The sequence below is a fragment of the Vicia villosa genome, linkage group LG5 (assembly GCF_029867415.1).
Source record: "Vicia villosa cultivar HV-30 ecotype Madison, WI linkage group LG5, Vvil1.0, whole genome shotgun sequence".
Lineage (NCBI taxonomy): Eukaryota > Viridiplantae > Streptophyta > Magnoliopsida > Fabales > Fabaceae > Vicia > Vicia villosa.
The window spans coordinates 12,155,872-12,288,036 of NC_081184.1; the positions used below are offsets into that span (position 1 = coordinate 12,155,872).

Here is a 132,165-nt window from a genome sequence, read left to right on the forward strand (position 1 = left end):
GACTGACTGTCCAGGTATTGATGTAGCAATTAGAGTGAAAAATCAACAGTCAAAGTTAATTTTCTTTTTTTGTTGTTTTTGTTTTTGTTTTATGTGAAAAATGAAAGTTTATTTACATGACTTGTTAGAAAAACATAGACATAATAAATAACTAATATTTACTGTATGCGGGCAAAATTACCGATAATAACCCTGAAAATCATTTAATGCACAGAAAAATGAATATTTGACTGGCAGAAAACACATAAAATATTATCTGAGTAATTAAGCAATATTATGACAAATAGTACAGTATTTAATACTGACAGCACAAATATTACATACTATATTGAACAGTACGACGAATAAACGGTACATTTAAGAAATAAGAAATACGGCAAATCTTAAGAATGACGATTGATAACCCATGCTATGAACAATAACATGTAGATGATTGGGAGCATAACCATTGCAGGTCCACACTCTTCAGGACTATGCAAACAGAAGAAAGTCATGATCACCGTAGCAATGGTGATGACTGTAAGAGACAGTGTCTCTATCCACTTTGCCATTCTTGTCAGAGAAGAAGAGAAAATAGATATGAGGTAGGAATTTGAGAGATGAATCAGAATTTGATGTGAGATTTTATGGAAGAAAATGAGAGGTATTTATAGAATGGAAAGAAGGATAGAGACGTTGGGGAATAGTGTGATTCCGTACAAAAGGAAAATTTGAGTGGAAGTAAGATTTGAAAGAAAGTGGAGATAGTGTTGGGAAAAAGAGAGATGTGGAGAATAAAGTTAGGATTTGATTTTTGAAAAAGAGATTTGAAAAGATTTTTGAAAATAATGGAATATAGTACCAAAATTAGTGGGAAACAAAAGATAATAATAATCTACTTGTTACCAGTACAGTCTGAGTTTCCTGATTCTGCGCCTGCAAAAAGATTTAACTCTGTACCAATTGTGTCAGTACTATTTATCTGCAAATAAATAAATAGCATGTGTGAAGTAATAAACAGCATTTGGCGTTTGCGTAGGAATAAATTCAACTGCAAGCCAAATTACTGTATAAGAAAAATTCTAAAAACTAAGTATTTCATATGTCAGGATATTTGAAATAAAAATCCATGATTATATGAGACTCTTAATTTTTAGATTGGAGTTTTCTTGAAAAAAGATGCGGGCAAATTTTGGGGTATAACAGTTTCTTCTTTCTTCCCTGTAAATGCCTAAGTTTGATCAAGAGAGATTGTGGTATTTACTTGTGAAAATGTTTATAGCCTTGGACTTATCTTTCACAAAAGTGAAGCATCCAAATTTTCATGAATTCGTAAGTGGCTTGAACTAAAATTTCGATCTTATATCACACACTACACTTGTACATGATACTTTGGTGCTATGGGATGTAGACAAGGAAAATTTGAAAAACTTTCTAGCCCAACATTGTTAATGAGTTTGTCTCACTTATGATACATGGATTTGTGAAATTTTGGATCGAACTCTAGTATCGACAAAGTTAATTTTTTGGTTCGACAAAAATTAAGCATGTTGTCGATGTCTGTTCGCATGTTAATGTCGAAGTCTGGTATGCTGTAGTCGAAGTATGCTCAAACATGCAGTAGTCAAAATGTTGTTATTTAAGTATAAATATGATTTTATTTCCAAATATTAGAAAGATGAAGCGATTCAAAGTGCGAAGTGACTAATTAAGTTTAATTATTGTCTGATATCGAATAATACATGTTTAAGACATGATTATTAAAATAGTTAGATGAGTTTCAGGATTAGTTAGTTTGAAATAAACTTTCATTTGTAAGTAGTAGGAGTCAAAAACAATGTATCATTTTTAATTGTATTCCTCAACAAAATCTATATATATATATATATATATATATATATATATATATATATATATATATATATATATATATATATATATATATATATATATATATATATATATATATATATATATATATGATTTTGAAAAAATATATTTTCTAAAGATATATAAATTTGTTAAGTTTTGTATTATTAATCCAAAAAAACATTAGAATTTATTATGGATCACAATGAATAAAATGAAGAGTAATTCTCATTAGATTGAAAGGAAGAAAATGTTACAATATTTACGGTTAAGGTAATGAACACTATAAATAAGCTAGACTATATAGTACCATAACATAGTTCAAATAGTGTAACTAACTTTTAACTGTCTTTAACTAAGAGAAAACTTACAATGTGAAGTTAGTTGACATGGTTCAATAGAACTACTATTTATCTCACTGTTTATTAAGATTTGGGGTTGATATGACATAATTATTGATAACTTATTTACTCTTTTATTGATAACTTATTTACTGTTTAGTTAGGGGTAATAACAGTTTAGCCGAGATTTTAATGATCTTCAATAAAAATTATTAAAAAAGTTTTTAGCGATGGCTATAACTTTACTTTTTTATTTAAAGCGGACTATTGACCTACGACGCCCGTGATATCAGACAATAAGACATTCCTTTTTATTTTTCTTTTATTTTTTAACATATTAATTACAATAACATTTAATAATAGTTTTTCTTTTAATTTTTCATATATTTCTCTCTCTTTATATTCAAATTTTCATTTAACAAAGTTACATTGTTTTGCCCATGTAGAATGAAGAAGAAAAAAAATCTCTTTCTATTTAAGGCTTAATTTTTAAATCTATTTTGTAAACAAATATTGAGTATTTTTAATTTGTTAATTTATACTCTTTTTATTAAATTTTAATTTTCAAATCTCTTAATAAAACACATACTAAATAGTATCTTAAAAAAAATAAACGTTTAAATTTTAAGATGTGTGAAAAATCTGTTATTGAAATTAAATTTAAATATATTTTAGATTAGTTATTTACCGTTAAAATTTGTTAAAAATATAAATAAACTCTCTTATAACAAACGTTAAGATAACTAAGTTTAAGTTTGAACACACTGAAGTTGTGTGATTTCATATTCTGTAAAAGAAATGAAAAATCATTAATTATTTGATGATTTTATTGAAAAATTAGCTGTGTTTTTCTATTCTAAATAATATTATAAAATGAAAAGAAAATACATATCTAAAATGTATTAATTAGATAAAAAAGTAATTTATTTTAAAAATATATCATTGAAATTAACATTTATGTAGATTTTTTAATTTTTTATTATTTTAAAGTGATGGGTGATAAATTGATAACTTCAAATATGACACTTAAAAGTATTGCCTAATTATGATTAGACACTAAATCAGCCATAAATTGATTTCTGGAGGTATTTTAGTAGTTAATATAAATGATTAGAAAATAAAATTAATTTGTTTAAATAATTGAAAATATATAAAGTAATATAAAATTGGGTGGAATTAATTTGAAGTTTTTAACTATCAAATGAATAAATATGATGTAGTTCTATTCAGCATTCTATTTAGAACCATATTCAGAATTCTATTCAAAATTCTAACACTTCTTTGTGTATTGTTTTTTTGTTGGCTCGACCAAAACACACCACATAAAAATATTTAGAATAGTTATTAGAATTCTTAAATTATACTAATTTTAATTATACTAATTTTTTTCAAACCGTTAGAATAGTTAGTAGATTTCTAAATTGCCTATAACTATCTCTATTTAAATTGCAATTGCATTACAATTTAATGATAAAATTGTAATTGAATGATGTGTTCATATAGTATTCCTCAACTACTTGAAACTCTAACCTCCATGTTCAACCTTATCCTGGTAAGGAGAAATTGTTAATAAGTGTTATGAAATTAGAAACGAACTTCTTATGTGAATTTGTTCCCTTATTAAGGCATGTGTTTTAGCAATATTACTAGAATCTTTCCACTATGTCAAGTATACTAGAATAGTATATAAGTATAGTATACTATAATTATTTGAGTTGGCACACCTATTTTATTGAAATATATCTAAGATATATCAACTACTTGGACTATTAGAAAGTAAAGAATTGGATTCTAATAGATAATGATCATAAAAATGAATGGTCAAATTTGAAAATCAAGCATTACATTTTTTGTTTGGACTCTTGTAAATCTTTAAGAATAATCTATTGCCAGAAGCTTTGCTCTTTCAACATTTTAATAAACTATATAAATGTAATTATTGAAGTAAATCTAATTATGATAAATGTTGAAGCGAATTCTTTTTGTCTTGACCATTACTTTCAACTAAGGACTAATGTATCTCTTATCACTTCTAATCTACAAATGAAATCTAAGCAATTTATGCTTGTATCTTGCATGAAATTTGCTAATTAAAAAGCCTTAAAACATTATGAAAAATTCAAATTAAAGACCTTATTTCAAAGCATAAAATCTTTATTTAGATACTAAAAAAGTTGTTATAGAAAAGATGCCTGAATAGTACTAAGAGTGCGCAATCAGCCATAAAATAGTTTGTAGTTCAATTATATGATACATTCAACGGTTATGATGATACATATTTTGTTTTATTTTAACTAATGATCAAATTTGAATTATGACATGGGCTATTTGTCAATGAATACTATTGTGTAATATGTTTTCTTTTTCTTTCCAATTTATATAAAAATGGATGATCAATCTGAGTAGACAAATTTATTTGTTTCACCTTCACCAATTGTCTAGAACACTACTGATTTGTTACCATCTAGAGCTAGATGTCGTAAAAATTGCTTGGAATGACTTCAAGTTAGATTCTAACTCAGGAAAAAATAGCTATATCAACCATTGTGATAATATGCTCAAGTATAATGGGACGATTTCAATGGCATCACATTCTAAGATTTGCAAGAGTAACTCAAATAGTGATGTTAACAAGAGAAAAATAATACTTACACCCTCAATTAATAGTGAAGGATGTGTTCTTTCTTTCCTTTCGGTGCCTAATTTTGATCAAGAGAGATTGTGGTATTTACTTGTGAAAATGTTTGTAGCCTTCGAATTACCTTTCCCAAAAGTGGAGCATCCAGATTTCCATGAATTCATAAGTGGCTTGAAATAAAATTTGATCTCATATCACGTACTACACTTGTACGTGATACTTTGGTGCAATAGGATGTGGACAAGGAAAATTTGAAAAACTTTCTAGCCAAACATTATTAATGAGATTGTCTCACTCCAGATACATGGATTTGTGAGATTTTGGATCAAACTCTAGTCTCGACAAGGTTAGCTTCTTGTTTTGACATAGATTAAACATGTTGTCGAAGTCTGTTCACATGCTGATGTCGAAGTCCTGCCTGCTGTAGTTGAAGTACGCTCAAGCATGCAATAGTTGAAATGCTAGGATTGTTAGCATATCAAATTGAGCCTGTTTGTTTAGCCCAATTTTTTAAGTTATCTTGTAGCTTAAGTTACCTTAATAGTGTATAAATAGACTAGTTCTCTTAGGTTGCTGAGAGAGGTTGATTGTTGTTATTCACTTATAATCTTTGAACCCTTATTGAGTAAGTATGTAGAAAACAATTATAACTAATACTGATTTTCTTCTTCTTCTTCTTCTTCTTCTTCTTCTTCTCACTTCTCTCTCTTTTGTGAAAAACTTAATAGGGTTTCTTGTGTTTGTTCAAGAAACTCAACCTTTCTCATAGTTTTGGTTTGTTCTTCACGACACTACATTACAACAAACAGGTGCAGTGAGCATGGAGAAGATATCGTCAACAAAGTTTGAGATTGAGAAATTCAACGGTGGGAATGATTTCGACTTGTGGCGCTTGAAGATGCAAACCATACTGGTTCAGCAAGGTTTGTTGGAAGCGTTGAAGGGTATTGTAGCCATGAATGTTGCGTTAATGGAGAAGGAGAAAATGATGATGGTATAGAAATCCCACAATTCCATCGTATTAAGCCTTGGTGATAAGGTTTTTTTGACAGGTTTCAAAGGAGAAGACAGCGGTGGGTGTATGGACGAAACTCGAAATTTTGCACATGACCAAATCGTTAGTCAATCGCCTCTGCTTGAATCAAATTCTGTATTCATTCAAGATGAGTGAAGACAAAGTCTTTTCTCAGCAGTTGGATATGTTCAACAAGCTAATTCTTGATCTTGAAAATATCAATGTCAAGATCGATGGTGAAGATCAAGTGTTGTTCTTGTTGTGTGCTTTACCATATTCTCATGCTCACTTCAAAGAAACTCTCTTGTATGGAAGAGATTCCTTGACCTTTGAAGAAGTTCAATCTGCCTTGTACTCAAAGGCTTGAACGAGAGGAAGGAGCATAAACAATCATCTATTGGTGAAGGTTTGTCCGTTAAGGGGACATTATCGAAGAAAGATGGTAAGTTTGAAAAGAAGAAGGTAAAGGTCATCATAAACAATATGGTGGTGATACTTATGTAATTAAGTGTTATCATTGTAAGAAGGAGGGTCACACACGAAAGGTGTGCCTTGATCGAGAGAACAATCATGGTGGTAAGGACAATGGTATTGCAACCATTGTGCAAAATGATTTTGAATCGTCTGATGTGTTGTAGTTTCGAGCAACAATTCTTGCTAGGAATGGATCATGGATTCAGGTTCCACTTGGCACATGACTCCAAACAAAGATGTGCTTGAGGAATTTTGTGATCAAGATTGTAGATCAGTGCTGCTGGGAAACAACAAAACCAACAAAATCTTAGGAATTGGATCTTTAAGATTCAAGCTCCATGATGACTCAATAAAGATATTGACCAGTGTCAGGTATGTACTTGATCTGAAGAGAAATTTATTTTCTCTTGGTGAATTCGACAAGAAAGGATATGTTTTCAAAGGAAAGAAATGTATACTTAGGGTAATGAATGGGTCGAAGGAAGTCTTGAGAGGCATCAAAAGGAAATGCCTGCATACCTTTGAGGTTGAGGTTGTAAGGGCTTCACAAAATGTGGCATCCACAAAACCTGTGTTGAAGACTGGGTTATGGCACAAGATACTTGGCCATGTTAATGAAAGAGGCCTGGTTGAATTGTTGAAACAAAATCTGTTATTTGGTGACAAGGTTGAAAAACTGGAGTTTTGCGAACCTTGTGTATTTGGTAAATCATGTAGGGTGAAGTTAAACAAAGGTAAACAAAGAACACATGGCTCCCATGATTATATTCATGCTAATCTTTAGGGGGTCTGCAAGGTGTCCTTCATACTATGGTGCAAGGTATTTTTTATCCACAATTGATGGTTATTCTAGAAAATTATGGGTATTCATTCAGAAAGCTAAAGATGAAACTTTTGAAAATTTCAAAAGTTGAAAGACTCTGGTCGAAAACTAAACTGGCAAGAAAGTCAAGAAATTGAGAACAAACAATGGTCTTGAATTTTGCAATTAGGCGTTTGACAACTATTATGTTGTGTCTAGTATTATAAGACACATAATTACTTCATGTACTCTCCAGCAAAATGGTTTAGCTGAAAGGTTTAATCGAACCTTTTTGGAAAGAGTTAGATGCATTTTGGTTAGTGCTAGATTGAAGAAGGTGTTTGAGGCTGAGTTTGTTTCAACAACATTGTATCTGATAAATAGATGCCCCTCGATTGTCTTGGGGATGAAGATACTTGAAGAAGTCTGGTAGGGACATCCACCTAATCTCGACAAAATTAGAGTATTTGATTGTGTCGCTTATGCTCATATTAGGAAAGACAAGGTCAAACCTAGAGCTCTGAGATGCATGTTCATGGGGTATCCTGAGGGAGTAAAAGCCTATACGCTATTGGGCCTAGAACCAGGTCACAAAGGTGTACCACAAATCGTGATGTAGTTTTCAATCAAGCATATATGATATTCAAGAAAATTGATGATGTTGGTCGAAACATAGAAATATATGAAGAACTAGAATCGGAAAATTTCATGTTGAGGTGGAGCATAGTGATGCTGAATTGCATAACCAAGATGACGTCGAAGAAGAAGTGTTGAATGCAGTATAGGGCAAGCAACAGAAAAGATTTGGAAATATTGATCCGGGAATTATCGTCCACAGAGATGGAGAGATGCCATTCAACAGTTTCTACGGTTTCGAGCTTGGGTTTGAATAAACAAAAGATAAAAAGATATAGACAGGAACATCCGACCCGTTATACTCAACCTACGATACTCATCTATGTCATCACGTATCTCTCACATAAGCGTCCATCTCTGGAGCACAAACGAGATCATCTCACAACTAAGGTTATCTCTAACGCGAAGTCATGAGAACATCCGTGTTCTCGCGTCGGCGATCTCTCGCGCGCCGCTCAAACATGAAAGCATTAAGCATAGATACCTACAGTAAATGCTAGCTCTAAATCTATCTCTAGAGTTCAGAACCAACAGATTATCATCCTAGATAAAGATTCAAGAGGTTTATCTCTAAAGCAACTCAAATCTCCAGCACAGAGCAAAAATCCAGGATAACATCAACACAGATTCGTAAAGCAAGTTAAACATAACATTATAATCGGTAAATATACATAAGATTCAAGTAACTATACAAACAAACCCAACACAAAGAAATACACAAAGAAGAGAAGAGATAAACCAAACATCTCGCGGGTTGTCAGCTCGGGTTGATGAGAAATCCACCTCCGATCTTCCAAGTGCATGACCCGGTGTTGTTTTCTAAGCTAATCCTACTCTAAGAATGAAAATGATGGAGTTGGAACCAAAAACTCTCCAAAACCATACCCTAGAAATGTTACAAATGAAGAAATATAAAGACAATTTCTGCTACGGCCGCTTAGCGGCCAAATCTCGCTGAGCGGAATACACGTATTACAAAAATATCTAGAACAGTAAACAGGCCTCCGCTTAGCGGCCAGGAAAATTGGTTCGCCCCTGGAAAGCGCGCTTACACGCCGCTAAGCGGACCTTTCTGCACAAATCTTGCTTATTTGATCCAAAATCGCGCAATCGGAGCCGTGCCTTCGACACTTTATTCCTCGAGGCTCCAATAAGCATGAATACCTATAAAAACAAAGGAGAAACTATTAAACGGTATATAAAACATATGAAAACTAAATAATGTGAATATATACATAAAAGTGGGGATTTTATTACAAAAACGGAATGAATAGAATCGATAAGTGCCACAATTATATACTCAAAATAACAACATTTTGGCACTTATCAAACTCTCCCCAACTTAAAACTTTGTTTGTCCTCAAACAATGTCAAATAAATCAAAGAATCAAAAGCAATAAACCAAAGAATTGTGAATCAACAAGTTTTGAAAACCAAAAACAAATGTATGGCTTAATACAAAAACGTATAGACAAAGTAAATACTTACCACTATCCTACAACGACAACATGTAAACGAAACAAATCCTAAGCACAAAAAGCATACAAAACATTCTAACACAATACATGCTCACATCATGAATCACACCTAGCAAAATTCATCAATGGATGAAGAACACACAAAGGTGAAGGACTTTTAACACTCATCCAACAATCTTGCAAACAAAAGATTAAATTATGCATTCATCCAAAAATCACATCGAAGATATAAAAGCAAGAATCACAAGGACTTTTCAAGGTTGTAATGTGGCTTGGTTACCAAACAAGGGATATGTCCTAAGGCTAATCGAAACAAAAACTTGCCTAAACCTAAGGGAGTGATCAATCCACAAAGTTCCAAGCAATAAAATCTCGATTAAACTTCTTCCATAACCACAAGCTTCTCAAACCAATCACAATACTTATTAGCACAATTATTCACTTCTCTTTTCTTTTTGTTTTTCAAAACTTTTTCACATTTTTTCTTTCTTTCCTTTTTCTTTTCACATTTCTTTCTTTTCACTTTTTTTTTTCTTTTCAATTTCATAGCAACAACCAAATAAGTGCACAATCATTTTTCTCCCCAACTTGAATTCAACCACATCATCATGTGAATACTCCCTACTTTCTAAGGCAAGGTAAAAATTCATACCAAAAATCATGGTTGAGGGTTCAAGAAAACTAAGAATCAATCATCCATGCAAAAATGAGAACTAAACACTCAAAGATAAGCATTTAGCAAAAACAACATGGACATTGACAAAAAGGCTCAAAAGGGTTTACAAATGATCACACACTCACAAGGTGAATTGACTATTTGGTTATGGTAGTTGTGCTCAAAATGAAACAAATGCCTTGATCCTTTTCATGCTTTCATAAAATCAACATAAACAAAAGATTAAGCATAATAAAATCCAGTTAAAACAAAGATTGTGGCCTCCAGCATATGTAAACAATGGAAAGCTTCCTCACATTTATGGTTTGGGAACTAAAGTGATTCAATCAATAAGCAAGTAATGCAAAAGAATGAATGGTATGGTAATTGTACAAATGAAAAGTTTCCTAAATATGCTATGTTATAGAAAGCGATAAATGAGTACCTTGAATGATACACTTCAAAAACAATATCCTACCATACATCCGCAAGTTGAAACACTCAAGCTTTGGAAAATCACCTCGAAAATCTTCGAATCACCGAACAAAATTTAAGTACAAACAACCAACAAAAGAATTAGAAAAACAAACTAATATATACTATTAATTAGCCTTGGTGAAAGTGGGAAAAATGAGTGAACCAGGTGGAATGGGAACCCCACTGGTACAGAGCAGAAAAACAAAATTCTGCTATGCTCGCCTAGCGAGCTTTGCTCCGCTTAGCGGACATAGCAGAAACTAGAAAAATCAGAACAAGATTTGTTGTTCCAATCACTCACCACTTCACCTAAATTCCTCTTAAACATAAAAATAAACAAAACTTTACAACCGTTGGGGTGCCTCCCAACAAGCGCTTGTTTTACGTCGTTAGCTCGACGCCTTCATTGTTTTGGTGTTTGGAAAGTAGCTTCCTCCAATGATGCCATGGTGACGTCTCACCCCACAAGCCTAAAGAAAATGTCCTAACCAACCACTCAACAAACGTTACGGGTACAAATATATACCACAATTTCACAAACATAAAAATGAAAGTATACAACTATATACACAAACAAACACATATGTACAAGTATGGAACAAATACAATTATTATCATACAAAAAGAGAAAATTGGTGAACATAAACAAGTAAACATGTACAAGTAAGTATATACACGTGAAACTATACGATATATACAAAGCTCAAAACCACGAAAACTATTGCGATGCAATCACAACCATCCCCGACAACGGCGCCATTTTGTTGAATGCAGTATAGGGCAAGCAACAGAAAAGATTTGGAAATATTGATCCGGGAATTATCGTCCACAGAGATGGAGAGATGCCATTCAACAGTTTCTACGGTTTCGAGCTTGGGTTTGAATAAACAAAAGATAAAAAGATATAGACATGAAAAGAATAAACAAATACATTCTTAGAAGAGAAATAACTTATCAGGAATGTAAATATATTCACTCTTCACAAACATACACTTACCGACCCGTTATACTCAACCTACGATACTCATCTATGTCATCACGTATCTCTCACATAAGCGTCCATCTCTGGAGCACAAACGAGATCATCTCACAACTAAGGTTATCTCTAACGCGAAGTCATGAGAACATCCGTGTTCTCGCGTCGGCGATCTCTCGCGCGCCGCTCAAACATGAAAGCATTAAGCACAGATACCTACAGTGAATGCTAGCTCTAAATCTATCTCTAGAGTTCAGAACCAACAGATTATCATCCTAGATAAAGATTCAAGAGGTTTATCTCTAAAGCAACTCAAATCTCCAGCACAGAGCAAAAATCCAGGATAACATCAACACAGATTCGTAAAGCAAGTTAAACATAACATTATAATCGGTAAATATACATAAGATTCAAGTAACTATACAAACAAACCCAACACAAAGAAATACACAAAGAAGAGAAGAGATAAACCAAACATCTCGCGGGTTGTCAGCTCGGGTTGATGAGAAATCCACCTCCGATCTTCCAAGTGCATGACCCGGTGTTGTTTTCTAAGCTAATCCTACTCTAAGAATGAAAATGATGGAGTTGGAACCAAAAACTCTCCAAAACCATACCCTAGAAATGTTACAAATGAAGAAATATAAAGACAATTTCTGCTACGGCCGCTTAGCGGCCAAATCTCGCTGAGCGGAATACACGTATTACAAAAATATCTAGAACAGTAAACAGGCCTCCGCTTAGCGGCCAGAGCTGCCGCTTAGCGGCCAGGAAAATTGGTTCGCCCCTGGAAAGCGCGCTTACACGCCGCTGAGCGGACCTTTCTGCACAAATCTTGCTTATTTGATCCAAAATCGCGCAATCGGAGCCGTGCCTTCGACACTTTATTCCTCGAGGCTCCAATAAGCATGAATACCTATAAAAACAAAGGAAAAACTATTAAACGGTATATAAAACATATGAAAACTAAATAATGTGAATATATACATAAAAGTGGGGATTTTATTACAAAAACGGAATGAATAGAATCGATAAGTGCCACAATTATATACTCAAAATAACAACATTTTGGCACTTATCAAGAAGCCCAGCTTGCTAATGAAGATAAGGAGACTGATAATCACTACTTGATGGCTAAAGATAGGTCGAGAAGAGTCATTAAGCCACCTCAGAGACTTGGTTATGTAGATCACATAACATTTTCTTTAATCTCTTCAAGTAAGATCATTGATGAAAAACCTAGAGACTATAAGGAAGCTGTGAAGAGTCGATATAAGACTCAATCGATGAAGGCCATAAATGATGATATGAAATCTCTCCATGATAATAACACTTCAAAGTTGATTGAGAAACCTACAAGGGCCTGGTTAGTCAGTTGTTTGTGGATTTTCAAGGTTAAGGAAGAAATCGAAATAGTGATGTCGAAGAGATACAAGGAAAAATTGGTTGCTATGGGGTTCACTCAGAAAGAAGGAGTTGACTTCAATGACGTATTCCCACCTGTTGTGAAGCACAAATCCATTTGAATGTTACTTTCTATGGTGGCAACGTTCGACCTAGAGCATGAACATACAGATGTGAAGTTCTCACCTATTATGATCTAGATGAAACAATCCCGATGAGGCAAACTGAAGGGTATGCAGGAAAGGGAAAGAAAGATTAAGTGTGCAAGCTGAATATATCATTATATAGACTGAAATAATCTCATAATGGAATAGGAGATTCAACATGTTCATGGTACACATAGGTTTCATAAGGAGCCAGTTCGACCACCGTGTTTACTTCAGATTTCGACCTATAAATTCACTTTTTATTTTGTTGCTTTAAGTTGATGACATCCTCATAGAAAGCAACTGTGCCGAGGATATAGTGAAGGTGAAGGCTGAAATCGATAAGAAGTTTGACATGAAGGATCTGGGATCTGCCTCTAGAATGCTTGGGATTGATATCCGAAGAGATAGAAAGCAGTCGAGAATATGCTTATCTCGAGACACAAACCTAAGGAATATACTCGAAAATTTTGGTATGTCGAATTCAAAGTCTATTGTGACACCAACAAATCCTCAATTCAAGTTGAGTACGACTCAAAGGCCAAGTATTAAAGTGGAAAAAGCCTATATGAATAGCATTTCATATGCTAATATAGTAAGTTCTTTGATGTATGCCATGGTCTATGCGAAGCTAGACATAGATATTCATTGAGCCTTATAAGAAAGTACATGGGGAATTCTGGAAAGGCGCATCGACAAGCATTGAAGTAGATACTAAGGTACATAAATGGGTCTCTAAGCAGAGTTTTGATTTATGGTGGAGTTTGTGCTGGTGATAGTAAAGTAGAAATCAAAGTATTTTTCGACTCTGATTATGTAGGTTGTATGGATTCTAGAAAATCTATTTCTGGATATGTTTTCACTATGTTTGGCATAACAATCAGTTGGAAATAGACACTTCAGAAGGTTATTGCCTTATCAACCATAAAAGAGGAATATATTTCCCTTACTGAAGCTGTGAAAGAATCATTGTGGCTTGATGGTTTTGCTAATTAGGTGAAACTTCAAGGCCGAGCAATCACTATCAAATTTGACAGCCAAAGTACAATACACATGTCGAAGAATTGAGCCTATCATGAGCGAACCAAGCACATCGATGCGAGGCTGCATTTCGTCAAAGAAATAATCGAGTGTGTAAAAGTCCAAGTACTGAAGGTTTCAACTAAAGATAATATTGTTGATATGATAACCAAGATATTGCCAAGCTGCAAATTTTTCCACTGTATACAGTTGATAAAGCTGCATGAAGAAAGCTAGTGTGTTCCCTTGATGTTGTAAAGTTTATTTCAAGGTGGAGATTTGTGAGATTTTAGATCAAACTCTAGTCTCAACAAGGTTAGCTTTTTGGTTCCACATAGATTAAGCATCTTGTCAAAGTCTGTTCACATGTTGATGTCGAAGTCCTGCATGGTGTAGTTGAAATACACTCTAGCATGCAATCGTCGAAATGCTAGGATTGTTAGCATATCGAATTGGGCTTGTCTGTTCAACCTAATTGTTTAAGTTAGTTTGTAGCTTAAGTTAGCTTAGTAGTCTATAAATAGACTAGTTCTCCCAGGTATTTGAGAGGTTGGTTATTGTTATTCACTTGTAATCTTTGAAACCTTATCGAGTAAGTGAATAGTAAAACAGTTATAATTAATCCTGGTTTTCTTCTTCTTCTTCTTCTCTATTCTCTCTCTTTCTTGAAAAACCTAATAGGATTTCTTGTGTTTGTTCAAGAAGCTGAATCTTTCTCATAATTTTGTTTTGTTCTTGACGACACTCCATTAAAACATGAATATCTATCCATAACCTCACATATATGTGTGCTACTTCTGAATTCATTAACAATAATTGGACCTGGTAAAATAGGGTTCTAAGTTTTGTCCAAATCCTAGGCCACTTAGCAGATATTATAAAAAACACTATTGATACATGTTTGACTGGTCGATGACTTAATCAAATATTACGCGACACAACTGATAATGCATCCTAAAATGATATTGGAATTAAAATTTTGAAGAAGTTTTTATCTTGTAACCATTTAGTATTGATGGGAAAATACATACATTTGTGATAATTCACTCATATCTTAAAGCTAATTGTTAATGAAAGGTTGAAAGATGATGACAAGTCATTTTGACAATTCTAAGTTCAATCAAATATGTCTTCTACTCATAGGTTTTCAATATTCAAAGAACATGGTCAAATACCAAGTAGAATAGTCTTGTGTGCCTTGATGTAGAAACAAGGTGAAATTAAACTAGTCTAACCTTAGACTCGACTTTGAAGCATCAAAAAGTTTTTAAAATACTTGAAACTCATGCTCCCATGTACGCTCAAGAGCTAGTTCAAAAGGGGCATGGTGTACCCACAAGTTTAGACTAGGAAGAAGTGTAACACCGCAATTCTACCCGGTAATTATAAAGGAAATCAGAGTTATAAAATTCTATTTCGACAAACAATTGGAGTATTATAATTCAACTTAATAACCATATCATGCCATCATAGATACATAACACAAATACTTAGATGAACTAATACCACATGACTAAACTTTGTTAACATTAAGCAACAGAACTACATTAATCAACTTTGATGACAAAGCATTTTTAAGCTTAAAACCATTTTAACACCAACAATTAATTTTCATGTATCAACATAGTTATTCAACAATAAAATCAAACAACTAAACAACTAGCTTTCATCCCCCCGAGTGTTATGTATCAGTGCGACAACCCGACTTGGAATAACAACAACTAAACCTTCAATTCTCGAATACCTGCACGTTACCAATAAAGGGTAACATTCAAACAAAAGGGTGAGAATTCAAATCATTATAAATAAACATAATATGGGAAACGTAAAATACAACAATTATATATTTCAAGAATTCATCACTCTTCACATAAACATGCATTCATATATAATATATCAAGATCCACATGTTTAACTCATTCAATCAAACATGATTCACATATCCACATATATAATTATATCATTAATACATATATATTCACATTCTCATCATATATGTTTCAATCACATATATCACACTCACAACACTTCAACAATTCATATCAAATGAATTCAACTTCACAACTATGCATCCACACATCATAACAACCACTTCATCATCACAATGACTCAAATGCAACTCAATATGCGACTCAATACTATGCATATGTGTAATACGGTGAACTAACTTTATTTGAAATGTCGCGGTAAGCAAGAGTCGCCACCGACTTTTATTTTATCCAATTGGAAAGGCTAAAAGAACAGGAAAATACCTTTTAAAAAGATTTTGAGTTCGGGGGTAAGTTATACAAAGGGAAGGTGTAAGGCACCCTTTGCATCCATGGTTATCCATGGGCTCTTAATTGCTTAGCTCACTTTTGTATTGTTTGAAATGTTTGAAAAGGAGGTGTGAAAAGTAAAAACTTTGAAAAAAGAACTTTAGCTTGTAAATAAGCGTAGTTTTTTTAAATTTGATATGGAAAGAGTGGGAAAAGAGTTTTGAATTTTAGAGCAAGCAATTAATAGCAACTACCCTAAGTTTAAAAGTTTTGTTCTTTTAGTCTTTCAGGTGAAAGGGTCTATCCATACCATAAGAGGGCAGGAAGTCTTTCAATTGGATGTGATCGGGTCATCGAAAATATCGTTCGCCATAAGACTGTCCTTACCATAAAGAGGGCAGATAGTCTAAGGGAAGGATATAATAGCCATTAATCTTTTTAGGCATCATGCGAGGATACCTTTAGCAATTGGGACAATCATCTTTTACCGAGGCAGCTTCGAGGGACAAAATGGATGATATCTTTGAATAAGGCAACCTTTGCTTTAGGTATCCTCGGAATCGAGGGACTTTGACTATTTAGTACAATTAGAGGCAACATGCAACAATATAAGGCAACAGTATAAGGCAACAAGAGGGATTACCCTAAAGGTGTGTGGGTGCAACAACCATGTGGTTAATTCAGATATTTATCTTATAGTTAGTTATCCTAATTCTGTTAAAGGCTTGCACTCCCTAAAATTACTAACCACGCAGTTCAAAATTGCAGAAAATTAAAGGCATGAAAATAAAAATCCTACGCTATTACAATAAACACCTACGGGGATGGGGGAATTAAAAGGCAAAAAATAATAGGGCACAATAATAAACATAAAAACTCTTGAATGCCTCGACCCTCCTCGAATCTCTTTGATGAATCGATCTTCGATTGACTTTGATCATCTGAGAATTAAACAGAAAAACAATAGGGGTAAGTGTAGGCGGAATTCTTTAACAGATGAAGTAAACCCTAGTTGAACCTATAAGGCAAATGTAACAATTAATAAAAATTAAATTTAAGAAAAAGAGTCGGAACTTAGCTTTTTGATTGGCATGGCGCGTAATCGGAAGATCTTGGGGTAACCCTGAAAAGTAGGTGCGAAGAAGAGAAATGTTTTTAGTGTATGAATGATCTACAAACCTTAATTGATTAAAGATCTATAAACCTTGAAAAGAAAACTTATTATGACCTAAAGGGTTTATAAGGCTTAAAAGTGCGTTAGTGGATAAAACCTACCTAAAAATACCTAAGGCTACTAGGGTAGGGTTTCTGATCTACAAACCTTAATTGATTAAAGATCTATAAATCCCCATTTGAAGAACTCGAAGCTCTGTCAATGGTGAAAGTCTTAATCTGCACTTAAAATTCAATCAAATCCTCCAGAAAGTATAGAAACAAGGTTATAAACATGAATGCATAATTAGATTTGATGAAACATGCCTATATGTATGAAATCAAAGATTAGAAAAAAAACTTGAAAAAAACATAACCGTGACGTTGCGATTTCGGACGCTACGACGTGTTGCAAACGGCCGGGATCGACCAAGACGCTTCAAGGAATAGATTGGCCCACTTATTTTGGCTCGAATTGTCCCGATACCTTGGCTGCAACTTCCCTTCAATTCACGGTTTTGGAAGCTCTAGAATAAGGTTTTCGGCCTCTGCTCCTGCCTCCCTCATTGTGAATTTTTCTTCAGCTTTTATAATGTCAAATTAGGTCTTGAAGAATAATTCTTGATTGAATGTGAGTAAATGCTGATTGAGTGAGATTAAGGGTAGTTGGGATTTGTTTCTGTTTTGAGATATTGAAACCAAAATTGTTTCCCTTCTTTTGTTTTGATCATTCTGATGCACACTGGGAGGGAGATTTTTTTTTTGGGTCTAGCTTTACAATTATTTTTTTATAAATTAACAAAAGGAAAAGGAATTATAATAATATTATCCTAAAATAGAAGATCACTATTACTAATAATACAACAAAATAAAATTTGATAATAATAATAATAACTAAAACCTATAAAAAATAAAAGAAATTAATAATAATTCTAACCTTTTAAAACGTGACAGTTAAAATAAATTCATTGTTTTCTTTTTCATTTTAATATCCTAATAATAATAATAATACATACTAAACTTAATAATTACTAAAACTAATATCCTAATTATAAAGATTATCATATTAGAAAGATAAGGTAAAAGTGTCAAGAAGTGGGATCCGAACCCGTGACCTTATACCTGTAAGCTTTAACCTCTTACCAATCATGTCATTACTTTGATTCATAATAAAATGGCATTCGCAAATATATGAGGGCAAATTTTGGGGTATGACAATATGCATGTGGTACCATTTGAGCATAACTCCCAACTTAAAAACCGCCAGTTAATAGAGGCGTCAACAAGGCATAAGCCTTCAACTTAATTTTCCAATCCAGGCCAACGTGGTGCCAATCCAGGTCAACTTAATAATGCGATTTATGCCATGCGACCTCAACTTCAACAAAAAAATACACAATAATGCAACAAAAATGTAAAAAAAAACCACTTAAACATATATCAATTGCATCAACTTAAATCAACACTGGTCAATCGACCCACAACTCAAACATGCCCATAAATCAGGACGATTCAACTTATTCAACATTGGTCATAGGCCTACAATTTCATCAACGTATCAACAAAAATCAAAACAACATCGTCATAACAACTTTTATTCATCACGGGGAGCATACATAATTGTCATACCCCAAAATTTGCCCATCTCATTTCTCCTTTCAAGCTCATACCAAAGCTCAAAGCTCAAAGACACACTCTCCTAAATAATGGCTCAATGAACTAAGGTTTTGAATTCTCTAAAGAAAATCAATGAATCAAAGTCTCCAATGGATTTCATATGGCTTATGATGTTTCAGAATATCTCTATGGCAAAGTACAAGCTTCAATTCCAAGAATTGCCCCGTCAATTGCTCAAAAAGTCAACAGTCGACTAGATTAACCTAAAAGTCAACTGTGATCAAAGTACAATCAAAATTCCTGATTTTTTGTCAACAACCTTATTTTGAAGTATAATTCATCATTTGATTAAGTATGGATCATGATTCATCAAGGAAATTTCAGAAATCAACAAAACCTAAAGTTTCTAAATTAGGATTTTTTTTGGACCTAAAGTCAACTGAACTTTGACCAGCCATAACTTTCACATGGAACATCAGAAATTTCCCATCCAAAGCTCATTTTAAATAAAATTGAATTCTATACAACTTTGTCTCTCACAAGCCAAGTCGAAAAATGCTTCATTTGAGAGGTATGAACCAAAAGATTATAGGTCCTTTTTGAAAGTCAACCAAAAGCAGTTTTTTGTCAAAGCCCATATCGTCAAGATAAAATCTCCAAACGGAAAAAAGCTTCCAAAGTGGCTTATAGAAGACATCTTGAGGTTTCCAAAAAGTCCTAGAAATCCTCCATACCTTAAAAATTGAAGGCGATATGCCTTGTCAAAGTTGGCTAATTTTGAAGGAAAAAACGTGAAGTAAAAGGCCTCAAAATGGATTTCTTTGCAAAGAGGCTCAACTTTTTATGGTCCAATCTTGCTACCCAAGTTATCTAGAAGCTAAAATATGAATTCCACGAATTTGTGATTAATATTTGATTTTTTTATTGAATTTAATTCACTAAAAATACAATATAAATCAAATAATTGAAGAAATACTCAAAGATTTGATTTGAGAGAGAGTTTTAATCAGAATCAATAATCAAAATATACATTATTTGATACATATTTAGTGCAAGGGGAGATTGGGAGGAAAATATTAAGATTTGGCCATAATTTGAAACTTTTAAAATTAATTTTCAATCAATATGCCAATGATTGATTCAAGGAGATTTGATTTGTTATTGTTGACCTAAATCATTCACTTATAAATATAAAACAAAGCCAGACCATTAGGGGACAATTTTCTGCAGAGGAGAACCCTAACCAACCTTCCAAAAGTCAAGAACTTTCCAAAACCGATTTCTTAGTTGCAGGCCAATTCAAGGTATTCTGGTCATTCATACACGTCCCATGGACATCCCTGAAGATATACCGATCTTTACAAGGTCCTGAATCATCACAAACAAGCTCCGATAAGTCACGGTGTGTCCAGTTCTAAACTGAGTCGATTACGTTTATTCATGCATCCATATTAAAATCCAATTGCATATATGTGTTTGTTATGATATATTGATTGTTTTTGGAGTTTTAATTGCGTTTCTTTGCATATCTGAGACTAATGCCATTGTTAGGTTTTTAGAGCTTCAAACTAGGGTTCTCTTTTTAAGGCAAAATTAGGGAAAACCAAGGTCGTTTTTGACCTCAGGACACTTGGACGATCACAGTCATGTGGTCACGAAATATTTTTGCTTGTGTTTGATCGTATTCGTAGTTGGCCAATCTATGGTGACGGCGCCGTCCGTCGGTAAAGGCGTTTGCAAGGTCTAAGACGACGGACCAGTGAAAAAGATGATCATGTGGCGTCTCCTCACTGGTCCATTCACGCGCGCGTTTGTCATTTAAACCAGACCAATCCAGTGCTTCTTGGCATACGCATGTAGGTTGCGTCTCTCTCATCTCAGCCCTCAGATCTGTTCTCCAGTCAATCCAACGTGCTCAGATCTGAAGGCGCACCATACTCCCCTCCATATGCGCAGTACATGTTCACAAGCTAAGTTTTTTAAATATTTTAAATATTTTTTATTACATAAACACTTTGAATATTTCTCTTTTTTCTTATTTTAATTATAGTTCTTTTTTTATTTTTCATTCATTTATTTTTACTTATTCTAGTAAATTAGTGTTGATATAATATTTTCTTATATATTTAATCAAAAACTCGATTTTCTTTATAATCCTTTAATTTTAATTTTATACGCTTAATTAATTAAAATATTAGGTTTAACCTTATAATTATTAGATTTTGTTTTGGTTTATCTATTTATTCAAACTTTCAATTTCATTAACCTTTCAGGGTTTGTTTCACATAATTTTATTTTTTTATTTGCCTTTTTGGGTTAAAAAAAGGATTTGTATCAATAGTCAATCAATCTGTAACACACTAACATTTCTCTTTTTTGTGCCTAATTTTTAGGGTTAACCGAGATCGATGAAAGCTCAAACCTTGTAGTAACCCTAAACTTATCATCTATTTAATTATTTCGTTTCTTGTGGTTTGCCCACTGTTAGGTGAAGATTTCGTTTCATAGTGATTATCCTTCGAAGGAGTAGGGAATCGAAGGAAATATGGTTACTGAAGGCCATCCCTTAAAAAGTAAAAGAATGGCTACTGATGGTCATGCTTCGAAAAATAAAGACTTCTAAGTTCGATGAAGATAGTGAACACTGAAAGACTAATGAAAGCATATGTCTTCGGGACTTAGACAAAATTTGTAGAATATGTATTTAAGTATTACTACTTAGCGTGTTTTCGTAGTGTTTTTTAATACACTGCCACGCGTCGAAGACGGACTCAGGCGGGAAGATTTGAAATTCGAAGACGGTTTCGTAACTGTCCAATAACAGATGGCTTCGCTGGAAGTTCTTATGAGAAACGTGGCAGCAGATTAGTATAGGACCGTTAAGGTCGAAACTAGTATAAATAGGAGTCTTAATGTTAGGATTCTGTGTGTTCATTTTGTACAAATCACTCACATATTTACTCAAGTATCAAGCGTTAAGAGAAAGAGTTCGCTGAGAAAATGTACGTATGACACCACCATTTTAATACATGTGTATTATATTTCGTTTTCGAATTTATTTCAGAATTATTGCATTCAAGTTACTTCTTGTCATTTAAATTCCTATATCTTTATTTTAACATCACTTACTTTCGAATTTACTTTCACGTTTATTTACTTTCAAAATCTTTAACGTTTCTGCAGTTTAAGATTCTTTATGTTTTAACAAGTCTTTAAGTTTCATATGCTATGTTACTTATCTTTTCGTTGAAGTTACAATTACATATAACAAAGTAATTATCAAGATTATTTGTTCTTTAATCGAACAACTTTTATCGAAGAGGACGAATCACAAATATGATTCGAATGAACATTGATAACAATCTTCTTGACTATGTGTCCTAGGATCAATCTAGTCGATCCTGCGAGTAACCAAATCATATTTATTATAGTTTGGAAGACTAGCGGTTGTTTACCGGAAATCACCGTAAACAAATTGGCACGCCCAGTGGGACAGTGTCACGCGGATTGTTTTAATCAATTGCTTTGTTTTTGTCTAGACATTATCAAGACCTTGTATGAACCTTAGGAACGGTAAATTAAAGAACAGTGCACAACCGATTCCCAAACGAAGGTACAACAGGAAAATGGCTGTTACGGCTAGTGCAGGGGGTGATCAGGATCCTCCACAAGGTTCAGGATCAGGAGCGGCAAATTCGACTTCCAGTCAGGGAACACAGAATACGACGGGTCCAAATGGATCGAGACCTGCAGATAATTCCCAGGCTGTGCCTGAAAATACTATAGGGCTCTCAGGGACTGTTCCAGTTTCAGCGTCGACAACCGCACCCTCATCCACAAGTGCAGAAGATGTACTGTGTCCCTTGACAAATGCTGCAAATAATTCGTTTGGTCAAGGCACAAATTCTGCTTTCGAATGGAGACCAAATAGTCCATATGGAATGCCATACCCATTCCCATTTGGAACAGACGTCCGAGGGGCAAGACCTATAAATGCCTCAACTAATAATACGACATTTTCACCGAATGCTAGTTCAGTGGGTCGAAGTGGACGAAACACTAATTTTTCTACCCAAATACCCCACTTCACTACAAATAACCAAGCAGCATTTCGACAAGAAATGGATGCAAGCAACCATGATATGGTAGGGGTTTTGGCCAGAGAATTAACTTCAGTCTTGAACCCACTAATGGCAAATGTTACTACTACAAATAGAGAAAACGTGGAAATTTTCCAGAAGATATCATCTCAAATGAATCGAATGGCAGAATTCATGGGAGTACCACCACCTAAAAGGAAAGACAAACAGCCCATGAATCAAGAAGAGAGGCCTATTTTGGAGCGTGTACAAGATATAGTCCCGCCACCCATAACAGCTACTAGGGATATAGGCCCCTCACGAAGAACGGAGTCGTTCGAAAGGACTCCAGTAATTAACTTAGAGGATTCAAGCCAAAGGACCCTCCCCTTTCGACAGGAAATGGAGGAAGAGCGACCCAGATTGAGGATTGTGGGTAGGGACGAAAATCCAGATGAGATTGTCCAAAGAGTTAGAAGAGAAAATCTGGCCACAGAAAATAATTTAACTGCCATGATAGAAAGGGTTATGGCTAATAATGGCCTTAGTACTGGACTTAGACGTCCAAATTATACATCCCCTATATCAGACTATATCATGCAGACAGAATTGCCTAGGGGAACTAAGGTTCCCAAATTTACAAAATTTTCAGGCGAAACTAATGAGTCAACCGTGGAACATATTGCTAGATATTTGACAGAAGCAGGAGACATAGCGGGAAATGAGGATTTAAGGATTAAATATTTCCCTAGTTCGCTGACAAAGAATGCCTTCATTTGGTTCACTACTTTGCCACCAAATTCGATAGATGCGTGGGCATACTTAGAAAGGCTGTTCCACGAGCAATTCTACATGGGTCAAACTAAGATAAGTCTGAAAGAATTGGCCAGTGTTAAGAGAAAATTCACAGAAACAATTGATGACTATTTGAATAGGTTCCGCCTGTTGAAATCAAGATGTTTTACAACAGTTCCGGAACATGAACTCGTCGAAATGGCTGTGGGTGGTCTGGATTATTCAATAAGAAAGAAACTAGATACCCAATACCTCAGGGATATGGCCCAATTAGCAGATAGGGTTCGACAGGTCGAACGCCTGAAGGCAGAAAAAGCTAGGGTAAATAAAAGTTATAAGAAAGAAAGAGTGGCATACGTCGAAGCCAAGGATGCTGAGGATGAGTCTTTCGAGGACTCATATAGCCCCGAAGAAGTCGAAATAGACTTGGCTGAATTGAAAGAAGCGCCACCTTATGCTTGCAAATTGTTAAATCCTGCAAATGGAAAAAATCCAGTAGAAAATGATAAGAATGATAGGTTCCCTAAGAAAACTTATACATTTGACATTACCAAATGTGATGAAATATTTGATTTACTGGTAAAAGATGGCCAAATGATACTACCTCCAAATTCCAAAATTCCTCCGTTGGAACAACGGAAGAAAAGAGGTTTTTGTAAATATCATGGTTTTTTAGGCCATAAAACTTCTCAATGTTTTTTTTTCAGGGATCTAATTCAGAATGCTCTCAATGATGGAAGGTTGAAGTTTGCTGACAAGACCAAGAGTCAAATGAGGGTAGATACCAATCCTCTGAACATTGCTGACGCTAGCCTCTGTGAGGTAGAAGATATCAACATGGTGGAGGCGTCTGAAATCGAAGTTGTGAAAACTAAAACAATGTTCAATGGAAAGCAGGCTACTGAAAGCCTAAATGGTGACATAATCTTCAATACTGATGTTGAAGAATCTTCCAAGGCAGAGATAACTGAAGCCTCGAAAGAAGAAAACAGCGAGGCCACTGAAGACCTCAGGATGAAACTCCAGAAAATACAAATCTCTGAAGTTCCTCCAGTAGCAGTTAACATGGTCAGCGCCAGACGCCCAGTGTCTGAGTTTGGCGAATTAGAGACATGGCTGACAAGGCAAAATGGGGGCATCGAAGTTCCGCCAAAAACCGAAAGCCTCAAAGAATATCTCTGGAATTGCCACGAGAGAAATGGTGGTAAGCAATGGATGTGTCCAAGATGTTCGATCATGCTGAATCGAAGAGTTGAAGCCAATTTCGAAAGGGCTCGACGCGAAAGATGGGAACATCCAGGAAGAGAGCCAAATCCCCTACTACAACTGTACCCAAAGATGGAGGAAAGCTTGGTAGGATTTTTGGTCAGATGCCACAAAGGAAACACTGAAGTTGCTTTGTGCCCCAGATGTGGGGCAGTCTATGATGAAAGGCTCGCACGACCATTCGAACGCGTGTACTGCCATATGAGTAGAGAAACTCAGGGGTTGCGTCCTAACCTTTATGGTTTCGACATATGGACTCCAACAAAGAGGCCTGATAGCCCACACCCTAGAGCTCGAAGGGTGACTTTCAAAGTCCCTGCAAATGCACCTAGGGATAGGTGGGTGCAAGCTGATGCAAGAACCAACAAATGGCGAAGTTGGGACCAAGGTGGAAGAACCGCAATGGCATATAGGAAACAATTTCAAAGACCAAATCGAGAGGCGAATCGATTGGAGAATTATAAAGGAAAAAATCCTATGTCTCGGTCCCAGTGGAGAAGGCATCAGAGGATAAAAAAGTCTCAGAAGGAATACAGGCCAAGAGAAGCTGGAGAATCTAGTAGCAACCAAGTCTCATACCAGGGGGCAAAGTCAAACAAACCTCCGGTAGAACGCAGACTATTCGAAGCTGAAAAACTCTTGAATGAAGAAGAGAAGATGCGTTCAAACTCTTGGAAAGAAGAGGACAGAATGACAAATGATTTTGATTCTGATGGAGTGTCATCCATAAATCTGAACTGCAATGTGGTATCCGTACTCCCCCACGAATTTAATCAGGAAACTGAAGTAGAAGACTGTGAAGAGGCTGATATCGAAGAAATGACAAAACACAGACCTGTGTGTTACTATGTGTTGAACAATGGTGCAGTAGAAGAACAAAATGCTTTCTTCGAAAGACCGGATGAGGGTATGCGAAACCATTTGAAGCCACTCTACATCAGGGCTAAGATTGAGAATGTTGGCATTAATAAAGTCTTAGTTGATGGAGGAGCAGCAGTGAACCTAATGCCTCAATACATGCTGAAAAGAATTGGTATGTTCGATACAGATATAAGGCCACATAACATGGTTTTATCTAATTATGAAGGCAAAATAGGACAAACATTGGGAGTTGTTCAAGTCAACTTGACAGTAGGCTCAGTTACCAGGCCAACCATGTTCATGGTTATACCAGCAAAAGCAAACTACAACCTTTTGCTTGGTAGGGAATGGATTCATGGGGTAGTAGCTGTACCCTCAACGATGCATCAGAGGGTGACAATTTGGAGAGAAGATGGTATAGTGGAGAATATCGAAGGTGATCAGAGTTACTACATGGCTGAAGTCAACCAGGTGAATAAAACCAACTTCGATAGAAACCTGGCAAACATAGGCCCTTGTCATGCTGCTGAAGAGATGTATACCCCAAATAAAAATGCATTGTACTATTTGACTTTACACCCAAATGGATTCCAATGGGATAGAGAGATCATGGATGGTCCACCAGATACAGCACCATTGGAGAATTATCCAACAGTACGGCCAACAGGCTGGGACGATGACATTAATCATGTCTGAGTCTGGGTTCTTCGAATAGATTTCGGCCTATGTGGCCGAGAACAAAAGAAAAGCGGCTCTCGAAGCCGAACTATCAAGTACAAAGATAGATACAGTTCTAACCAAAGAAGGAATATCAGAATTGGAAATACGTACGAGTTTCGAACTCCCTGAAGATACGGTTCCAGTTGAAGAGATCATAAAAGAAGAACCAAGTCAAAAGTTAGATGCAATATACGACGAAGAACCTTTGGGATTCGAAAAAGACCCGATGGCGTCGAACATAAAGATGTTGGCCCAAGATCCACTTGAAGAAGTAAATCTTGGAGACAATGATCAAAAGAGAATAACATATATCAGCGCGAAACTAGAACCAGAATTGAAAGCAACGATCATCAAAATGTTGAAAGACAACAGAGATTGTTTTGCTTGGGATTATGATGAGATGCCTGGTCTCGGAAGAGACTTGGTCGAATTGAAGTTACCAATAAAAGAAGGGAAGAAGCCAATAAAGCAAACTCCCAGAAGATTCGCGCCAGAGATTCACTCGAAGATTAAAGCGGAGGTCGAAAGACTTTTACATTGTAAATTTATCCAAACTACAAGGTATGTTAAGTGGATTGCTAATATAGTACCTGTAATTAAAAAGAATGGTTCATTAAGAGTATGCATAGACTTTCGCGACCTTAATGCAGCTACTCCTAAAGACGAGTATCCCATGCCTGTAGCAGAAATGCTAGTAGACTCAGCCGCAGGTTTTGAGTATTTGAACATGTTGGATGGATATTCGGGATACAATCAAATTTTTATAGCAGAAGATGATGTATCCAAGACAGCATTTCGTTGCCCAGGAGCAATAGGCACTTACGAATGGGTTGTGATGCCTTTTGGTTTGAAAAACGCAGGGGCAACTTATCAAAGAGCAATGAATTCTATATTTCACGACTTCATAGAAACATTCATGCAAGTGTATATAGACGACATTGTGGTAAAATCTACCTCGAGTATAAGTCATCTCGATCATCTGAGCCAATCATTCGAAAGGATGAGGAAATATGGCTTGAAGATGAACCCCCTTAAATGTGCTTTCTTTGTGCAAGCAGGTGATTTCTTGGGTTTCGTAGTCCACAAAAAAGGGATAGAAATCAACCAAAACAAGACAAAAGCCATTATGGAAACCAAGCCTCCATCCACGAAGAAAGAATTACAATCATTATTGGGTAAGATAAATTTCTTAAGAAGATTTATCTCTAACTTAAGTGGACGCACGCAAGCTTTCTCGCCCCTACTACGGCTTAAGCAAGGAAGGTTCGAATGGCGTGCAGAACATCAAGAAGCTTTCGATCAGATAAAGCAATATTTGACGTGTCCACCGATTCTGTCTCCCCCAAATGGGAAGAAGCACATGCGCCTATATATCTCAGCATCATATAAAATAATAGGCAGCATGCTAGCCCAAGAAGATGAGAATGGCATCGAAAGAGCCATTTATTACTTAAGTAGAGTACTCAATGATGCAGAGACTAGATATAATGATATAGAAAAACTCTGCCTTTGTTTGTATTTCTCTTGTATCAAACTTAAGTATTATATTAAGCCAGTTGATGTTTACGTTTCATCTCATTGTGATGTTATAAAACACATGTTATCTAAGCCAATACTACATAGTCGAATTGGCAAGTGGGCTTTGGCCCTTACTGAATATTCACTAATATTTCAGCCTCTCAAGGCAATGAAAGGTCAAATTGTGTCGGACTTCATTGTCGACCATGCGGTGGTTGAGAATCATCAGCATTGTGTGGATTTGAAACCTTGGAAGTTATATTTCGATGGTTCAACGCATAGAGAGGGAACTGGCATTGGAATGTTGATAATTTCTCCTGATGGAATTCCAACAAAGCTCAAGTATAAAATCGAAGGTCCATTATGCTCCAATAATGAAGCTGAATACGAGGCTTTAATTGCTGGACTTGAGGCTTTGTTAGAATTGGGGGCAACCAGAGTCGAAATTAAAGGAGACTCCGAATTGGTCATTAAACAATTGACAAAGGAATACAAATGTATCAAAGAGAATTTGATCATGTATTTTGTCATTACAAATAGGTTGCTCAAGAAATTCGAATACGTAGAATTAAAACACGTACCAAGGGTGAATAACCAGGAAGCAAACGACTTGGCTCAAGTAGCTTCAGGATATAAAGTATCAAAAAAAAAGTTGGAAGAATTGATTGAAGTAAGAGGAAGAGCAATGTGTACTAAACTTTCGCCAAGTGATCTGGAGAACTCACAATTGGGTTATGCCAACAAAGAACAATTCGAGGTACTAAATATAGATTCATTGGCAGACACAGATTGGAGGAGTCCAATTATTAACTATCTGAGAGATCCTTCGACGGATACAGACAGGAAAATCAAGTATAAAGCCCTGTCATATTTTCTGATGGGAAATGAATTGTTCAAGAAAACTCCTGAAGGGGTATTGTTGAAATGCTTGGGAGAAGCAGAAGCATACTTGGCTCTGTCGAACGTATATAGTGGGGCATGTGGTGCACATCAAGCAGGGCACAAAATGAAATGGCTTTTGTTTCGATATGGGATGTATTGGCCTTCGATGTTAAAAGATTGCATAGAATTTGCAAAAGGATGCCAAGAATGCCAAGAACATGCAGGTATCCAACACGCCCCAGCAAACGAACTAAGTACGATAGTAAAACCATGGCCTTTCAGGGGATGGGCACTAGATTTGATTGGAGAAATTCACCCTAAGTCATCCAAAGGTCAAAGATACATTTTGGTAGGAATAGACTATTTCACAAAATGGGTCGAAGCAATACCACTGGCAAATATGGATCAAGAGGCTGTGATTGAGTTTATTCAGAAACATATTATATATAGGTTTGGAATCCCAAAAAGTATAACAACGGATCAGGGATCAGTCTTTACTGGACGAAAAATGCAAGACTTTGCCAGAGAAATAGGTTTCAAGTTATTTACTTCTACACCTTATTATGCTCAAGCAAATGGCCAGGTTGAAGCAGCAAACAAAGTAATAATTGGACTTATCAAGAAGCATGTGGGAAAGAAACCCAAGAATTGGCATAGGACTTTAGATCAAGCACTTTGGGCTTGTCGAACATCTCCAAAAGAAGCTACAAATACAACTCCTTTTCAGTTAACGTTTGGACATGACGCAGTACTTCCAATTGAGATATGTTTGCAATCAGTAAGAATACAAAGACAAGCAGACATTCCTCCCAACGTATACTGGGAATTAATGATGAATGAGTTAGTAGATTTGGACGAAGACAGGCTTCGAGCGCTGGAAATGATTAAGAGACAAAAGGAAAGAGTGTCCAGAGCATATAATAAAAAGGTGAAAGGTAAAACTTTTGTTAATAATGATTTAGTTTGGAAAGTTATTTTACCTATAGATCGAAAGAATCAGGCACTTGGTAAATGGTCCCCACATTGGGAAGGACCCTTTCAAATCTTAAAAGTATTTTCGAACAATGCATACGAAATTGAAGAGTTAGCAGAAGATCGCAGGATCTTAAGAGTAAACGGGAAATACTTGAAGAGATATAAACCTAGCATGCATGAAGTAAAGATTGCAAAGACGTAGATACTCAGGGTACTACGAAAAGCCAAAATGGTCAGGCATGTGTCAAAAATATACGCCACATTGATCAAAATGGCTTCACAATCAGAAAGAGTTATGGAAACAAAAATTAAAGAAGACACCAAAATATTCTTTTCATTTCAAGCATGGAAATACATTCATTACAGAAAGATCCAAGAATAGGATCTGAGATTACAAAAAGAAAAGAAGGCATAGATATATAAAAAGATTAAACCTAAGGAAAAAACTCGCTAGTTAATTCTGGCGTCTAAACCTTCCAAAGATAGCACAGGAGAAGGTTCAGCCTCGAACATATCTCTGGCTCCAGAATCACGCATCCTTCTCACTACGCCTTTCTTAAGAAAAATGTAACTAAGGAGTCTCCCGTATGGAAGACAAGTTACACTCTCTCGACGGTCAACACCGATAGAGACAGCTTTAACAAGCCCCTTGAAGATCATCAAAGGTATGTTAATCTTTCTCCCCCGAAGACCACAGAGGATAAATTCCAGATCTTCAACCATGATATTGTTCTCATCAATCACCCGAGGTTGGAAGTTGCCTACGAGCATTTGGTGCCAGATCCTGATGGTTTTTGCACTGAAGCGATCATTGTCCATGAGTGTTCTCAACATGATATGAGTGGTCATGCTGAAAACATTGTCATCAAAAGTTGCTCCGGAGTTATTGCATCTTATGAGATTGGCAATAGTAGTGGGAGTGATGCTAAGGTGAGCATGTCGAATGGATGAATCAATGGTGGCTCTACCTTCAGGGTCTATGCGTAAAGACGCATTCATCCAAAACTCTGCCACCATATTAGGGTAGATGGCACCCTCCAGGACTTCCTCAAAGTAGAAGTTCAGTTCCTGGTTAGCAAAGAGGGTTTCAAGATTAATGAAGTGACGAACGAGTTCTTCCTCACAGAGTCTGAACTCACCCTTGATGAGAGTTTTGATATCGTTAAAAGAGAGAGTTCCAGCCATTTCAAGGAAAAGTGGTGTTGAGAGGAAAAAGTTGTGGGTTTTCTTTTTTGGTTCTGTGTTTTGGTTTGGAGAAGAATCACTTGAATGAAGAAATAAAGGTGATATTGGACCCTTTATATAGAAGGGGAATACTGAAGAGTGGTTTTACATGGTTAATGAGTGATTGGACTGCGGTTGGTTTTCCTAAGTGAAAAGTTATGGCTTCCGCCGTTTCCCGCCCTTGGAAGTTGAGAAATAATCATTAAACTGATGCACGCACGTCTTAAAACTGACGTTTTGGAGAAAGTGACGTCACTTTTTAATAATGATTATGGCTAGAAGAAGTGGAAACGTCAAGTCTAGAGGCAAGAGTGCTGCGAAGGATGTTCAGGTTCTACATGTTGCATTTAATAAAAGCACTGTAGGAAATCTAAAGATATATTTTTGGCAGAAAATTGAAAGATTTGCTAAAATAATGCTGGCAAATATTATAGATATAAATGGGAGTCAAGCATACAAATATTATGTGTCTACAGCAGTCTCGATTACAAAATAAAGGTGCAATAAGTAACAAGATTGAAAACATCTTGCTAAAATCCTCAGGGAGATCCATTTTGATCTTCAGGTATTGAGTTTCCCATGAGGACATTCGAAGTTCAATTAGTTCCCTTTGTTTCTTTAACCTTTCGATCTCTGGCACTAACTTTTGTGCAGTCTCGAAATGTTTAATTCCTGACTGCACTACTTCGAGCAAATCTTGTTGATTAGACTTTTGTAGGGCTGCTTGACTACTTTCAGCCTCCTTTATCTTGCTCTCGAGTGCTTTTATTTCCTGTTTCCAGGAGTTGATTTTCTTCTCATAATCATCAATGGCCTTTTGATTCTCTGGATGTTTAAGCTTGAGGGCCTCACCTTGTTTCGTTGCGTCCACAGCAGAATTCCATGAAGAGTCATGAGAGGCCACTGTCTCAGATAATTCCTTTTCGACATTTTGCTTTCGAAGGATGTTAGCTTGGAGTTGCTCAAGTAGAGAGCCTAGCAGAACAATCACTTCCGAGACTTCTGTGGAAACTTGAAGCAAATCTACTTTCTTTAGAAGTTGATTTAAGTTGTGGCTCTTAATAGGGTCCCGGTTGAGAATATCTACAAGGTTGACCCCAAAGAATCTCTCTTTTATTTGTCGAAGGAGACTAGGAATATCTTCCTTGTCACTAGAATCTGCAGTTACAGCTGGTGAGACATTAAGTTCTGGAGGCGAAGGAGTATTCACATTCATGATAGCCTTTAAGAAACCAAGAGGATCAGTTTGCTTAAGTTGTGCAAGCTCCGAAGGAGTAGGCTTTGCAGGGGCAGGCGTCGAAGTTGTCTCAGGAATGGTTTTTGCATCGCGAATCGAAGTTCCTTGAGAATCTGGTTTTTCTGGTTGAGAAGTCTCTTCCATAGCATCTTTCTCCGACGCAGAATCTTCGTTGTCATGTGATTGCTGGTTCACATTGTCGCTGCCTGAGAATGGATGATCCTCTTCCAAATTTTTGCCTTGATGAGTAGGTGGGGATTCGTCAGTAGATTGGCTTTCTTCGATTGGCTCATTAGGCAATATGGTGGCAATTGGCCTAACGTCTTCGAAGACTGGTGAGAGAACATGGGTTTTAGCTCGAGAAGCATCTGTTTTGAACGAAGCAAAGTTAGTCATAAGGATAAGCCTTTGAAGGGTTTAATTGACGAAAGTTGAAATTTAACAATTACCATAAAGTTTATCAACATCAATGGTGAGGCCATGGTCTTTAAAACCGGAAGTAGCAGTGCCAGCATCATCCTGCAATAACAAGGTAAAATGTCAGTGCAATTATTTAGTTAAAATCACAAGATAATATGTGGGACAAACCCAAAATACCTTGGGTGGAATGTTGTCTGGACTTGAATTGTGACTTTCCACAACGAAAGCGTTGCTAACAGTCTTCAAAGGAGACTCTTCAGAGGACGCCTTATTGCCAGGAGAAGCAGCTTTGGAAGGACTTGCCTTTTTCCCTTTTCTTGAAGGGGTAACAGCTTTGTGTTTCTTCTTCTGTCCTTGTCTAGTTTGAGGAGGGGATTTATCTTCGCCATTTGAACCAGTTGTCGAAGAAGCTTTAAGCTTCGAACCCATTGGGGGTTTCGAACTCTGGCAAGTGGAAAATAAGAAAGATGAGTACTAATCACAGATTGCACAAGATTGAGAGTATGAGATAAGTACGTACCGTGGGCTTCTTGTCGGCGACGATGGAATCACTCTCACTTGGTTTATTGCTTTTAGATGTCCCAGAGTCTTTTGGGGCAGAAGCTTCCTTAATCTTCCTCCTTCGTGCAACAGCTGTAGTTGAGACTGAAATCGGTATATCAGTAAAGAAAAGAAAAGTCAGTCGAAAAGATTATCTTAATCCAAACCTTCAGGTATTGGAGTCAGGACACGAACATGTTTAAGATCTATATGAAGATGTCCTTTGAAAGTATCCAAGGTATGCTTAGTCGGAACCACTCGTTCAACGCGTTTTTTAGTACTCTCTCGAAGAATTTTTAGAGCATTCCCACACACAAACCAGTCTGGGAAAGGAGGACTTAGAGCCACGCCAAAATCAGCACTTGGTAGTGGAGGGAATTTTGGAGGATGAAGTTTGAAAGCCACTTCATAACGTAGTTCTGGTCGAACATACGAGGGCAATTTCAACTTATTCAGTTTGGCGGAAAACTTTTCGCGCAAAGTAACTGCAGCCTTACGAATGGTCCGACTAAGATCATCAGGCCTATAGATAGTTTCAAAGAATTTTTGAAAAGCTTGGATTTCTTTAATATGAGTGGAAGTACCTTTTTGGAAGTTCTCCTGCACATCAGTGAAAGCTTCAGTTAGTTCCTGAGCAAGGCTATCAGCATCAAAAATTTGAGAACTATAATACTCCGTCCACCATTGATGGAAATCTGGTGTAGAGTAAAAAGAAGGTTCGAAAGGAATAGGAGAAAGATTGGTGACGCCAACGTATTTGTTGATTTTTCGTTCACATTCTTCTTCAGTCAAATACAAAGTGTGGAAACACATATGGTTCCTTTTCTCATATAAGCACTTGTGTGTTATTTGAGTTAGCCCAAACTGTCTTGAGACCAAATTTGGTTGATAACACATGAGGATACATTGACCCTTTGATGGTCGAAGACGGTGGGAAAGCAATCTTGGAGTCAGAAAGGCTTCCCAAATTTCCATAGATTCGATTTGTTGATCTTGAGATGTTGGTGGAAACTTTCGAGTAAACCATTCGGGACCTATTATTCTGTGTACAAATGGGGCCATAGAAGGATCGAACTGGTCACGCCGAGCAAACATCATTGAATACGCCAGGAAATGTTCATGAAGCTTTCCCATTTCTTCTTTTGGAGTTAGGTAAGCTAGCCTGGTCCCCTCTATAGTTCGATTTCTGATTGTGCTATCCTCCTCATTGACATCTCCTCGAAAGGGAAGATGAGTTTCGAATGTAGCATTAAGCCACAGTTGCAATAGCCAGAAAGGACCAGCGTAAAGTAAACTACCAGATTTGAAATTCTTGGTAAGGTTTGCAGCTTCACTAAGGTTTTCATAAAGAGACCCTAGAAGTATTTGGCTAAGGTTGAGCTTTTTCCCAGCATGCAACTGATTAGCCATGCAAAGGTACCTTTTCGCAACTTGTATAGACCTTGAACAGAAGGCACATCGTGAAAGCCATAATGCTAGAAAAGCAATATGCTCTTCATCAGATACTGTCGCTTCAGTGGTGATATGGTGCTTCTGGATGAATGCCGTATAAGTGACTTGCGAATCATTAAAACCAATGGTGTCATTATCCATCTCATTGGGATCGAAGGTTTCGCCAGTTGGTCGAAGTCCTGTTATAGCGGCCACATCGAAAAGCGTAGGGGTAACCATTCCACATGGGAGATGGAAGGTGTTGTGAGAAGCATCCCAAAAATGAACCGCTGCTACTAACATGGGTTGGTTGTATTCTAAACCCGTCTTTGACAGTTGAATCAAATCGTATATCCCTAACGATTTCCAAAAGGATCCTTTCTGTTTCTCTACTTTTTCTAACCAGGCATAGTACAAATCAGGATCTTTGGCTAAAGGGAATGACCTAAACACTTTTACAGAATTGGTCATATAGTTTAACCTAATTTTTGCCAAAGCTAAAGGGGTTGCAGTTGAAGTTTCCTCAACATTAGCAGATTTGCCTAAAGGAGAACGACCATCTTCATCTATCTTAACTTTGCTAACTAATGGTCTAGTCTTGTAGTAAGCAGGGAAAAATTTATTCACAGATTGGATATTTTCACTTAGTAATGGACCCATAAAGGCGAGAGTTTTTCCAGAAAGTTCAAAGGGAATGATTACCTGGGAAGCGTAAATAGCGCGTATTTCTTCAGTATTAGGGTTTGGAACGAACTCTCGTTCCCCAGAACGTGTTGTTGATTGGAGCTTCAAAGCGGGTTGAAGAACATTTGAAGATGAAGCCATGGAGAAATTTTTGATTAAAAGAGCAAGATTCTAAAAAGAGTGAAGATGTTTCAGTTTTTCGGTGAAGAAGATGAATGAAAGGCGGTATAGAGGCGCAAGATCAAGTATTTAAAGGTTTAACGGAAACCTTTTTGAATCTTTTGGGTAAAAACCAAGAGACACGTGGCGGCTAGTGATTTAATCCAACGGCGGTCGAATAAGTTAGCTTCACTCCTAGTATGTAGGAGTAATGATCAGGAAGTAAGGTTAAAACGTGGGAATGTAAGTTATGAGAAGACATCTTTGAAAATGACAAGACGTTTCGGAAACAGTGTTATCAGTGATTATGACGTTAGTCAGCAGTCTTGGAACTTTCAAGGATCATAAAAACGAAATCTTATAATGACAAGAAACGCCTATTTCTGTTGATTCTCGAAACAGGCATTTATTGGGGGCAATTTGTTAGCTGAAGATTTCGTTTCATAGTGATTATCCTTCGAAGGAGTAGGGAATCGAAGGAAAGATGGTTACTGAAGGCCATCCCTTAAAAAGTAAAATAATGGCTACTGATGGTCATGCTTCGAAAAATAAAGACTTCTAAGTTCGATGAAGATAGTGAACACTGAAAGACTAATGAAAGCATATGTCTTCGGGACTTAGACAAAATTTGTAGAATATGTATTTAAGTATTACTACTTAGCGTGTTTTCGTAGTGTTTTTTAATACACTGCCACGCGTCGAAGACGGACTCAGGCGGGAAGATTTGAAATTCGAAGACGGTTTCGTAACTGTCCAATAACAGATGGCTTCGCTGGAAGTTCTTATGAGAAACGTGGCAGCAGATTAGTATAGGACCGTTAAGGTCGAAACTAGTATAAATAGGAGTCTTAATGTTAGGATTCTGTGTGTTCATTTTGTACAAATCACTCACATATTTACTCAAGTATCAAGCGTTAAGAGAAAGAGTTCGCTGAGAAAATGTACGTATGACACCACCATTTTAATACATGTGTATTATATTTCGTTTTCGAATTTATTTCAGAATTATTGCATTCAAGTTACTTCTTGTCATTTAAATTCCTGTATCTTTATTTTAACATCACTTACTTTCGAATTTACTTTCACGTTTATTTACTTTCAAAATCTTTAACGTTTCTGCAGTTTAAGATTCTTTATGTTTTAACAAGTCTTTAAGTTTCATATGCTATGTTACTTATCTTTTCGTTGAAGTTACAATTACATATAACAAAGTAATTATCAAGATTATTTGTTCTTTAATCGAACAACTTTTATCGAAGAGGACGAATCACAAATATGATTCGAATGAACATTGATAACAATCTTCTTGACTATGTGTCCTAGGATCAATCTAGTCGATCCTGCGAGTAACCAAATCATATTTATTATAGTTTGGAAGACTAGCGGTTGTTTACCGGAAATCACCGTAAACACCCACAAACTGTTTTTTGCCTTATTATGTAACTGCTCCGAGGTTATAATAATAATTAGGATTTAATTTTGTTGGTTTATTTTCTGATTAACTGCGTGGTTAGTAATTTAGGGCGCGAAAACCTCCAATTAAATTTAGAATAATTAATTACAAGATAATATATCTGAATCAACCACGTGATTGTGCACCCACACACCTTTAATGGTAACCCCTCTTGTTGCCTGTTGCCTTGTTATTTGTTGTCTGGTTGCCCTGTTTATTACAGAATAGTCAAGTCCCTCAGATACGAGGATACCTCAGCAAATGTTTCCCTCAGTTCATTATCATTATTGAAGATCATAAGTCCCTTCGATGTTGACTCCTGTTATATGATCTCGTCCCTCGAGGTTGCCTACGATATGATATGATATTCCCTTTCGATTGCTGAGGTGTCCTCATTGGTCGCCTAAAATGACTATTTTATCCTTCCCTAAAGACTACCTACCTCTACATGGTAGGGACAGTTTTATGGCAAACGATATCTCGACGACCCTTCAACCTCCAACAAAAGGACTTCCTACACTCTTATGGTATGGATAGCTCTAAAAGGCTAAAAGAACCTTTTATATTTTAAGGGTAATTACCTCCTAATTGCTTGCTCTAGTTTAAATCTATTTTACCCTTTTATCAAAAACCTTCAAAAAGGATACGCTTATTTACAAGCTAAAGTCCTTATTCAAATGCTTTTTTTCTATACATTTATAAACTTTTGAAAACAAATGAGTTAGGCAATTAAGAGCCCATGGATAACCATGGATACAAAGGGTGCTTTAAACCTTCCCTTTGTATAATTTACCCACCGAACTCAATCTCTTTCAAAAAATGTTTTTTCCTGTTCTTTTAGCCTTTCTTTAAATTGGATAAAATAAAAGTCGGTGGCAACTCTTGCTTACCGCGACATTTCTTTAAAGTTAGTTCACCGTATTACCATCATGTTATACCAAATTATAATCATTTCCAACTATACAAACATCATAAGAATCTGGGTCAACCCAACGCGTAAACATCTATTAATCATAATGACAACGAACATCATAGTACACAAATCAAGTAACGAAAGGATACGGTTAATTCAACTTCTTAATAAAAACATACATGTCATGAATATCTTATCCCATAACATATCCACTAATGCTATCCACAATTTATCAATCCATAACGCACACAAACATAATTACATATTATTCACAATTCATCACATAACATGTATTGCACCGTTATTCACCAATGCATAAAACACATGAGAATAATCATAAGTTATTCACACAACAAAATAATAATTAATTCATCAAGTGCTAACCAACTCTATCCTATCATATAGATAATTATATTAGCTTTCTAACGCTTCGAACGACACCTAAAACAGAGTTACGGATCAAAAGATACAATAACTGGAAGTTTCAAAAAGTTTTCAACAGCAAGGTTCGCTTAGCGGGCTCAAGCCCGCTTCGCAGAACTAAAAACAGAAGCAAACAGTTTTTGCAGCTCCGCTTAGCGCACATGCGATTTTGCAGAAAATAATAGAAATATCAGACATGCGAAACCATACTTCCACCACCCAAAAACATTCTCAAACAACAATTTAAGCCACATATAACAGTATTGAGCATCCATTAACAACAATTATCATCAAAAACATGTTTAGAACACAATTCCACAATTCTACAAAATTAGGGTTTCACCAAAATCAACACATATTCACCAATTCACATGTTATTTTCATACCCATTCATAGAATCATGCATAGAATTATAAATACAAGTTAGGGTTCACATCATTTATGGATTATCCTATCAATTTCACAACACAACTCATGAAATAACAAAATCCCCAAATCCTAAATCATGCATTTACTAACCCAACAACCATTACCCAATTATATAGACCTATAATGACTTGGATTCACACCCTTACCTTGAATCACTAGTCCACCCTCTTCAAGAATCTACTTCCCTCTTCTCTTTCTCTTCTTTCTTCTATTCCTCTCTCTTTCTCCTCTTTTCTCAAATGAAGGTTATGTCTCTAAAATCCTAACTCTCTTACTATCCTTCTTTTTTAATTGAGCTTAACCCACAATCATTCCAGCATCATAATTACAACACTTAGGCCCAATTAGTTATATTTCTCTAATAACTCAATTAACCTAAATAACACATTTACACACATAATCAAATATTCAAATAATTATTATATCACATCATAACTAAATGAATAAATAATTATTAAAAACACCAAATAATATAATTAATAAAAATACTAATAAAATTGGGATGTTACAAGAAGCATATGGAATTCTATAATTTTTAAAAATATTTTATGAAAGTATACTTCGGATATTTGGTTCCTCAAATGTAACTTCTTGATATGTAGGGGTGACAAACGGGCATGCCCGCCCAATTTAGACCCATCCCACAAAAGCTGACGAAAAAATGGGGCGAGGTGGGATGACATATTTGAGAGTGGTGGTCTAAAACCTTGCTCCACCCCGCTAAAAAGTGAGGACGGGGAGGGGAAGGCCCGCGAACATTGAATCTTTTAGGCCTAAAAATAGTAAAATTGTATGAAAAAGCTCATGTCCGCAAAACCTCGCAAAAAAACATGGCGGACATATTAAAGGGAGCGGGCCTACAACCTTGCACCGCCTTACAAAAAGTGTCGTAAAACGGACATGTCCGACCGGCCGAATCCATTTTATCACCCAGATTAATATGTATATGTTCTGATCGTTTATATAGGGGAAATATAAATATTATGTTATGCATTCATAATGGGCATGACTTTGAAGATGGGAAATCCTGAGTTGATAGATATATTGTTGATTTCTTATATCTTAGAATTCTAGTACAAATTAAAACTTGTGACTTGGTATTAATCATAATTTATATTCAGTAAATTCAGTTGAGACACTTTATTAAAATATTTATGGATTTGAGAAATATGGGGCAAGAGCCCAAATTGATTCACAAGATATTTATATTTACATAATTTTTTACAGTGTATTGGATATTTCTCTACGGGCAATCTAATTTGAAAAAGTATCTTTAAGAATCTTTATTCCGGATCAGGAGGTATAAATTTTTTCATAATACGTCAATAAAAATATAATTTTTTTGATATATATATATATATATATATATATATATATATATATATATATATATATATATATATATATATATATATATATATATTACACAACAAGTTATTTTTACAAATTCAATTTTAATCCTATTATTTTATTGTCCATTTTCAAATCAATTATTTTTAAATTTAAATAAAAAATTATTTATTTATTTTATCATACAAATTATTTGAATTTTTTTACAAAAACCGGTTATTTCTCAAAATATGTTTTTAAGACTATTTTTTTATCAATAATATGTTGTTAATTCCATAAAGTTTTAATCTTAGTATAGATATAAAATATAAAAAGAAGTAGATGTGTTAAAATTTAGTGTATATAATTAATATAATAAAGTCTTTGAGTATATATATATATATATATATATATATATATATATATATATATATATATATATATATATATATATATATATATATATATATATATATATATTATTGACGGAAAGTGTTTTCTTTAAAAAAATTTAACGGTAGGAAATGATTAGAAAATATATTAAAATGAAGTGTTGACCATACTATACAACACCAAAACAATTAGAATAGGTATTAGAATTCTTAAATTAAAATCCAAAAATTACACAAATTTTGATTATATTTTATTTTTTCGAAAACAATCATAAACACATTAGAGGTGGACGAGAGTAATTCAAATGATATATGGTAGTTGAGTTAAAAAAGTATAAGTTTTTTATCTATATTTTAATATTTAATAGTAACATTTATTTATATTAATATGTTAATGGAAACATGTTATTAATTTATAAATCAAAATTTTAGAAAAAAACACAAAATAACCAGATTGGGGTCAGAATGTAGATTTTTTTAATTGCATATAACCATGTCTATTTAAAAACACTTAAGCCTCCAAAATTCATGATTTGTTATTTACGAAATTGAAATTGCATTACAATGGAATGATAAATATGCATTTGTATGATATAGAGGGTGTAAAGTATATGTCTAACGGTGCTGTGTTAACATAGCATTCCTCGAGTACTTGAACTCAACCACCGGAGACAATCTTATCATGGCAAAGAGAAATTTTTAATTAGTGTAATGAAATTAGAAACGAATTTCTTAGGTAGAAAACGCGAAGAAAGAGAAAATAGCTTGGATTATGAGATTCATTTTTTGGTAAGCAAAATATTGAAAAAATAAAATTTAATGGAAGATCCTCAATCCAATTTCTTAATTCAAGTCACCTAACAACAATCTTTCACAAGATAAAAAGAAGTTTTAGAACCACAATCTTTAAATTTATTCAGTTACGAATCATATCTTTGACTTTATCACACACAGTTCGATTAAACAGGTTCTCAATCTTGAAAAAACTCCCCATCTCAAGAAGAAGCATTTGTTGACTCGAATAAAGAGTCAGATTTGCAAATACCTCACTAAGATTTTTTCTCAAAAATCCATCACCTACATATCCAAACATCTTTGGAGCAATTCAACAAACACCTTGACTACATACTTAAAGTAAACAAAACAAACGAGCAACCTATACCATTGAATCAGACAAAAAACCAGAATCTGATAAGTGTCAAATTGTAGTTATTTGTGTATATAGTTTTACGATACTTATCGTCTCTATTTCCTCAACTTATGCGTGAACACGTACATTTTCGTTATATTTGTACATATTACATATTCTTTGCATTTTTTATTCATTTATGTACCGTTTGATAGTTTTCTATTCATTTTGTAGGTATATATGAGTATCTGGAGCATGAACAATAAAGTGCCGAAGACACCGCTTCAAACGCGCAATTTTGAGCAATTCACCGACTGATAAGGCTCAAAATAAGGATGATAAAAATCATCAAATTGGTTGTCATTTATTTATTGTTAGATAGAGCATGGAATAAGCTTTCCAACGTTTCGAACCGGGCACAAATAGGAGTTACGGTTTTCAAGTTATGACCAAAACAATATTTCATTTTTTTGTTGAGCGGGCTAAGCAGGCTTGACCGCGCTAAGCGCGGTCTGGGAGCATTTCAGACAAGTTTGGCAGAAGAGGGCCCGCTTAGCGCGGATTTTGGCTCTAAGCGTGGTCTGGGCGATTTGGAAAGTCATTAAATAGGGAAAAATCACATTTTTAGGTTATGTTTTTGGTTTTTTTGTTCTCAATCCATCACCCATCATTTTTTGGATAGATTAGATTAGAAAACAACTATGGAGCTTACATTTGGTTGATCGGAGGTGGATTGATCATCGGCCGGAACTAATAAATCAGGAGTTTTTTGGTTCATCTCTCTTCTTCTCTATGTATTCTCTATGGAGCTTACATTTGGTTGATCGGAGGTGGATTGATCATCGGCCGGAACTAATAAATCAGGAGTTTTTTGGTTCACCTCTCTTCTTCTCTATGTATTCTCTATTTGTTGGGTTTTGTATATGTATTTACTTTGAACTCATGTATATTTGTGGCCCATTGCGTTATATATAGCTTGCGTTACAAATCTTTGTTGATTGTTGTAACACCCTGGATTTCCGCTTACCCCGCAGGGCTTCCGGCCTACCAAGCATGTCACCAACTTAATCAATAATCCCCCTAGGTCCGCTTATCGGCTGCTCAGGAAATATTGTTTTTTCCTCCCGCAGGAATCGAACCATGTACCTAGGGGTTAAGTACATATTCATAGCAATTCCTGCTACCACTTGACCATATGGTCAAGTGGTAGCAGGAATTGCTATGAATATGTACTTAATGTAACACCCCGATATCCGCTGCACGCATCAACCGTGTCGGCCAACCGAGCATGTTACCGGCTTAATCAATAATCCCCCCTAGGTCCGCTTATCGGCTGCCTAGGAAATATTGTTTTTGCCTCCCGCAGGAATCGAACCATGTACCTAGGGGTTAAGTACATATTCATAGCAATTCCTGCTACCACTTGAGCTATTAAGTTGGTGACATGCTTGGTAGGCCGGAAGCCCTGCGGGGTAAGCGGGAATCCAGGGTGTTACAATTGTTGTCTTAGGTTTTTGCTCTGTCATAGGGATTTGGGTTGTTGTAGAGATAAACTTTTTGAATCTTTATCTAGGTTGATTATTTGTTAGTTTCCGAACTCTAGAGATAGACTGAGAGCTAACAATCTATATGGGTGTCGAAGCTTAATGCTTATGTGTTGGTTGTGTCGGTTGAGAGATCATCGATACGATTGATATGAATGTCTGTTGTGCTGTTGAGGTTGGCTAAGAGATCATCGCCGAGATGATATAGTAGTTCTCTCTACTTTGGGTTAGAAATGACTTAGGGAGTGAGTGATGTCGGGTGACATTGACAAGTATTATAGGTTGAGTATAACTGGTCGATAAGTTTAAGTTTGTGATAAGTAGATTGTATGCAATGCTTGATAAGTCTTATCTTTCCGAAGAATGAATTATTTTTGTGTTAAAATTTACTTTTCCGTTTTCATATTTCAATTCATTCAAAACCAAGCTCGAAAACATAGAAACCGTTGAACGAAATTCTAACGACCATCTCTGTGGACACAATAAATTCCCGGATAAATATTTCGTAATCTTTTGTTGCTTGTTCAGCAGAATCACATTAAGCATAATAACAATTAACAAAACAACAGAAACAGATACCCAGACGCCATGTTCTAGTAGATTTGAAACTTCCAGTGGTGGGGATTCTGGCGGCGGACGAATACCATGTTTACTGTTCCAAAAATTTGGCCCAATTGTTGGTGATGATGAACTCAAAATTGTTGCTGCGAGCACCTAGTAGCTGTTGACGGAGAAAAGTGAGAACACGATGGAGGTTGAAGGTAGACTATGGCACGACTCCATTATGAATAGATGGTTCAACGGATAGGAGGTAAGAGAAGGAAAACCCACAAAGGAAGAGAAACCTCCATTGGGGAAGAAAGAGCCTCCATGTTGAAGGAGATAAACTCCGAGATTGGAGGAGCAGCGACGCTCACTCACAAAGTGAAGCCCTAGTTTTAGAGAGAGGGGAAAGCTTATCTCTCTAAAAATATTCATCGCTTGATCCTATATTTGTCTTGAGTACAAGGATATTACAACTTATAATAATAAGAGTAATTTAAACTCATCATTACAAAAAATTCTTTACCATCTCTTACGAATGATTGTAGGAAACTCACACAATTCTATGTTCAGACAAATATCCAGTCATCTCAAAGAGATCATTACAAGCCTATGAAAGTTATCATTGACAACTAATAAATAAAATTTCATATGAAAAATAAATCTGACAACAAAATTTACAAAACATTCTGGTAAGGTTTTGTGTAGGGAATTGATTAAGGTCATGGATGATTGGGGCATAAGGGATAAGGTTGTTTCAATTTCAGTTGATAATGCTAGTGCCAATGATAATTGCATTTCTATATTGAATAAAGATTATTCTGGTAGGAGAAATCTACCACTGGGTGTAAACTATTTCATGTGAGATGTTGTGCACACATCTTAAATTTGTTGGTTCAAGATGATATTGATATGATTAAGGTGAGTGTTGATAAGATTAGAAATGGGGTCAAATACTTGCTAAATTCTAAAACTAGATGCAAAGCATTCAAAAAATTTGTTGATAAGTTGCAATTTGAACGCAAAATGCAAGTGTTGGATACTAAGATAAGGTGGAACTCAACTTGGTTGATGTTGTCCACTGCATACCACTACAAGAAGTTTGGCCTGATATGCTTAAGAAAATGGTGCATTTCACAAATTTTTTCCTGATGCAAATGATTGGAAAGATGTTCATGATATTTGCAAGTTTTTGGAGGTTTTTGGCAATGTTACATCAATTATTATTGAAACCTCTTACCCTACTACTAATTTTTTTTTGCTCAACTTTACAGGGTGAAGGTTCTACTTGATAAACTTTAAGCATCTCAAATAATCCTCAACTGCAAGCGCTTGCTAATGAAATGAAGTTGAAATATGACAATTATCGGTCAGAATAATGCATTGATTTCTATTGGTGCAGTTCTTGATCCAAGGTATGTACAACTTACAAGTAGAAAGTTAATTAAGTTGCCATTACATTGTACATTAGGTATCTACTATTCTGCTTGGTATGTTGCCTTGTGATTCAACCTTGACCTAAGATGAATTATGTTGCCTATGATGACTTATGTTTCCTTGTTGTGAGTTGTGATAAATTGTTCATAAGGCTCAAATCGTCGGGCGAGCCGTTTGTAATTTTGGAACGCGATGGGCGAGAGGGAGTGTTGGCTACTGCCTTATCCCGCTGGGCGAGATACCTGAGAAATTGAGAGGGTTGGCTACTGCCTTGATTCACCGGGCGAAAGATGGTGCTCGCTAGGCGAGGGGTTCCTGAACCAGAAAAATTGTAAAGGCCATAACTTGAGTCTCCGGACTCCGTTCGATGCGCCATTCAAAATGTTAGAGAGCTAATGAAATAATCTACAATACGGTAGACTAAAATGAGCTGTAGGATATAGTTTTGTAGCACTTATTTTATGATTAGATGATGATTCCTTGTGATGAATAATAATAAGTAATGCTAGTTATTGTAAAGTTGATTTAACTATGTCTTGTGTTACTTGACTTGCGTACTATGATATTTTGGTGTTGTTTATGGTGATATGTGTATTATGAAGCACATGATGATGAATACGATTATTATGGTGAATGATGATGCGTTGTTGACTAACCGTGGTCGTATTGTGCGATTGTTACGCGTCATGCATTCATAGAATTTGTTAGACAAGTAGTCCAGTAAAGTTTTGCAGGATGATGATCCAGTGAAGTTGTATGACAATTTGGTCCAATGACAGCCTTAATCCTATTGTGTGGATTAAGTGCAAATTGTGATGTGCTCCAGTTCCAAGTGGAATCGATCCTATGGTAGGGATCTTTGGAGAATAACGATGACTAAGTCATCAGTGACGTTTGGTACCACATGCATGAGTCTAATGATGTTGCATTCCATTATTTGTGACATTGCATAATATTTGAATTATATGATGTATGTGATTGACTTTTGAGTTGTGATGGTTGATGTGAAGACTTGGAGATTATGATTATACTGTGGATGTAATAGATGATGCCATGTTGGGTTGTTTCCATGATATGACTACTATATCTATTACTTATGCTTTTTATAATGATTTCCATTTACTCATCCTTTCTGTTTGAATGTTGCCTCCACGTGGGTAACGCGCAGGTGATAAAGATTAATGCATGAAGCTTCAGAGAGCGCTTATTTAGTTTCCGTTGAGTCTATGGGTCTTGCTATGATATGTAACATCTGGGATGGGATCGGTCGATTTGAGAACGATGATTATTCCTTGTTATTTTTGAGAATTTTGTATTACTTTTATAATCATGTAGACTTATCACGAAGTATGGTGATTTTGTTGATGTTGAACTACCCTTCGTGGTATTGGTTATTTATGATGAAGATGTTTGAATTATTGATTTTGTTGCGAAGCTTTGAAGTAATCTATTTGATGATACTAAAGAAGTTATCTAGATTTAAATGTTTTTGCAACCTGTGTTACGGAGCAAACTATTTTTTAAATGAGGTTATTATGAAGATGTGACACCTTTGTGGATGTTTGTTTTGTTATTCGTTAAAATTATATGCAAAATTCTATGTAGGATAGAAGGGTGTTACAATTATAGTAGTTTCCGAGGCCAATTCTATTACCTCATTGTGACTTTAGTTGTGTCTAAGGCCAATTTTATTACTTCCTTGTGACTTTAGTTGCCTATGATGAAATCAAATTCTGAGACCAAACATGTTGAAAATAAATTATTCAAATAGGTATAGATGAATTTAAGTTGGTTGACAACTCTACTTGTTCAAATAGGTACAAAATAATCTTCATCAAATGGGTATATCCCTTATTGTATCCAAATCCTACTCAAGCCACTACCTATGAACAAGAGTTGGCAACCAACTTAAAACATCTCTTTCAATTGTATCAAGATACCTATGAAACCAATGGTGAGAATATCTCGGTATCTAAAATTCCAGAAGTAGGATCTAGTTCTGGGTTGGAAAGGAGGAGTTTTTAGATGTTTTTAGAAACCGTTATTGGTAATACTAATTCAAAATCTGATCTTGAATTATATCTTGAGGAGCCTCCCTTAAAAGTTTTCCCTAAAGCTAAGTTTGATATTTTAACATGGTGGATGGGGAATGAAGCCAAGTATCATGTTCTTAGTAAATTGGCAAAGGATATTCTAACTGTTCCTGTTATAACTGTTGCTTCAGAAGGTAAAAGGTTTATTAATTCGAGACGATCTTCTATGAAAACTAAGACAGTTAAAATGGTACTTTGTGGGGATCATTGGATGAAGGAGAAATATGGAATTAAAAATGTTGCACTGCTAGTATTGTAAGTAACTTTTACTGATGGTCTATTTTAGTTGAATATTTATATGGCTTATGCTTTTACATTTGTGGTGCTTATGAAGTTATCCTTTTACTTTTGTAGTTTGAAGAATCACAAGATGAACCTTTAACATATCATTTTGATAACGGCTGTCGCTTCTTCGACAACTATAACTTGAAGAAATATAATTGCAATGCCAATGATGAGATTGTTCTGAGACACAAATGTAATGATATTTTGTGTTTTTTCTAAAACCATAAGTTTCATAACCTATGTTTGAACAAGGTTTAATTTTTTACATTAACTTCTCTTAGACATGTGATGTGATTATGTGAATGGTATTTAAAATGTAATGTCAAATGCCAATGAGAATCTGTAAATTTAATGTAATGGCAATTTATTGTGAATTTTGAAATTAAAAAATTTTATTTTATTTTTCCTCTCTAATTCGGGTAGTCTGGATACTTGGACAGAAAATTACCGGTACGGTCTCGATTCTCCATTAACAAATCATCCATTATCCGATTCAGTCTCGGTTTACCCGAACAGACCGAAACAATTTCGATCCAAAAAATTAACCAACATTGTTCTGGTTCGATCCCGATTTACTCGGTTAGAGTTTCGGTTCAACTCTCAGGACGCTGGATACCCGGACCGGTCTGGACTGAAAATAAACCCTAATTATATTACGCTAACTTGATAAATAAATAAATGAAATTAATAAAAGGAAGAGGGCATATCATATGAGAATGCCTTCTTTATATGAGAATGTGAGAATGAATCTGAACCATTGGATTTTAAAATAAATGGTGAAGATTATGTTTGGATATTTTTTTCTCTCTCCTCCATCGTTAAAATAAAAGATTGAAGAGAGATAAAAAAAGATTCACACTTAATCTCTACCATTTATTTTAAAATCCAATGGTTCAGATTCATTCTCACATTCTCATATAAAAAAAGTATTCTCATATGATATGCCTTCATAAAAGGAAAATGCTAACTTATACTCCAAGACACAAGTTAAGAAATAAATATAAAATTTTTTTAAAAAATTGTGCATTAATTTTATTAAAATGTTATAATTAATAACTTTATTGTTTTTTTCACTATAAATTTTCTATTCGTAGATTTTTTAACATGTGCTATAAAAACAATTAGCTGAATAAAAAGTAAAGTTTTGTTTGTGTAAAAAAAAAAACAAATCCATGCATAATTTTTTTTTAAGTTAATCAACGATCCTACATATCATATTTTAATTGGATTATTAAATGGAAAATCCAATTCAAATGATAAGTTAATATATATTTTCAGTTTGTTAAATCAGTTTAATTAGTATCTATGACTAAAAAAAGAACTTTTAACTTTTTAACTCACATTAATGAAAAAGTTTTGTTTGGTAAGACTATTTTAGTTTATAGTTTTTTACTAGATTTTAACTTTTTTTTCAAAAACTATTTAAAGTAGCTTTTGAGCTTGTAGCTTTTTTACTAGCTTTTAATTTTTTTTTCAAAAGCTATTTGAAGTAGCTTTTGAGCTTGTAGCTTTCAGCTTGTGATTTTTTTTCCATTTATATCCTTAATATTTTAACAAAATATTATTATTCATATTAATTAAAATGATCTTTTATGTCATTTTGTATCTATCAACTAATGAAACAGTTAATTTACCAAGCACTTATGTTAACTTATCAGCTATCAGTCACCAACTAGAAACTACCAACTACCCGCTATCAACTACCAATTATCAACTATCAATTACCAATTATTAGCTACCAGTTAGTTTTATTAAACTCGCGGACTACCAACTTTGTTAAACTTTAAAAAATATATCTCAGCCCCTAAACTACTTAATCAAAGAAATATCTATATATTTTCATGAAAAAAATAGTTCAAAATTTAATTTGTAGCTTTTAATCTTTTATGCTTTTATCATGAGCTTTTAACATTTGAAAATTTTAATTTTAATTATTTTTAAAAGTTCAAATTTTTGTGTATGAATTTATTATAATATTCTAAACATACACATAAAAAATCATTCAAAAATATATTCACTTTACAACAATAGCTAAAATTGTTGACAGGTTAATTTTGTAGATCAAAAAGGACAATATTTTTAGTATGAGAATAAAAAACAAAATGTACCAATGAATATTCTGTTTGCATGAATCTCCATTTAAGCATTTGTGACACATACATTTTTTTGTATCACAAAAATGCAATAGATGATGAATTTGAAATTTTGAATACATACTTTAACATAATTGACATCATTCATGTCAAAAACAAAAAACAAAACCAAAAGAATCTTAAACATTTGTCACAACATTGCAAAGAATATTTGATTCCAAGTATCAGGAACACCAGGCAAACACCAATGTATGCAATCAGCATTTAATGGATTCCTCCTTTCTTTTTCAGTTAACAATTTTCCACCCGTTTCTGTGTAAACCGATGAATGTCCATCAATTCTGTATTCTGAGATTTGTGTTATGTTGATGACAGTTACTGGAACTTTCATTGTTTTGATAACTTTTGCTACCACACTCATCATGCCTTTGTTTGAACCACTTCCCCAATGATTCTTCTTTTTTACTGGCTTTGTTTCGTTGAAACATTTTGTGCCGTTTTTGTTTCCCCAATCAGCACTCCTGAAAAAGATTTCACACCATCTTTAGTTCATGTGTTCACTAAATTTCATGATATCTGCCAATATGCAAACATCTACTTGGACACGAGATACAACACGACACAGCACAGACACTGCCGATAATATAAAAAATATAGAATACTGATAAAAATAATATAAAAAATATAGGATACTAATGGATTTTTTTATCCCTCTATTTTTATAAGAGTTAGAAATATTTTAATTGAAATTAATGTTTTTAATTTTTCAGTGATAAGCCTACTTGTTTGAGTTGTCTGATCCGTGTTGTGTGAGTTTCATGCAAGTGTCGGATACCGATTTAAAGAGTGTCAAAGCAAAAAAAAACAATTTTTTAAGATACTTGTCTGATTTTTTTGACACTTGACTGACTTTTCCGACACGTATCGTACGAGTGTCATACAAGTGTTAGACATCGATTCAAAGATTATCGAAATAAAAAATCATTTTTTAAGACATTTGTCTAATTTTTCCGACACTTATCTGACTTTTCTAACATGTATCGTATGAATGTCAGGTGTGTCAGGCACCACAACACATACTGTTAGAGGTGTCTTAGCTTCATATTCTATTGACAAAAAAACGACTTTTTTAAAGTCATTTATCTGATTTTTCCGACACGTACGTACGAGTGTCACAAGTGTTGGACATCAATTTAAAAAGTATCTAAGAAAATTTTTTTTTTAAAACACTTATTTGATTTTTTCGACACTTATATGATTTTTCTAACATGTATCGTACGAATGTCACACGTGTTAGACACCCCCAACTTATCTCCTCTTAGAGATGTCTTAGCTTCATATTCTATTGACAATAATGCTTCAATGAAACACTCACTAGACAAGAAATAAAAGATAGTTATTGAAATATATGAAGTTTGAGAGAGATATACTTTGTGTGTGCAGGAGACATAGTTGTGAAGAAGACTCTAGTTTTGTTTGGATTGATAGTTGAGTCCACCCAATTGGCCCAAGTCCTCAAACCTAAGTTGTAAGCAATTGATGTATCCAATTCTTCATACCCTTCTTCTCCATTACTAAATGAGCCCCACCTACATTTAAAAAAAGTGATTTTTTTCACATAAAATAATCAACTTTTTCTTAGAAATTTCTATGAAAAATTAAAGCATTGAAGATATTGAAGATGACTTACAATGCTTTAACTCTAAGACCACTCATCCACCAAACATAGGAATTGAAAACAAGAATATCAACTCCTGTCCAATTTTTGGCACGTTCATTGATTTCATCAACTTTTATTATCCTCTTCTTTGGATCTCCTATTATGTTAATGTCAGTGTTGGACTCCACAAGAAATGGTGCCCAATAGAATTCTATGCTAGCATTATATTCCTATATCAAATCAAACACACATCATTAAAATTTGCTTTCATTTTTTTTAGTATAAATGTTCAACTCCAAGGAATTTTTCTAATAGTTTTAGATTATATTGTCGTAGTCATGCAACTCGACCCGTTTAGCCTAAATCAAAAGGCTCAATAAAAAGGTCGCACTTGTTGCATTCATCTAATTTAGACAGTTTGATTGAGATTAAACGACTCGTGTTTTGAGGACTTACATAAATCATCTGATTTTGATCAAAACGTTTGAATTACATGATTGCGGCAATGTATTTTTTTTTTAATGCGGAATCCTAATTTGATTACCTTGGCCTTGAAGACGGAATGAACTCGCCCTCGTTTCATCGACTTTTTCTTTTCCGGTATAATACTTTGAACCAAACAAACAAAAGATTCCCATTGATTTCTTTGAAGTGAATCTCCTACAAATAGAAGCCTTTTTCCTTGAAGCTTTTTGAGGGCTATCTCTGGATTAAATCTACCAAATGTGCAATAGCCCATCAGAATGTAGTTTAAATTAGGTAACCAACCATTCATACAATTCAATGGCCAAAAAATGGAAGATTAGCTATAAAGTTCAAACACCAGACACGACACAGACACGTAAACATCAATAACTATTTGATTATTTGAGAAAATAGAAGTAACTGAATGTAACCCCCACCATGTCAGTGTCGTGTAGGTGTCAGACACTAAACACACACATGGGTTTGAATGTAAGAAAACTTACTGAGGCAAGGTACAATCTTCTGGCTGCCATTCCCAATGAAGATAATGAGAATCATTCCTTCCATTCTTGACACAAGAAAATTGTTTATCAATATATGGACAACTTCTATCAGAATATAAAGGCTTTATAGAATGGTTAAATATCCATTTTCCATTAGCAACATTGCATTCTTCTGGATCAAAATCAAACCTATCATCAATCCATGTTCCATTTAAAACCACATCTTCTATTTTTCTGTCAGCTGTTAAACATTACATCATAAAAAACCAAACTATATTAAGAATAAAAATATGAAAAAAAAGTAGAAACATCATAACTTACATGATTTCGACTTGGTATGTTTTCTAGGACATGTTTTGAACTTGAAAATAGATGCGGACGACACGAAACTGAGTCTCTCAGCATACAAAATTATTGTGAAGAGAAGAACACAGACTGTGGTGATAATGATTGGAACCGGAAGAGAAAGCTTTTTTCTAAGATGATTCATTGTTTGTGAAGGGTTCATGAGAAAGGGTGAGGACAGAAAGTTAAAGTAGTAAAGATTCATTGTTTTGGAAGTAATGCATAGAGAAATAGAATAATGATGATGAAATTGTTGAGATGGTTTAAGAGATAATTTTGAGTAAGAGTGAAGTTAAAGCATATATGCTAATAATAGTGGTTAAGAGATGAGATTAGGTTTAAAAGATTATAACTTCTTTAGTGGTTAAGAGTAGGACAAGACTTGAAAGATTAACAACATTTTTGGCTTGTGTTATAGCATGTAGTGGAAACTATACAATGATCCAACAACTATGTTATTTATTTTATATTATGCATGTATCATAAGGAAATTCATGAAATATGATGATGTATGTTAGCATGATTGCACATTTGCTTATACCAGATGGTAGCTATATTACTCAATACTAAATAGCATAGCAGGTAGGATAATAGTGACTTAAGTTGATGACAGTTAGGTGTAATTTACTTAACTGAAATTTGGTGAGGTACATGATTTGATAGTTTGATGGTATTTGATAGCACAACAGGAGATGGAAAGTGGAAGAGAAGTTTATTTTTCTTGCTATTATTGCTAAAGTAAAGTAATGTGTCTAACTATATTTTTGTCAATAATTCTTGGCTTGATACTTTTCTCATTATTATTTCTCGTATATATAAAGGTTACAGGGCTATATCGGTAATTACACTAAATAATTACATTTAAACTAATTCCTATTCACACCCCCCCTCAAATTGATGCTGCTTGTCAATGAGCATCAATTTGCTAACAAGAAACTGATGACGTGGACGCGAAACAGCCTTGGTAAGAATATCTGCAATCTGCAACTGAGTACTGACATGAGGAAGTGATATTATTCTTTCATCATAAGCGTCACGGATTGAGTGACAATCAACTTCAATATGTTTGGTGCGTTCATGAAAAACAGGATTCGCAACAATTTGGATGGCACTTGTATTGTCAGCATAAAGTGAAGTTGGCTCTATTTGAGGAAATCCAAGTTCAGCCAAAAGACCACGAAGCCAAATTATTTCAGAACAAGCAGCAGACATGGCACGATACTCAGATTCAGTAGAAGATTTAGAGACTCTCGCTTGTTTCTTACTTTTCCATGAGATCAATGAAGAGCCAAGAAGCATGCACCAACCAATGACAGATCGTCGAGTATCAGGGTACCCTGCCCAATCGGCATCACTATAAGCACTCAATTTAGGAGGAACTCCAGTAGAAAAGAATAAACCACGATGAGAGCTTCCCTTCAAGTAACGAATTATACGACGAACTGCTGCCAAGTGAAGGTGGCGAGGAGAGTGCATGAATTGACTTACTTGTTGAACAGCAAATGATATGTCAGGGCGAGTAATAGTCAAGTAATTAAGGCTACCCACGAGTTGACGATACAATAAGGAATCATGCAACAGATCACCATCATCACGATGATATTTAACATTAACCTCAAGAGGAGTATCCACTGGATTAGCCGATTGCAGACCAGCCATAGAAATTAAATCTGTGGCATACTTGTGTTGATGGAGGAATATGCCCTTGGATGTAGAATGAACCTCAAGACCAAGAAAATAATGCAAATTACCAAGATCTTTCATATGAAACGCTGCTTGTAACTGCTGTTTAAGGCTTTGAATGGAAGCATGATCAGAACCAGTAATAATCATATCATCAACATACAGAAGAAGTAGGACAATTCCAGTAGATGTTCTATGAATAAATAGAGAAGAATCTTACTGACTCTGAGTAAAGGAAAACCCAAGTAGAGTGGAGCGAAATTTTTCATACCATGCTCTAGGCGCTTGTTTCAAACCATATAAGGAGCGTTTGAGCTTGCACACACCCTTAGATGACGGAAATAAACCTTGAGGAGGAGTCATATAAATATCTTCCGCCAGGTCACCATGAAGAAAAGCATTTTTCACATCTAATTGATGAAGAGCCCACCCGTTAGAAGTAGCTATAGAGAGTACCGTACGAACAAATGTCATTTTGGCAACCGGTGCAAATGTCTCATCATAATCAATTCCATATTCCTGCTTGTTTCCTAAGGCAACCAAGCGAGCCTTGAAACGGTTGAGGGACCCATCAGAATTCAATTTCACAGAATACACCCATTTGCAGCCAATGGGTTTAACATCAGGAGGACAAGAGACAATATCCCATGTAAAATTCTCTTGAAGAGCTTGAAGTTCCTCATTCATTGCTTTTATCCAACGTACATCTTTAACAGCCTGTGAATAGCAAGTAGGAATAGATATGCTAGAGAGTGTGGCAGTCAGAGAAGTATGTGAGGAATCATACCTGTCTGGTGAATATCTATCTGGTGCTCGAGATATTCGACCAGAACGTCATGGTTCAACCGTTACAGGATCAGGTGGCGGTTCAGCGTCGGGAAGGGGTGTGGGAACCTGCTGTTTGTGTTTTCTGACATATACATGACCTGGTTTATAGCGTTCTATAGATTGAGGCATAATAGAAAACTTAGGAAGAGTAACAATATCATTCATGACAGGAGAACACACATAGAAACATAAACTGATTATCAAAAAATGTCACATTTCTAGAAATGCGAAAACGATGGTTAGTGACATCATAACACACAAATCCCTTATGAGAGTGACTATACCTCATAAACGCACATTGAACAGACTGCGCTCCAAGCTTATGTCTTTCAAATAGAGGTAAGTGAACAAAACAAACACATCCAAAAGTATGTAAATCATTATAATTAGGCTGAATTTTAAAAAGACGAAAAAAAAGGAGAATCGAGATCAATAACCGTAGAAGGAAGACGATTGATCAAGAAGACAGCTGTGGAAAGAGCCTCCACCCAAAATCGGGGTGGTACAGAAGCTTGAAGAAGTAAAGTGCGGGTCACATCAAGCAAATGACGATTCTTGCATTCTGCCATCCCATTTTGTTGGGGGGTATTGGGACAAGATCGTTGAGACAAAATGCCTTTTTGTTGAAGAAATTCTTGAAACTCACGAGACATGTACTCACCAACAGAATCAGAGCGAAAAATTTTAACATTTTCATGAAATTGAGTTTCAACATATGTCAGAAATTTCTTAAACATAGAAAACACTTCAGATTTAGAGCGAAGAAAATATATCCAAGTAAAACGACTATAATCATCAATAAATGTGACAAAATATTTATAGCGAGCATGAGAAACTACAGGAGACATACCCCATACATCACTATGAATCATTTCAAAACAAGAGGAAGCCCGATAAGCACCAGACGGAAAAGGAAGTGTTTTACTTTTAGCTAATTTGCAAACAGAACATGAAAGAGAGGCATTAGAAACAACATTTTTATTTCCCAATAAACCATTTTTAAATAAATGAGATAAAACAGCAGAGTTAGGATGACCCAATTTTCTATGCCAATCCTCATAAGAATTCAAGACATTATTACAAACAAGAGATAAATGACTAGAAATAAACTGAAGTGGAAATAGTCTTCCCACTTTAGGCCCCTTCGCAACCACCTTCCCCGACACCTGTTCCTGCCCAAGGCAACCATCACGAGAAAAATTTACATTACAATTATTATCAACCAATTGACCAACAGATAATAAATTGGAAGCAAGTCCAGGTGCTACAAACACATCCCGATCAGAGTTGAGGTCACCAACATTCGTGATAGAGAGAGCATTACCATCCGCAATTTGAATTTTCTGATTACCATGGTAAGAATGTAAATTGTGCAAGTATTCAGAAGAGGCTGTCATGTGATTGGATGCACCAGAATCAAGAAACCACGGGCAGGAAACATTCAAAGACTTACCCTGAATTCCCAAGGTTGAAAGAGCGGAAAGTACCATCTGTTGGATTATTTCAGGTTGGAGAGCACCACCATTAGATGGATTGGTGATGGAAGGACCAACTGCAGAGCTTGTACTAGCAGGAAATGCTTGCACCGAACGTTGTGCTGATCGTGGAGGACGGGTGGGACAATCAGAGATAATATGGCCCCGCTGCTTGCAATAATTACAAAACTTCTTACTGCAACTCTGAGCAAAATGTCCAAATTGTTTGCAAGAGAAACATTGGACATGTCGAATATCACGACCTTTACCTCTACTCTGAGGAGCATATGCAAACATAGCAGACTCAGAAATGACAACATCGTGAGACATGGATCCTTGAGTAGCAAGACGTTGTTCCTCTCTAAGAAGTTCACCAACACATGTATCTAAAGAAGGAACAGGATTCCTATTCAGCAGAGCACCTATGACAACCTCAAATTCTGCACGAAGCTTCATGAGAAATTGATCTCGCCTACTAGTATTGTAGACCTCTTGGGCATCCGCGAGAGAACTCTTGGGAACATCAACATGTATAATCGCAGAGTGTTCTGTCCATAAATTCAAAAAACCAGAATAATATTCTTGAACAGACAGATTGCCTTGTTTGTAATTGGCAATGTCTAGCTCCAATTGAAAACGTTTGGCCGCGTTGTCTAGGTTATAGATACGCTTCAAGTAGTTCCACATTTCTTGGGCAGTGGAAAAAGATCGCAAATTATTAATCATGTGAGGATCAATAGTACCGAGAATCCAAGTGATAATCTGAGCATCTTCTATTTCCCATGCATCTAAGTCAGTTGTCTCTAACGGTGCCAAAGAGACATCGTCCAAGTGACTCCATAATCCTTTCCCTTTGACATACATCCGAAACTGAATGTCCCAAACAAGATAATTCTTTCCGGTAAAACGAACACAAATATGATCTATCTCTTCTTCGGAAGCCATAATATCAGAGATGACTTAAGAACAATTTTGTTAACGTAAGAATTTTGTTAACGTGAAACAAGAAACACCAACGGAACACTGAAGAAAATACTTGCTGACACCAAATCAACACCCCAATTCAGGATACTCGCCGACACCAAGTCAAAACCCTAATTCAGAATACTTGCCGACACCGAGTCAAAACCCTAATTCAGAATACTTGCCGACACCGATACGATAACACGATCAAAGCAAACACGATTTGTAAGCACCCGAGATTAGAATCGCAATCTTGGAAGAGATTACCGAGAACCGAGATGATTTCAATTACCGAGAAACGAGATCTACCGAGACGATTTCAAGAGCGACCCAGTGGGGTGTCGCTGAATAAAGCCAAGATTAACCTAAAACTCACAGGTTTGATCGAAAACCTACTGATACCATGTCAATAATTCTTGGCTTGATACTTTTCTCATTATTATTTCTCGTATATATAAAGGTTACAGGGCTATATCGGTAATTACACTAAATAATTACATTTAAACTAATTCCTATTCACAATTTTGGATCCTATCCTCCCTCTTTTCTCTCCATTTCTCCAAGTCCTATGTGAATAAGTTTTTTCTCGTTTAGCTTTTATTCTCTTTCACTACTCCATTCTTGTTTCTTTAGTTTTATTTTGTATATATCTTTGCCACGTGTTGCAACTCAGCTGGTTAGTATTATATTGAAAAGTCAAAGCTACCATTACTAATTTACAAATTCACTTTAAGAAAAGCCCATACATATTATTTCACCTGGGTTTCTCACGCATCATGCACGTTTTTAAAAATACTGTTTGTTTTGAAGGTATATCTATGAAAACACTTTTTTTTACTCAACGTTGATTTGTTCCGTAGATGTATCTACGAAATCTTCTCTTAATTAAATTGTTATGAAATTTTTCCAATTGTTCTGTTGGTGTATCTACGGAACCTTATCTTAACTAAATTATTATGAAAATTTTCCAATTGATCCATAGGTATATATAAGGAATCTTCTTTTAATTGAATTATTATGACATTTTGCCAATATTTTAAACTACTTTCGTAGATATACATCAGAAAAAAAACTAAATTTTGGCCAAAAATAAGTGCTTCTTGATGTATATCTCTGAAAGCAGAAGGCATAATCGAAATTTCGCCAAATACCTAAAAGTATCAAGAGATAGATTGGATATCCTTTACATATATCAGTACCCCATTTGTCTCCATTTTTATTCTTATTAGTATATTTAGAATTAGGTGATATTGAAATTGGGCCTTAAGGCCAATTGAATTTCTATCCTTTTACCAATATCTACACTTCCCATTTCAACATATTCCCTTTAGATTTAGTTATTTTAATTAGCATTTTTCTCACTTATTTGAGTTTGATTACTCTATGTGGATATTTAATTAGTTTAGTTTTCCTTAGTTTAAATCTTTTTAGTTAACTTCCTTTTAATTAGTTAATTAGATTAAGATTTTCCAATTTAATTTATTAAAAAAAATACCAAAAAAAATAAAATATAAAAATACAAACGTATTTCATTTTTTTTACCATCAACATATTAAAAATACAAAAGATGTAATTATTTGTCTCTTCTAATAATGTAAATCTTGTTTCACTTATAATTACAAATGCTTTAATCAGTTGTACATAAAACACTAATAAAAGTTGGAAAGATAAAAAACATCAAGTCAAGACATTAAAATCCATGTCATTCACCAAAATTTTATTTTTCGCTCCATGCGACAATCAAATCAAGCCCTTACTATGTGCATCTAATTCTAATTGAAAACAAAGAATTTTTCATAAACTAAAAGCAACCAACAAATTTTGAGTCAAACTACGATGACTCTGATTTCTCCATTCATTTTGTGTCAAACTACAAGGTTGTGAAACCAAAGACAAGCCCACTAACAAAAAACTAACATTTTCCTTTTTTTACCCTCTTTGTAAATAATCTCTGTAAAAAAAAGCAAGAAATAATAAGGAAAACGGACAATCCTTAAACAAACACACCTTCAACCTTAGATCTTTAGGAGGTTCCCCTTGAGTACAAGAAAAGTGAGGGGTTCCTAACACCTTTTCCTCACTTAACCGACTCCCAAACCCATACTTGGTTGTGATAACGGTTGTATCCCTCCTTTAGGGTTTATCACGATTTCTCCTATTCTTTAGGAATAAAGAAAATATGGTGGCGACTCTGTGTATTTTGTCGTCTGCGACAATAGGCTGTTGAACCAAGAAGTTCAAGTGGTGGATTAATTAGGGTTTTGTGTGTGCCTCAATGTCTCAAGATCCTCCATCCATTCATGGTGTTCAAGATATTACCTCTCATAAATAACAAAATTTGAGTTTAAATCAATTCAAGCTCATGAAGATCTAACTCATCATGTGCTCCAAATTAGGGTTTTTGGTCAAAGTCAGCATGATGTTGACTTTTTAACTAACACATGATCTTATGGCTTGAGACATTATTCAAGGGTTCTAAATACTTCTTTGTGATCCACTCATTTGCCTCAATTGGTTCAAGGAGCTTGGTCTATTGAAGATTAGAAATATTGGATTCAATTGCTAAAAAAGTTACAAATGATCAAAGTTTGACTTTTGAGATTTTTGGTCAACTATGGCCATGTCAAGTCAAATTTCAATAAAATATGAAAGATGGATGGATTTGTTCTAGGGAAACCATAAAAATCAAGAAGGTTTTGAAAATTGGTCATTTTGAAGAATTTGAAAAAATTCTAAGTGTCAAAATTCCATGTTCATGGTAGTGACTTTTCAAGGTTGTAACTTTCTCATCAAACATCCATTTTGAGCAAACAAGGGCTGTAAACCAAGGTTACACATCATACTACATCATGATGAAGAGTTTGGTCCCAAAAAGATTCCATAATTGATTATGAGATCATGGCAAAATGAAATGTCAAAGTTGTTAAAATTGGCCAACACTTAGAAAATTTTCTAAGTGTCAAACAATCTCAACTTTCAATTTTCATGGCCAACGTTCTCCATGATGCAAGGTGTTTCCATTCAAGTGCTCAACATCAAAGTTAAAGATCATGATATCATATTTCATTTATACCAAGGGCAAGAACTTTGGTTGATTGAGCATGAAGTTATGTTGAGGCAAAGTGACCATGGTAAGTCTGTTTAGCAAATCAAATTATAGGTCATTTTACCATGTCAAAACCATGTTTGCTCTACAAACCAACTAAATCATGTGCATGTGTGCTTTCCTCCATTTCCCTTGCTGCATAACCTGCTCATTTTCTCTGCATCACAAGCCTCCAAACATTGTCTCCAAAGTTTTCCATAAAAGGTGCAACCAAGAGTGATTATCATGAAGCACTTTTTCGAATGAGAAACCATTGTTGAGTAGATGAAATGAGTAACAAACCTCTGATGTAAAATTGGTACCGCATGCATTGAGTCGGGCCGTGAGTCATATTGCACACATAAAGGCCTTGTGATTTGATGATTGTATTGGTGTGTATTTGAATGCAGGTTGTTGATTGTGGAAATAATTATAATATGATGATTGTGGGATTTATCTACCCTTACATTCTGTACATCGTTAATATGTTAAAGTTTATTCTCACTCATTTCTTATTTGTTATGTGTTTGGTACATTGTTTTACAAATACTCAAGAAGAGAAAATGCCGCTATAAGTTGGAGGATGGCTTTGAAGCTCTCTTATTTTATTGTTTTCGTTTTATCGTTATTTAGTTATTTAGTACTCTGATTATGTAACATCAAGGATGAGACGTCTATTTTGGTTTTGAGTTAATCATTGGATTATGTTGTTTTTAACTAAATACTTCATTTGAATAGATATTTGAAGTTTATGTCCAATAATTGAATTTTCGCTACGAGTTTTGAAATTGAAGGATATCTGTGATATGTTTGAAGTAACATCTTGAAATGTTTGATTAGTCTTTTAAATATTGAGTCAGGGTTTTAGGGTGTTACATCTAGCACCTCATCTATCTCCCCTTTAAAGACCTTGTTCATCATCCTTTGCAATGTCGCGCTCGCGTTACTCAATGTAAAAGGCATCACATTATACTTGTAATTAGCTTGTTCGATCATGAATTTCGTATTCTTCCTATCTGGTATGAACATAAGTATCAGGTTGTACCTGGAATAGGCATCCATGATTAATATTAGCTTGTATCCTACCGAGTTGTATATCAATTTGTTGATTTTAGGAAGCAGAAATGATTTTTTTGGAGCATGCCCATTGAGGTCAGTATAGTTTACACACATCCTCTATTTCTCAAAACATTACTAACTAGTATAACATTAAAGATCCATTATGTGTATTTCACTTTAGAAACAAAATTGGCATCATACACTCATTCGACCGTGATGGCGGTAGCTTCGGCTTTCTCCAGAGATTACTTTCTTCTTCATTGCGACACATACCAAACAATGGGATCGAAGTTTAATTGTTGGCATGCTACGATGGGATCAATGCCGGGCATTTCATATGGAGAAATAACAAAGAGACATGCATTATCCCGGAGAGATTAAATCAACATGTTCTTTACCTCAGAAGGGAACTCATATCCTATCTTCATATATCTGGTTGGATTATCATCAAGCTTAACGACTTCGAAATCATCATTCATAATTGGTCCGACTTCGTCTTCACGCACGTCAAGGTCGAATATATTAACTATCCCCAAACTTTCCTCTAATATATTTGCATGTCCTTTCATGGATACGCCTTGTCGTATTCAAGTTGGTGTGGATTATGACTGACTTCCTAGCATTGTTGTGATATGTTACTTTAAGGTTGACTGAGGAAGCTACGACATCTAGTTTTACCATAAAGGACCTGCAAAGGATGCCACTAAAAGCACTTTTACACTAAACTATAAGGAAATAGAGGGTTACCTTTCTTTCGCTTTCTCATTCTCCAAGTGATAGTGGTAGATATGTCATTCCACAAGGGCGAGTTACGAAATTGTTGAAGTCCAAAAGACTTTCTTCAACGCATGAACTTAGATCTAGTTGGCAAAGTTCTAGTTACTCGAGCGTGTCGACATAAAGAATATTGCACGAACTTCAGTCATCTACGAGGAATCCTACTATTATGTGATCTGCTACGGTGAGTGTTATAACTAACGGTAACTCTGCATTTGGCACTCCATTTACATTATCTCAAAATCCAAGCATCAGTAAGCCCTTATTGTGTGATTTGGTGTTAGTCATAGCTTGGATGGGGTGCTCCAATGATGGATATTCCTCAGACATTGCTTTCGTGCGAATCTCATTGATGACATAAAATTGAGGTGGTGCAAGATTGGAGAATTTACTAGAGTTCTTCAGCGAAATGCAGAAGGTTACTTTTTCCATCTCACAATGGTTCTGACAGAGATTTTACTTTGGATCGGTGATGATGTGTTCATGAAATTCGCATGAATTAGAAGTCAATTCTCACAAACGCCGTTACTGTTCAATATATAAAATAGAATTAGTGTTGATTGATGATGTAAGACTTTGAATCAGTGATGCTGACCTCCGTTACAGTGGCGCGAGGTGGATTTGTAAGATTAACACTCTAAATGTCCAAATCAATTACATAATCCGAGATAAGTGAAGTGAAAAATGAAGATTAGAAAAAATATACTTTAAATCTCATATGTGCTGACTATATCCTATATAAGTTGGATAATCTTAATTAAACATAATGTTGTTGGAGCGTTATACTAGACTTTAGCTTGGTCCAACACACCTCTTAACCTGGAAAAAGTGTTAAACCATTTAATTAATACTAATAAAAGAAATAGAATTAGATGAATTTGAGATATAATTATTTTATCTTTATGACTACTATTATGGGTAGGTTACTCATTCTTCTTCCTTTTGTCCTTCCGATTTGAAATGTTGTAGGCTTAACAACAAAATTTATTTAAATTTTTAACTATTTTTTATCAACAATTTTTTAATAATTTTTCTTAAAAATCCCAATTCAATACAATTTGAAGATAATTGATAAATGTAGCATAGGTAATACAAAGCTGCACTCAATTAAACTCCTATAGCTAGAAAATTCCATTTCACTCACTCTATCCACCACCATTCATCAATGGCTTCCATCATCAACCTTTCTTCTACACAACTCCTCTCTTTCCACCGTTCACCCTCTTTTCATCCCCGAAATACCCCTACCCTTTCACTCAATTTACACCCCAACCCTTCTTCAAACCTACGCCCAATTTCCCTCAAACCCTACCACCTTTCCCGAAAGCCTCATACATGGCTGGTGGCCATGGCAGTGAAAAACCTCGGCGACACCGAATTGGTGACGGTGTCTGACGATGGACCCTCCGAAGAATTGCCTTCGGAAGCCGGAGTTTACGGTGTGTATGACAAGGATGGTGAGCTTCAGTTCATAGGTTTGTCGCGTAACATTGCTGCTACTGTTTCGGCGCACCGGAAATCGCTGCCAGAGCTTTGTGGTTCAGTTAAGGTAAGAAGAATCTCAGTGAAGGAGTTTGAGTTTTGAATTGAAGTGTGTGATGAAGAGATTGTTCTGTGTTTTGATTCTCGCTGTGTTAGATACAATGCTATGATTTTTGTTGATAATTTTTCAGTTATTAATTATCATTTATTAAAAGAAAATATTCAAACTTCGAAACAATTTGTGGTAGAAATGTGACTTAATGATGTCTTTTTTACTTTCAATGACTTCAAAGAATAATTGAGCCTTTTGATTGTTTTTGAAGATTTGGGATATAATTGGATTTGCATATCTAAAATCCTCTTAGAATAGATGTTGAAGGAAGGAAAAGAAAATTAGGGTTTTCTTCGTATTTTAAGAAAATGGGCAGGGATTTAAGTTCACTTTCTGTGATAAAGGCTGTTAGACACATTATGCTTCCTAGTGTTACTAAGCTTAGAAAGAGTATTTAAGTCCCTTTTTAGTGGTAAGGGATGTAACATACTTTAACCGAATTGATTTCTGTCTTACTTCTCAACAAGGCTATTTGCCCTTATACTAATGGAAAAGATACTCATTAGGCACACGTTTCTTTTATAGTATTCCATAAGCAAAGGAGAGAATAGGCTGGTGGTTTTAGTCAAGCAAACAAACAAATTTTGCTTACAAATTTGTAACATAATAGAGTCGATAGGAAAGACAAGCAAACAAATTTTGTTACTCTGTTATTACTTTTGGATGAAACTGTGAATTCTTGAAAATCCTATTTCAAACAGTTAATTGACATATAGTTTCAAGCACTAGGAAAAACATATTGGATGGATAAGTTTTCTCTCTAATTTATTGCCATGTTACTTCTGTCCTAGCTCTTGTGAAGCACAACTTGTATTCCTTCTTTCCTTTTCATTTCATAATTTTTTAATTATAATTTTATTATAGAGCTGTGATATTTAAAAAGATGCACAGTAAAATTTTCATCGTTGTATTAAGTATCTTCATGAACACTATCTTTTTTGATATGCTGGTTCTAGAGGATAAAAGGCCATAGAAGAACCCACAAAAACAACCAACCATGCAGAGGGTTTATGTGAGGATGAGGTGTGGGGCTCGAGCAAATCATCATGAGAGTTGGGCGGGCTAGCTGTAGAGGGTTTAAGTAAGAGTATGCTGATCTTGTAGGAGTTTTATCCCTCTTGTTTTGTTACTACCATGCTGCAAATCTTCTTTCTGCTAGAGGAGATTTTCTCTTTTAGTTACCTAGCTTGCACCTATTATAACCCACACGTCACAACCCATGTCTTATTTCTGCTTTTTAAAGCACGTCTGTAATCTACAAAAAACAGTATTTGGAAGTGATATGATCTGCCAAAAACTATTGCCCTTTTTTTTTAGGCAAAAGACTAGTAACTTTAAAAAAAAAAAAAAAACTCTTGTACTGTTTTAATTCTGATCAACAGTGATATTACTCTCCTTATGATGAATTTTTCATTGTGGAAATGTTTGCTGCAGGTTGGAGTAGTGGATGAACCTCAGAGAGAAGCTCTAACCCAAGCGTGGAAGTCATGGATGGAAGAACACATAAAAATCACAGGCAAAGTTCCACCTGGTAATGAATCCGGAAACGCCACTTGGATAAGACAACCACCTAAGAAGAAGCCTGATCTTCGATTAACACCTGGTCGTCATGTGCAACTAACCGTCTCACTTGAAGAGCTCGTCGACAAGTTGGTTAAAGAGAACAAAGTAGTTGCATTCATCAAGGGATCAAGAACTGCGCCGTTATGCGGATTCTCACAAAAGGTGATAGGTATTCTCGAAAAGGAAGGAGTAGATTATGAGAGTGTGGATGTGTTGGATGAAGAATATAACAATGGATTGAGGGAGACAGTTAAAAAGTATAGTAACTGGCCTACATTCCCTCAGATATATTTGAATGGTGAACTTGTTGGTGGTTGTGATATATTGACCTCCATGCATGAAAAAGGTGAAGTGGCTGGTTTGTTCAAAAAATAATTTATTGTGCAAGTGAGCCTGCATTTTTAGGCATTCTTTTGAAATGAGGAACTAGCTAGCTTGCAGTAGAATGTGTGGAACATTAAGGGAAGGAGAAATGCTGGTGTCTTGTTGTATTAATCTCTTAAGTACTAGGGTAGAAAGAAAATAAATAATTATATGTATATTTTATTTCAACCATAGTAGAAAATGCTTGTTTTATTTTCTTTTTCATATGTGCTGCTCTATATTTGTCTTTTACAGCCTTTGCAAAATATTTTCTGGTGCACACAGGGTATCAATGGCCAAGGATCAAACCCTTGAGTTCATAGATTTATTTAAGGATTTCCTACTGTACATATTGCCAAGGTTAATTTGGTAACAACACTTAAATTCTTAAATAATATATTCATACTACAAACTAAACAGTATTTTGTAACAATATTAACATTGCCAAGGTTAATTTGGTGATTCAGATGAGATAATTAATCTTTTGTTCTACTGCTTATTTCTCAATTAAGCAAAATCAATTTGTCCTAATTTGTGTGTCGTTTTACATCTTCAGAGAAATTTTCAGTTTTTTTCTATCATTTATACCTTTATATCTTTTTATTATGCATTTTTATTAATAAATAATAAAATGTTTATTTAAAAGAAGAAAAAAAATGCATAATTGTACTTTATACACAGCTTTTTTGTTTCTTATAAAATCAACAGCACTAGGGACCATAAGGTGTGAAACTTGAACAAATTGAGATTGGAGAAACAGAGAGGCTGAAGTTTCTGGTCCACATATTGTGCAGGTTTTTTCTTTATAGATTATCTACCAAGTGTTCAGTCACATGCTTGATATAAGTTCCAAAAACACAAGACTAATAAGTAAGACTGTTTCTTCCTTTGCTGTGATGCATCTATTAGTTGCAGCTGTATTGATATCAGTATTTTCTTTTGCTAATGCATTCACCAGAAATGACTTCCCTCCTAACTTCTTGTTTGGTGCTGGAACTTCAGCTTATCAGGTTTCAACTCAATTACATATATTTTCCTTCTAAAGCTAATTTTGCATTAATTTTTGGTATTTTTGATGATGTGAAAGGTAGAAGGTGCAGCAGATGAAGATGGCAGGAAGCCAAGCATATGGGATACCTTTGCACATGCTGGAAATGGTGATCTTTCTCATTTATTTTCTATTATATTACACTTATTCATGCTGTGAAGTCATAGACATTGAAACTCTTCATTTCAATTAAATTTACAGCAGGACAATTTGAGGGAAATGGCGACGTTGCATGCGATCAATATCACAAATATAAGGTCAGTAGAAATGGAATGAAGCAAATCTCTTATGTTTGACATATCAAAAGACTGGTTTACGTAGGATTTCATTTCTTGCAGGATGATGTCAAACTCATGGCGAAAATGGGCTTAGATGCCTATAGATTTTCCATATCATGGTCGAGACTTATTCCAGGTATGATAGTTTGTTGTATATGATCATGGAGTAAGAGAAGTAATTATTCTAGCTTCTCGAATCAACTTTTTGTTATTGTTATACCAGATGGGAAAGGGCCTATAAATTCGAAGGGACTGCAGTATTACAACAACCTTATCAACGAGTTAACAAGCCAAGGTTCTTTTGCAAACTAGATTTACATTGTAAAGTTCAATTGCAGATTGTGGAAAATATCGGTTTGCTCAAATTATGTTACGCTATAGTGCCTCTATAGCTACTAATTGACAACCCTTTGTTCTAAATAGAGTATTGCAGAACTAAGAATTTGTTCAAATTCTGACCCGCTAGCTTTAACTACTATTGACAATATTCAATTCAGTTAATTTCCACCTTCATTTGTAGGAATCCAACCACATGTTACATTGCATCATTGGGATCTACCACAAGCACTGTACGATGAATATGAAGGATGGGTTAGTCGAAGAATTGTGTATGGTTCCCAAACTATATTCAACACAAAATAAGAAAAACAGTCTTTCTATAACTAATATTTGTATATTTATTTTATGCTATATTGCAGAAAAGACTTCACAGCATATGCAGATGTATGCTTCAAAGAGTTTGGAGATAGAGTTAAATATTGGACCACAGTGAATGAGGCGAATGAGGGTGCATCCGGGGGCTATGGTTTCGGACTTTCACCACTTCAAAGGTGTACTCTTCTCTCTCTATATAGTTGCTCCGATGGCAATTCTTCAACCGAACCATATTTGGTAGCGCATCATATGTTGTTAGCACATGCATCAGCTGCGAGATTGTATAGGAAGAAGTATCAGGTAAACCAATATATGAGACATACACCATTTTGCTTTGTCAATCATCTAAGTGTGTGTTTGGGAAACTTAAAAATCATGATGGAAAATCATAGTGGTACAAAAGCTACACACACCAGCTTCTCAAAATCACAGTGAAAAAGGCCTTAAACGTGCAGCAGTGGTGGCCTAGTGTGTTACCAAACATAGGCTAAAGCTTTTTGCATTTAGGTCATGATTATTCTCGATATTATGTAAGATGATAGTTATGTAATCATTTTTCACTATGATAATGAACGTATCTTTTGTTTAATAATGCAACCTGTGGTACTTGCAGGTCAAGCAACAAGGTTTTATTGGGTTTAATCTCCTTATTTATGGTGTTATTCCACTAACAAATACTAGTGAGGACATAATTGCCACTAAGAGCTCAAGACTTCAATATTGGGTGGTAAGCAACAAAATGCATGTGATATCTATCTCTACTTCTAAAATCACACATGTGATTGGTTCTACTTTGTATAGTATATAAAAATTAAAAAACTCTTTCCATAAACATTCCACGCTAAGATTATTTTACCGATTTAGTATGAACAATTATTTCTTTATACAATAATGAATTACAAGACTTGATTTTTTTTCTCTGCATTTTTGTGATAGGTTTCTGAATCCCTTAATGTTTGGAGAATATCCTAGCACCATGAAAAAGAATGTTGGCTCAAGACTTCCTTTATTCACAAGTAGAGAATCAAGTCTGGTTAAGGGTTCATTAGACTTTCTTGGAGTCAATTTTTACATCTCATTTTATATTAAGAACAACCCTGGCAGCCTGCTTAAAAAGAATAGAGACTACATAGCAGATATGGCCGTGGAGTTTAAGCGTATGATTATTTCTCTGTCATTTACCACAGTAATTTTGATTGCGAAACCAACTCGATGTTGAAATTGAACAAGTAACATACACATGCATGTCTCTTTATTATATGATGAAATCACATCCATAAATTTATTGATTGCGATAATTTCTCTAATGAACATGTTTTTTCACCACTTCGTATGCCGCAGCACGAGATTTACTGAAATTGTTTTTTCTTCAACTTTGAGGATCTTTAATCTATTAATGTTTTTTTTACATGATTGTAGCCTACTCTGGAAATGGTACATTTACAGAAGAGGTAAAACTAGAATATGATCATTGTTGTTACTTTTATTCCACTTACTAGCCTGATTTGCTTGTTTAGTTTCCAGTTACACCATGGATTTTGCAAGGGATGCTTCATTCATTGAAGAACAATTTTGGCAATTTTCCCATTTACATTCACGAAAATGGTACGCCTTCCTTTATATGGCAACAATACCGATAGACACAATGTCCCTCCTGATCCTTGATTTTATTCGTTCATATTTTTCATACCTGGGTTGTACCATTTTTCGACACACTTTCGTATTTTCTACTAGTGGTAAGTTTTTTTTTTTTGCTAATCAGATAGAAAAGTTATGATACCAGAGGCAAGATTGTCATTTCTTTTCTTTGTTAATCTTGAAGTTGTGATTCTTCATTATTTCTTGAGTTTTAAGTTTTGGATACCAATTAGGTTTAGCCTTTAAAATATCTGGTACAACCTAAGTGTGTTTCTACTTGTACTTATATCAATAACATAAAAATCTTGATGGTTTATGATGAATATTTGAACTTCTCAGGTCAACAAACACGTAGGAATTCATCATTAGATGACTGGCCAAGAGTGTGGTATATGCATGAATACATAGGGGGCATGCTTGATATGTTGAGGTACATCTATACTCTCTTGTTTCTGTTCTATTCTATTTCTAATGAATGCATACATTGTAGAAATCAAATATTTATCATTTTTTTCTTGAATTCTAATGAAATGGTTTTTACGGTCACATTGATAGGAATGGACTGAATATTAGAGGTTACTTTGTATGGGCCTTTTTAGATGTATTTGAATTACTGAATGGATATGAAGGAAGTTTTGGTCTTTATTACGTACATTTTGAAGATCCAACCTTGAGGAGACAACCTAAACTTTCTGCTGTGTGGTACTCAAATTTTCTAAACAATAGATCTATGAACTTAAAGATCACCATGAAAACTGAGGATAATTCATCTGTACTTGCCAACACTCCCTTAATTCATATTGCCGCGTAAAGTAATTAGTTCTGTGTCAAGTAGCCTCCTCTCTTTCTTTTCTTGGTAATAATTTGGTTCTTTGTGTGACCATGTGAGAGAAAGTTGTATGGATTATATAAATATATGTTGGTATATTATATTCCTGATAAAACTTGTGTATAAAGATATGTCTGATAGAAATATTTACAGTCTTAAATATTGCTAAGTCTGCATCACTTTTGATATTCTAATGTTATATGGCTTAGCAGGCTCTCAAAATTAATGTTCGAGTAGTTCTAATTGTGATAGTGATCTGCACTTTTAGGCATTTTTTTGAAATAAAGGATTAGTTAGGAGTGAGTATAGTTCTGCTTTGTCTTGTTGCATTAGTCTTTTTTGGGTTACAGTTGTATTAGTCTTCTAAATTCAAGGGTACAAAGAGACAGAGAAAAAATTTATACGAATATTTTATTTCAATTCCATAGAAGAAAATGGCTGCTTTATAAGCCTTTGCAAAGTATTCTTTTAGTGTATTAAGGGCATGTTTGGATAGAGGATTATGAGGATAAGACTGTTTATAGGAGATAATAAAATGTTTTTAAAAAAATGAATTGAGTGTGATTGAAATGTAATATGATCGTCTTATTCTTTTAAATACTACTAAAAAATAAATTTATTCTTGTGTGCGAAGGAGATTTAGGAGGAGAAAAAATAAATTTAATCTTGTGTGCGAAGGAGATTTAGGCTTTGTTTAAGAGTTTGGAGGAGAAGAGAGTGGAGGGTTTTGGAATATAGAAAGAATTGGGTGAAAAGAATAAAAAGATTTTGGGTAGGAGGGTTTGATTTATTCATAACACCAAAAACCTTATAAAATGGAAGAACTTAAAAAATATAGTGAAGGAAGGTTTTGGAGGGCTTACATAAATTTTCCAAATATCTTTTAGGATGTTATACTATTTTGACAATTAAAAATTTAATAATGATAATCACTCTTTTATCATTCTAAAAAAAATCATTTTTTAAAAAAATGTCAAATATTTTTTTAGATTTTTTAAACTTTTTCGTTTTCGGAAGCCTTCACCCCCTCCTCTCCAAACTCTCAAACATAATCTTAAAGTATCTATGTTTAATGATGATGATAGCAACAAGATACTTAGTATCTATGTTCAACTATCATGATAAAAACAAGTTACTTAAGAATTGAGAATTGTTTCTCCCACTCTAAATGATATAGAAGTATCTATCATATGGAAATTCGAAAATGCTCTTGAAAATTTGGAAGTGCATTTTCGGACGTTCTAACTGAGACTCACCTCTTTTTTTTTTCTTTCAAAATTTAGTCGAAAAATATATCTATGGACCCACCTCATCAATGAATTTTTTAATTTAACAACTCACTGACAAATTGAGATGTATATTTCCAAATTTATGAAGCGGAAATTTGAAAACATGTCACATTAGCATGTCACTTACAATTTCAAAAGTGCTTTTCCGAAATTGTCAAGCGGGAGTTTTAATAAACAACATTTTGCATGTTCTTCTTCCTCGTGATGAAACACCCATTTTTTCTCTAAAATTTTAAAAAACATCCTTCAACTCTCAATTAAGTTTTGCAATCCAACACTTCATTCTTGTGTTTCATCACATCAACACGAGTAACAGAAGTTGCAATTTAAGGTAACGTTCATGTATTTCATTCCTCATTGCTCATATTAATTTGGTATTTGAGCTGAAAAAAGTTACGCTGCGTCCAAAAATTTCGTTTTTTAGTTAGAGGTCATTCGAAAGTCTATTTTCAGAATAGTTCATCGTTCAATTTGGTAATGTTTTCATAAATATTTTTTGTTATTGTTTGCCTTATATATGACACACCTTGATATTGTTTCCAAACCTATTGTGTATGGGGATGTTAAACTCGTTGATGTCAAAGTATTAGATGTTGGCAACCAATTTACAAACGAACACGAGTTTAATGTTTGTGCTCATATGCTCCAATGGTCGGAACGGAAGCATCCAAATTGGGATTCAACATTCTAATAAGAATGTATGATCATGGTTCTGATAGAAGACTTGCATTTGTGATACTGAAATGCGAAAAAGTGACAAGTACACAACTCTTCTCCAGAAGTTGAAAAGAGACGACACAGATTCGAGAAAATGTGATTGTCCTTTTAAGTTGTGTGAATATCTTTTGCCAAGTAATAAATGGAGATTTAGTATGATTTGTGGAACACATAATCATGACATGTGTCACAAGTTAGCCGATCATCCCATTACACGTCGTTTTATGCCTGAAAAGAAGGAAATTGTTTCTAACATGACATTGAATATGGTACAGCTCTGAAACATACTTGCAACTTTAAAATATAAAAGACCCAAATGATCATTTGCGATTGTCCAATATTGAGATAGCTAGTTCGATGTCTCGTGTTTTTCATCCTCAGGTAAACTTTCCTCTTTATCATCGAGAATGTCTTCATCTTCTTTTGATGGAGGGTCCTCTCTCGTCGTTGATGAATCTTTCTATTATCACGTCTAAAACATCAAAATCAATACCTTTTCCTGACTTTTGGGACAAGGTGTCAGATTTCACAACCAATGAAATTTTTAATGCTTAGATACCTTATTGTGTGTTTATGTAGTAGATCTTGTTGTGAAAAACGATGTCAAGAACAAAGTATAATAGGAATTAGGGAAGATAAGAATAACACAAGAATTAGTTATAACTGCTATTCTTTTACTTTCTCTTAAAACAAAATTACAAGTTTACAAGAATAACAAATAACTTCTCTCACCCTAAATTAGGATTTGCAGCTTAGCAAGATGAGAGACTAGTATGCTATTTATAATAAAACCTAACATACTAACTAATGAGCTTTTTCCACAAGGCCCATTACACAAGCCAACTTAATAAACAAGCTAACTTAACAAATTAGGGTTTAAACACTAAAACCTAATTTAACATGCTAACAACCCTAGCATCTTCGACACAAGCATGTGAACAATCTTCGACTTCATGCTTAATCCTGTTGAACCAAGAAACTACCCTTCGGCCATACTAGAGTTCAATCTAATATCCCACAAATCTTATGCTTGAAATTAGGGGTGTTCAAAACCAAACCAACCCAATAGAAGACGGCAAACCAAACCAAACCAAACCGAAACCGCAAAAAACCACATTTGTTTCGGATTAGTTTGGGTCATCTTTTAACAAAACCGCACGGTTCGGTTCGGTTTGCGGTTTGTATTTTGTAAACCGAATCAAACCGCATTATGTTACAACCTAACTTTTACTTAACTCACATCCAACCCAAACTTAAATATATAATACCTTAACCTTATGATTACGAACAATTTTCTCATCCTTACACATGATTTTAGTCCTCATCTTCTCAAATCTCTAATAGCATTATCGCGTATTCTTTACCACATACATCTTCCCTCTTTTTCTATAATCTTTACTATCTTATATTCTTTCCTTTTTACCTTCTCGTTTTTACGCAAATATTCTCTATTTCAGTTTCGTTTTTATCGCACATATTCTTCTCTAATCTCTCAACTATTTTGTTTTTTCTTTTTCACCTTCACTAATCTCTCGTCTCTTCTATATTTTTTTTCATTCTAATAATTTTTATATTGTTTTATACTATTATTTTATGTTTATTATTCCATTTTTGTTTAATTTAATTTTTACAAATTAAATAGAAAGTTGTTGTCTAAATATGACGAGTTTTGTTATTTGACAGTGTTTGAATGTCTAAATACAAAGTTATGTTGTCATCTATATGTATATGTATGGTTCAATAAAATATTTGTAAAAAATCAAACCAACCGAATCGAATCAAACCGCATTAGTTTGGTTTGGTTTGGTTCAGATTTTTTTTAAAACCCAACCGAACCAAACCAAACCGCACGATTTTTTCTCTTGCGGTTCGGATGATTTTTTTCGTCAAAACCGCCCAAACCGCACCGCGAACACCCCTACTTGAAATACTTTATGAATAAACAACCTTTAAATTTAATTTGGAGTGGAGTTTCCACATTGATATCACCGAAATTATAGATTATAGATAAATTTAATTTGGGAGTGAAGTTTCCACATTGATATCACCGAAACAAACGCATCCCTATTACTAGAAACTTCTTCGATCCCATTTCACTTTCTCACTCACTCTATCAATGGCTTCCATCACCAACCTTTCTTCTACACAACTTCTCTCTTTCCACCGTTCCCCCTCTTTTCATCCCCGAAATACCCCTACCCTTTCATTCAATTTACACCCCAACTCCTCTTCAAACCTCCGCCCAATTTCCCTCAAACCCTATACATCGCTGGTGGCCATGGCAGTGAAAAACCTCAGCGACACCGAATTGGTGACAGTGACTCCGGAAAACTACGGATCCACCGAAAAATCGCCTCAGGTAGCAGGAGTTTTTGCTTTGTATGACAAGGACGGTGAGCTTCATTTCATCGGTTTGTCGCTTCACATTGCTGCCTCTATTTCGGCGCGCCGGAAAAAGATTCCAGATCTTTGTGATTCCGTTAAGGTAAGATTCTCAGTGAAGGACTCTGGGTTTTGAATTGAACTGTGTGACGAATTTTCATTGTTGAATTGTTTGGTGTAGGTTGGGTTAGTGGATGGACCTGACATGGAAGCTCTAACCCAAGCATGGAAGTCATGGATTAAAGAATACGTAGTAACCAAAGGCAATTATCCACCTGGTAATCAACCCGGAAAATCCATTTGGAAAAGACGACCTAAGAAGAAGCCTCGATCAATACCTCGTCGTCACGCGCCAGATGATGTATCGAATGAGAAAGCAATTTAATATTTAAGCTATTTCTATTTTATCTGTTTTATTTAATCATGTTTTGGATTTAAGGTCCAATAAGGTTTCTTTGTTTTCGGTAAAATTTGAATTTGAAGTTTTCTTTGTTCCGGTGGATTCTAGTTTATGTGACAGGTTTTGCGTTTGCAACGAGCGCAACCTCGTGTTTGCACTTGCAATCCTATTTTTTATTCTAGGTTTATGGGATAGGTTTTGCGCTTGCCACCTCGTGTTTTATTCTAGGTTTGTGTTTGCAATCTTATTTTTTATTTTAGGTTTAGCGTTTGTTATTTTCTATGACTTCCGACTAAGTCACTTGAAGAGCTTGTCGACAAGTTGGTTAAAGAGAACAAAGTAGTTGGTTGCATTCATCAAGGTATCAAGAACCGCGCCACGACGCCTGTTATGTGGATTCTCACTAAAGGTGATAGGTATTCTCGAAAAGGAGATTATAACTATGGATGTGTGGATGAAGATTATAACTACGGATTGAGGGAGATATTCCCTCAGATATTTTTGAATGGTGAACTTGTTGGTGGTTGTGATGTATTGTCCTCCATGCATGAGAAAGGTGAAGTGGCTGGTTTGTTCAAAACATAAGTGACTGTGCTGTGTACAAGTGAACTTGCATTTTTAGGCATTCTTTTGAAATGAGAAACTAGCTAGCTAGGAGTAGAATGTGTGGAACATTAAGGGAAGGGGAAATACTGGTCATGTCTTGTTATGTCTTGTTGTATTGATTTTTAACCAGTGGCTTTTTCAATGTCTATATTTTATTTCAACCATAGTAGAAAATGCTTTTTTTTCTTCTTCTTTCATATGTGCTGTATATTTGTCTTTTACAGCCTTTGTAAAATATTTTTCTAGTGCGCTTAGGGTATCTATGGGCATGGATCAAACCCTTGAGTACAGAGATTTTTTTAAGGATTCTCCTAGTTGAACCCTCTTCATATTGCCAAGATTAATTTGGTAACAACCCTTTATCTTTTTTTTTTTTTATCATATGTGTTGTACATTTGTCTTTTACAGCCTTTGTAAAATATTTTTCTAGTGCACTCAAGGTATCTATGGCCAAGGATCAAACCCTTGAATACTGAATTTTATTTAAGGATTCTCCTAGTTGAACCCTCTTCATATTGCCAAGGTTAATTTGGTAACAACACTTAAATTCTGTATTTTAAAAATCAAACCGAACTGGCCGGTAAGACCGGAAACCGGAGGAGTCATCGGTCTAGTCTGATTGTTGGATCGGGTATGCTATTGAATCGGTGAGAACCGGCGGTTCAAATGCATGTTATTTTTTTTTCCGCAAAAAATAACGCCGTTTTCATGATTTTTTTTAATAAATATAATTAAAATATAATTAGACTTTATTCAAATTTAATTTGAAACAATGTAAGAAAAATAAAAGTGATGTTAAAGTGGTGTAGAAGAGATGAATAGAAAGCACAAAATAATAAAGTCTTTTTTTGGAGGAAAAGGTTATGTGTTGAATTACATAAAGCTGAAAACTACTACAAAATATATAGAGCCAAACAATAAGTTTGCTTATTAGAGTGAAAATAAAATCCAAAATAAATCTATTCTAAATAGTAGATATCACTAACTTTGGTCTACTCTTACTATCTTAACACACAATAATCTAATCATTATAGCAACAACAAGTAAAGTAAAGTAAAGTAAAGTAACAACAACAAGCAAAGTAACAACAAGTAAAGTAATTGATATGTTACAAAAATATCAATTTCTAACACTTCTCCTTGTTATTTTTCTTGAATACTCCATACATTGATTCAATTCTTCAAACTTTTTCTTGAAAAGAGTTTTGGCCATTATATGTGCAATTTGATTTTCTGAATTGCAATGCTCCAAACGGGTTTCCTTTGTCTACAAGATGCCATATTTGATTTTTCTCCATCATCTTCATCTCCTCCTGAAAGACAACTTTTCATCCCTTAACATTAGCAGCTTCAGCATACCGTGTAGGCTCTAGTGTAGCTATATTGCACCTGACATAAATATCATCTAAGGTTTTAGTACCTCGGGTTGGAAAATCAGCATCACTATCATAATTTTCTCCTCCGTCTTCTGAATTTTGATCCTCCAAACTATCTTCCATAGGCAACATCTTACTTGAACCTTCAGCTTGATTTTTCTCCCAATTCCATTTAGAGAACTCATCAAATTTCACATCTCCCCTAACCAAAAAATTTTTGGTCTCCAAAATATAAATTCGATACGCTTTGGAGTTACCGTTGTACCCCAAAAATATACCGATCATAGACTTTGTTTCTAATATATCTCTTTTCACATTCGGAACATGGACGTAGCACACACTTTCAAATATCTTTAAATGTTGAACAAACGACTTTCTTTTATAGCATGCTTCAAAGGGTATTTTTTCCTTCAAGGCTTTGGTAGGCAACAAATTCAGCAAGTACACTGAGGTGTTGACAGCCTCAACCCAAAAGATTTTAGGAATATCTTTCTCAAAAAGCAAACATCGAGCCATCTCCATGACTGTCCTGTTCTTCCTTTCACTCACTCCATTTTGTTGAGGAGTGTAAGGAACAGTAAATTGATGTTGGATTCCAGCTTGCTCACAAAAAGTTTTAAATTCTCCTGCTGTATACTCAGTACCATTATCAGACCTGGGCTTTTTATTTTGACAATCAGCCTCTATTTCAACCATAAGTTTGAAACTCTGAAATGCAGCAAACACATTTGACTTCTGCCTTAGAAAAAATACCCAACTCATCCTTGTAAAATCATCAATAAATAGCAGAAAATACTTGTTGCCATTTAGAGATGTCGTTGGCATCAGACCACACACATCAGTGTGTATTAGCTGTAACTTTTCAGAAGCCCTCCATGTTGACGTAGCAGGGGATGATAATTTACTTTGTTTTCCAAATTGACATACATCACAAATGTCAACAACATCATCAATGACTGGTAAATTTTCAACAAAATCATGAGAACGCATTTGTTTTAAGGTTGAGTAACTAAAGTGACCCAACCTTTTATACCACAAGGAGGAATCACGAACAGTACTTGGAAATGCATGCATGGTTATTTGCTTCCATTCTACTGAAAAGCTTTTACCTCTCATTTCAACCGCCATTAACTTAGATCCAAAAGGATCTACAATAGTGCATCTCATGTCTTTGAAATGCAATGAATAGTTCTTTTCCATCATTTGTCCCACACTTAAAAGACTTTGATTTATTTCAGGTACAAATAAAACATCAGAAATGTATTTGATACCCGAGGGAGTTTCAACAGCTACAACACCTTTTCTTTTGACATCAACATGTTCTCCATTTCTATAGTAACTTTAGAGTATAAGGACTTATCAAGTTTCTTAAAAATGTCAACATTATGAGTCATGTGATTGGTGCACCCATTATCTATTAGCCATGTTTATTTCCTACTATTGACTTAATAGCAAGAAGCCATGAATAATTGATCCTCTTGTTGATGGTGTTCAACAACTTGGGCTTGCAGTCCCTGCTGGTTTGCTTTGTTTTTGCAAACCTTCTCCACATGATCCTTGTGAGTGATGATTATATTTAGAATTTGAATGTAAAGGATAAACATCTGAAATTATGATATTGTGAAATTTTAAAATTTTGTAGGTGTTGTGATATTTTTTTAGAGACTGAGTCATCCGATTTGACCGATTTAATAAATATATAGTATTGCAATAGAGATTGGTTTATTCAGCCGAGTTATCCGATTTAATCTGGTTTACTCATGCAGTTTGATAAGTGACCTAGTGGTTCAACTAATAAACCTGTGACCCAATACCGTCCGGTTTTTAAAACACTGCTTTAATTCCTAAATAATATTTTTACACTACAAACCTAAACAGTATTTTGTAACAATATTAACATTACCAAGGTTAATTTAGCAAAATCAATTTGTCCTAATTTGTCTGTCGTTTTACATCTTCAAAGAAGTTTTCATTTTTTTTTCTTTCATTTATACCTTTATCTCTTTTTATTAAACATTTTTACTTTTAAATAATCAAATGTTTATTTAAAAGAGGAAATGAAATGCATAATTGTACTTTATACACAGTTTTTTTTATTTCTCATCCACATATTGTTCAGATTTTTGTTCTTTAAAGAGCTTTAACTTCTCAGTATTTAGTCACATGCTTGATATATGTTCTAAAAACACAAGACTAATAACTAATGTTGACAAACTCTTCCTTTGCTGTGATGCATCTGTTAGTTGCAGCTATATTGATATCAGTAGTTTCTTTTGCTAATGCATTCACCAGAAGCGACTTCCCTCCTAACTTCTTGTTTGGTGATGGAACTTCAGCTTATCAGGTTTCAACTCAATTACATATATTTTCCTTCTAAAGCTAATTTTGTATTAATTTTTGGTATTTTTGATGATGTGGAAGGTCGAAGGTGCATGATAGGAAGATTTTCCTACCAAGATCTATTGAACTAGGGTAGGGGTGGACATGAAAACATCATCCGACCGAATCCGTTACAGTCCGAGTGTTTTTCAAGGTGTTGGATAGGGTCGGTTCGGGTCGTCGGGTCGTCGGGTGGTTTAAAGGGGTTGGGACGGTTTACTTAGGTCGGTTACGGTTTGCATTCTTGAACCCATCGGTATCCGAATCCGACCGACATCAATAATAAGCTTATGGGCCTTCTATGCCAATCCAGTATAAGTCCAATTGCAACCAGCCCATTAAACCAAATTCAAACAATATAAATCCTTCTATCTTCTAACCCTAATCCTAAATCTCCTTCCTCAAATCTCACCGCCGCTTGCATTCCTATGTCTCCTTCATTGTTACTGTTTTTTATGTTCTGAATCCCCAGCTTTTGCCATCTTATTGTGTTAGTGGGTTTCGTCTCACCAGTGGGTTTCTATGTGATTTTTACTCTTTTGTGATTTATGGGTAGTGTTTGTTTGAGTTTAAGATCTATGTATTTCTTGTTTATCGTTCTTATAATAATATGATTAATGATTTATGACTTATGTTTCATAGAACTTATGGTGGATATTGATGAGAATCATATTTAAGAATAATAATATTTCCTTGTTGTTGATTATGTTGTATTTTTATTAATAATATTTCTTTGTTTGAAAGGTATGATATGTTGTGGTTTGTTAATTTCATAGATGTATTCTATTAGAGTTTGATTTGTTTCACTAACATGTGTTTTGTGATCTTTTTATAGCCACCCCTGTCATCTTCATACTCTTGAGGAGGTTAGTTTATTTTATCCCATTTCTCTAAAGAATCACATCTTACTTAACTTTTTCAATTTTTTGTTTGCTGCAACATTGTATGTCTTTGATTTAAGTTTAGGTTTACATTTAAGTAATTTTTTATCTGAGGTTTCAACTAAGTGATTTTTGACTATATTTTTTGGAATTGTTTTGATTTATGAATCCAGTGAAGAAATACTCAAAACACCACATGTCCTTGGTTGAAAAAGCTTCTGGAAAGGAGATTCAGATCTGCACTCTAATGGTTCACTGCACAACTCTAATGCATCAAGAAAGGTTGTATCTTTTAAACCTTAAATAATGCATTATATATGTTGTTTCGAGTTACACATTTGTTTTTGTTGTTAGATCTATGAGTTTCAAGCAACACATTTGTTTTTGCTGTCTTATTTATCTATTATTTCATGCTAGAAGTCCTTCTGTTTGCTCTTGTTAAGTGTTTTCTCTTGTTAAGTGTTAGTAACATGTATTTTTGGTTTCAGCATTAATGGAGTTTCAAAGGTAATTGGAGCAAAAAGTAAGTTTTTGAGATGTTGAGTTTAGAATTAATTGTTAAATGATTTTAAACAATGGAGCTCTGGATGTTTGAATTTGAAACTAACTCTGAATTTGAAACAAACTCGGTTTTGTAGAGTTTCACAAGATTTATGATTCTAAGATACTCCTTTGGGAGTTTTGGAGAGGTATGATACTATATTTAGTTGAGTTGTTTCTATAAAATTAATTCATAGATTTGTTTATCAAACTTTTTGATTTTCTGAATATTTTCTAATAACAGTTTTATTTTTTTAATGTAGGATTTTGTTGTGTATGGATTATTATAGCATAATAAAGGAGAAATAGCCTACAGGAAATTGCTTTGTCTTGTGTCTCCTTCAAGTCCATTAAATATCAACATAGGAATTGAAGAGATAAAGATTGAAAATATTATAATCAAGAAATAGAAATAAGTTTGCTCCAACTATGAAGAAAGCATCAACATTTACATAGCACAGCACAGGATATGAAAATATGGACAATTAACATAAATTGAGTAATCTGAATAGATGGACATTTGGACCTTTTTTTTATGTTTTTAAAATTTTTTTAATAATTTTAAGAAATAATAAAATTAACAAGATATTTATTTTTTTATTAAAATTTGAGTTCGAATAATTCAATTTCCTAATTTCAGAATGGATATAAAAAAAGATTCTAATTTAAGTTGGGCCAAAGTTTTACCTGGCCCAGTTATCATAAATCTGCAAAAAAATAAATATAAAATAACTTAGATTTTTAATTTGGGCTTAAAAGATTATATGGCCCAATTTCATTCTTAACCGAATAAAACCGACATGGTTAACCGATCCGAACTAAACCGGATCCGACTGAACTGAAAGGCCTAACGGTCGGAAATTGGGCCTAAGCTTCTCACCCGAGGGTTGGTCCGGTTCTAGGTTTTGGGCCCGAATCCGAACCGAACCGACCGGTTGTCCACCCCTAAACTAGGGTTTCTAAAATAAAAGGGAAAGAACAATAAAATTGACTAAATAAAATAAAGGAAACTAAAAGACTTTTTCATTTTTTTTTGATTGATTCTAAATGTCTCTATGAGACTACATTATATAACATTCTTAATGGATACTAATAATATAAAAGCCCATACACTACTAAAAGCCCAATAATAATAACAATAATACTAATAATAGTACTACTAAATAATACTATTATACCCTCTATCATTGCCGCGGGGTCCACTTGAACCTTGTCCTCAAGGTTCTAAAAATAGAAGAAGATAGGAAACTAAATTCGGACCATATCCTTGATTCACCAGTAACAATACTAATTTCATGTTACTCACAACTAAAGTGGTACCACATGGCAATTCCTTGTTGAAATATTATTTTGGCATATCATGTGTACGCGGCAAAAACTAGAATAAAACAAAAGGATGGTTGGAGTTTTTTTTTTTTTGAGAGATAAAGGGGCACGTGGCAACTTCTACTTCTAATTAGTAGAATAAATGTCACAAGGATTGTGCTTTTTTTCAATGGCTTAGATTTGTGAAAATAGCTACACTTTTTTTTTACGTGACAGGACACAGAACCACTCACTTTTAATCACATCAATTCCTTCCCATTTTTCCAACTCAAATAATCAATCTATTTTTTTTTGATGCTTTCTTAATACCACCAGTACCTAATTCAATCAGGTAGAGGCCAAAGACAAAGGATGCATATTGTATAGGAGTAGTTGGAGGGCAGACTGGACCGAAACAGTTTGCTGGCTTCAATGCTGGAACAGATGCAGAAAGAGTTAATGTATACATCCCAATGAAATAAATAGCAGAAAAAAACAACAATAGTCCAGTATTGCCCCCCAGTAAGAATCAACTAGAACAGCTCCAATGAGTGGTGAAAGATAACAAGTGCCTTTCCAAGTGGTGACATTTCTTGCAGCAGATACATTTCCTTGATGTAATTTGCGGGTGAGATAAGTAACAATATTTTTTGCAATGCCATAGTATGCTAACCGTTCGCCGCACTCGTTGCCTAAGATAAATAGACAAGCTTTCCAATTGCCTATATTCTGCTTGAGTACAGGTTTCCCTTTAAAATCAACAGAATTAGGCAAAGCAAAGTAATTATGCTCGAAAATACATTGCTTCGGCTGCGGATGAGACATGAGACAAAACGATTGAATCCCGTTATCGTCAACCACAACAACCTCACCAGGGAATACTTTCCTCTCATAATGAGCTTCAAACAAATCAAGAGCACACGTCTCAGAAGCAAAAACAACAGCACCATTACTTATCCTCCCCATAACCATAGGTCGAAACCCGAAAGGATCTCTCACAGCAACAAGCTTATCCTCAGTAACAAACACAACAGAATAAGTCCCTTCAAACTTCTCACATGCATCAACAGTTCTCAATATAAAAGGTCTATGTTTTGAAGTAGAAATCAAATGAAGAACAATTTCAGTATCATAAGTATTGTTAAAAATTGAACCTGTTTCTTCCAGCTTAGCTCTCAAAGTGCGATAGTTAACCAAATTACCATTATGGGCAACCCCAACAGAACCAAAATGGTACCCAACAACGAAAGGTTGAATGTTTTTCAGCATGTATTGTCCAGCAGTGGAATAACGAACATGACCAATCGCTAAGCTTCCGGGTAACTGATCGAGCTTAGATTCGTTGAAGACGTCGGAAACAAGACCAACGCCGATGATGGATTGAAGGAGGTTGTTATTCACGGTGACGATTCCTGCGCCTTCTTGACCACGGTGTTGGAGATACCCTCTAAGTGCTTGTTCCGAAAGTCCTGTTGCTAAATACTGCAATCCAATTGAGGACAATGAAGGAGCAGTGTTTGTACTTGCACCAATAGCCTCAAAAATCAAAATTGAATGATAAGACATAATGTCCCTACCACTCTCGCTGCAAATCACAGGGTGCTTCACGTTCCGACAATTACATACATCCTTCACAGCATGAACAACCGCTGCAACATACTTTTCTAAACCATAAGCAACAAATATATCAGAATCAGCAGACTTTGAACCATCATAATCTATTCCCATCATAATCATAATAGTGTTCAAACAAAATAAGGGAAAAGTTTGCAGGGATATTTCAACGAACACATTGTGGGCAACATGTGAGCTTGATTCACTTGTTTCAATACACAAAAACTCAAAACCATTTTGATCAGGTGGTTTCGGATGTGGTGCTTCGGGTGGATGTTAGAATCCGAGTATCGACATCAGCGGTGCTAAGGGCGATTTCGCCTCTTTTAACATAACGAAAGACGATAGAGAATGGGGAAATTTGATGGTTGAATTAGTGTCTGGAGGTTTTGGCGGAATCATGAAATCAACAACGTCGTGAAAATCCAAGAAGTTGGAAAATTGTTTGGCCATAGGAATTATCACGGATACAGAAGATATGATTTCACCACAGGGTGGAGAAGCTTTGGAGAAGGACGGATGAATTTCTTTGTGCTTAACAGTGGGGGAAAGCTTCAGAACTCTTAGGTCACCATCAATTGCAGGAACTTGTTCGACCGTAAAATATTCAAGAAAAGCAATTTCATCTGTAGATTTCATCGATTCCAGATTTTGGTCCACATCTTCTTCCTCTTCGCCATCTTCTATGAAATGATTTTGTCTGTGGTTAACTTCAACAGTAGGAGTTGGTTCAATAATCATATATGGCTCCTCCTCCTCTTCTATTTCCTCATCTAAATCCATGAAAAAATGTCTCCATTTAGGTTTAAAATGCCAAAAAAATATTTCTGTGAAAGTATTCCAAGACATTGATGGATGAGGTTTAATCCTCCATAGCCACCATTTAAGAGCACAACCTCTCATTGCCATTGCAACTACCTTCATTTTCTGCTCATCCTCTGCAATATTGTTGACTCTAAAATACTTTTCAATTGAAAAGATCCACCAAGATGATTCTTCTACTCCATAAAAATTACGCCAGAACCCCATTTAGCAGGAATGAGATCGAAATGAAAGCACCAATTGATAGGAAGATTTTCCTACCAAGATCTATTGAACTAGGGTTTCTAAAATAAAAGGGAAAGAACAATAAAATTGACTAAATAAAATAAAGGAAACTAAAAGACTTTTTCATTTTTTTTTGATTGATTCTAAATGTCTCTATGAGACTACATTATATAACATTCTTAATGGATACTAATAATATAAAAGCCCATACACTACTAAAAGCCCAATAATAATAACAATAATACTAATAATAGTACTACTAAATAATACTATTATAGCCTCTATCAGTGCAGCAAATGAAGATGGCAGGAAGCCAAGCATATGGGATACCTTTGCACATGCTGGCAATGGTGCTCTTTCTCATTTATTTTCTATTATATTACACTTATTCATGCTGTGGAGTCATAGACATTGAAACTCTTCATTTCAATTAAATTTGCAGCAGGACAATTCGAGGGAAATGGCGACATTGCATGCGATCAATATCACAAATATAAGGTCAGTAGATATGGAATTACCGAAAATCTCTCATGTTTGACAAATTAAAAGACTGGTTTATATATGGTTTCATTTCTTGCAGGATGATGTCAAACTCATGGTGAAAATGGGTTTAGATGCCTATAGATTTTCCATATCATGGTCAAGACTTATTCCACGTATGATAGATTGTTGCATCATAGTCAAGACTAATTTCTAAAATAATGTCAAGAGCTGATTGTACTTTGTTTGAATCTTTAATTTTGTAGCTTCTTGAATCAACTGTTTATCATTCTTCTGACCTTGATCTCATTTTATACCAGATGGAAAAGGGCCTGTAAATCCAAAGGGACTGCAGTATTACAACAACCTTATCAACGAATTAACAAGCCAAGGTTCTTTTGCAAACTAGATTTACATTGTAAAGTTCAATTGCAGATTGTGGAAAATATCGGTTTGTTCAAATTTTGTTACACTATAGTGCTATAGAGCCTCTATAGCTACTGATCGACAAAAAATTGAGTATTGCAGAACTAAGAATTTGCTCGAATTCTGATCCGCTAGTTGCTATAACTACTATTTGACAACACTCACTTCAATTAATTTCCACCTTCATTTGTAGGAATCCAACCACATGTTACATTGCATCATTTGGATCTACCACAAGCACTTGAAGATGAATATGAAGGATGGGTTAGTCGAAGAATTGTGTATGGTTCCCAAACTATATTCAACGCAAAATAAGAAAAGCAATCTTTCATTCTTTCTATAATTAGTATTCGTATATTTATTTTATGCCATATTGCAGAAAAGACTTCACAGCATATGCTGATGTATGCTTCAAAGAGTTTGGAGATAGAGTTAAATATTGGACCACAGTGAATGAGGCGAATGGGGGTGCACAAGGGGGCTATGGTTTTGGATTTTTACCGCCTCAACGGTGTACTCTTCCCTCTATATATAATTGCTCCAAAGGCAATTCTTCAACTGAGCCATATTTGGCAGCGCACCATATGTTGTTAGCACACGCATCAGCTGCGAGATTGTATAGGAAAAAGTATCAGGTAAACCAATATATCAGACATACACCATTTTGCTTTGTGTGTTTAGGAAACTTAAAAATCACAGCGGAAAATCATGCTGGGACAGAAGCTACACATACCAGGTGAAAAAGACCTTAAATGCTACAACGGTGGCCCACCGTGTTACCAAACATAGCCTAAAGCTTTTCACATTTAGTTCATGATTATTCTTGATATTTATTGTTAGATGAAAGTTATGATATCATTTTTCACTATGATAATCAAAGTATCTTTTGTTTAATAATGCAGCCTATGGTACTTGCAGGTCAAGCAACAAGGTTTTATTGGGATTAATCTCCTTGTTTTAGGTGTGATTCCACTAACAAATACTAGTGAGGACATAATTGCCACTCATAGAGCTCAAGATTTCTATATTGGGTGGTAAGCAACAAAATGAATGTGATATCTATCTCTACTTCTAAAATTACTCATACGATTGGTTCTAATTTGTTTAGTATATAAAAATTAAAAAACTCTTTCCATTAAAATTCCACACTAAGTTTATTTTACAAATTTAGTACGAACAACTATTTCTTTATACAAGACTTGATTTTTTTTCTCTGCATTTTTCGTGACAGGTTTCTGAATCCCTTAATATTTGGAGAATATCCTAGCACTATGAAAAAAAATGTTGGATCAAGGCTTCCTATCTTCACAAGTAGGGAATCAGATTTGGTTAAGGGCTCAATAGACTTTCTTGGAGCCAACTTTTATAGCTCATTTTATATTAAGAACAACCCTGGCAGCCTAAAGAAAAAGAATAGAGATTACATAGAAGATATGGCCGTGGAAGTTAAGCGTATGATTATTTCTCTGATAGGCTAAATCAATGTTTGGTATCCTCTTTGTTCCAACTTTGAGGATCTTTAATCTATTAATATTTTTTTTAACATGATTGTAGGCTACTCTAGAAATGGTACATTTGCAGATGAGGTAAAACTAGAATATGAACATTGTGGTTACTTTTATTTTTCGAGCATTAAAGCTTCAACCTATTCCACTTACTAGCTGATTTGTTTGTTTAGATTCCAGTTACACCCTGGATTTTGCAAGGGATGCTTCATTCATTGAAGAATGATTATGGCGATTTTCCCATTTACATTCACGAAAATGGTATGCCTTCCTTTCTAAGGCAACAATACCGATAAACACAATGTCCCTCCTGGTCCTTTTATCTTAGTCAATTAGTGGAATAGCAATTCCTTCATATTTTGCATACCTTGGTTGTACGATTTTTCGACACACTTTCATATTCTAATAACATCAAAATCTTGATGGTTTTTGATGAATATTTGAACTTCTCAGGTCAACTAACAGGTAGGAATTCATCTTTAGATGATTGGCCAAGAGTGTGGTATATGCATGAATACGTAGGGGGAATGCTTGATATGTTGAGGTACCTCTATTTTTTACTTTCAATTAACGACTTCACATAGAGTTTTTGATATTCTTAACATGATCTTCGTTCCCAATATTCTTGAATTCTAACGGAGTGGTTTTTATGGTCACGTTGATAGGAATGGACTAAATATTAGAGGTTATTTTGTATGGGCCTTTTTAGATGTATTTGAATTACTGAATGGATTCGAACGGAGTTTTGGTCTATATTATGTACATTTCGAAGATCCATCCTTGAGGAGACAACCTAAACTTTCTGCTGTATGGTACTCAAATTTTCTAAACAATAGACCTGTGGACTCAAAGATCACCATGAAAACCGAGGAGAATTCATCTGTACTCGCCAACAGTCCCTTAGTTCATATTGCCACTTAAAGTAATTAGGTCTAGTTCAAGTATATAGCCTTCTGTGTCTTTTTCCTTGTTAACATTTTGGTTCTTTGTGTCCATGTGAGAGAAAGTTGCATGACTAATGGTTTGTAAACTTGTGTATATGAAGATATGTTTGTATATTATATGTCTGATAGAAATATATGCAGTTTTCAATATTGCTAAGTCTGCATCACTTTTGGTCTTCTAATGTTATATGGCCTAGCATGCTCTCAAAATCATTGTTCACTAGTCTAATGTTATATAGCCAATGTATGAATGAAGCTCAAATGCCAGCATTCTTCTCTTAAGCTCTACTTATTAAGACTCACAACACAGTAGCATTAATATGAAAGTCAATATGCTATGCTTAACAAGCAAAAGGTCGTAACAAATACTATTGTGAACACTTCAAACGGATCAAACATAAAAAAGGATATGTGTTCAAGTTACATGGAAATGAGCAGGTTCTTAGCTGAAGAGAAAGCTCTCATAATATGCATAAGAATCAAAGACATGTAGTTGTAGATGCCCATGACACTAAAAGCTTTGCAAAGGAGGTTAATGATCTCTGCTCACCCAGTTAGAATGACGTGGAACATTTGAAGTCTCTTCTTGACTCCATTAGTAAGCCTTATGGAACTAGATCATTAGATCATTAATAACTATCGATAAGTGTTCGCGCACTTTGTCCTTTACAGATTGTAGTACTATACCTTAGAATGCATGAATTTTTTACTTTGGTTACTAGTCTTATGTCATTTGACTCCACATATTAATAGGAAACACATGTTTGACCTCAATTGCATATGAGGTGTTACCTCTGTTTCACTGTCAAAGTAACGAAAAACGTCATAAAAAGTGTGCCACTTTACCTATTGGTTTTAACTCAACCGAAAAAAAAAGTTAAACTTATAGTGGATTCGATCTCCAACAACTGTTTAACAACTGCTTGATCATTTTATTTAAAGACGCTATTATACCTTTTAGTTATTAGAATAATCGAGAGGATATATATATATATATATATATATATATATATATATATATATATATATATATATATTCTTTGTTTTATTATTAAACAATTATACAAAATTGTTTTATTTTACATTGTTTTTCGTTTTAATTTATAAGTAAAAATATTTGACAAATTTTAAATTTGATTCATCATACTGTCACCGAAGATCAAATGTTGGATCATTGTTTTATTGAACTTTGGTGAAGAACAAATATTAGATATTGTATGCATTTATTTCTGATATTAAATAAAAAAATGTTAGATAAATAAGATAAATATTCAATTACATGATAAGAGATAAAACCAATCTTGAGCCAAAAATAAAATTCTGCTCTTACAATTCATCATAGAGGTCTTTTTCAAGCTTCTTTAAATTTTAGGGTTAATATCTGTTTTCACCTCTGCCATATGGGATTGGTTTGAAAAACCCTCCTGAACTACCAACCACCAAGCCAACTACTTCTGTTGTTTACATTCTGCACCAAATATATATATATATATATATATATATATATATATATATATATATATATATTACAGTATTTCAATTAAACCCTAAAACCGCTTTATACTCAACCATCTTCTTTCAAATCAAGTGTAAACAACAGAAGCAAGTTAAAATTGTTGACATCTTTTGGTCTCCACTCAGTTCGACCCCTCACAATCTCCGCATCATCTTCCAGTCGAAGAAAGTGTTTGCATTCAACAAATCCATTGTTAGCATCAGTTACATCAGTCAAGGACTCAAGTATGTTGTTCCTCCCACATTCCTTCATGTACTCCAAACTCACTGAATGCAACTCATGACTCTCCAAAATTTGTTGCGGAGCACTCTGCGCCAATCAAAAGTAACCAAATCATTTTGTAGGATAATAAAGATAGCCATTTCAACGGTTGCATCACAACATCCGTAGTTGTGCTGGAACATCATTTAGAATCAAATAACCCCTACTAATATCTGGAAGAGGATGATTGAGTAGAAAGGAGTTTTAGGGTTTAATTGAAATTTTGTAATATATATATATATATATATATATATATTTGATGCAGAATGTAAACAACAGAGGCAGTTGACTTGGTGGGCGCCCATTGCAACCCTTTGGTCATGGGAGACAAATTTAAACTTTCATATTTTAACTTTTTAACAATCAAACAATAAAATAATAATAATAATAAATGCCACATGAAATTATAATAAAAAATATTAAAAATGCCAACTAAGCCATCCACGTCATTAAAATAATAATAAAAAATTAAAAAAAATGGCCACATCAGACTTTTTGATGATGTGGCCTGATAAAGGGGCCAAAATGAAACTTTTCAAATTTGTTGAGGCCATTCTTGGAACTTTTTTTTGGCAGGGGGTTTTTCAAACCAAGCCCATATGGCAGGGGTGAATATAGGTATTAACCCCCATTTTATTGTTTTTATGACAAATTTTTTTACTATCAGTGTTTTAGTTTCACAACTTAGCATTCTAGATATATATTGGAGACAAGAATATCTCATGCCTCCTTCGCCAATTCATCATAAGAGATCTTATCAAAATTTGCCGAATCTACCACCGATTGAATGCAATACACAATCTTGCAATCTTTCTTCTTCGCTTTCTTGTGTGCAGTTTTCTGCACGTCGGTTGCATTTTGAGCAACCTCAGGAACGCCGTTTTTGACCACTTCAATAGTTTCATAAAAACGAACAGAGACTTCATCTGCTTGCTCCGTTGGTTCCAATTTTTCCTGTCAAGGATTGGAAGAGAATTGGGAATGTCATTGGTGTCGTTCATCTCTGCAACAATTAATTAACTACCCACGATCCAGAAAACCCAATCATCGATATGTAATTCTTGAAAACATGATCAATAATCTAATCAAAACTTTAGATGCCGATTTATTAGTGCGTGAGACACTTTTTAATCTTTAGGTTGAATTGTTAATATACTCTCAACAATATATTCATAGGGTCTATTCGATGATTTGATTTTTTTTTATTATAATCAAACAATAGGACACAAAATGGTTTTGCTGTTGAAAAACTATATATATATATATATATATATATATATATATATATATATATATATATATATATATATATATATATATATATATATATATATATATATATATATATATATATATATATATATATATATATATATATATATATATATATATATATATATATATATATATATATATATATATATATATATCTTTTTCTGGAGAGAGAAAAAAAGAATGACAAATAATTTTCACCCTTTATTTTAAAATCTAAGGAATTCAGATTTATTCTTATATTCTCATATGTCATATATATATAAATAAGTGAGATTATTCTTACTCCAAGAGTAAGTTATATATATTTATATTAGTGCGTGAGACACTTTTAATAATGAAAGAATAAATAAATAAGAATTGATATTATTTTTTTTGTGTGTAAGCAATATGGAATTAATACGAGAACTAAGGGTTCTCGAAACCTGAATACACGGAAAGCGGGCAACAAAAAAAACCCGCAAAAAAAGAGAGATTACAAACCAAATAGAGTTATGAGAGGAAAAGCAAAGGATCTTTGCTAAACTCGTAAAAACTATAAATTTGATGCGTAATTTCTCCGATAAACGACCACTTCCATAATAAAGATAAATATATATATATATATATATATATATATATATATATATATATATATATATATATATATATATATATATATATATATATATATATATATATATATATATATATATATATATATATATATATATATATTTTCGAACAGATCTGTTTTGTTGTATTAGTATAAGGGAGAGAGAAAAAATATATATTTTATTTCCATGACAATAGCTACACTATTGTTTTCTTCTCTTGTATAGCTTCCATTGTGCTACATTCGGCAGAACCAAAGGACACGTATGGGAGTAGAATTAGAAACCTTTAAATTTGAATAATTGGAATCGGAGAAAGCAATCAAAAGTCAAAAAGTAGCAACTCACGTTACTACAAAATTATTATTGATGTAATAAAGGGACAAATGAAATCAGTAGAGGCTGAAGTTTCTGGCCGACATGACATAATATAGTATTAAATTATGTAAGCATTGTTCACTCACCTACTTGATGTGTGTCCTAATTAAGTAACTAATGTTGATACATTCCTTTGCTATTTGCTATGATGCATGTCTTTGTTGCTGTTTTGTTGGTAGCACTAGCACTATTCTCTGTACCTGCTGATGCTTTCACCAAGAGTGATTTCCCTCCTCACTTCTTGTTTGGTGCTTCTACTTCTGCTTATCAGGTTCTCCTCTCTTTCTCTCACTAACCACACATCCTCATATGGTTTTAAGTTTTTATTCAAATGGGGCCTATTTACCTACGATTTAACAACGACAAATTTTGTGCTCTGTGCGGTAGTCTGACTTGTACGATGTTAAAGACACATGATGAAATGTTTCATAGGAACTTTTGATTTGATGATTTGGTTTATAAAGTTTAATGTCTATGGTCATATGTAAAACACTTTTTTTTTTGTGGTATCAATTATTGTATTTTGGAATTGGGATGATATGGAAGGTTGAAGGTGCAGCAGATGAAGATGGGAGGAAGCCAAGCATATGGGATACCTTTGCACATGGTGGAAATGGTACATTTTGTTTGCTCAAATTTACTCAACATTGATTAGCTTAGCCAAGAAATCTCATAATATTTACAACATAAAGTTGATGCAGTTAATCATGTTATATAGTCATAGTTACAGTAATAGCAATGACATTCTTTGTTTGAATTAAATTTACAGGAGGGGCATACCAAGGAAATGGTGACATTGCATGCGATCAATATCACAAATATAAGGTCAGTACATATGGAATACAGCACATCTCTAGTTTTTGACATATCAAAAGACTGGTTTACGTATGCTTTCGTTTCTTGTAGGATGATGTCAAACTCATGGCGAAAATGGGGTTAGATGCGTATAGATTTTCCATATCATGGTCAAGACTTATTCCAGGTATGATCTACGTTAATGAAGTACAAAGACAACACGGATACCAGACAGACACACGATGCTGAGATGTTGACACCAAAATTTTAGAAAACATTTAAACCAACACATCTTTTGAACGATTGGTGCTACATACTTACAAATGATAGTTTCTTGTATGACAAGTAATTATTCTAGCATCATAATGGATGATTAATTTCTAAAATAATGTCAAAACCTGATGACTATAATTGACACATGCTTAGTTTGAACATTTTGCAATCAATGAACCTTTTCTAGAGCATCAATAAATTTATAGGTTCTTACATCCAATTGCGAATTTGTTTAGTTATTCTGACGTTTATCTCGTTTGATTCAATTCCAGACGGGATAGGGCCGATAAATCCTAAGGGATTGGAGTATTACAACAACCTCATCAATGAACTAACAAACCAAGGTTCTCCTGCAAACTAGATAATTTATCTTGTAAAGTTCAATCAATGTTGTCGATAGTAGTTTGTTCAAATTCTGCTTCAACTATACTGCTATAATGCCTATGTAGCCTCTATTTGACAATATTTTGTACTAAATGACGTATCGCAGAACAATAACAATTTTTCTTTTCCCTCTTCATTTATAGGTATCCAACCACATGTTACATTGAATCATTGGGATTTACCACAAGCACTTGAAGATGAATACGAAGGATGGATTAATCGAAGAGTCATGTATGATTCCGAAACTACAAATGCCTAATAACATGACCGTCTTGTGTTAGATAAGAATTCAAAATTTAACATTTGCATATTTATGTTTCTTGTAGAAAAGACTTCACAGCATATGCAGATGTATGCTTCAGAGAGTTTGGAGATAGAGTTAAACATTGGACGACAGTGAACGAGGGAAATATGTGTTCCATGATGGGATATGATGTAGGGGCTGTACAGCCTCAAAGGTGTTCTCCTTCTTCGATATTTAACTGCTCCAAAGGAAATTCTTCAACTGAGCCGTATTTGGTTACTCATCATATGATATTAGCACATGCATCAGCCGCAAATCTCTACCGGAATAAATACAAGGTACATCAATCTATGGCACATGCACAACTTTACTTTAGGCCTATATGAATCGGTTTTTGAGTTTTTCTACTGATATAAGTAGTACTTGTAAGACTATTTCGGAGAGCTTATAGAAACAAATTATGACATTTACTTAGAAATATAACATATGTTACTTACAGGTCAAGCAACAAGGATTTATTGGGTTTAATATCCTTGTTTATGGATTTCTTCCACTAACAAACACCAGCGAAGACGTAATCGCCACCAAAAGAGCCCGAGATTTCTTTATAGGGTGGTAAGTTACATTGTAATTGTGTTAGAGTCATCATACCGAATTACGATAGGACTCACAATATATTGAATTATCTATACTTATTTTACCTTTGATTTGTTGTGACAGGTATCTGAATCCCTTTATTTTCGGAGATTATCCCGCCATCATGAAAAAGAATGTTGGCTCGAGGCTTCCTTTCTTCACCAGTAGGGAAACAAACCTCGTCAAGGGATCGATTGACTTCATTGGAATCAATTTTTACTATGCATTTCATGTTAAGAACAGCCCTGGTAGCCTGCAGATCAAGAATAGAGATTACAAAGCAGATATGGCCGTGGAGCTTATTCGTAATATTTTTTACTTCTATATTACTTACTGCATCAATTTTTATTATATAACCAATTTTGAGGAACTTTCATATATTAATATCTTATTTCCTGACGCAGAGATCCCTGAAAATATAACTTTAACAGAAGAGGTAAAAGACGAGTACGAACATTGTGGTTCCATTTATTCTTTGTGCATTGATGCTTCAATATATTCCACTTACTAGCTGATTGGTTTGTTTAGATTCCAATTACACCCTGGATTTTGGAACGAATGCTTCATACATTGAAGAATGATTATGGAGATTTTCCAATTTACATTCACGAAAACGGTATGATGAATCTTTCAGAAACATCGGTCGAACAAACCTAGTCTTTCTATACTAGTACTTTTTCAATAAAATCAAAATCTTCACAAGCTATGTTATGTTTTTGAACTTCTATTCAGGTCAACTATTACCTAGCAAATCATTAGACGACCGACCAAGGGTGGAATATATTCGTGAATACATCGGAAGCCTTCCTGATATGTTGAGGTATCACTAGTTTTATTGTGTTTCATATCTCAACATGATCTTCATTTTCAATATCCCTTTAGTTCTTCTATTATACTCGATATTGCAGGAATGGACTCGATATAAGAGGTTATTTCGTATGGTCCTTCTTGGATGTGTTTGAGTTACAAAGTGGATATGAAGCAAGTTTTGGCTTATATTACATAGATTTTGAAGATCCAACTTTGAGGAGACAACCTAAACTTTCAGCTTTGTGGTACTCAAGTTTTCTCAACAACAAAACTATGGACATCGACTCGGAGATCGCCATGAGAATTGAGGAGAATTCATCTGTACTCTCAAACACTCCTTTAATGCATATTGTCACTTAAGTTATTAAGACAAGACTAGTTATAATAAATGTTTTTATCCAACCTCTTTTTTTCTTTGGTCATATTCTGTTTCTTTGTTTGATACAATGAGAGAAAGTGACATAAATTATTTTTAATCAACTAGTGATAACTAGTTTAACGACAAAAGATTTGGTTCATGTACTCTTGATGCTCTTAACCCTGTTTTAAATGAAGGAATATTTTGACATTTTGGAGTTAAAAGAATATCTCATTGTTCTACTTGATAAAAATAATAGATTTTTTCTTTACCCACCTCCCTATGGGGGTCACCCCCAGCGAAAATCCTATTTTACCCCTGCTTCGGAAATGCATTTCCGAAATATTTTTTTTTCTAAATTTTTTCAGACTTCGGAAATGCATTTCCGAAAAAATCCCAAAATTGGGATTTTGATTAATTCGGAGATACATCTCCGAAAAAACAAAAAAAATCTAAAAATTCCAAAAATTAATTTTAGGATATGAATAAATTTGTTATATTTATGAGTAATAAATAATAATAATTATATATTTTGATATAATTTATTAGTTATGAATAATAATTATTATATATTTCTATTCTGATTCATATTTTAAAATTTAAAATAATTTCACTTACAAAATGAGTTATAATTTTTTATTTATATATTTATAATTATCATTATGTATTTACAAAAAAATTTTAAAAATGAGTGTTTTAATTTATATATTTATATAATAATTATAATAATTATTATATATTTATAAAAATTATTATATATTTATATATTTATATAATAATTATATATATTAATTATAAATATATTTATATATTTATATAATAATTATAAAAATTAAAAAAATGAGTGTTTTAATTTATAATAATTATTATATATTTATATATTTATATATTTATATATTAATTATTATATATTTATATATTATATATTTATATATTTCATTTACAAAATTAATAATTATTATATATTTATATATTTCTATTCTGATTCATAATTAAAAATGAGATAATTTTTTTATTTAGTTTAAAAAAATTAAAAAAAGATTCTGATTCATAATTAAAAATGAGATAATTTTTTATATTTAATTCTATATAATTCAAAATTTACTTATGGAATTAAAATGTTTTTGATTTATATAAGTTAGTAAAATAATTTTTAAGTTTCAAATAGTTTAGAATGTTTTGATTCACCTTGATTTTATTGATTCACTTTCATTTTATTGATTCACCTTGATTTTATACCTATTAATTATATTAATTCACCTTGATTTTAATTTTTTTAATAATTATTAATTATTTCGGAAGTGTATATCCGAAACATTCCAAGACCAATTTGGTCTTGGAATATTTCGGAAGTTCATTTCCGAATTTTTCCAAGGGGGTGCGTTCGGAGATGAACTTCCGAAACACCACATTTTCTGAAAATGTAACTTTATTTCGGAGATGCATCTCCGAAATCAATATTTTATATTAAAAAAAACACGTTTTCGGAAGTTCATTTCCGAAAACAACTTTTTTTCAAAAAAAAAGTACCGTTTCGGAAATGAACTTCCGAAACAAGGGGTAATGTTGTAAATTCACCAGAGGTGGGCAAGAAGGTTAGGAGGTGGGTGAAGAAATTCTCAAATAATAAGCCTTGGAAGGTCCATTATATCGCAACCGTTTGATTCAAGATGTTTTAAAATCATGAATCTATTTTCCGTAACATGAGATATATTTCCAAACTTAGGTAAAATTTGTTATCTATAAGTATGTTTGATGATTTATACTTGGGAGTTTCTATGGTGAAGTTGTAAAAATGACAACTTTAAAAAAGTCATTTGGGAATAGATCTAGTGTTACAAGAGCGATGCGTAACTTTTACTCTTTGGATTAATCTAACAGTTTTTTATTTATAAATACAAAATTTAATCATCATCTTCAACCTTTAGTTGGGTCACTTCAACCCGATTTAAAACCTGGAATCATTGTCTTGTGTTCATCATCTTCAATTATATCTCATGAAAAAAAAAATTAAAAATCACCAAATTAACTAGCTAATTCACAAATTATATACCGTTGAAACTTAAATTTCACCACGATTTCAAATATGTATTCAATATTTCAAAACAAGTCGTGAATTTGACGAATCGAAGAAAAAAATTGTGTGAAACTCGAACACAAACACGCTTGACCCGACTTGGTAATGAGGTTTTATGAAAAACTAATTATAGAATCGAGTTCGTGGTAAAATTATGTTTTTAATGATGTATTCATTTGCTTGAAACATTTAAAAATCACGATTTTGCCATTTTTGTGTTCTTGAGTTCATGAGAATTCTTGAACAAAAATTCGAAAATCATCAAATAAACAAATTAATTCACAAACTATATACCTTTCGAATCAAAATTTTACCACGATTTCAAATATGTATTCAACATTGCGAAACAAACCGTGAATTTGACAAATCGAAGCAAAAAAGTGGCGTGAAACTCGAACACAATCACACTCGATTCGGCTTGGTTATGAGGTTTTATGAAAAACTAATTATAGAATCATGTTCATGGTGAAATTCCGGTTCTACTGGTGTATTCATTTGCTTGAAACAATTAAGAATCATGATTTTGTCATTTTTGTGTTCTTGAGTTCATGAAAGTTCTTGAACATATTTTTTTGAATCGGAATGAAAATGAAAATGAAGATGAAGATTTATGGATGTATAAGATGAAAATGAAAATCAGAATCTAATTTAGATGTAGAAGATGAAGAATAAAGGTAAAGATTAAAACTTTTGATCTATGAGGTATACAGTAATGATGTGCACCATATAATCCTACGTTGCATTGACTAAGTCAAAATTAAAAAATTCTAAGTAAATACTACTTTTTGATTGGTCAAATTTATGAATTCATAAAAAAATTATTTTGATGACTTCACCTTAAAATTTTCCTTTATACTTTTTCACAATAATTAAACAAGTCATGTTGAAAATTTTGCATGGTATATTGATAATATTTAAAGGTAGGGGGTGTTCGCGGTGCGGTTTGAGCAATTTTGACGATAAAAGTCATCCAAACAGCAAGAGACAAAGATGCGTAGTTTGGTTTGATTCGGTTGACTTTTAAAAAAAACTGAACCAAACCAAACCAAGCTAATGTGGTTTGGTTCTGTTCGGTTGGTTCGGTTTTTTACAAATATTTATTGAGTCTTACATACACATATAGATGACAACATAACTTTTTATTAATAATTCATACACTATTAAATAACAATAAAACTCATCATAATTGGACCGAAGTTGAAAGAGGAAACATTTGTATAAAAATGAGTAGGTGAAAAAGAAAGAATATAACAGGAGATATTACATAAGAAGATATAAGATGTATGTGACGAAGATGACGCGATAATGCTAAGAGAGATTTAAGAAGACTGAAATTAAAACCATAAGTGTACGGATGAAAAAATTATTCGTAATCATAAGACTAACGTATAATAGGTTTATGTTTGAATTGGATGTGGGTTAATTAAAACTTAGATTTTAACGTAATGCGATTTGATTTGCTTTAGTTCGGTTTTGAAAATATAAACCGCAAACTGAATCGACCATGCGATTTTGTTAAAAGATAACCTAAATAAAACCGAACCGAATACAATTTTTTATAGTTTCGATTTACTTTAATTTGGTTTGCAATTTTCAATTAAGTTGGTTTGGTTTTGAACACCTTAATCTATGCGGGGTTAATGACCATACGACGTAAGGTATAAATGTGGGGTTAATGGCCATACGGCGTTCCAATATGTAATACGGCACTGCATTCTCGTTTTCAAAGTTTATCCTGATTTCAAACGCAAACAGCAGCATGATATTTACAGTGATTATTTACAAATGAAAACCAAAAAATAAAACTAATTGTAAAAAAAATATTTACAGCGTCACAATCAAATATCAAACGCAGACAAAATCATAAAACCTAGGTATAAATATGTTTCTTCCTCTGAAACCATAAAAGCAACACAAAGTATTGTAATGCTTTTGTAAATAAACCAAGTATTGTATATTTAGATAATAATGTTTTGTTGCTTTTTGTTTTCTTATATAATAAACACTCTATGTTGTGCATTTTGGCTAATCCAATATATTCCTGTAATGAATATCATAATTGCAATTTCTATCTAGTATCTTTGTGTTGCTAACTTGACAACTTTTGTATGATCAATGTTTAAATATGATGTACCATGTGATAATTTAGTTGTTAGGTAAACCTGTTTGGTGAAATTTGACGATAACAGTCATATCATACAAAATGGATGATGAGATTAATTATCCGGAAGAATGTCACTATCCTTGTTAAAATAGGAAAACAAATCGCCACAAGAAAAACAGGAATTGCATATTGAGAATGTTCCTTGAGTTAAAGGTTACCACCACATGGTAGTGTTCTCTCTCAACAAGCTCTCTTGCTCTTCATTGCAACATTGAATTGCATATTCTCTGCTGATTATAACCTAACTTTTTTGAAAATTTTAATTCGTACCCTTACAAGTTACAATTAAAGCCTTATGTTCCTACATGAAAATTTTTTGGACTAAAATATTCTCAGTAATATTTTTCACAATTTCACTTTTTACCTCAAGGCAGAACAATGCTCTTAGAACTTAAAAAAACTTCAAACAGGAACAATGAAATCCACTCTTTCGGTTTACAAAAAAATACACACCAAAACACGAAAGCCAACTCTTCCGGTTTAGAGCATTTCATAGCGGAACAGCCAAATTAAGTCATCCGATTTATTAAGGATCAAACATGAACACATTTTTGAACTCTTTCGGTTTGTGGAGACTAATACTGTAACGCTTTTGAAATTTCTTATGGTTCACGCGTTACATTCCGGAAGCCTTTCAAGAACTGTTCCAGTTTTGTTGCGCAGTGAGACCGAAACACTTTTCAAATGTGTTTCATTTTTGTTTTTTTTTGTTTTGTTTTTTCTATTTTTTATTTTTTAATTTTTAATTTTTTTTTGTTAATTTGACAGTGTCGGATAGACGATGATTAGACGGTAGGATTCCTGGTCTCACTTTAGGACGACGCAGCGTTGCATCTATGTTGAGAGAAGTAGAGCATGTTGGTCCATCTGCACTCGTCCCATAGACGCCAGTTGGATTTTTGGGAGGGCCAACATATACATCTCTACTGGTGAGGTACGAGCATCATATTGCTCAACATGCATGGTTCGGTGAAGTAAGTAAAAGAAATTTATTCTATATCAAATACTTTTTTATTTTTAAATATATTTTATAATGATTATTTTTATTTGTTTTCAGGAGAGATGGGCGAAGAAAGAGTTGAAAGTGGCTGAACATGGGTTGAATTTGAAGGACATGGTTCCTGTTGCTCTCACACCTGAGATGAAATATTGGCTTTCTAGGTTTAGTCTAACTTCTCTACAGAGAATCAGTTTGACGAAAATACATCCGAACCTTGTATCTGCATTTGTAGAAAGGTGACATCTGGAGACATCTTCATTTCACATGTCATTTGGTGATATGAGTATTACTTTGGATGATGTTGCATGTCTGCTACACTTTCCAGTCAGGGGTGTGTTTTGGAGCCCTGATCATCTCCCTGAGGATGTTGCAGCTGAGCTTTCTATTAATTACTTAGGAGTGGACCAGAGTGATGCTCACCGACATGTTCGTGAGTGTAGGGGCGCTTACTATAATTTGGCGTGGTTATACGACATATTCGTGGAGCATCAAGCTACTAGTAGATAGGCATATACGACCAGAGCATACTTGATGTTGTTTGTGGGCTGTACCATTTAGCCGACAAGAGTTTTACACTTGTCGAGGCACGACATCTATTGTTATTTAGAGACTTGGATAGACTCAGGACTTACACTTGGGGAGTCTCTACTTTGGTCACCCTCTACATATATCTTGGAGATGCATCCATGTACAATTGCAAGTATCTTGGTGGATATCCTACTTTACTACATGTGATTTATTGTATTTTAGTTTATGTATTTTCCTTGCTTGTACTACTATCTCATGGTGTTAATTTTGTAACAGTGTTGGATTCACAAGTACTTTCTGACAGTTGAAAAGAGAAGAGAGAATTGGAATCCATATGATAATAACGGACTTCCTAGGGCTATGAGATAGTTGTACAAGCAAGGAGCCCTGAAGTTGGATAGAATAATCGCTGACACCTACAGACGTCATATGGTGCCCATTCAAGGATCATAGAGAGTGGTGCCTCTTTGATTAGATATATCTGTACAAGGGGTTTCTAGTTTGGGGTAATACACATGTCTCATACTTGCCTAACAGATGTATACGTCGGTTTGGATACAAGTAGTATATTTCAGCCCCACCTCCAACTGATATGATGACTAATGATGATATTGTTGTTGAGGGGATTGGTTACAACCAGAGCATCGTGGAGGCGATCCATTTGACAACAGTAGCCATTGTTCCATTCAAGACTGTAGATGGATACATAGAGTGATATTATAGCGTGTCACATCCTCGATTGGTGTCGCACCCACGTGAAGCGCGTAGAGAGGTTCCAATTCCTGTTTACAAAGTAGTACCATCTGATATGAGTTGGTCTCGTGTTTCCACCTTGATTCATCGTTTTCACCGACAGCCTGATGCTGACGAGGATGACCCACATTATGCTGATTTACTTGAGGTTTTACGCATCTCTCGCTCGCATTGATTTATGTTTTATTTTTATACAGATAATATGTATTAACTCTAAGGTTCATGTTTAATTTATCTTTTGGACTGATTTATTTTTTCTGGTTTATGTTTGAATGTGTATGATTGCCCTCACATTTTGAATGGGTGGGATTTCACAAATATTTTTGAATGGGTGTGATTGGCATATAATTTATTCTATGCCAACATATAAAGTGTTTGATAACATGGAAAGTAGGGGTGACAAAATGGGTCGTGTTCCGTCGCACCGGCCATCACACCTGCCAAAAAATGGCGGATTGAGTTGGAATTTTGGATCCACCGTCGCCAAAGTTCGCCCCACCAAAGTTCGCCATTTGCGAAAGCTCGTCCCGTCTATCTGTCCAGCTCGTCCTGCCTTAAACCTGCTTTTTTTAGTTAATTTTAGTAATTTTAGTTCTTGATGGTTTTATTTTATACATTTACTTATGAATATATGCAATATTTTTTTAAATAAAATTTCTTAAAAGGATACTTATAAAAAATTGTTCTAAAAAATAAGTGAGAAATCTAATTAAAAACAACTCCAACTCTTTAGTCATATAGAATTTTAATTTTTTTATAAGGGATATTACATGCCACTGTCTGTATGTTTTAAGTTGAATGAAATATTTAAGATTTTTAAAATATTACATTCAAAACTAACTATTAAAAAGAGAAGAAAAATAGAATTATAAAGAAGAAAATTAAAATAAATAAAAAACAAAACAAAAAAAAAATTAGTCTACATGTCATTAGGAGACTATCAAATGTAAAAGAGGGCAAAATCAAACAATTGAAACTTAGGGGGGCAAAATTAAGCAATTAGATAACTTCGGGAACCAAAATTAAGCAATTAAAATATGAGGAGAAAAATTAATTAATTAAGAAATTTGGGGGTCAATACTGCATTTAAGCCGATTTTTTATTAATTAATTAAAAAAATAAATAAAAATTAACTTAAAAAATAGGCGGATAAGTGTTAGCTGAAGATTTCGTTTTGTAATATTTATCCTTCGAAGAAGGGGAAAATCGAAGGAAAGATGGTTACTGATGGCCATCCCTTAAAAAATAAAATGGCTACTGATGGTCATGCTTCGAGAATAAAAATTTCTAAGTTCATTATGAAGATAATGAATACTGAAAGCTAGTGAAAGTATGTGTCTTCGGGGACTTAGACAAAATTTATAAAATATATTCAAGTATTACTACTTAGCGTGTTTTCGTAGTGTTTTTAATACACTGCCACGCGTCGAAGACGGACTCAGGCGGGAAGATTTGAAATTCGAAGACGGTTTCGTAACTGTCCAAGTAACAGATGGCGTCGCTGGAAGTTCTTATGAGAGACGTGGCAGCAGATTAGTATAGGACCGTTAAGGTCGAAACTAGTATAAATAGGAGTCTTAATGTTAGGATTCTGTGTGTTCATTTTGTACAAATCACTCACATATTTACTCGAGTATCAAGCGTTAAGAGAAAGAGTTCGCTGAGAAAATGTACGTATGACACCACCACTTTAATACATGTGTATTATCTTTCGCTTTCAAATATCTTTCAGAATTATTGCATTCCATTTACTTCTTGCCATTTACATTTCTGTATCTTTACTTTAATGTCATTTACTTTCGAATTACTTTCATTTTATTTACTTTCAAAGTATTTAACGTTTCTGTATTCTAAGATTCTTTACGTTTTAACAGTCTTTTAGTTTCATATGTTATGTTACTTATCTTTTTATTGAAATCATACTTACATATAACGAAGTGATTATCAAGATTACTTGTTCTCTAATCGAACAACGTTTATTGACGAAGACGAATCATGAATATGGTTCGAACGAACATTGATAACAATCTTTTTGACTATGTGTCCTAGGATCAATCTAGTCGATCCTGCGAGTAACCAAATCATATTTATTATAGTTTGGAAGACTAGCGGTTGTTTACCGGAAATCACCGTAAACAAATTGGCACGCCCAATGGGACAGTGTCAAGCGGATTGTTTTAATCAATTGCTTTATTTTTGTCTAGATAATATCAAGACCTTGTATGAACCTTAGGAACGGTAAATTAAAGAACAGTGCACAACCGATTCCCAAACGAAGGTACAACAAGAAAATGGTCGTTACGGCCAGTACAGGGGGTGATCAAGATCCCCCACAAGGTTCAGGATCAGGAGCGGCTAATTCGACTTCCACTCAAGGAACACGGGATGCAACGGGTCCAAATGGATCGAGACCTGCAGATAATTCCCAGGCTATGCCTGAAAATAATACAGGACCCTCAGGGACTATACCAGTTTCAGTGTCGACAACCGCACCCTCATCCACAAGTGCAGAGGACGTACTGTTTTCCTCGACAAATGCTGCAAACAATTTGTTTGGTCAAGGCACGAATTCTGCTTTCGAATGGAGACCAAATAATTCATATGGAATTCCATACCAATATGGAACAGCCGTACGAGGGGCAGGACCTATATATGCCCCAACTAACAATGCGACATTTTCACCGAATGTTAGTTCAGTGGGTCGAAGTGCACGCAACACTAGTTTTTCTACCCAGGTGCCCCACTTTACCACAAATAACCAAGCAGCATTTCGACAAGAAATGGATGCAAGCAACCATGATATGACAGGGGTTTTGGCCAGAGAATTGACTTCAGTTTTAAGCCCACTAATGGAAAATGTTACTACTACAAATAGAGAAAACGTGGAGATTTTCCAAAAGATATCATCTCAAATGAATCGAATGGCAGAGTTCATGGGAGTAACACCACCTAGAAGGAAAGATAAACAGCCCTCGAATCAAGAAGAGAGGCCCATTTTGGAACGTGTGCAAGATATAGTTCCGTTATCTAGGACAGCCACTAGGGATGTAGGCCCCTCACGAAGAACAGAGTCGATCGAAGGAACTCCAGTAATTAACCTAGAGGCTTCAAATCAAAGAACCGTCCCCTTTCGACAGGAAACAGAGGAAGAACGACCCAGATTAAGGGTTGTGGGTAGGGACGAACACCCAGATGAGATTGTCCAAAGAGTCAAAAGAGAAAATCTGGCTACAGAAAATAACTTAACTGCCATGATAGAAAGGGTTATGGCAAATAATGGCCTTAGTACTGGACTTAGACGTCCAAATTACACATCCCCTATATCAGATTATATCATGCAGGCAGAATTGCCCAGGGGCACTAAGGTACCCAAATTTACAAAATTTTCAGGCGAAACTAATGAGTCAACGGTGGAACATATTGCTAGATATTTGACAGAAGCAGGAGACTTAGCGGGAAACGAGGATTTAAGGATCAAATATTTTCCCAGTTCGCTGACAAAGAATGCCTTCATTTGGTTTACTACTTTGCCACCAAATTCGATAGATGCGTGGGCATACTTAGAAAGGCTGTTCCATGAGCAATTCTACATGGGCCAAACTAAGATAAGTTTGAAAGAATTGGCCAGTGTTAAGAGAAAATTCACAGAAACAATTGATGACTACTTGAATAGGTTCCGTCTGTTGAAATCAAGGTGTCTTACAACAGTCCCAGAGCATGAACTTGTCGAGATGGCTGCGGGTGGTCTAGATTATTCAATAAGAAAGAAACTAGATACCCAATACCTTAGGGACATGGCCCAATTAGCAGACAGGGTTCGAAAGGTCGAACGTCTGAAGGCAGAAAAGGTTAGGGCAAATAAAAGTTATAAGAAGGAAAGGGTAGCGTACGTCGAAGTCGAGGACGCTGATGATGAGTCTTTCAATGACTCGTATAGCCCTGAAGAAGTCGAAATAGACTTGGCTGAGTTGAAAGAGGCGCCACCTTATGCCTGCAAATTGCTAAATCCTGCCAATGGAAAAAACCCAGTAGAAAACGATAAGAATGATAGGTTCCCTAAGAAAACTTATACATTCGATGTTACCAAGTGTGATGAAATATTTAATTTACTGGTAAAAGATGGCCAAATGATACTACCTCCAAATTCCAAAATTCCTCCGTTAGAACAACGGAAGAAAAGAGGTTTCTGTAAATATCATGGTTTTTTAGGCCATAAAACTTCTCAATGTTTTCTTTTCAGGGATCTAATTCAAAATGCTATCAATGATGGAAGGTTGAAGTTTGCTGACAAGACCAAGAGTCACATGAGGGTCGATACTAATCCTCTGAACATTGCTGATGCTAGCCTCTGTGAGGTAGAAGATATCAACATGGTAGAGGTATCTGAAGTCGAAGTTGTGGAAACTAAAACAATGTTCAATGGAAAGCAGGCTACTGAAAGCCTAAATGGTGACATAGTCTTCAATACTGATGTTGAAGAATCTTCCAAGACAGAGATAACTGAAGCATCGAAGGAAGAAAACAGTGAGGCCACTGAAGACCTCAGGATGAAACTCCAGAAAATCCAAATCTCTGAAGTTCCTCCAGCAGCGGTTAACATGGTCAGCGCCAGACGGCCAGTGTCTGAGTTTGGCGAACTAGAGACATGGCTGACGAGGCAAAATGGGGGCATCGAAGTTCCTCCAAAAACTGAGAGCCTCAAAGACTATCTCTGGAATTGCCATGAGAGAAATGGTGGTAAACAATGGATGTGTCCAAGGTGTTCGATCATGCTGAATCGAAGGGTCGAAGCCAACTTCGAAAGGGCTCGACGTGAAAGATGGGAACACCCAGGAAGAGAGTCAAATCCCCTACTACAACTGTACCCAAGGATGGAGGAAAGCTTAGTAGGATTTTTGGTCAGATGCCACAAAGGAAACACTGAAGTTGCTCTGTGCCCCAGATGTGGGGCAGTCTATGATGAAGTGCTAGCACGATCATTCGAACGTGTGTACTGCTATATGAGTCGAGAAACTCAGGGGCTGCGTCCTAACCTGTACGATTTTGACATATGGACTCCAACAAAGAGGCCTGATAGCCCACACCCCAAAGCTCGAAGGGTAACATTCAAAATCCCCGCAGATGCACCCAGGGATAGGTGGGTGCAAGCTGATGCAAGAACTAACAAATGGCGAAGTTGGGACCAAGGAGGTAGAACTGCAATGGCATATAGGAAACAATTTCAAAGATCAAATCGAGAGGCGTATCGATTGGAGAATTATAAAGGAAAAAATCCTATGTCTCGGTCCCAGTGGAAAAGGCATCAGAGAATAAAAAAGGCTCAGAAGGAATACAGGCCAAGAGAAACTGGAGAATCTAGTAGCAACCAAGTCCCATACCAGGGGGCAAAGTCAAACAAACCTCCGGTGGAACGCAGATTATTCGAAGCTGAAAAACTCTTGGATGAAGAAGAAAATATGCGTTCAAATTCCTGGAAAGAAGAGGATAGAATGACAAATGATTTTGATTCTGATGGAGTGTCATCTATAAACTTGAATTGCAATGTTGTATCCGTACTCCCTGTTGAATGCAGTATAGGGCAAGCAACAACAAAAGATTTGGAAATATTGATCCGGGATTTATCGTCCTCAGAGATGGAGAGATGCCATTCAACAGTTTCTACGGTTTCGAGCTTGGGTTTGAATGAGAAAAAAGTAAACAAAGATATAGACAGGAAAAGAATAAACACATTCTTATAAGAGAAATAACTTATCAGGAATGTAAATATATTCACTCTTCACAAACATACACTTACCAACCCATTATACTCAACCTACTATACTCATCTATGTCATCACGTATCTCTCACATAAGCGTCCATCTCTGGAGCACAAACGAGATCATCTCACAACTAAGGTTATCTCTAACGCGAAGTCGCGAGAACATCCGTATTCTCGCGTCGGCGATCTCTCGCGCGCCGCTCAAACACGAAAGCATTACGTACAGATACAAACAGTGAATGCTAGCTCTAAATCTATCTCTAGAGTTCAGAGCCAACAGATTATCATCCTAGATAAGGATTCAAGAAGTTTATCTCTAAAGCAACCCAAATCCCCAGCATAGAGCAAAAATTCAGAATAATATCAACACAGATTTGTAAAGCAAGTTAAACATAACATTATAATCGGTAAATATACATAAGATTCAAGTAAATATACAAACAAAACCCAACCAAAGAGAAATACACAAAGAAGAAGAGAAATGAACCAAAGATCTCCCGGTTTTTCAGCTCCGTTCGACGCTCAATCCACCCCCGATCATCCTTATGCAACCTCCGAAGTTGTTTTCTAAGCCAATTCTACTCTAAGAATGAAGTTGATGGTGTTGGGACTCAAAAATACCCAACCCATTACCTAAAAATGTGATTTTTCCCCTTTTTAACAAGTCTGAAAATCCGCAGGTCCGCTGAGCGGAACAGAGTCCGCTTAGCGGAGTCTGCTAAAAATCAGATTTTGTTTTCGCCATAACTCGAGAACCGTAACTCCGAATTGCGCCCGGTTCGAAGCGTTGGAAAACTTATTCAATGCTCTATCCAATAATGAATGAGTGGAAACCAAAATGATGATTTTGGTCATCCTTATTTTGAGTCTTTGGAAGTCCGCTTGATGGTGGCTAAGCGGGCTTTCACCGAAATTGCGAAATCGAAGCCGTGCCTTTGACACTTTATTCCTCAAGGCTCCAATAAGCATGAATACCTATAAAAACAAAGGAAAAACTATCAAATGGTATAAAAGTATATGAAAATACAACTATTCACAAAGTATACGTATTTATACACAAAACGGAGAATTATTCAAACAGTATTAACAAAAGTATCGATAAGTGCCACTATTTACATACACAAAATAAGTACATTATGGCACTTATCAAACTCTCCCCAACCTGAAACTTTGTTTGTCCTCAAACAATGTCAAATAAATCAAAGAATCAAAAGTAATAAACCAAAGAATTGTGAATCAACAAGTTTTGAAAACCAAAAACAAATGTATGGCTCAATACAAAAACGTATAAACAAAGTAAATACTTACCACTATCCTACAACGACAACATGTAAACGAAACGAATCCTAAGTACAAAAATCATGCAAAACATTCTAAACCAATACATGCTATCTCATGAATCACACCTAGCAAAAATTCATCAATGGATGAAGAACACACAAAGGTGAAGGACTTTTAACACTCATCCAACAATCTTGCAAACAAAAGATTAAATTATGCATTCATCCAAAAATCACATTGAAGATACAAAAGCAAGAATCACAAGGACTTTTCAAAGTTGTAATGTGGCTTGGTTAACAAACAAGGGATATGTCCTAAGGCTAATCGAAACAAAAACTTGCCTAAACCTAAGGGAGTGATTAATCCACCAAAGATTCAAACAACAAAATCTCGATCAAACTTCTTCCATAACCACAAGTTTCTCAAACCAATCACAATACTTATTAGCACAATTATTCACTTCTGTTTCCTTTTTCTTTTTCAAAACTTTTTCTCTTTTTTTTCTTCTTTTCTTTTCTTTTCACATTTTTTTCTTTTCTTTTTTTTTTCTTTCTTTTCAACCTCATAGAAACAACCAAATAAGTAGCAACCATTTCTCTCCCCAACTTGAATTCAACCACACCATCATGTGAATACTCCCTACTTTCTAAGGCAAGGTAAAAATTCATAACAAAAATCATGGTTGAGGGTTCAAGAAAACAAAGAATCAATCATCCATGCAAAAATGAGAACTAAACACTCAAAGATAAGCATTTAGCAAAAACAACATGGACATTGACAAAAAGGCTCAAAAGGGTTAACAAATGATCACACACTCACAAGGTGAATTGACTATTTGGTTTTGGTAGTTGTGCTCAAAATGAAACAAAATGCCTTGATCCTTTTCATGCTTTCATAAAATCAACATAAACAAAAGATTAAGCATAATAAAATCCAGTTAAAACAAAGATTGTGGCCTCCAGCATATATGAATAATGGAAAGCTTCCTCACATTTATGGTTTGGGAACTAAAGTGATTCAATCAATAAGCAAGTAATGCAAAAGAATGAATTGTATGGTAATTGTACAAATGAAAAGTTTCCTAAACATGTTATGCTATAGAAAGCGATAAATGAGTACCTTGAATGATACTGTAGGACCCTAAATTTTGACCTAGGTTTTTTTCATCTGATTCATTTGCATTAGCATCGATCAATTCAATTGCATCCGAAATAAGTTTCGACTATGCACATTACATTTTAAATTTCAAATTAGCATGAAATTTGCAATTAGTTTCTCATCATTTCAATTAGTAAATCATTTTAAGTTTTGCATATTTTCATTAAAATTAGCATCTTTCATCATTTTTTCTAAATTAATTAGTTGGTAATTAAAAATAACATTTTGAATTGTTAAATAATTTCTGATTAATTAAATAATAAGATATAGTAGGATTTATTTAAAATGCATGTTCACACTAAATATCAAAAATCCATTTGTTTGCATTTCTAAAACAGTAGCACTCATCATCATCATCATCTTGTAAACTTAGGAGCAAAAATACAAAAAAAAAAAGAATTTTTATTAATTACATTTTACAGTCACTGTATAAATCAAAATAAAAAATAACAAGTGATGTTGAAGCATCTTCAGCCCTGTACCAACAAACCAAATAGTCCAAAAACTGCAGTTGCTGCTCCACCTCTTCACCACTCTGCTATACCAAGCCAAAACCCTGCACCATAGCTGTCCCAATGGTCCAAGTATTTCACCAAAATAGCCACAACAAACCTGCATCAAAAATCATTGAAACAGTTTACCACAAGTGTTCAAAAACTCTTCAGTTTTCCCCCCAAATTCTCACCAAAACCCTAATTTCCTTCTATATAAACAAGCCATAGAAACAGAACCAGAGAAGAAAAGGAAAAGAAAAAGGAGAAAGAACCTCTGCTAAATTCCTCATCAACTGCCTCTCAAAACCAAACTCTGCCAAAGAAATGCTGATAACATTACTCAAATATCTCTCACGGTTCTAACCCCACACACACTTTGTCAACCTCAAATTCAAATACACATTCTCCTTCAGCAGATCCAAAACCTTATTGTAAATCTCACCATTTTCACGCACACTCAGAAACCTCACTCTATAACCAACCTCCTCACAGATCTTCACAGCATACCTGCATCAACAAACACCAACCACAACTTCATACAACACAGTGATAACAACAACCGCAGCATATACAACAACAATTCCAGCAGCAACACAGAGAAGACGCATACACCTCACATCAAGCCTCACCTCAATACCCTCACTTCAGAAAACTAAAGCACAACACATAGACTACACAACTTGCATCACACAAACCGAAACAACATCTGAAGTACAAACGTAACAACGCGTTTCCAAAAGCAAATCGCAAAACGGAAGCCGAAATAGACGGAGGAGAAGAATTCGAAGTGACGAAAGGCAAGAGATTCGAGGTACCTGGGTTTCGATTTGTCGGCCTCTTCATTTTTGTTGTTTATTTTCGATTTCATGTCATTTTTATTTCACCAATGTAACTTATAATCATCTGAAGTAATGAATTAGGGTTTAGGGATTGTCGGGGATCGGGTTTTGTTTGTTGTTCTTCTTGAGCCATAGCCACAAACAGAATCGAAAGAAAGAGAGAGTAGAGAGCGATCGAAAGAGAGCTCCATGTTTTGCTTTTCAAATTTTTCTTTCTGAAATCGAGAGAGCTGCGAGAGATGAATAGGGAAGTAGAGAGCCGTGAGAGAGAAAGGCTGAGATCGCGAACTAAATTGAGAGGCTGAGATCAGAGAGATGAGATTTCGTTGATGTTGTTTGCAGAGATGAATCGCAAGCGAGAATAAAAACGTGAGAGAGAGGATTTGATCCTTTCAATTCTTTTTTTTATTATTATTATTTTCTGAAAATAAAACAAAAACATTAATGTCAATGGGAGTGGGAGACCGGTGCATTACCTCTAGGGTTTTCCCAACTCTCTTTTCAATTTCGGTTTGGGCCTTAAGGCCAAAATAATAACCCAGCTCAATATCATAACCTATTCACACCCCATCTTAATTTAATTTTGGTTATAGTTTAGTTTTTTTTTTATAAATTTAAAACCAAAAAAAAAACAACAATTCATTCAAATAAACTTCTCGATCCAATGTCGAGTACACTTCAAATAATTTTCAATAAACCTTGGTCAACACCAAATACCTTTCACAAAAAAAAAACTTCAAAAATGTTTTAATAATCGAATAGAATTTTGTCAATAATGGATGAAAAGAGGGGGTTGTACGTACTTGTACAAGTTGCTCTAAAGCATTTCGACGATGGCCGTTAAGCTTTTGTTTGAATGCTTTGATTCCATTAAAGATCCTTAAAATTCTATTTGTCTCACCTTTTTCTACAAAACGTTTTTTATCAAATCAATTTCGGTTTATAATGGATTAATCAAGAGGGGGTTGTACGTACTTGTACAAGTTGCTCTAAAGCATTTAGACGATGGCCGTTAAGCTTTTGTTTGAATGCTTATATTCCATTAAAAACTTCATTACGCTCAATTTAGCAAATGCTCTTTCAAGTATTCTAGGCGATGGCCGTTAAGCCATTGTTTACGTACTCGAATTCCAATTTTTCATAAAACACCTATTTCAAACTCATCTTCTCTTCGCCCAAGTGCAGACCTCGCCCAAGTGCGAACCACATTCAAAAACTCGTCTTCCCGCCCAAGTGCGATTAGACCCGTAGAATCTACCAACAAATTCGTAGTTCTTCCGAACTACATTCGCTCTGATTCTTCCATTGAAGATATGTAGGCACAAGACTCAATTGTCTTGACGAGCACACTAAATAAAAAATATATAATTTCGTAGCCCCGAACTACGATTGCTCTGACTTTCCCATTGCACTAGGGAATACGTAGGCACAAGATACAAATGTCTTGGCGAGCACAATAATAAAAAACTTTTTTTTTGTTTCTTTCTTCTTTCCAACCTAATAAATAGCGCAAGTAGATAATAAGCTAACAATCGATCACAAGATTAACTAAATGGGTCCCATCGAGTACGATGGAAGTAAGGGGTGCTAATACCTTCCCCTTACTTAACCGACTCCCGAACCCAAATTTGGTTGCGAAGACCATCTTTGTCCATTACATTTAATTTGTGGGTTTTATCAATATTTTCCCTTTCCCATTGGAATAAATAAAATTTGGTGGCGACTCTGTTCGATACAATTTCGTGGCGATGATTTTTTGACCCGCGACAGCTGGCGACTCTGCTGGGGACTTCCAAGAGAGTCAACCCTAATTTAGTTTTTTTTGTGATTTTGTTTTCATTTATTTACTTGCTTCTTTATTGCCTTTATTATATCATTGTTTGATTTCTCATCATTATGGTTGGAATCTTTCTATTGTTGGCACTTTATGGACAAAGCTCTACACCCGAGCTCAAGAAATACATAAGATAAGATGGTGGTTTAGTATTAAACTTACTTGACGTAGTGTCAAGTGGGAGATACTAATACCCCGCCTAGAGTAGGTCCTTTGAGAAGATGTCTTTGGTTGAGTAAGTTATTTACTCGAGCGATGATGTTTTCAATTTGGATCGTTAACTCTAGGGACCTTTAGAAAAACCCTAAACCATGACTTTTTAGGAAATGGTGGTTTCGCACCCAACTTGCGTAACGTAACTATTACTGTGGGTATGTGCGAAAACCACACTCAGAATAGGCTTTGTTTGAAAACACAGTTGGATGGTAAGTTATTTACTAGATGACTGAGTTTTCAAAAAGAGCTTGTAACTCTGAGAACCGCGTCTAGAACCTTTTCAAAAAACCGTAGAACTATCCTGTGGTGAGCCACTGTGTGCCAAATAATTTGAATTTTTCTGTATCCAATTGATTGAAAGTCCATTACTTATGAATCATACATGATATGACATGGCATTCATTTTTGCATTAAAAAACAAAAAAAAAAATCATCATGCATCTGCATTCATTTGCATCTCAATCCAGTACTCATACATCTATTCCTCCAACAGTTTAACAAGGCAAGCTGATTCCCCGACATCCTTATCAGACGCGTAGTGTTTCTCGAAAAAGAATGGCTGACCAAGAGCAACACAACATGGAAGTTAGGATGGAAATCGACGAATTGAAGGGAAGCATCACCAAGCTCACTGAGATGATGCAAGTGCTAATAGCTAGGGATGCTGAACCCCAAAGAACTGTCGTAGCTGAAGTCTCCGAAGCTGTTGAGGATCCCATTCCCGTTCAGAGGCCACCTTCTACCTGGCCAGAATTTGGTTTACCACCTGGTTATACTCCCCCATTCGCGAATACTTTGGGAGTAGGACTTTCTGCGCAACAAATTGCACCAATACCGGTCGTCGCTGAACAGTCACCGATTGTTCACACTACTGTTCAGCCTACTTTCAACAATCCTCCTTTTGTCTATCATGTTGATGATTCCGAACGTGGTGATCAAGAACACAACCACGAGGTGGAGGAAGTGAAAGAAAAGTACAATGTCCTCGAGAAAAGGTTGAAAGTCGTTGAAGGAAATGACATTTTTGGATTTGACACCATGAACCTCTGCTTGGTTTCTGACTTGACTGTACCTACAAAGTTCAAAGTCCCTGAATTCGAAAAGTACAAGGGGCATACTTGTCCTAAAGATCATCTGACTATGTACTTTCGCAAGATGGCCGCTTATGCCAACAATGACAAATTGCTTGTTCACATCTTTCAAGATAGCTTAGCTGGAGCTTCTCTGAAATGGTACATGAGTTTGAAGAGGGATCATATCCAAACATGGAGAGATTTGGGTGAAGCTTTCCTGAAACAATACAAGTACAACATGGACTTAGCCCCTGATCGCAGACAACTTCAGACTATGACCATGAGAGATAGGGAAACTTTCAAAGTGTATGCCCAACGCTGGAGAGAGCTAGCTGCTCAAGTCGAACCTCCTCTTGCTGAAAAAGAGCTTACTAGTATGTTTATGGATACCTTGCAGCCGATTTTCTATGAGAAAATGATTGGAAGTGTCTCTTCTAGCTTTGCTGATCTGGTCACTATTGGAGAAAGGGTCGAAGAAGGCTTGAAAAATGGCAAGATTGTCAATGCTGCTGAATCATCCAACAACAACCAAGCAAAGAGATTTCCTGGAAACTTCCAGAGGAAGAAAGAAGGAGAAATTAATGCTGTTGTGACTAGTGGTGAAGAAACTCAAAATCTACAACCTTACCAAGTTCCAACTTATCCACAAGCACCATTCATGCCTTACTATCAGTATCCACATGTTGCGGCTGCTCAACATCAACAATCGTACTTCCCAATGCCATCGCATCAACAACCATGGAACGCTTCTCATCAGAATGCTTCACAAAGTGCTCCTCAGAATGCTCAACAAAGTCAGAATAGGCAGCAGAATCAGAATAGGCCTCAGAAAGATCCGCCAAAGGAGCCTCGCCGCATCGACCCAATTCCAATGACTTACACTGAATTGTGGCCTGCACTAATCCATAAGTCGTTGATAGCTCCTAGGCCAACTAAAGCTCCAACTCCACCGTTCTCCAAAGGATATAATCCTAATGCTAAATGTGCTTTTCATAGTGGAGTAGTTGGTCATTCCATTGAAGACTGTTGGGTTCTGAAGGAGAAGGTTCAAGATCTGATCGAAAGCAAGATGCTCACCTTCCGAGATATTAATCCAAATGTGGTCACTAATCCCCTACCCCATTGAGGGCCGAGACACAAGGGATTATCCTAAAGCCAGATATCAGACGGGAAAGCTCATCCTTGCTGCTGATAGTTACTAGGCCTCTGTCATTTCATTTGTTAATTTTTCCTTGTTTGTATTGTGCTTTGTTGCTTTTGAATTCTGTAATCCTTAATCGTAATTTTAATGAAATGAGCATTGCATTTGTTTTGAATCAATCATAATGTGTTTTTCTTGCTTTAATTCTGTATCACTTACACAAAATCAAAATTCAAAAAAAATATTTTGCTTTTCCACTTCACTTTCTTTATCAGCTTTCTGTCTAAGCAAGATTCCAGGGAGGATGATGATAAACAAATACCCAATTTGCATCAGTGTGCTTTCAAACGAAACTTTGTTGATGATGTACAGGCATTCTTTCAAATCCCCAAACACTGGAGATATAAGGATGATAATCCCTCGTTAACCCCTTTGAGCCTTAGAAGTAGGTGTATTCTTTTTGCACGAAAATTGAACCCTTAATAAAAAAAACCTGGGGCAGGGTAGTTGTTCAGTTAAAATGACTAATGCATCTGATTTCCAAGAGAATCATTTCATGGGAACCATTCCCGACCAAAGGTTCAACCGCATCCTCTCTTCGTACACAATGTCGAAGTAGTAGTGAAAATTCAAAGCTTACGACAGTCGTTTCCCTTGGAACATCAATAAGGCAGTCACAAATCTCAAATTCTCATATCATTGAACAATTGTCACACAAGTTGTTCCAAAATCAAAGAAAATTCCGCTAAGTCAAAACCTAAAAAGGAGACTTAGGCAAAAAAAAAATAGGGATATAAAAGTCAAAAAAAAAGAGATCAAAAGATCATTGTCAAAATCAAGAACAAACTTGTGTGACTTTCAAAGAAGAATAGGTGACTGCCACCTTAGAACTCATTGGTTCTCAAACATCGTTTGCAAATTCTCTTGGAAGTCGAATACTTGTAAGAGTTAACTGAACTTAGGGCTGGAGTGCATCACGAAGAATGGGTGGGTTAAAAATAAAATTTTTGAGCCTATATCCTTTGTTTCTTAAACCGTGAACCTGACCACGTTACAACCTTCAAAAGTCCTAATTGAAGCAAGGTTTCTTTTGAAAGCATAACTAAAGCAAGGTTGCGTTAACCTGACTCCTGAATACTTGCTAATCATTTGTTTTGATACCACGCTATCACATCATCTTTCACAACTTGAATTTCAAACTTCCATTGCATCCTCATTGGGATCTATTCATCGCATACCGCAGTTTCATTTCAATAAATGATTTGTTTCAAAACTTGCATGCACGTCGCATTAAAATTACCATTTTGAATTGAATAGCTTCATTTGTGAGTAAGCACTTTCCATCAAGGAAGTTCCAACAATGGAAATCATTAGAAGAGCCTAAAGTGGCATCAGCAAAGTCACATCACTTCAAAAGCCCATCATTCAGGGGCATTTCATTTCAAAGTTCCCAAGGACAGGGGGCATGTCATCTCAGGATCATCAGTTTGAATCCAAAACTTCGTTGATGCAAATTTCTCCGTAGACTCAGCATTATGGGGCAAATCAAGGCCAAGACATTTCCTTCAAGCGGTCCAAGCAGGCTATACCATATCAAAGAAGTCCTCAAACTCAAAATTGGTGTCGGGGAATTATGCTTGCACAAAAACTCCTATCAAGAGACCTTTTCCACCTCACAAAAAATCACTGCCCTTCACTGGGGCATCCCTCCAAATATTTTAAACCATAAAATTCATTCATAGCATGCATTCATTAATCATGCATGTCATTCATGGGGCAATCTCCCACAACATCAAATCAAAAATTCAATCTTGCTCGATCTTCTCCATTGAAAATCAAGCCCAGTTCACCATGGACATCCAAAAAATGCATTGCCCATTGGCACACATCCAGTAAATTCATTACTTGCGTTAAGCAACCATCATGCATCATTACATGTGCATCAATTTGCACAAAAGAAAAAAACAAAGATGTCTCATACATCAGCACAAAGCATGCATAGGAGATCATTATCTTCTTGTTAATTTGAGCCAAACCATTGGTTAAAATCTATCATCAATTTTCTTGTGAATCTGAATCAACTCATTGGTTGAGAATAGTCTTTCTCTTGTTGTCAGCCCATTGGTTGAAATTTGGTCTTTAATTTTCCAGTTAAATCGAGTCAACTCATTGGTTGAAATCAATTTCTTCATACCCTCGTCAGCTCATTGGTTGATGGCAACTTTATTTCTGTTTTAAATCGTATTCGACTCATTGGTTGAGAACGATGTGTCGACTTTCATTAGCTCATTGGTTGATGTTAGTTATGTCTTTTTTTCAACTCATTGGTTGATAACGAATTGTTGTTTGTCTACATTAACTTAATGGTTGATGTTAGTTATGTCTTTTTTTTCAACTCATTGGTTGATAACGAATTGTTGTTTACCTTCATTAACTCGTTGGTTGATGTTGGCGTTTCCTGTTTTAATTGTACTCGACTCATTGGTTGAGAACGATGTGTCGACTTTCATCAGCTTAGTGGTTGATGTTAGTTTTGTCTTTTTTTTTTTAACTCATTGGTTGATAACGAATTGTTGTTTACCTTCATCAGCTCAATTGTTGATGTCAGTTATGTCTTTCTTCAACTCATTGGTTGATAACGAATTGTTGTTTACCTTCATCAGCTCAATTGTTGATGTCAGTTATGTCTTTCTTCAACTCTTTGGTTGATAACGAATTGTTGTTTACCTTCATCAGCTCAATTGTTGATGTCAGTTATGTCTTTCTTCAACTCATTGGTTGATAACGAATTGTTGTTTACCTTCATCAGCTCAATTGTTGATGTCTGTTATGTCTTTCTTCAACTCTTTGGTTGATAACGAATTGTTGTTTACCTTCATCAGCTCAATTGTTGATGTCAGTTATGTCTTTCTTCAACTCATTGGTTGAAAACGATTCTTTTTGGCACCATTGCCATTCCCCAGCAAGTGTTCTCATTGGAACTCCTTGACCAATCATTTCATAATCCCCACAGAATTTACTTTTCATTTCCATATCACCAACAAGAGTTCATACATTCATGACATTTCATTGCATCAAGGGCCAAAATTCAGGTCACTTAGTATTTAATTAGTATTTAATTACCTTTCGCCTTTGATATCCCGAAGATCAAAGTCGTTCGAGCTATCTGGCTAAAGATAATTAAATAGGGGCATCTGTAGGACCCTAAATTTTGACCTAGGTTTTTTTCATCTGATTCATTTGCATTAGCATCGATCAATTCAATTGCATCCGAAATAAGTTTCGACTATGCACATTACATTTTAAATTTCAAATTAGCATGAAATTTGCAATTAGTTTCTCATCATTTCAATTAGTAAATCATTTTAAGTTTTGCATATTTTCATTAAAATTAGCATCTTTCATCATTTTTTCTAAATTAATTAGTTGGTAATTAAAAATAACATTTTGAATTGTTAAATAATTTCTGATTAATTAAATAATAAGATATAGTAGGATTTATTTAAAATGCATGTTCACACTAAATATCAAAAATCCATTTGTTTGCATTTCTAAAACAGTAGCACTCATCATCATCATCATCTTGTAAACTTAGGAGCAAAAATACAAAAAAAAAAAAGAATTTTTATTAATTACATTTTACAGTCACTGTATAAATCAAAATAAAAAATAACAAGTGATGTTGAAGCATCTTCAGCCCTGTACCAACAAACCAAATAGTCCAAAAACTGCAGTTGCTGCTCCACCTCTTCACCACTCTGCTATACCAAGCCAAAACCCTGCACCATAGCTGTCCCAATGGTCCAAGTATTTCACCAAAATAGCCACAACAAACCTGCATCAAAAATCATTGAAACAGTTTACCACAAGTGTTCAAAAACTCTTCAGTTTTCCCCCCAAATTCTCACCAAAACCCTAATTTCCTTCTATATAAACAAGCCATAGAAACAGAACCAGAGAAGAAAAGGAAAAGAAAAAGGAGAAAGAACCTCTGCTAAATTCCTCATCAACTGCCTCTCAAAACCAAACTCTGCCAAAGAAATGCTGATAACATTACTCAAATATCTCTCACGGTTCTAACCCCACACACACTTTGTCAACCTCAAATTCAAATACACATTCTCCTTCAGCAGATCCAAAACCTTATTGTAAATCTCACCATTTTCACGCACACTCAGAAACCTCACTCTATAACCAACCTCCTCACAGATCTTCACAGCATACCTGCATCAACAAACACCAACCACAACTTCATACAACACAGTGATAACAACAACCGCAGCATATACAACAACAATTCCAGCAGCAACACAGAGAAGACGCATACACCTCACATCAAGCCTCACCTCAATACCCTCACTTCAGAAAACTAAAGCACAACACATAGACTACACAACTTGCATCACACAAACCGAAACAACATCTGAAGTACAAACGTAACAACGCGTTTCCAAAAGCAAATCGCAAAACGGAAGCCGAAATAGACGGAGGAGAAGAATTCGAAGTGACGAAAGGCAAGAGATTCGAGGTACCTGGGTTTCGATTTGTCGGCCTCTTCATTTTTGTTGTTTATTTTCGATTTCATGTCATTTTTATTTCACCAATGTAACTTATAATCATCTGAAGTAATGAATTAGGGTTTAGGGATTGTCGGGGATCGGGTTTTGTTTGTTGTTCTTCTTGAGCCATAGCCACAAACAGAATCGAAAGAAAGAGAGAGTAGAGAGCGATCGAAAGAGAGCTCCATGTTTTGCTTTTCAAATTTTTCTTTCTGAAATCGAGAGAGCTGCGAGAGATGAATAGGGAAGTAGAGAGCCGTGAGAGAGAAAGGCTGAGATCGCGAACTAAATTGAGAGGCTGAGATCAGAGAGATGAGATTTCGTTGATGTTGTTTGCAGAGATGAATCGCAAGCGAGAATAAAAACGTGAGAGAGAGGATTTGATCCTTTCAATTCTTTTTTTTATTATTATTATTTTCTGAAAATAAAACAAAAACATTAATGTCAATGGGAGTGGGAGACCGGTGCATTACCTCTAGGGTTTTCCCAACTCTCTTTTCAATTTCGGTTTGGGCCTTAAGGCCAAAATAATAACCCAGCTCAATATCATAACCTATTCACACCCCATCTTAATTTAATTTTGGTTATAGTTTAGTTTTTTTTTTATAAATTTAAAACCAAAAAAAAAAACAACAATTCATTCAAATAAACTTCTCGATCCAATGTCGAGTACACTTCAAATAATTTTCAATAAACCTTGGTCAACACCAAATACCTTTCACAAAAAAAAAACTTCAAAAATGTTTTAATAATCGAATAGAATTTTGTCAATAATGGATGAAAAGAGGGGGTTGTACGTACTTGTACAAGTTGCTCTAAAGCATTTCGACGATGGCCGTTAAGCTTTTGTTTGAATGCTTTGATTCCATTAAAGATCCTTAAAATTCTATTTGTCTCACCTTTTTCTACAAAACGTTTTTTATCAAATCAATTTCGGTTTATAATGGATTAATCAAGAGGGGGTTGTACGTACTTGTACAAGTTGCTCTAAAGCATTTAGACGATGGCCGTTAAGCTTTTGTTTGAATGCTTATATTCCATTAAAAACTTCATTACGCTCAATTTAGCAAATGCTCTTTCAAGTATTCTAGGCGATGGCCGTTAAGCCATTGTTTACGTACTCGAATTCCAATTTTTCATAAAACACCTATTTCAAACTCATCTTCTCTTCGCCCAAGTGCAGACCTCGCCCAAGTGCGAACCACATTCAAAAACTCGTCTTCCCGCCCAAGTGCGATTAGACCCGTAGAATCTACCAACAAATTCGTAGTTCTTCCGAACTACATTCGCTCTGATTCTTCCATTGAAGATATGTAGGCACAAGACTCAATTGTCTTGACGAGCACACTAAATAAAAAATATATAATTTCGTAGCCCCGAACTACGATTGCTCTGACTTTCCCATTGCACTAGGGAATACGTAGGCACAAGATACAAATGTCTTGGCGAGCACAATAATAAAAAACTTTTTTTTTTGTTTCTTTCTTCTTTCCAACCTAATAAATAGCGCAAGTAGATAATAAGCTAACAATCGATCACAAGATTAACTAAATGGGTCCCATCGAGTACGATGGAAGTAAGGGGTGCTAATACCTTCCCCTTACTTAACCGACTCCCGAACCCAAATTTGGTTGCGAAGACCATCTTTGTCCATTACATTTAATTTGTGGGTTTTATCAATATTTTCCCTTTCCCATTGGAATAAATAAAATTTGGTGGCGACTCTGTTCGATACAATTTCGTGGCGATGATTTTTTGACCCGCGACAGATACAACTTCAAAAACAATATCCTACCATACATCTGCAGGTTGAAACACTCAAGCTTTGGAAAATCACCTCAAAAATCTTCGAATTACCGACAAAATTCGAGTACAAACAACCAACAAAAGAATTAGAAAAACAAAACTAATATATATTACTAATTAGCCTTGGTGAGAGTGGGAAAAACGAGTGAACCAAGTGGAATGGGAACCCCACTGGTACAGAGCAGAAAAACAAAATTTTGCTGTCATCGCTTAGCGGAGCTAGGCTCGCTTAGCGATGACAGAAAAAACCAGAAAAATCAGAACAGAACAGCTGTTCCAATTTTCCTCCACTTCACCTAAATACCTCATAAATATAAATATAAACAATATTTACAACCGTTGGGGTGTCTCCCAACAAGCGCTTGTTTTACGTCGTTAGCTCGACGCCTTTATTGTTTCGGTGTTTGGAAAGTAGCTTCCTCTTGTCATGCCATGGTGATGTCTCACCGCACAAGCCTAAAGAAAGTGTCCTAACCAACCACTCAACAAACGTTACGAGTACAAATATATAAAATAATTAAACGAACATAAAAACAAAAATATACAACCATATACATAAACAAACACATATGCACAAGTATGAAACACAAACAACTATTATCATACAAAAAGGTAAAGTTGGTGAATGTTGGATTCACAAGTTAAAAAGTGAAGATTTGTAAGTAAAAAGCTAATCCAAGATCAACATGTTTCACCAACATTCACCAACAAAAGTATACTTGTATGTAACATATACAAGTAAGACTATATGGTGAACATAAACCAGTAAACATGTACAAGTAACTATATATACAAGTGAAACTATACAATATATACGATATATACAAAGCTCAAGACCACGGAAACTATTGCGATGCAATCCACAACCATCCCCGGCAACGGCGCCATTTTGTTGAATGCAGTATAGGGCAAGCAACAACAAAAGATTTGGAAATATTGATCCGGGATTTATCGTCCTCAGAGATGGAGAGATGCCATTCAACAGTTTCTACGGTTTCGAGCTTGGGTTTGAATGAGAAAAAAGTAAACAAAGATATAGACAGGAAAAGAATAAACACATTCTTATAAGAGAAATAACTTATCAGGAATGTAAATATATTCACTCTTCACAAACATACACTTACCAACCCATTATACTCAACCTACGATACTCATCTATGTCATCACGTATCTCTCACATAAGCGTCCATCTCTGGAGCACAAACGAGATCATCTCACAACTAAGGTTATCTCTAACGCGAAGTCGCGAGAACATCCGTATTCTCGCGTCGGCGATCTCTCGCGCGCCGCTCAAACACGAAAGCATTACGTACAGATACAAACAGTGAATGCTAGCTCTAAATCTATCTCTAGAGTTCAGAGCCAACAGATTATCATCCTAGATAAGGATTCAAGAAGTTTATCTCTAAAGCAACCCAAATCCCCAGCATAGAGCAAAAATTCAGAATAATATCAACACAGATTTGTAAAGCAAGTTAAACATAACATTATAATCGGTAAATATACATAAGATTCAAGTAAATATACAAACAAAACCCAACCAAAGAGAAATACACAAAGAAGAAGAGAAATGAACCAAAGATCTCCCGGTTTTTCAGCTCCGTTCGACGCTCAATCCACCCCCGATCATCCTTATGCAACCTCCGAAGTTGTTTTCTAAGCCAATTCTACTCTAAGAATGAAGTTGATGGTGTTGGGACTCAAAAATACCCAACCCATTACCTAAAAATGTGATTTTTCCCCTTTTTAACAAGTCTGAAAATCCGCAGGTCCGCTGAGCGGAACAGAGTCCGCTTAGCGGAGTCTGCTAAAAATCAGATTTTGTTTTCGCCATAACTCGAGAACCGTAACTCCGAATTGCGCCCGGTTCGAAGCGTTGGAAAGCTTATTCAATGCTCTATCCAATAATGAATGAGTGGAAACCAAAATGATGATTTTGGTCATCCTTATTTTGAGTCTTTGGAAGTCCGCTTGATGGTGGCTAAGCGGGCTTTCACCGAAATTGCGAAATCGAAGCCGTGCCTTTGACACTTTATTCCTCAAGGCTCCAATAAGCATGAATACCTATAAAAACAAAGGAAAAACTATCAAATGGTATAAAAGTATATGAAAATACAACTATTCACAAAGTATACGTATTTATACACAAAACGGAGAATTATTCAAACAGTATTAACAAAAGTATCGATAAGTGCCACTATTTACATACACAAAATAAGTACATTATGGCACTTATCACTCCCTCACAAGTTTAATCAGGAAACTGAAGTGGAAGACTGTGAAGAGGCTGATATCGAAGAAATGGCAAAACACAGACCTATGTGTTACTATGTGCTGAATAATGGTGCACTTGAAGAACAGAATGCTTTCTTCGAAAGGCCTGATGAGGGTATGCGAAATCATTTGAAGCCACTCTATATCAGGGCTAAGATTGAGAATGTTGGCATTAATAAAGTCCTAGTTGATGGGGGAGCAGCAGTGAACCTAATGCCTCAATACATGCTAAAAAGAATTGGCATGTTCGATACGGATATAAGGCCACATAACATGGTTTTATCTAACTACGAAGGCAAAATAGGACAAACACTGGGAGTCGTTCAGGTCAATCTGACAGTAGGCTCAGTTACCAGGCCAACTATGTTCATGGTTATACCAGCAAAAGCAAACTACAACCTTTTGCTTGGTAGGGAATGGATTCATGGGGTAGTGTTAAGTGCCAAATTGTAGTTATTTTGTGTATGTAAATAGTGGCACTTATCAATGCTTTTTGTTAATATCGTTTGAATAATTCCCCGTTTTTGTGTAATTACGTTTACTTTATGAATACTTGTATTTTCATATACTTTTATACCGTTTGATAGTTTTGTTGTATTTTTGTAGGTATTCTTGCGTTTTCGGAGCCTTGAGGAATAAAGTGTCGAAGACACGGCTGCGAGAGCAAAGAGAAAATAATTCTGCTGTTCTGGTGCAGGGCGCTTCGCGCGCTGTAGGGCGCGACGCGCCCTCTTTGAGTTTGAAGAACATAAGCTGGCAGAAGTTAGGGCGCGTCGCGCCGGATTAGGGCGCGTCGCGTGCTAGGGCGGTTTGGTAAATTTATACAGGGCGCGTCGCACTGAAGTAAGGCGCGTCGCGCCCACTGCGAAACTCAGTTTTGTATAAATAGTTAATAACAGATTTTTTAGGTTTTTTATCACCTCTTCTTGACAAGTTGAGCTCTGATCCTTTTTTGGTAGTTTAGAGGCTTAGGAAACACCATTGGGTGCGACGTCAAGTGGATTGATCATGGATCTGACTCGATTTCATTGTACCGGTGAGATCTTTCCAGTTCATCTTCTCTCTTCCCTTTGTTTCATACCAATGGTGGGTGTTGTATGTATGTTTCTACTCTTATTGTATGTATATTTTTGGATCTTGTGATCGTTTATATATTCGCTTTACAAATCATCATTGTTGTTGTTCTTGATCTTTTTGCTTAAATGCTCTGGATTTGTGTTGTTGCAGACATGGACACCATAGATCTTGATTAGGAATGATAACTGTTAGTTTCTGGGTTGCAGACATGGATTCAGGACTAACAATCTTAGTGGGTATCGAGTCTAATGCCTCCGTGTTGTTTGTGTCGGTGGAGAAATCGCTGATGTGAATAGTATGGTTTAGCTTTCGTCGGTGTTGCAGACATGGACACCGATGTGGCATCTCGAATGATTCCCGGTGATGTTGATGCGTATTGTGAGTGTCGAGCGATAGATCTTCAGATTTAAGTATTCGACGGGTAGAACGAAATGCAATTCCATAACTATTTCTCTTAGGCTATTGAGATTGTTTATCTGCTTTTATTTACTTTTCCAGCATTTACCTTTCCGCACCCAAATCATGAAACTTAGAACGCGAGATAGTCGAATGGCAGTTCTTCTCACCAATCTCTGTGGACACGATAAATCCCGGATAAATATTTCCAAAACTTTTGTTGCTTGCCGCTATACCGTTTCAACAAAATGGCGCCGTTGCCGGGGATTGGTTGAGATTAATCGCATTGCGATGGTTTTATGTTTTAAGTTTCGTATAGTTTTGATTAAGTGTTTGGGCAGGTCATTTTCTTTAGGTTGCGTTTGAGGCGAAAGCATTGGCGTACCGCGAGGAAGTTTCTTACCATTCGCGAAACAATAAAGGCGTCGAGCTAACGACGTTAAACGAGCGCTTGTTGGGAGGCACCCCAACGGTTTTATTTTTCTGTTTTTCTGTAATTGAGTTGTGTAGGTGTTAAGTGGTGGCTCACTGGAAAATCTGTCTTTTTAGACTGGGCTGGTTTTTCTGGTGTAGCGCGCGTCGCGCGCTCATGGATGCGTCGCGCGCTGGGTTGCTTTTGGCCAGTGACCTCTTTTTAACGGGTCACTCGGCTCGCCTTTTTCCCACTTACACCAAGGCTTTATAGTATAGTATTTTATCGATTTATTTTTAATTCTTTTGTTTGTGTTTAGACTCAAATTTTGGCCTGATTACTTGGAGTCGCATTTGGTAATTCTTCGATTTTGATTGATTCAACAAGCCGGTTGTGCGGTAATGATTGATCGAATTTGTACGTTGCAAGGTACTCGTTTATCGCTTTCTATAGCATAGCATGTTTAGGAGACTTTTCATTTGTACAATTTTCATACTATTCATTCTTTTTGCATAACTTGCTCATGACTTGAATCACAATTAGTTTCCCCTTTTTACCATAAATGTGAGGTGGCTTTCCATTGTGTATATATGTGAGTGACCGACATTTCTTGTTTTAACTGGATATTATTATGTTTAATCTTTCGTCTGTATCGATTTTGTGAATGCACGAAAGTGATCAAGGCACTTGTTTGATTTTGAGCACAACTACCATAAGCCAAATGTCATTTTACCTTGTGAGTGTGTGACCATTCGTACCCCCTTTGAGCCTTTTTGTCATTGTCCATTTTGTTTTTGAACTTGAGACATAGTTCACATTTTTTATGGATTTTGATTATCGTTTTTCTTGACCCTTAACTATGATGTTTAGTTGTATTTTTACCTTGCCTTAGAAAGTAGGGAGTATTCACTTTATGTTATGGTTAAATTCAAGTTGGGGAGAGGATGTTTGCCCACTTATATTGTGGTTGGTATGAAGTTGTGAAAAGAAAAAGAAAAGAAAAGAAAACCAAAAAAATGTGAAAAAGAAAGAAAAGAAAAAGAAAAGAACAAAAAGAGTTTGGAATAAGAGTGTGCTAATAAGTATTGTGTTTGGTGTGAAACGTGTGATGAAGAAGAAAGTTGGATTGAAATTGTATTGTTTGAAACTTTGTGGAAGTAATTACTCCCTTAGGTTTAGGCAAGTTTTTGTTTCGATTAGCTTTAGGACTTATCACTTGTTTGTTAACCGAGCCACATTACAACCTTGAAAGCCCTTGTGATTCGTGTCGTTGCATTTTCAATACTATTTTTAGATGAACGCATAATTTTGTCTATTGTTTGCAAGATTGTTGGATGAGTGTTCAAAGTCCTCACCTTTCTGTGTTTTTCATCTACCGATGAGTTTTTGCTAGACGTGATTCGTGATTGAGCTTGTTTTTGTTTAGAATGTTTTGTATGATTTTTGTACTTAGGAATCGTTTCATTTTCATGTTGTCGTTGTAGGATAGTGGTAAGTATTTACTTTGTTCGTACGTTTTTGTTTGAACCGTACAATTGTTTTGTTTTTCCAAATCTTGTCGATTCTTGATTCTTTGGATTTTTACTTTTGCGATTTGAGTGTTTGGCCCTGTTTGAGGACAAACAGATTCTAGTTGGGGAGAGTTGTTGAGTGCCAAATTGTAGTTATTTTGTGTATGTAAATAGTGGCACTTATCAATGCTTTTTGTTAATATCGTTTGAATAATTCCCCGTTTTTGTGTAATTACGTTTACTTTACGAATACTTGTATTTTCATATACTTTTATACCGTTTGATAGTTTTGTTGTATTTTTGTAGGTATTCTTGCGTTTTCGGAGCCTTGAGGAATAAAGTGTCGAAGACACGGCTGCGAGAGCAAAGAGAAAATAATTCTGCTGTTCTGGTGCAGGGCGCTTCGCGCGCTGTAGGGCGCGTCGCGCCCTCTTTGAGTTTGAAGAACATAAGCTGGCAGAAGTTAGGGCGCGTCGCGCCGGATTAGGGCGCGTCGCGTGCTAGGGCGGTTTGGTAAATTTATACAGGGCGCGTCGCACTGAAGTAAGGCGCGTCGCGCCCACTGCGAAACTCAGTTTTGTATAAATAGTTAATAACAGATTTTTTAGGTTTTTTATCACCTCTTCTTGACAAGTTGAGCTCTGATCCTTTTTTGGTAGTTTAGAGGCTTAGGAAACACCATTGGGTGCGACGTCAAGTGGATTGATCATGGATCTGACTCGATTTCATTGTACCGGTGAGATCTTTCCAGTTCATCTTCTCTCTTCCCTTTGTTTCATACCAATGGTGGGTGTTGTATGTATGTTTCTACTCTTATTGTATGTATATTTTTGGATCTTGTGATCGTTTATATATTCGCTTTACAAATCATCATTGTTGTTGTTCTTGATCTTTTTGCTTAAATGCTCTGGATTTGTGTTGTTGCAGACATGGACACCATAGATCTTGATTAGGAATGATAACTGTTAGTTTCTGGGTTGCAGACATGGATTCAGGACTAACAATCTTAGTGGGTATCGAGTCTAATGCCTCCGTGTTGTTTGTGTCGGTGGAGAAATCGCTGATGTGAATAGTATGGTTTAGCTTTCGTCGGTGTTGCAGACATGGACACCGATGTGGCATCTCGAATGATTCCCGGTGATGTTGATGCGTATTGTGAGTGTCGAGCGATAGATCTTCAGATTTAAGTATTCGACGGGTAGAACGAAATGCAATTCCATAACTATTTCTCTTAGGCTATTGAGATTGTTTATCTGCTTTTATTTACTTTTCCAGCATTTACCTTTCCGCACCCAAATCATGAAACTTAGAACGCGAGATAGTCGAACGGCAGTTCTTCTCACCAATCTCTGTGGACACGATAAATCCCGGATAAATATTTCCAAAACTTTTGTTGCTTGCCGCTATACCGTTTCAACAGGTAGCAGTTGTGCCCTCAACAATGCATCAGAGGGTGACAATTTGGAGGGAAGATGGTATAGTGGAGAATGTCGAAGGTGATCAGAGTTACTATATGGCTGAAGTCAACCAGGTGAATAAAACCAACTTCGATAGGAACCTGGCAAACATAGGCCCTTGTCATGCTGCAGAAGAGATGTATACCCCAAATAAAAATGCATTGTACTATTTAACTTTACACCCAAATGGATTCCAATGGGATAGAGAGATCATGGATGGTCCAGCAGATACAGCACCATTGGAGGATTATCCAACAGTACGGCCAACAGGCTGGGACGATGACATTAATCATGTCTGAGTCTTCGTTCTTCGAAAAGATTTCGGCCTATGTGGCCGAGAACAAAAGGAAGGCGGCTCTCGAAGCCGAACTATCAAATACAAAGATAGATACAGTTCTAACCAAAGAAGGAATAACAGAATTGTAGATACGTACGAGTTTCGAACTCCCTGAAGACACGGCTCCAGACGAAGAGATCATAAGAGAAGAACCAAATCAAAGGTTAGATGCAATATACGACGAGGAACCTTTGGGATTCGAAAAAGACCCAATGGCGTCGAACATAAAGATGTTGGCCCAAGATCCACTTGAAGAAGTAAATCTTGGAAACAATGATCAAAAAAGGATAACATATAACAGCGCGAAACTAGAACCAGAATTAAAAGCAACGGTCATCAAAATGCTGAAAGAAAACAGATATTGTTTTGCTTGGGATTATGATGAGATGCCTGGTCTAGAAAGAGATTTAGTCGAATTAAAATTACCAATAAAAGAAGGGAAGAAGCCCATAAAGCAAACTCCCAGAAGATTCGCGCCAGAGATTCACACGAAGATTAAAGCAGAGGTCGAAAGGCTCTTGCGTTGCAAATTTATCCAAACTACAAGGTATGTTGAATGGATTGCTAATATAGTACCTGTAATTAAAAAGAATGGCTCATTAAGAGTATGCATAGACTTTCGTGACCTTAATGCAGCTACTCCTAAAGACGAGTATCCCATGCCTGTAGCGGAAATGCTAGTAGACTCAGCCGCAGGTTTTTGAGTATTTGAGCATGTTGGATGGATATTCGGGATACAATCAAATTTTTATAGCAGAAGATGATGTATCCAAAACAGCATTTCGTTGCCCAGGGGCAATAGGCACTTACGAATGGGTTGTGATGCCTTTTGGTTTGAAAAACGCTGGGGCAACTTATCAAAGAGCAATGAATTCTATATTTCATGACTTTATAGAAACATTCATGCAAGTATATATAGATGACATTGTGGTAAAATCTACCTCGGGTATGAGTCATCTCGATCATCTGAGCCAGTCATTCGAAAGAATGAGGAAATATGGCTTGAAGATGAATCCCCTCAAATGTGCTTTCTTTGTGCAGGCAGGTGATTTCTTGGGTTTCGTAGTCCATAAAAAAGGGATAGAAATTAACCAGAACAAGACAAAAGCCATTATGGAAACCAAGTCTCCATCCACGAAGAAAGAGCTACAATCATTATTGGGTAAGATAAATTTCTTAAGGAGATTTATCTCTAACTTGAGTGGACGCACGCAAGCTTTCTCACCTCTACTACGGCTTAAGCAAGGAAAATTTGAATGGCGTGCTGAACATCAAGAAGCTTTCGATCAGATAAAGCAATACTTGACTTGTCCACCGATTCTGTCTCCCCCAAATGGGAAGAAGCACATGCGCCTATACATTTCAGCGTCAGATAAAACAATAGGCAGCATGCTGGCACAAGAAGATGAGAATGGCATCGAAAGAGCCATTTATTACTTAAGTAGAGTACTCAATGATGCAGAGACTAGATATACTGATATAGAAAAGCTCTGTCTTTGCTTGTATTTCTCCTGTATCAAACTTAAGTATTATATAAAGCCAGTTGATGTTTACGTTTCATCTCATTGTGATGTTATTAAACATATGTTATCTAAGCCAATACTACATAGTCGAATTGGCAAGTGGGCTTTGGCCCTTACTGAATATTCATTAATATTTCAGCCTTTCAAGGCAATGAAAGGTCAAATTGTGTCAGACTTCATTGTCGACCATGCGATGGTTGAGAATCATCAGCATTGTGTGGACTTAAAACCTTGGAAGTTATACTTCGATGGTTCAACACATAGAGAGGGTACTGGAGTTGGAATGTTGATAATTTCTCCTGATGGAATTCCAACAAAGCTCAAGTATAAAATTGAAGGTCCATTATGCTCCAACAATGAAGCCGAATACGAAGCATTAATTGCTGGACTTGAGGCTTTGTTAGAATTGGGGGCAACCAGAGTCGAAATTAAAGGAGACTCCGAATTGGTCATCAAACAATTGACAAAGGAGTACAAGTGCATCA

At 35.1% G+C, this 132,165-nt stretch overlaps 6 protein-coding genes and 2 pseudogenes across 7 annotated transcripts; 6 read left to right on the forward strand and 2 right to left on the reverse strand.

Annotated features, from left to right (window-relative positions):
* Nucleotides 1–49,750: 49,750 nt before the first annotated feature.
* On the reverse strand, nt 49,751–53,041 carry LOC131606277 (protein trichome birefringence-like 3). Its single transcript, XM_058878527.1, has 6 exons — nt 52,741–53,041; nt 52,420–52,660; nt 51,996–52,167; nt 51,482–51,681; nt 51,222–51,380; nt 49,751–50,312 (listed from the first exon to the last, which is right to left on the reverse strand). Exons 1-6 carry the CDS (start codon nt 52,967–52,969, stop codon nt 49,982–49,984), a joined length of 1,332 nt encoding a protein of 443 aa, XP_058734510.1. The 5' UTR covers nt 52,970–53,041; the 3' UTR covers nt 49,751–49,981.
* A 10,679-nt stretch (nt 53,042–63,720) lies between these two features.
* Nucleotides 63,721–66,379, forward strand: LOC131601341 (bifunctional monothiol glutaredoxin-S16, chloroplastic). The gene is made up of 2 exons (XM_058873121.1): nt 63,721–64,183; nt 65,663–66,379. Exons 1-2 carry the CDS (start codon nt 63,800–63,802, stop codon nt 66,164–66,166), a joined length of 888 nt encoding a protein of 295 aa, XP_058729104.1. The 5' UTR covers nt 63,721–63,799; the 3' UTR covers nt 66,167–66,379.
* Nucleotides 66,380–67,030: 651 nt separating this feature from the next.
* On the forward strand, nt 67,031–70,780 carry LOC131601340 (beta-glucosidase 11-like; annotated as a pseudogene).
* LOC131601342 (beta-glucosidase 11-like) lies at nt 67,143–88,648 on the forward strand. Its single transcript, XM_058873122.1, has 13 exons — nt 67,143–67,164; nt 85,430–85,486; nt 85,579–85,634; nt 85,717–85,792; nt 85,937–86,008; nt 86,236–86,323; nt 86,422–86,677; nt 86,961–87,076; nt 87,274–87,494; nt 87,597–87,628; nt 87,721–87,808; nt 88,001–88,091; nt 88,213–88,648. The coding sequence occupies exons 4-13, from the start codon at nt 85,732–85,734 to the stop codon at nt 88,466–88,468; spliced, it is 1,281 nt and encodes a 426-aa protein (XP_058729105.1). The 5' UTR covers nt 67,143–67,164; nt 85,430–85,486; nt 85,579–85,634; nt 85,717–85,731; the 3' UTR covers nt 88,469–88,648.
* On the forward strand, nt 74,599–76,159 carry LOC131601343 (bifunctional monothiol glutaredoxin-S16, chloroplastic-like; annotated as a pseudogene).
* On the forward strand, nt 79,462–96,057 carry LOC131601339 (beta-glucosidase 11-like). Of its 2 annotated transcripts, none has more exons than XM_058873119.1 (13): nt 79,462–79,714; nt 93,058–93,127; nt 93,281–93,336; nt 93,418–93,493; nt 93,852–93,923; nt 94,107–94,194; nt 94,290–94,545; nt 94,707–94,822; nt 94,928–95,148; nt 95,248–95,279; nt 95,372–95,459; nt 95,576–95,663; nt 95,752–96,057. In XM_058873119.1, exons 1-13 carry the CDS (start codon nt 79,574–79,576, stop codon nt 96,011–96,013), a joined length of 1,566 nt encoding a protein of 521 aa, XP_058729102.1. In that variant the 5' UTR covers nt 79,462–79,573; the 3' UTR covers nt 96,014–96,057. The 2 variants fall into 2 exon arrangements, with proteins under 2 accessions (XP_058729102.1, XP_058729103.1); XM_058873120.1 differs by lacking the exon at nt 79,462–79,714 and adding an exon at nt 92,401–92,782.
* Nucleotides 82,932–84,203, reverse strand: LOC131601447 (amidophosphoribosyltransferase, chloroplastic-like). The gene has a single exon (XM_058873257.1). It carries the CDS (start codon nt 84,201–84,203, stop codon nt 82,932–82,934), a length of 1,272 nt encoding a protein of 423 aa, XP_058729240.1.
* Nucleotides 96,058–114,669: 18,612 nt separating the features above from the next.
* On the forward strand, nt 114,670–116,313 carry LOC131604213 (uncharacterized). Its single transcript, XM_058876674.1, has one exon. The coding sequence runs from the start codon at nt 114,670–114,672 to the stop codon at nt 116,311–116,313; it is 1,644 nt and encodes a 547-aa protein (XP_058732657.1).
* The last annotated feature ends 15,852 nt before the right edge of the window (nt 116,314–132,165 follow it).

Excerpts from the sequence above, each read along its gene's own strand:
- LOC131601339 (XM_058873119.1), top strand. The coding sequence starts at position 79,574 with ATGTTGACAAACTCTTCCTTTGCTGTGATGCATCTGTTAGTTGCAGCT. Across the intron at positions 95,460-95,575 it reads AATTTACATTCACGAAAACG|GTCAACTATTACCTAGCAAA; the intron begins GTATGATGAATC and ends ACTTCTATTCAG. Across the intron at positions 95,664-95,751 it reads AGCCTTCCTGATATGTTGAG|GAATGGACTCGATATAAGAG; the intron begins GTATCACTAGTT and ends TCGATATTGCAG.
- LOC131604213 (XM_058876674.1), top strand. The coding sequence starts at position 114,670 with ATGGCTGACCAAGAGCAACACAACATGGAAGTTAGGATGGAAATCGAC.
- LOC131606277 (XM_058878527.1), bottom strand. The coding sequence starts at position 52,969 with ATGAATCTTTACTACTTTAACTTTCTGTCCTCACCCTTTCTCATGAAC. Across the intron at positions 51,682-51,995 it reads ATTCCGTCTTCAAGGCCAAG|GAATATAATGCTAGCATAGA; the intron begins GTAATCAAATTA and ends GATTTGATATAG. Across the intron at positions 50,313-51,221 it reads ATGTCTCCTGCACACACAAA|GAGTGCTGATTGGGGAAACA; the intron begins GTATATCTCTCT and ends AATCTTTTTCAG.
- LOC131601447 (XM_058873257.1), bottom strand. The coding sequence starts at position 84,203 with ATGGGAATAGATTATGATGGTTCAAAGTCTGCTGATTCTGATATATTT.
- LOC131601341 (XM_058873121.1), top strand. The coding sequence starts at position 63,800 with ATGGCTTCCATCATCAACCTTTCTTCTACACAACTCCTCTCTTTCCAC. Across the intron at positions 64,184-65,662 it reads AGCTTTGTGGTTCAGTTAAG|GTTGGAGTAGTGGATGAACC; the intron begins GTAAGAAGAATC and ends TGTTTGCTGCAG.
- LOC131601342 (XM_058873122.1), top strand. The coding sequence starts at position 85,732 with ATGGTGAAAATGGGTTTAGATGCCTATAGATTTTCCATATCATGGTCA. Across the intron at positions 87,809-88,000 it reads CATTTACATTCACGAAAATG|GTCAACTAACAGGTAGGAAT; the intron begins GTATGCCTTCCT and ends TGAACTTCTCAG. Across the intron at positions 88,092-88,212 it reads GGAATGCTTGATATGTTGAG|GAATGGACTAAATATTAGAG; the intron begins GTACCTCTATTT and ends TCACGTTGATAG.